Consider the following 136,195-nt stretch of genomic DNA (forward strand, 5'->3'; position numbering starts at 1 on the left):
GAAATCAACTTCTCTATTCTAAAAAAACCCTGAACCAGTTAACCCAAGGTCTTCATTCTGACACCTAGACTTACACAGGGCTCCCCGTTTTCACGTTTCACGTTCACCAAAAGCTATGGGGAGAGAGAAGGAGCGGGCCTCTCGCTGCCCCTCCGAGCCAAAGGCACTTGATGTTGATAAAGCACAATACGGTCCCCGCGCGGACCCAGCGCGAGCCAAGCCTCGCCGGGCCCCACGGGGTCGTCGTAACAATACAAAGACACTGGTTTCCTTGGAAAAACAAAGTGCAATATGAAGGAAAAGGACCCCTACCCTTTTCTGAAAATAATATAGAAGCCAACTCTTATTTACATGATTGGTATCAGCCATGGTCCACTCATGGGGGGAAAAAACAGCCAAAAAATAATCTGTCATAAATTCTCACTATGCAATAAGGGTACAATCTAGTATCAGTCAGAGGATCTGGGTTGGGGACAAGCTTGAGACCACGAGTCCAGCCCCTGAGGGAAACCGAGGCCCAGGCAGGCGAAGCGTTGGCCCCGGGGTCTGAACTTGGGTAGGACACGGGCCTCGGGAAGCCTCGTTCAAGGTTCCCTCTCTCCCCTTCCTCTGGAAAAGCCCTCGAAGAGAAGTCGTGATATCATGAATAGCGTCAACCCGGGGTCGAGCACCGACCCGGCTCACGATTTGGTCTCGCAAGACCATTCCTCGCACGGGCAGATCCGTGAGCCAGCTCAGGGTGGGAATTCTTTGCACAAGACCGTTCAGTCCCGGAGGCGAGTGCGGGCTGGAAACGGCGGCTCCGTGGGCTCGGGAAGGCCCTTCCCGGCTGTCAGTCCGCGGTGGGCAGGCGGTCGGCTGCACATCGGAATCCCAGGTTGGAGGCTGAGCTGTCGGGCGTGTTCTGGCTTCGCGCGGCACAACGGTACCTGTAGCAGTAGGCCTGCGAAGAGAAGAAGCGAGGTCAGGGTTTCTGGATCTCCGCGCAGGGCCCCGCTCCAAACCGTCAGGTGCGTTCTGCACAAAGGCAGCAGCCATGGAGAAGGTACGTCTACCTGCAGATGGAGCGTCTTCCAGGCTTCCTGGGAAGATACTTAATGTATATGCTTTGCAAAGGGAAGCACGTTTAAGGGTTAACCACAGCCATCCTTATAAACATCAGATATATTAAGTACCAAAAAGTTGTGGCTCAAGGCGGGCATGGTGGCGCACGCTGGTCATCCCCGCGCTTGGGAGGCGGAGACAGGAGGATCGCACGGGTTCGAAGCCAGCCTCAGCTACTGAGTGAGGCGTTCAGCAACTTAGTGAGGCCCTGTTTCCAAATAAAGCATAAAATGGGTCTGGGAGTATAGCCCAGAGGTAGAAAAGCCCCCGGGTTCAATCCCCAGTACCACACACACACACACACACACACACACACACACACACAAAAGTGTGGCCCCCAGTACTTGTTAATGGCAAACACTAAAACTGTAACAAGCAGGTATGGTGGTGCATGCCCTATAATCCCAGTACTTAGGAGACTGAGAAAAAAGGATCGCAGGTTCACAGCCAGCCTCAGAAGTTGAGCCAGGCCCTCTGAAGCTTCGTGAAACCCTATTTCAAAATTTAAATAAATATCCGGGCGTGGTAGCGCACCCTTATAATCCCAGCATTCAGGAGGCTGAGACCAGAGGATCGCGGTTCGCGGACAGCCTCAGCTACTTAGGGAGGCCCTCTGCAACTCAGTGAGTCCAGTTTCAAAATAAAGAATAAAAAATAGGGCAGGGGGTATAGCTCAGAGGTCAAATGCCCCTGGGTTCCATTCCCATACCTGCAAAATAAATAAATAAATAAACAAACAAACAAACAAACCTGGAATGATGGTGCACACCTGTAATCCCAGTACTTGGGAGGCTGAGACAAGAGGATCTCAGGTTGACAGGCAGCCTTGGCAATTTAGCCAGGCTCTCTGCAACTTAGTGAGACCCTGCTTCAAAATAAAATATTAGCCGGGCATGGTGGCGCACGTTTGCAATCCCAGCATTCTGGAGGCTGAGAACGGAGGATCGCGGTTCGTGTACAGGCTGAGCTACTTAGCGAGGCCCTCTGCAACTTAGTGAGACCTTGTTTCAAAATAAAGAAAAATATATAGGGCAGGGAGTGTAGCCCGGAGGTCGAATGCCCCGGGGTTCCATCCCCAGACCTGCAAAAAGTAAAGAAATAAATAAAATAAAATATTAGAAAAATGGGGCTGAGAGCATCATTCAAAGGTAGAATGTCCCTGGGTTCCATCCCCAGTCCCACAAAACAAGCAAAAAAATACTAAAAGATTCAGGCAGAGTAATAAGGAGAATGGGGTTTCAAATTTCTTACAATAAGCAGATATTATTTTTTTTTCCTTATAACAATAAAATAAATGGCCATCAAATAATTAATTAAGAATGAGATTAAGCGGACCCAGTGGCACATGCCTGTAATCCCGGTATGTGGGAGGCTGAGACAGGAGGATCGCAGGCTCGAGGACCGCCTCGGCAACAGAGTAAGACTCAGCAACCTGGCGAGAGTCTGCTTCCAAACACAGAAAGTAAGCGGGCTGGGGAGTAGCTAGGAAGTAGAATGCTTCTTGGGTTTGGCCCCTGGGCCACACACACACAAAAGGAGTAACATTCATATGTCACTCACTATTCAGGATATTGACAAAATCTAAAGAGAAAGCCTAGGAAAAAACATCAAACGTAAGAAAAAATTACCTTTTGGAATTTCTTTTTTTTTTTTTTTTTTGGTACTGGGGATGGAACCCAGGGGCTTTTCTACCTCCGGGCTATACTCCCAGACCTATTTTATATTTTATTTGGAAACAGGGTCTCACTATGTTGCTGAGAGCCTCACTCAGCAGCTGAGGCTGGCTCCGAACCTGTGCAATCCTCCTGTCTCAGCCTCCCAAGCGCGGGGATTACCAGCGTGCGCCACCACCTTTTGGAATTAAAACTGGAGTAACTCATAAAGCTATACACGTAGGTGTCTGTTTTGTTTTGTTTGTGTGTAAATTTCTAAGAGCCACCGGCGCATGGTGGCGCACGCCTGTAATCGCGGACTGGGAGGCTGAGACGGGGGGATTGCGGGCTTGAGGCCAGCCTCAGCTACTTACTGAGACTCTGTTTCAAAATAAAAAAGGCTGGGGGCGTAGGTTGGAGTAGACAGCCCCTGGATGATTCAGTCTCCCAAGTAACACACACACACACACACACACACACACACACGATGGCCACCGAGCAGGTACCCAGTGAAGACATCAGATCACATGGTACAAACACTTCAAAAGCTCCCAGAGGCCAAAAAGAAGCACACACTGGGAGTCCTGCTCGGACTTTTCTCTGATCCGAATTAAGAGAGTGAAAATAAATGAGTCGTCCCGAGTGCCAGCAGCATCAACTCTGCGTCGGCCCAGGGCGCCGCGAGTCCCCGCCAGCGGCTTCAACCAACTGCGTAAAGACTCGAGTGGAATGGAGCCGGGAGCCGCACAGGAGGGATAATGTGTCGGGAGGGAAACAGGCCCGCCTGCACGCTGTCTTTAATCCTTGTTATCCTCTTTTCTGTACAAAAGTCAAAGGCTTCTAGTTATCATCAAAATCATCTCTGAAGTTGGCATGGATGGAAATTCTCCGGGGCATGTCTGCCATAAAAAAAAAAGGCACCATGGTTTTTGTTTTTTTTCTTTTACAGATAGTAAAACAATAGCAACCAATTTGCTCTTCTTTTTTTTTTTTTTTTTTTTTTGTAGCCAGTGAGGAATAGAACATATTACCAATTCTCAGGTAGACCGAGAGATGGTGAATAAAAAAGGGCTTTTTTTTTTTTTTTTTTTTTTTTGGCAGTACTGAGGATGGAACCCAGGGGCATTCTACCTCTGAGCTCTTCCCCAGCCCTATTTTTTTATTCTTTATTTCGAAACGGGCTCTCACTGAGTTGCAGAGGGCCTCACGAGGTAGCTGAGACGGTCAGCGACCGCGATCCTCCTGTCTCGGCCTCCTGAATGCTGGGATGACAAGCGAGCGCCGCCACGCCCGGCAGAAACAGGCTTTAAATTAGAAAGAAAGAGCCGGGCGTGGTGGCGCTCGCTTGTAATCCCCGAGCTTGGGAGGCGGAGACAGGAGGATCGCGCAGGTTCGAGGCCAGCCGCCCTGGCTTAAGAGACCCTGTTTCAAAAATATAAAATAGGTCTGGGAGTGTAGCCCGGAGGTAGAAGGGCTTCCAGGAACCCCAGTACCACCAAAAAAAAAAAAACAAAAAAATCAGAAAGAAAGAAAAACCTAGTGGCATCTGCTGCTATGTTAATCCTCATACAACGGAAGCCGTCAAGTTTCCAGGAGTGAGCATGCAAGCGGCGTAACAGGAGCACGACACACTCCCACGGGGAGGGAGCCACACACCCCGTCCTCTTTCCCAGGACCACCAGCCGCTCGCTGGGCTGCTGCCAACGACAGCACCCTGGAGTGTGTGTGTATAGTATGGATATATGTGTGTGTACACGTATGTGTGCATGTGTGTGTAGGCGGTATGTATTATTTACATGGTGGTGCTGGAGATTAAAACAAGCTATACCCCCAGACCCCAGCCCTTTTGATTTTTACTTTTCTTTTCCTCTTTTCTTTTTCCTTTTTTTTTTTTTTTTCTTCAGTACTAGGAATGGAAGCCAGGGGCATTTGACCTCCGAGCTACACCCCCAACCCTATTTTTTATGCTTTTTCTTTTTGGTGGTACTGGGGTTCCTGGAAACCCTTCTACCTCCGGGCTACACTCCCAGACCTATTTTATATATATATTTTTTGGAAACAGGGTCTCTTAAGCCAGCACGGCTGGCTTCGAACCTGCACGATCCTCCTGTCTCCGCCTCCCAAGCGCGGGGATGACAAGCGTGCGCCACCGCGCCCGGCTTATTCTATGTTTTGAAACCAGGTCTCACTGAGTTGCAGAGGGCCTCACTAAGTAGCTGAGACTGTCTGTGAACCGTGATCCTCCTGACTCAGCCTCCCGAATGCTGGCATTACAAGCGTGTGCCACTGCGCCTGGCTTGTTTTTACTTTTTTTTTTTTTTTTTTCTGGTCTGGGGATGGGACCCAGGGGCATTCGACCTCTGAGCTACACCCCCTGCCCAATTTTTTATTCTTTATTTTGAAACCGGGTCTCACTGAGTTGCAGAGGGCCTCACTAAGTAGCTGAGGCTGTCCAGGAACTTCGATCCTCTGGTCTCAGCCTCCCAAATGCTGGGATCACAAGCGTGCGCCACCACGCCCGGCTTTGTTTTTACTTTTTTGAGACAGGGTCTCACTAGGGTGCGAAGGACCTCGCCAAGTAGCTGAGGCTGGCCTCCAACCCGCAATCCTCCTGCCTCAGCCTCCCAAGCACGGGGATTACAGGTGTGCCCGTGACGCCTGGCTAAGAAGCCACATTCCTAACAAGCTGCTACGGATGCTACAGCTGGGGCACGCTTCTAGAGTACTGATGTGTAGGATTGGGGAAGGAGGAGAGAATACAGTGTAAGCGGAAAAGACAGTGACTTCAAAAGCATGAAAATGAAAACTTCAGGGAAGTGAAGAGGGAAGCGAAGCCGGGCGTGGGGGCCCACGCTTGGAACCCAGTCCTTGGGAGGCCACGATGGGAGGGCCTCAGGTTCGAGGCCAGCCTCGGCTACTTTATGAGGCCTTCTGCAATTTAGTGAGACCCTGTTTCCAAATACAGAATAAAATAGGGATGGGGGTGTAGCTCAGAGGTAGAATGCCCCTGACTTCCATCCCTAGTACTGCAAAAAGGAGGAGGAGGAGGAGGAGGAGGAGGAGGAGGAGGAGGAGGAGGAGGAGGAGGAGGAGGAGGAGGAGAATGGAGGAAAAATAGAGTGAGACCATAGCCTGGCCCCATCACTGAAGGCTTTATTTATTCAGAAGAGGCTTTTACCGTGCCAGATGCTATTCTAAGCAGGAGAATATAATCAGAGTAAGACAAGCAAGGTACCTGTTATCAGGCAGCTGCCGTTCAACCGGGAAGAAGGAGGCCCCAGAGAGACTGATAAAGGCTAGACTGTTTCTGGCAGTTGCCTGGGAAGAAAGGGAGCCGGGGACAGAGGACTGAGGGCGCGGGGCCGCCTGCCCGGGAGGCTGGGAAGGGCCCTCTGGAGACGCCACAGGCTGAGCTGCCCAGAAAGCGGGAGGATGGGAATCGCAGGCCGAGCCAGGACCGCCACACAGACGCTCAACGCAGCCGGGCGGGCGGCACACCCGGCGGACGGGAGGCTGAGACGGGAGGATGGCAGGCGTGAGGCCGGCTCCGGCAACTTAGTGAGGCTCGCTAAGACCTCATAACAACATAAAAAAGCAGGCTGGGGGTGGAGCTCAGAGGGAGGCCTCGAACCACAATCCTCCTGTCTCAGCCTCCCAAAGGCTGGGATGGCAAGCGTGTGCTGCCACGCCCGGCTTAGAAGAACTAAATCCTAAAAAGCGAGTCTCGCTCTAGCAGTCGCTGTCGAGAGGGTTGGTCCATCCCTTCTAAAACGAATTCACACCGCCATCCCATTTCCAATGTCCTCACTCACAAAGAAAATATTTGTTGATGGGTCGCCGGTCTTGAATTTCAGTCTCTAGTAACTCACACAGAGGCACACGTCCTGATTATGAGCGCCCTCGCTGCTCAGGATTTTTTTTTCTAACGCTACTTTTAGCAGCAAAAGTGGTTCTGAGGGATGCGAGGTCTTCGGTGGCTAAAAACTGGGTCATTCTATTAATTAAGAACAGACGTCGTAGGAAGGCCCCGGTACGGCCTTGGTTCATCAAAATGGCTAATTGCTGTGTGAAACGGATCTCGGCGTCTGTGCTAAGAATGTGACCTGGACTCCAGCAAGCCGCTCAAGATAATGATTTATCAGCCTTGGGGCTCTGAAATCAAGAGGGATGATAATATTGTTTTTAGGGGGGAAGAAGTCTGGGATCAAGGTTATTTTGTGTGTGTGTGTGTGTGTGTGTGTGTGTGTGTGTGTGTGGTAGTGGGATGGACCCCAGGGCCATTCTACCTCCGAGCTCCACCCCCAGCCCTATTTTTTATTCTTTATTTGGAAACAGGGTCTCACTGAGTTGCAAAGGGCCTCACTAAGTAGCTGAGGCCGGCCTTGAACCGCGATCCTCCTGTCTCAGCCTCCCGAAAGCTGGGATGACAAGCGTGCGCCCCCACGGCCAGCTTCAAGGTTACTTTTAAGGCAACTGTGGCTCGTGTTGAATTAAACCCTTATAGGGAAATCACACCCCATATCCAGGCCTCTTTGAGCTCCACCCCTAGCCCTATTTTAGTCTTTATTTTGAAACAGGGCCTCACTACTAAGTAGCTGAGGCTGGCCGTGAACTTGAAGTCCTTATGTCTCAGCCTCCCAAGTTACTGGGATTACAAGTGTGAGCTACCACACACACCTGGCTAGTATCGTGTGTGTGTGTGTGTGTGTGTGTGTGTGTGTGTGTGTGTGTGTGTTTTACTGGGAATTGAACCCAGAGGTGTTCTACCTTTAAGCTGCGCCTCTAGCCCTATTTTATTTTATGTATGTATGTATATATGTACGTATGTATGTATGTATTTTTTGGGGGGTGGTACTGGGGTTCCTGGAAACCCTTCTACATCCGGGCTATACTCCTAGACCTATTTTATATTTTGTTTGGAAACAGGGTCTCTTAAGCCGGCGCGGCTGGCTCCGAACCTGCGCGATCCTCCTGTCTCCGCCTCCCAAGCGCGGGGATGACGAGCGTGCGCCACCACGCCCGGCCAGTGTTCATCTTTCTAAAAGGGATATCAAAACTGCACTCACTCTAAGGTTTATATGAGGAATAAATGGGAGAACATATGTAAGCACTTGGGAAAAGGTTAGCAAAACTTAGCCCTGCTGGGTGTGGTAGCACACAGCCGTAATCCCAGATACTCAGGCGGCAAAGGCAAAGGGTTCTCAAGTTTAAGACCAGACTGGGCCATTCACTGAGACCCTGTTTCAAAATCAAAAATAAAGAGGGCTGGATCCCAGGACTTGGGAGGCTAAGACAGGAGGATCACAGGTTTGAGAACAGCCTTAGCAGTGTCGCAGGACTCTCAGCAACCTAGCAAAGACCCTTTCTCAAAGACAAAAATAAAAATAAAAATAAAAAAGAGGCTGCAGATATAGTTTGAGGGTAGACTGTCCCTGAGTTCAATTCCCAGTACCACAAAAAAGTAGAATGAAATAAATAGGCCTGGGAACGTAACTCAGGAGCACCTGCTGAACACGCCCAAGGCTTGGGGACAATCCCCAGTGCTCCCCCCAAAAATTACTCTTACTATCTTTATCTTCAGTCAGCACCTTTATTAGGATTAAATTGCCTTTCTCCTTCTGTTTTGAAGAAGGAACCAAAAAATGAAGCCCCAGATAGGCAGAATTCAAGATATACTGCTCATGGCATAGGTGAAAATCGATAAAAGAAGGAAAATTAATCGGGCGTGGTGGCACAGGCCTGGAATCCTAGTTCTCGGGAGTTCAATCTCCAGTACCAAACACACACACACACACACACACACACACACACACACACACACACACACACACACACACTCACACATTTTAAAAAGGTTAGATACGCCGGGCGTGGTGGCACACGCTTGTCATCCCAGCATTCGGGAGCTGAGACAGGAGGATCACGGTTCGCAGACAGCCTCAGCTACTTAGGCCCTTCGCAACTCAGTGAGACCCTGTTTCAAAATAAAGAACAAAAAATATTCTGGAATATTCTCACCACTCTAAGCCTGACTATATTAAGACTTATCCTTCAGGTAAACTAAGGAAAGTCAAAGATGTATAATATAAATGCTATTCTTTGCTTTTTGTTTTGGGTACTGGGGATAGATCTAGGGGCATGATACCACAAGTCCTTTATAAATTTAAAACAGGGCCTCACTAAGTTGCTGAGTCTGGACTCAAACCTGGGATCCTTCTGTTACAGCCTCCCAAGTCCTGGGATTACGAGGATGAGCCACCACACTGGATTAAATTCTAATGATTTGACTGACTGATTGATTGATTGATTGATTGTGGTGCTGGGGGTTGAACCCAGAGGCATTCTACCTACAAACTACATCCCCAGCCCTAATTTTTAATTTTTTAAATTTGAAAATAGGGTCTCGCTAAGTGGCTGAGGTTGGTTTAGAACCTGCCCTTCTTCTCTCTCAGCCTCCCCAGTGCTGGATTCCAGCCATGCCCCCATGACCGACTGTGTAATATAAATTCCAAACCCACCCCGACTTTGTGTGTTGTGTGCCCAGCCCTATTTTATTTTTTATTTACCTACTGGCAGTACTATGGATGGAACCCAGGGGCACTCTCCCTCCACACTACACCCCCAGCCTATTTTTTATTCTTGATTTTGAAACAGGGTCTCACTGAGTTGCAGAGGGCCTCACTAAGTAGCTGAGGCTGGCCGAGAGCCGCGATCCTCCTGTCTCAGCCTCCCGAATGCTGGGATGACTAGCGTGCGCCACCACGCCCGGCTTTACTTTTTTTTATTTTGTAACTGGGTTTCAGTAAGTTGCGGAGGGTCTCGCTAAGTGGCCGAGGCTGGCCTCGAACCTACAATCCTCCTATCTTAGCCTCCCAAATCCTGAGATAACAGATGTGCACCGCTGTCTAATAAGGCAAAGGAGAGAAGATGGAATGATAAAAAAAATTACTTCGTCCAACACAGACAAAAAGGAACAATAAAGTACAGATGAGACAACTCTTAAGATCTTCCACCAAAAGCACTCGATTAGAAATTCTTAGCTAAAAAATGCAATGCAGAGGCACACACAGCTACCAACCCACGCACATCATCAGGGGAATTTTATTAAGGCTAATGCTTCCCAATCTTTGCTGCGTATTTTCTTTCTTTCTTTCTTTCTTTCTTTCTTTCTTTCTTTCTTTCTTTCTTTCTTTTTTTGTGTGTGTGGCACTGGGGATTGAACTGAGGGGTATTCTACCTCTGAGCTACACCATCAGCCCTATTTTATTCTTTTATTTTGAAACAGGGTCTCACTAAGTTGCTGAGGCTGTCCTCGAACCTGCTATCCTCCTGTCTCAACCTCCCAAATACTGGGATTACAAGTGCGTGTCACCATGTCTGACTAGGTGGGTATTTTCAATACCTTTAAACACTCTGATGCCCAGGTCCAACCCAGAAAAAAAATCAAATCAGGTGGGGGTGGGTGGGGACCAGGCATCAGTACTTTTTACAGATCTCTTGATTCTCATGTGAAATAAAGTTCGAGGGCTCCTACTTTTGGGCAAAGTTTGTCAATGCTTCCATTAAAAAATTAGTAACTTGATTTCCAACCATTCTAGGTGGTGCTAAGTCTCTAACAGCCTGGACTGAGTGAATTACCAGGCAAGGCGTACTGGCCGTAAGAGTCTGCAAAATGCCATCTCCGTTCAGGGACGGAAAGACCAAAGTCAAAATGCTGGAGACACTAAAAATAAATGGTGCGTGTCAAAAAGGGCAGGGATAGGGTTTGATTTCCAATGCTTCATAAAGGTTGCCCAGGAAACACGGAGCCATTGTGACCAAGAGCTGCCATTCTGGACACTGAAATCATGGAAGGGACCAGAAGCGCTCTTGGGGAAAACGAGGCCTGTTTCCTAAGGCGTGGCTCTTGGAACACTCTGATGTTTCCATCAGGGTACAGCGCACAGCGCACTTCACTTAGAATCCGTATTTCAAGAGCCCGGCACGGTCGTGCATGCTTGTAAGCCCAGTACTTGAGAGACTGATACAGGAGGCTCGCAGGTTTGAGGCCAGACTCAGCAAACAGCGAGGCTCCCCTCAACCTAGTGAGGTGGTTTCAAAGTACTAATAAAATAGGCCTGGGGGTGTAGCTTGGAGGTAGAAATGCCCCTGGGTTCCATCTCTAATGCCACACACACACACACACACACACACACACACACACACTCTCCCTCTCTCTCTCTCTCTCTCTCTCTCTCTCTGGTGAACCTCAAGAGAGAACCCCCAAATTTATGGAAGTCTCAAATAAGTGAAAGGTGTAGGTCAAGACTTCCATGTGGGACAAAAAGTTTCTCCAAGAGCCAACAGTCAAGGGTGGGAGCTGGCCGACGATGGGTCCTTCATAACCTCAGCGTCTCCTGCTACTTTTCCCATGCCTGGGACCAAACTTGAGACCAACATCCCTCTATTTTCCTCCTTCCTTCCTTCTTTCCTTCCTTTCTTTCTTTCTCTTTTCTTTCATTCTTTCCTTCTTTCTTTCCTTTTTTTTCTCTCCATTGCTTTCTTTCTCTCTTCTTTTCCTTTCCTTTTCTTTCTTTCTCTCTTGTAGTGGGGATTGAACCCAGGCCGTTCCACCTCTGAGTTATACCCCCAGCCCTATTTTACTTTTACTTTGAAACAAGGTCTCGCTAGGTTGACGAGAGCCTCACTACTTGCTGAGGCTGTCCTTGAACCTCCGGTCCGCCTGTCTCAGCCTCCCAAGTACTGGGATTACAGGCATGGGCCACCATGCCTGGCTTATTTTTTCTGGTTTCAATGGGATTCTGTATCAGCAGCAACAAATCAGACCTTTGGGTCCATAAGCCATTAGGACAATGGAAGGGGGTCCAGGTATGTGTCTTACCTTATGGCACATGTACGATCCCCCTTTCTTCACCCGGTCTTTCCCAGAAGGGGGGCCTTTCTGTGGATGGAGAGAAGGGAGCTGGTTAGTCTAGTCCCCCCGTGCCTCGCTGCCCCACCTCAAGCCCCATCCCCCCCGGTCTGCCGATACAGGCGCGATCCACCTGCGCTTCCCACAGCTCTCGCCTGCTCAACTAACAGCACGTACGTGGAAGCTTCTCTGGCCACAGCATGCTGCTATGCAAATTTATACTGGATTTTATCATCGCTCTGCTCACACGGATGGCACGCTTCTTGGAATTATCATTCCACTGTACAACACCTAATGAACCCAACTGCCGAATGAATACCTTTCCTCTTTTTTTCATTTTTTGGCTGAGGTTGATAATACATATGAAAAAAATGAAAAGGCTTTCAGCAACTTAATGACACCCTGCTTCCAAATAGAAAATAGAATAATAGGGCCGGGGGGCGGGTATAGCTCTAAGGTAGAATGCTCCTGGGTTCGATCCCCAGTACCACAAATTAATTAAATAATTAATTAAAAATAGGGCTGAAGCCAGGCATGGTGGCGCACACTTGTGATCCCAGCATTTGAGAGGCAGAGACAGGAGGATCATGGTTTGCAGACAACCTCAGCTATTAGTGAGAAGCTCTGCAACTCAGTGAGGCTCTGTTTCAAAATAAAGAATAAAAATAGGGCTGGAAGTGTAGCTCAGACAGAATGCCCCTGGGTTCCATCCCTAGCACCGCAAAAATAAAAATAAAAATAAAAATAGGGCTGGAGTATGGCTTTTAAGTAGAGTGCCCCTGAGTTTAATCCTCGGTGCCACAAATAAATAAGAAAATCAAATAAATCAAATATAAGGCTGGGAGTGTGGCTTGGAAGTAGAATGTTCCTGAGTTCAATCCTCAGTAATATTAATAAATAAGTTAATTAATTTTTAAAACAGCTGGGTGCAGCTCAGAGGTAGAAGGCCTCTGGGTTCAATCCCCGATATAGATGAGACGAAGGAAGGAGAGAGGGGAAAGGAAGGGAGAAAAACACTTTTTAACGCACAGTTCTGATGAGTGTTGACAATAATATACAATCATGTAACCCTCATAATTAAGATATAGAACATAGTTAATTTATCTTCTTTTAAAAAAAATATTTACATTGTGCCTACTATGAGCCAGGCACAGTTCCGAGAGCATTTTGCAAGAATTAAATCATGCATTCTCCAGAACAACTGTGGAGGGAGATTATGTAAGTGGGCAGCCCTGCTCCAGGATCCGTGACGTATGAGAGAGAGACAATGTGTGTGTGTGTGCATGCGTGTGTGCGCGTGTGTGTGTGTTACTGGGGATGGAACCCAGGGGCACCCTACCTCTGAGCTACACCTTCAGCCCTATTTTTTTTTTATTTTGAAAGAGGGTCTCACTAAGTTTCATATCGCCTCACTAAGTGGCTGAGGCTGACCGCGAACCTGTGATTACACCCCTGTAATCCTCGTACTTGGGACGCTGAGACAGGAGGATGGCAGGTTCGCCACCAACCTCAGCAACTTAGTGAGGCCCTGTTTCAAAATAACAAATAAAACAGCTGGGGGTGCAGCTCAGAGGTAGAATGTCCCTGAGTTCAATACAAAGTACCACACACACATACACACACACACACACACACACACACACACACACACTCACTGTTGTATTAATAAGCTTTTGCTGTTTTAACAGGCAAGTTGAAAATACAAAAAGCTACGTGTTAAAATAATGATGAACGCCGGGCGTGGTGGCGCACGCTTGTAATCCCCGCGCTTGGAAGGCGGAGACAGGAGGATCTCGAAGGTTTGAAGCCAGCAGCGCCGGCTTAAGAGACACTGTTTCCAAATAAAAATATAAACTAGGTCTGGGAGTGTAGCCTGGAGGCAGAAGGGTTCCATACCAGTACCACCAATAAAAAATAAAACAAAACAAAACAAAAAAATAACAAAACAATAAAAATAAAAGATCATGAGCTGGGCATGGTGGCACACGCTTGTAATCCCTGCGCTTGGGAGGAAGAGACAGGAGGATCACACAGGTTCGAAGCCAGCCTCAGCCGGCTTAAGAGACCCTGCTTCCAAATAAAAATATAAAAAATAGGTGTCTGGGAGTATAGCCCGGAGGTAGAAGGGTTTCCATGAACCCCAGTACTCCTCCAAAATAAATAATAATGACTAACACCCCAGCTTTCTTCCCAGGAATATCTAGAATCTGACAGACATACCAACAGATTCTTCTAGGTTAAGTTTATTATTGTATAAAAGTAAAGTAAGGCATTCAGCCGGTGTGGTGGTGCATACCTGCAATTCCAGTACTTGGGAGGCCGAGATAGGAGGATCACAGGTTCCAAGCCAGCCTTGGGAATTTAGTGAGGCCGTCCGTCCACAACTTAGTGAGACCCTGTTTCAAAATAAAATCGGGCTGAGAGTGTAGCAAAGGTAAAATGTCCCTGCATTCAATCCCCAGGTATCACACACACACACACACACACACACACACACACACACACAAGATTAAGGCATTCACCAAGAACTCACTGCAGCATGAACACACAAGATTGGTATCAGTGTCTGTACCATACAGCCTCTCACACTTGGTTTCCTGCTCGGGAATTCTTGCATTACAAGTGGTCCCGGTGGTTACTGGCATGCTGCCCTACCGTGGACCATGGACAGAAGGCAGGCCGGGAGTTGCTCGGGTCTGGGAGGCCAAGCTTGGCGGGGCAGTGGGAATCACAAGGAGGCAGAGGGGGCCTGGAGGTGACTGGGATGTCTGTGGTCCTGACTGGTATTTTCATGGGTGTGTCTCTCCATCCACCCTGATTATCAAATGACGCACCTTAAAGACATGCAACGTATGTTGACCTAAGACTAAGCTGTATTTGCAAGAAAAATAAGAAGACCATGGCCTTGTAAATAAAATATAAAGCCTGGGAATTCCTTTAGTAACCCAAGCAAAGAGGTCATCGGGGACAAGGAAGTAGAAAAAATAGATGAAACAAAATTAACTATGAATTGATAACCTCCAGCCTTTTGTTTTTTATTTTGAAATACAGTCTCGCTAAGTTGCTGAGAACCTCACTAAGCTAATGAAGCTGGCTTCAAATATGCCATCCTCCTGTCCCAGTCTCCCAAGAACTGGGATTACAAGCGTGTGCCGCCATGCCTGGCCTGATCATTATTAAAAGTTGGGTATTAAGGACATGGGGGTTTGGTAGATTATTTTCTCTACTTTTGTATATTTGGAATTTTCTATAATAAAAATGTTTTTAAAGTTAAAGGCTGCCGGGTGTAGCGGTGCACACTTGTAATCCCAGCATTCGGGAGGCCGAGACCGGAGGAGCGTGGTTCGCAGACAGCCTCAGCTACTTAGTGAGGCCCTCCGCAACTTAGTGAGACCCTGTCTCAAAATAAAGAATAAAAAATAGGGCAGGGGGTGTAGCTTAATAAAAAAGTAAAGTTAAAGGCTGAAAAATCATAAACCAGGGCAAATGTAAAGAGGAAAACAACTATGCCTTCGAAGGCAAAGGCTTCCTTAGAAGTTTAAATACAAAAGAATTCAGAGTTTAGTACCACTCTGAATTATATTACGATGTAAGACTACAATGCACCAGTAAAAGTTTATTTAAAAAAAAAAAAAAAGAAAGGACAGGTGTTATTCTCCATTCTTGACAGGTATGGTTGTTCCTTGGAGAGCCCTGCTGTCCTTGCCCTGGTCGGATAGAAGCTGGGCTCATGGCACGCTGGATTTTCCAGGTAAGTCTTCAAACTGGCTCCCATAGGCCTCGTTCTAGGAGCCTGACGTCTTGGATAACAGATAAATCACTTGATGTCTGTTTGACGGACTCCACATGTGTTGAAGCAGCAACAGTAGGTCCCAAGGTACCAAGTCAATAGCTAGCCCCAAAACACATGAAAAGGGGCAGCGTCTGTATCATCAGACCGATTCAGCATCTGTATCTTCAGATCTGCTTCCGCTCACCTGTCTACAGGACGATATGCTCTGCTTTCAAGCATCCCAGAATTTCCAGTGACTGAAAACTCTGTCAATTACAGTACCTGACATTTACTGACAGTGCAAACCCTTAGTATCTCATTTGATCCTTACGATAATGCTGAAGAACAGAAAGTATATCATGCCCATTTTGAGGAAAAGGAATATTTAATTCTATGCCAGGCGTGGTGGCACACAATTTTAACACCAGTACTTGGGAGGCTGAGACAGGAGGATGGCGCAGGTTCAAAGCCAGCCTCAGCTACTTAGTGAAGCTCTCAGCAACTTAGTGAGACCCTGTTTCCAAATAAAGTATAAAATAGGTCTGGGAGTATAGCCTGGAGGTAGAAGGCCCCTGGTTTCCATCCCCAGTATCACACACAAAAAAATAGGAATACTGAATTCTAGGATGTGTCAGGGCACACAGTCAGCAAGTAGCAGAGCCAGAATTGGCTTCAGGCTTTCATAACCAGATCAACTATCCCTCAGGCTTAGTAGTACCAGGATTGGCTTCAGGCTTTCATAACCAGATCAACTATCCTTCAGGCTTAGCAGTACCAGGATTGGCTTCAGGCTTTCGTAACCAGATCAACTAGCCTCTACACTTAGCAGTACCGGGATTGGCTTCAGGCTTTTATAACCAGATCAACTATCCCTCAGGCTTAGCAGTACCAGGACTGGCTTCTGGCTTTTATAACCAGATCAACTACCCCTCAGGCTTAGCAGTACCAGAATTGGCTTCAGCCTTTCATAACCAGATCAACTACCCCTTAGGCTTAGTAGTACCAGGATTGGCTTCTGGCTTTTATAACCAGATCAACTATCCTTCAGGCTTAGGAGTACCAGGACTGGCTTCAGGATTTTATAACCAGATCAACTACCCCTCAGGCTTAGCAGTACCAGGACTGGCTTCAGGCTTTCATAACCAGATCAACTACCCCTCAGGCTTAGTAGTACCGGGATTGGCTTCAAGCTTTTATAACCAGATCAACTATCTTCTAGCTTTAGCAGTGCCTCTATCCGAGGTACACATGAAAAGCAAAGTACAATATTCCCATGATTCTTTTTTTTAACCCAATGCCAAACAAGACAAAGGATTTTAAGAGTGGGCAGATAAAAGCATGGCTTCCAATAAAGCTTCTTAAATTATGTGGTTTTATTTATACCCTAGGACCATGACCAATGAAAGAGAGACTGTGATTAGCTTTAGTTACTGCATGAAAAGAGGAAGAGGGAAGATGAGGTGGACAAAAAGGTCAAAGATAGAAAAGGAGAGCTCAAATTGGAAAGAACAGCACATTTTGCTCACAAACCAAATTAACCACCGCCACATTTTCTCTGTAAAACCAGCAGGCCCTGTTGTGATTATCCTGTTAGTGAAATGGATGAAAACAGTCATTTCCTCCTCGCCCTATTTTTCACCCACACTAGGTCAGAAATAAAGAGCATTTTCAAAACATATAAGCTTGCCCAAACATGGTAGCTCTCTGTTTTCCAATAAGCTACATCCGTTAAACAGACCTGAGGTCCATGGTAGCAATTTTTGCTTCTGGTGGAGGGCATAAAATTTGGTACTTAAAATACTGACTCTAAGCCAGGCATGGTGGCACACGCTTGTAATCCCAGCATTTGGGAGGCTGAGACAGGAGGATCACAAGTGGCCAGTCTTGGCTACTTAGTGAGGCCCTTTGCAACTCAGTGAGACCCTGTTTCAAAGTAAAGGCTAAAGAATAGAGCTGGGGATGTAGCTTGGAGGCAGAATGCCCCTGGGTTCCATCCTCCGTACTGCAAAAAAGTAAAGGAAGGAAAGAAGGAAGAAAGGAAGGAAGGAAGGAAGGAAGGAAGGAAGGGCTGAGGGTGTAGCTCGGAGCTAGAATGCTCCTGAGTTCCATCCCCAGTACCACAAAAAAAGAAAAGAAAGTAAGAAGGAAGGAAAGAAAAATAGGGCATGGGGGTGTAGCTCAGAGGTAGAATACCCCTGGGTACCACTCCCAGTACCACTAAAATAAAATAAAATAAAATAAAATAAAATAAAATAAAATACTGATTCTAAGCCAGGCATGCACGCCTGTATTTGGGAGACTGAGCTAGGAGGACTATAGGTTTTGAGCCAGCCTCAACAATGTAACCAGACCCTGTTTCCAAATAAAAAATAATATAGGACTGGGGGCATGGCTCAGAGATAAAATGCCCCTGGGTTCAATTTCCAGTACCATGAAAACAAAACAAAACAAAACAAAAGACCAAATAAAATACTTATCCTAAATATAGAAGAGAACACATAAATAAATAATAGTGGTTGGTATTTACTGAGTACATAATATACCTGAATATTGGGTTTTTTTTATGTTTTCAACTTGCAAAACAACCTTTTGATGGGGGTTCTGCTGGTGGTAAGTCAACTGTGTAATTTACTGTTCAAATGCAGCTACTTTTAGGAGTGAAAGAAAAGCCGTTAACAATTGTGCCCCGCACAGTCATAAACCAAGAAGCCTGGGCTGCCGGTCATTTACCTCATTTTATAAATAGAGAATTAAGAAAGAAAAAAGCTAGCAGCTGCCAAGGTCACTTAGCTGGTAAGCAGAGGACCCAAAGCTCACGCCAGGCTGTGAGGCCCCAGACTCCGTCTCAGCCACTCAGCCCCGGGCAGCGCCTCATGAACCACCTCAGAGAGCGCCTCTGTTGTGTGTGGAGCTGAGGTGGAACCCAGGGGCCTTCTACCTCTGAGCTGCACCCCTGGCCCAATTTTATTTTTTTTTAATTTGAAAACAGGGCCTCGCTAAGTTGCTGAGGCTGGCCTCCAACCTGCAATCCTCCTGTCTCAGTCTCTCAAGTACTGGGATTACAGGCATGGACCACCACATCTGGCTAGCATCATATTTAAAAAAACATTTTTTCCCAGTACTGGGGATAGAACCCAGGGGCATTCTACCTCCGAGCTATACCCTAGGCCCTATTTTTTATTCTTTATTTTGAAACAGAGTCTCACTGAGTTGCAAAGGGCCTAAGTAACTGAGACTGGCCATGAACCCTATTCCTCCTGTCTTAGCCTCCCAAAAGCTGGGATTATAGGCATGCACCACCACGCCTGGCTAGCATCCTAGTTTTTTTTTAATAAATCAGTCAACTGTTCTATATTGAAGTGCATTACATTTCTGGATTTCACAAACTCCTGTTAAAAATAGTTAAACCCAGCCGGATGTAGTGGCGCACACTTGTAATCCCAGCATCTGGGAGGCTGAGACTGGAGGATGGATCATGGTTCCAGGACAGCCTCAGCAACTTAGTGAGGCCCTCTGCAACTCAGTGAGACCCTGTTTCAAAATAATGAAAAATAGAACTGGGTATGTAGCTCGGAGGTAGAATGCCCCTGGGTTCCATCGCCAGTACTGCAAAAAAAGAAAAATGAAAAAAGAAAAAAGAGAAAAAGCTAAAACCCAAGGATGAATTAAGAGTTCATATGTGCGTGTGCTCGTGAGTGTGTGTGTGTGTGAACGTGTGTGTTGTACTGGAGATTGATTTCAGAAGCATTGTACCTCCAAGCTACTACCTCACCCATTTATTTATTTATTTATTTATTTATTTATTTATTTATTCCAGTACTGGGGATGGGACCCAAGGACATTCTACCTCCGAGCTACACCCCCTGCCCTATTTTTTATTCTTTATTTGGAAACAGGGTCCCACTGAATTACGGAGCGCCTCACTAGGTAGCTGAGGTTGTCTGCACACCGCAGTCCTCCCGTCTCAGCCTCACAAGTGCTGGGACGACAGGCGTGCGCCACCGCGCCCGGTTCTCATATTTATTTTCAAAGGACACGCGTTAGCTTTTACACAGAGTCCAAATGCATCCTCTGCTAGGTGTGTTTCTCTCCCGGTCTCCTTCCAACTCTCGGCATCTGCTTATTTTATTTAGGAATAAATGCATTTAAAGTAGCAACACCTGCCACTTGAGCGGCTCCACACTTAGACCAAGAGCACAGATGCCTGTGGCGGGCTCCCTGGCCCGGGCCCCACTGGGTTTCTGTGTCTCTCACACCACGGGAGCAAGCGCTCAGCTTCACAGATCTGCTGGCTAGTTTCATCGTACCTTAAGCATTACAGGAATGAGTTCCAAACACCTCCACGGAGGGTCGCAGGTTCACGGCCAGCCTCAGCCGCTTAGTGAAGCTGTCGGCAATTCAGGGAGCCCTTGTTTCAAGTATAAAAAGTTAAATAGGGCTGCGGGTATAGCTCTGAGGTAGAATGACCCTGAGTTCAATCCTCCTTAAAACACACACACACACACACACACACACACACACACACACACACACAATTTCCATGGAGCCAGCAGTTGGTGCTCACCTACATCTATAATTCCAAGAGTTGGGAGGCTCAAATAGGAGGATTAGGAAATTCAAGGCCAACGTCAACAACTTAGTAAGACCCTGTTTCAAAGGGCTAATTGAGTGATGTGTACGTTTTTCTCCATCATCTTGTATCCCACTAAGATGCATGTCTACAATGCACCAATAAAAACTTTTTAAAAATAAAATAAAAAATAAAATAGCCAGGCATAGTGGCACACAGCATTCGGGAGGCTGAGACAGGAGGACTGAGGTTTGTGGACAGCCTCAGCTACTTGGTTGGGGCCCTTTGCAACTCAGTGAGACCCTGTTTCAGAATAAAAATATAATAGAGGTGGGGATGTATCTCAAAGTTAGAATGCCCCTGGGTTCCATCCCCAGTACCACCAAAAACAAAAAGAAGAAGCTGGGCGTGGTGTCACACACATGTAATCCCAGCATTTGGGAGGCTGAGACAGGAGGATGGCCGCTCATGGCCAGCCTCAGCCACTCAGTGAGGTCCTTTGCAATTCAGTGAGACCCTGTTTCAAAATAAAGAATAAAAAAATAGGGCTGGGGGTGTAGCTCGGAGGTAGAATGCTCCTGGGTTCCATCCCCAGTAACCCCCCCAAACACACACACACGGACAAAGCTTCGTTTGTACTTCATTACTGTGCAATCACAGCATAAAAAGTCTGTGTCTTAAGAGATAGCCAGTAAAAAGTAACCACAGCAGAACCACCGAGAGCTCACAGGACGGGCCCAGGCAGGAGGCAGCGGGGGTGGGGGGCGCACAGGGCGACGGATGTGGAGGACACTCTTGGCCTGTGTCCCCAGCTCTGAGAATCAAGGGTCACAGGAGACCTTACGGGGCCCTTCCTTCACAGCCGGTCCATGGAGCAGGTGGGACGACCCTAGATACCTGCATCCTGGCACTTTTCCTTTTTATTTATGCCTTATTTATTTTATTTTATTTTTGTGGTACTAAGATGGAACTCAGGGGCATTCTACCTCCGAGCTCCACCCCCAGCTCTATTTTTTTATTCTTTATTTTGAAACAGGGTCTCACTGAGTTGCGGAGGGCCTCACTAAGTAGCTGAGGCTGTCCGCGAACCGCGATCCTCTGGTCTCGGCCTCCCGAATGCTGGGATGACAAGCGTGTTCCCTTCCCCACTCAATTCTAGCACCCTGCTACCCTTCCTCCCAGGCAACTTTCTTGAAGATTCCACATTCAAGGGCTGCAACTTCTTTTTCCTGGGGGTGGGGGGCGGGGACTGGGGATAGGACTCAGGGGGACCTTATCATTGAGCAAAACCTCTAGCTTTTTATCTGATTTTATTATTATTAGGATGATGATTTTTTTTTTTTTTTTTTTGGTAGTTGAGATTGAACTCAGGGGCATTCGACCCCCGAGCTCTACCCTCCCATCCCTATTTTATTTTTTATTTGGAAACAGGGTCTTGCTAAGGTGTGAAGGCTGTGCTAAGTTGCTGAGGCTGGCTATGAACCTGAGTTCCTCCTGTCTCAGCCTCCCAAGTCCTGGGGTTGTGTGTGCATGGGCCACCACACCCAGTTTTTGTTTTGTTTTTTGTTTTATATTTAACTTCAAAACAGGGTCTTGCTACGTTGCTGAGGCTGCTTCAAACTTACAATTTTCCTGTCTCAAACCTCCCAGGTACTAGGATTATAGGTGTGTACCACCACCCCTGATTAAAGGGCCTCAACTTTCTTTCTTTCTTTCTTCCTTTCTTTCTTGTGCTAGGGATTGAACCTAGGGACATTCTCCCTCCAAGCTACACCCTCGGGTTTTTTCTTTTTGTTATTTCGAAACAGGGTCCTTCTAAGTTTCCCCAGGGTCTGGCTAAGTTGCTGAGGCTGCCCTCGAACCTGTGACCTCAGATCTTAGCTTCCCCCTGACCCCCCAAGTACTGAGCTGTATAGGTGTGCGCAACTGCGCCTGGCTAAAGGGCCTCCCTTTTTACAGCTGTTCTCTCCAAAGACCAAGAAAAAAGGAGAGAGAAGAAAGCACAGCAAGGTACTAGGAAAATGGTTAAGTGCTCTGACCTATAAACAGCAGGTGCGTGTGCACCACATATAACCCAGCAGGCACGGACTCTAACAACTGTGGAAAATAAATTCTAGTTTTCCCATACAAGGCTATGGAGTTCATAGGTGCTAAAATCCAGTCAAACTAAACATAGAAAAAGCAACTGTTAATAGCAAGGAAGTGGCACATGAATATTTACCAAAAAAAGAAAGGAAGAAAGAAAGAAAGAAAGAAAGAAAGAAAGAAAGAAAGAAAGAAGGAAAGAAAGAAAGGAAGGAAGGAAGAAACTCTCAGCCAGGTGTGGTGGCGCACGCCTGTAATCCCAGGACTTGGGAGGCTGAGACAGAAGGATCACAGGTTCAAAGACAGCCTCAGCAACCCAGCAAAGACTCAGCAATCTGGTGAGACCCTATTTCAAAATAAAAAATAAAAAAGGGCTGAGGGTATAGCTCAGAAGTGGAATTCCCCTGGGTTCAATCCCTGGTACTACTACTACTACTACTACTACTACTACTACTACTAATAATAATAATAATAATAATAATAAGGAAGGAAGGTCTTATCTAACAGTGGTATACTGTTAGGTATTCTGCCAGGTAGAGTATGTCTCCTCATAACGCAAGTGGTTCTTTAATTTCAGAACGCTTAAAATGCTAATATAGAACACAAAAGAACATTCAGCCCATGTAATCCCAGAGAGATTCCTTCTGAGGTACAGAACAATCGTTTGCTTGATGACAACATCGTTTCGGAACAAAGACAACTTCTCGTTCAGCTCCAACCAGACCGCCAACATCACAGGGTCCAGGCTCCTCTTGCTGAAAGACGTGCTCAGACCCGATCGCTCCTATTTCTAGAACAATCTCTGAAGCTCGTCAGTCCTGCGAGGAAGGCCGGAGGTGGCTCTAAGCATCACTCCAAGTGAGAAAATGAACATGGTTCCATAGGCGAAGAGCTTTGCACACTCTCGCGTACCCTCAATCTTCTCTGTTCCCCTGTGACAACTCATTAGCAAGTTATGAGAGAATAAGGCAATGAGCTTATGCCCAATGTTCTTTTTAGTGAAACGTTGCTTTCAAAGAACTGCGTGAAGGCTTCCATGATCTTACGTGGACGTCTTGTAAGTGGAGAGGGCGTAAGGCACAATTCTGTGCATCTGGGCGCTAGATTGGAGGCGGGATTCGCTTCCTCTACCGAGCAGAAAGCGGAGACCGGCCATGGGAGAAGTGCTAGCACGACGACGGCCCACCAGAGGCCCCAGGGCCTTTTCACAGCCCCACAGCGGCCCAGAAGAAGCGGCTTCCGTGGGTTCGAGCTCGGAGCTGGCTGGCTCATTTCACTGATGTGTTCAGCAAACCTAAAACGCAGCACTTGGTCCTGGCACGGATCAGAGCTCGCTCCCGCCAGCCCGACGTTTCCTTGGCTATCTCACTGCGAGCGCTTGCTAAACCCACGAGGAGTCTAACCATTTCCTGGCTCGCAGCTGAGGACGCTGACTGCGTAAGGGTCATGCAGCTCGCGGGGAGCTGAGGTAGGACGGAATCCTAGGTCCAGCTCCGGACCTGATGTTTGCAACAATCATGGTATACTTCTCTGACATTTATTTACCTCTTCTTTTTGTGGTGCTGGGGATTGATCCAGAGGCATTCGACCTCTGAGCTACACCCCCTGTCCTGTTTTATTTATTCTTTTTTTTTTTTTAGTTTGAAACAGGGTCTCACCAAGTTGCAGAGGGCCTCACTAAGTTGCCCAGTCTAGCCTCCAATCTGTAATCCTCCTGTCTCAGCCTCGCGAGTACTGGGATTACAGGTGTGCACCACTACACCTGGCTCTGATTTTTTTTTTTTTTTATGGTACTGAGGGGAACCCAGGGGCTTTCTACCTCCGGGCTATACCCCCAGACCTATTTTATACTGTATTTGGAAACAGGGTCTCACCAAGTTGCTGAGAGCCTCACTAAGGAGCTGAGGCTGGCTTCGAACCTGCGCCATCCTCCTGTCTCAGCCTCCCCAGCGCTGGGATTGCAAGCGTGCGCCACCACGCCCGGCCTCATCCTTCACTTCTTCATTTGTTTATTCTGTGATGGTGGGGACTGAATCCAGGGTGTTCTGCCTCTGTCTACACCCCCAGCCCTACTTTATTCTTTCTTTGGAAACAGGGTCTCGATAAGATGAGGAGGCTGGCCTCAACCCTGTGTTCCTCCCGTCTCAGCCACACACACACACACAAAAAAAAAAAATCCAATTTTTTTGTACAACAAATTCAAATTACTTGACAGAAATCATGAGAATCTCTGGCAAAAATGTGATAAGCAGCAGGGATTCATTCCGAGGCAGAATTCCTTGGCGATGCCATGTTCCCACTGGACACTGATGAGCCAGATGTTCGCTGCGAGGATGCCTATGTGAACCACCAGCCAGGTGCGAGGAGGACCGTCATGAAACCATCAGTCGTAAAGATCGTTTTCTCTTCCCCTTCCCTGGGTCAACCTTCCCCAGTAACTGCTGAGGCCAGCAACGCACCAATCAGAGAACCAAACATAGCCAAAAAGTAGCAAAACAGCAACACAGCGGGGTGTGTGTTTGTATGTGTGTGTGTCTGTGTGTGTGTGTGTGTGTGTGCGTGAGAGAGAGACAGACAGAGACAGAGAGAGACAGAGACAGAGAGACAGAGACAGAGACAGACAGAGAGAAAAAGGACTGAACCCAGGAAAATTCTAACTCTGAGCTACACCCTCAGCCCGATTTTTTTTTTCTTGTGGTGCTGGGGTTGCAAGCTATACCCCAGACCAATTTTTTATTCTTTATTTTGAAACAGGGTCTCGCTAAGTTGCGAAGTCCTCACTAAGTAGCTGAGGCTGGCCGCGAACCCGGATTCTCCTGTCTCAGCCTCCTGAATGCTGGGTTCCGAGCGTGCGCCACCTCACAGGGCCCCGTTTGATTTTTATTTGAAACAAGGTCTCACTATGTTGCTAAGAGTCGCACTACTTGCTGAGGCTGGCCTTGAACCTACAACCTCCCGTCTCAGCCTCCTAAGAACTCCGCTTATAGGAGTGCGTTACCACATCTGGCCACTCCAGTCCTTTCTCTGTTGTTATTGGTTTTTGTTTGTTTTGTTTGCTTATTTGTTTGTTTTGGTAGTACTGGGATTGGAACCCAGGGGCATTCTACCTCTGATCTCTGCCCCAGCCCTATTTCTTATTCTTTATTTTGGGACAGGGTCTCACTGAGTTGCAAAGGGCCTAAGTAGCTGAGGCTGGCCGCAAACCCGAATCCTCCTGTCTCAGCCTCCAGGTACTGGGATTACAAGCGTGCGCCACCACGCCCAGCTATTGTTGCGTTTTTAATTTTGAAACAGGGTCTTGCTCGATTGCTGAGGGTCTCAGCAAATTGTCGAGGCTGGCCTGCAACCTGTGATCCTCCCGTCTCGGCCTCCCAAGTGCTAGGATGCGTCTGCGCCTACCTAACAATCCTTCTGAAGTATCTTCACGTACATTGACAGATTTAATTTCATAATGTCATAAGATGGGTCTAATTATTCCCAGTCTGTAGATGAAGAAGCTTAAGATAGAGTCCAAATTCAGGAGCGCTCCCTTAATGGTAAGGGATGGAGCCGTAGTCTAGGTTACTTTGACAAATTCCAAGACTAGAGTTCTTTCCCTGAGGAAGAAAAAAAGCCCGCTAAGCGCAGCTGTGTTCCTCTAAGCGTGGGGAAAGCATTTCTACAGAATGGGAAGACTCCCAGCACATCTTCAGCTGAGCAAGCCGGGCTGGTACCTGGGTACTGAGAGCGAGTGGGCAGGTGTGGACAATTACATAAGCCATATTATATGTGTGTGTGTGTGTGTGTGTGTGTGTGGCACTATATACTGCCACAGATTTCACACTTAGGCAATTGAAAAGGAAAAAAAAAAAGTACGGCTACATTTTGGAAAAAATATATTTGGTTAAGATGTATCACAGCAGCCGGGCATGGTGGTATATGCTGCAATCCCAGTACTTGGGAGACTGAGGCTGGAGGATCACAGGTTCAAGGCCAGCCTCGGCCACTTAGTGAAACCCTCAGCACACTTGCAAGACCCTGTTTCAAAATAAAACGCAAAAAACGCCGGGCGTGGCTGCTACAGCATCTCGTGCAGGCCTTGAGCAAAAGCTCGGCCAGGGGACTTGCAAAAGCCCAAGTCCCCCATGAGTATGATCAGCATCTCCTTCTTCATAAAAGTTATTTTGAGATGATGTAGATTAATATATATAATTAGAATTTTATGTATAAGCATTATAACTAAAATAGATGGGCAGTGAGATGTGAGACTCAGTCAGCAAAGATCTTTTGTTTTTTTCTCCCAAGGACAAAGTCCGGGCCAAAGATGAAGCCCGAGCTGGCCTTGCGGTGAGGCAAAGCATCCTCTGATGACTGATTAACTGCCTGGCGCCCGCCCTGAGGTCTGTTAAAGACTTTTTCTGTCCTTGAAGTTTTCTGCTTGCATGACTGTGGTTTTGCCTACCCTGCCAAGGAAGAACGTATAAAGACTGTAGCAAGTCCTGAAGAAAGTCGGAGAAGCTGCCATCTGGTCTCGGGTGTCAGGGTCTCCTCTCTCGCGACCCCGACTCTTGTCTCACCAACACACGACCCCCGGCTCCGGCGAGGGCTGGACCCCGGCACGTGGGGGCGCATGCTTGTAATCTCAGCCTGTGGGAGGCGGAGAAGGGAGGATCGCGCAGGTTCAGAGCCAGCCTCGGCTACTGAGTGAGGCTCTCGGCAACTTAGTGAGACCCTGTTTCCAAATAAAATGTAAAATAGGTCTGGGAGTGTAGCCCGGAGGTAGAAAACCCCCCAGTACCCCTAAAAAATAAATTAATTAATTAAATAAACCAAGAAGGCTGGGGATTTAGCTTGGAGATAGAATACCCCTGGGTTTAATCCCCAGTACCGCCCTACACACATACACAAACACGCAAAATAGATATACACAAATATGTATATTTGTATATCAAATATACATAAAATATAAATACATAGATATTTACATATGTAAAGATTTATGTATATGTGTGTGTTTCTCTCTTACACACACACACACACACACAGCAATGTCCACACGGTGCTGTGTCTGTGTTGAAGAGACAGCTCTGTCTTGATATGGACACCCAAACACCAAGCCAGCCCCCGGTTCGTGTGGTCAAGTACCTTGTCTTCTCTTTGTGTACAAAGCCACAGGCCGTCTCCACAGCCTGTCTTCACCATAAGTGACGGCCCAGGAAAATAAAAACTAACGATTAACTTTTGCTCCCTGGGAGTCACTGAAGAGGAAAAAAGGGTATTTCCTGAAGAGCCTTCGCGGGAGGGAACCGAGCACCCCCCCCCCCGCCGCCCTCCAAAGGCGCTTCGAAACAGTTGGCCTCGTGAGTTAGTGCCAGAGCTAACACAAACGCACGGCGACACTGCAGAGGTCAGACCCCAAGTTAAATGCTGAGTAACCACACGGCCGCGGGGGTCAACACCGGCCCTGACAATGACCGCATCCGGCAAGCCTCTGCGTTTTAAACACCTGGCGTCAAACCAGGCGTGGTGGCGCACGCTTGTCAACCCAGCATCTGGGAGGCCGAGACAGGGGGACTGAGGATCGAGGCCAGCCTCGGCTACTTAGCGAGGCCCTTCGCGACTCAGTGCGACCCTGTTTCAAAATGAAGAATAAAAGATAGGGCTGGGGTGTAGCTTGGAGGTAGAGTGCCCCTGGGCTCCATCCCCAGTACCACAAAAAAAAAAAAAAAAAAGAAAGAAAAAGAAAAAGAAAAAGAAAGAAAGAAAAAGAAAAAAGAAACACCTGGAGAGGTCTGGACCATGATCGAACTCCCCGATTCTCCACATCTGGAACTGGAAAAATTGTAGGGTCAAGGACAATAGGGCCAGGTGCTTAGCAGGCTGAATCCCCAGTGTACACACACACACACACACACACACACACACACGGCAAGACTAAAACACCACACTGAAATAGCAGTCTACACACGCATCATCAGGAACCGAAATTTTAAAAATGACAACACCAAGTCCTGACAAGAACAGGTTACGTTCTTTCTTCTGTCGTTAAAATAAGAGGCAAATACAGTGAGCTGTCAACACCTTTCGCATCTAAGCAGCAAGTACGCAGGTGTCTATTGTCCTATTTTCTGTACTCCTCTGGGGATTTTGTAACGTCACATAATTAAATGTTTCAAAAAGAAGAGAAAGGTGTGACCAGAGAGCTCGGCAAGGGCTCAGTGATATTCAAGAGTTTATGCAGGATTGATTCTGCAGACAATAAGAAAGAAGAATTTTTTTTTTTTTTTTTTGGTACTAGAGATTGAATCTGGGGATCTGGGGCATTCTCCCTCCCAGCTACACCACCCCAGCCCGATTTTATTTTTGTATTTTGAAACAGGGTCTCCCTAAGTTGCCAAGCCTGGCCTCAAATCTGTGATCCTCCTATCTCAGCCTCCCAAGTACTGGGATTATAGGTGTGTGCCACCATTCCGGGCTCCAAAGTACTATATGTTCACCCAGTCCAATCAGGAAGTAAAGGAAACCACGGAGACAAACATAAATTAAAAAGAGAACTGTTTCATTAGCAGAGGCAATTTCCGGGACAGGGCCTGGGACGAGCGAAATGAAGATTTTAAAATGTTCTGTGAATCCCTGGGAGGAGCCAAAGCAGTTATAAACGGGAAAGCTCAGAAGCGCCCAGCTCCACACCAGATGGTCAGCTACATACATTCACCACTTGCCAAGCTCCGGCAGCCCCGCACGCCCCCTTCCCAACATGCACATGCTCCCATCTGACAGCGAAGAAATTCTATTTCTGATGCCGGCGGCAAATGCCAAGTCATTTTGCCAGGAGACTGGTGTGCATCTTGTGACCACCAACTCGCTGAGAATTTTGGAGAGATGCCTTTTTTCTTTTCTTTTTATCTTTTTTTTCCCCCCCTTTGGTGCTGGGGACCCCCCCCCTTTGGTGCTGGGGATTGAAATCAGAGGCATTCTACCTTTCAGGTACCGAAACACTGCCAGTCCTATTTTTTTATTTTATTTTTTTTGCTAAGTTGCTAAGGCTGGCCTTGAACCTGTGATCCTCTGGTCTCGGCCTCCCCAGAGGAGGGTCGGCAAGCATGCGCCACCACGGCCTAGCTCCGGTAGAAAGAAAAGGGAGGTGGCGCGGTGACAGTTTCTAAAGAACTCAGCTTTTTTCATTTGTACACAAAAGAGTAGACCTGAGCAGCCCGTGTCTTTTTCTGGGAAGACAAATTAACCATACCGAGCAGCAACTTAGCTGCACCTTCTAACAAATGGCCCCAGGCATGGCGTCTGACAGGCTCTTCCATTACTCTGTTCTGTTCAACCCTCGGATGGAAAGAGACCAGGAATTAATCTTCGGTGTCGCGATCTTCTGTGTCTTTGTACAAGGTGAAGGTTTTACGTTAAGCACGTCAAGTTCCCAGCTTAGCTGGTTTTAGTTTTATTCTTGGGTCTCGTTTAGGAATGTCTAGTTTGGTAGACATAGGATTTTTATATGATATCTTCCCCTCAATCAGGTCACACACACACACACACACACACAAAAAAAAAAGATACGCAGAGATATTCTTTTTGAAGGAAGCACTTTCCAAACACATGTCCACTCAAAATCTCAATTTTTGTAGGGCCTATGGGTAGAATTTGTTTTTGGAGACAGGGCAATATACTGGATTACACTGAACATTGTTACCACACTAGAATAAGGAAAATGTAGACACACAAGGTTGTCTTCTACTCCCGAGGTACATGATACATTAGGGTGTCATATAAAATCGTTGACTCAGCTTCCTGGCTGAATATTTACCCAGGAAAGGGCTCACCTTCATTTTGTCCAAATAACGCCGCTGACTCAAACTCTGAACTCCTCAAAGTTCAGGCAAGTTCATCAAACAAAAAACCCTCGCCAGCACATCTTCATAGATAATACTATCCGGGTGTGTTGGCGCACACCTGTAATCCCAGCACTTGGGAGGCCGAGACGGGAGGACTGCGGGTTCAAGGCCAGCCCCAGCAACTTAGCGAGCCTCTCGGCAACCTCGTGAGGCCCCGTCTCAAAGCCGAAACTAAAAACAGTGCTGAAGGCTTGGCTCAGAGAATGCTCCTGGGTTCAACAATAACAACGAAAAATGACTACCAAAATGTTCGTGAGTGCTGCTTGGTTCTACAGATCTCACGCTTTGATTAAATTTATGAGGCCAGGTATAACTTTGAGAGCTATAAGCAGATTCTCCTATATCTACCGCAATCCAGAAAAATAAAAGGTTCATAGGAGGCAGACATGCAGGTCAGTGATAAAGCACGCACCTCGCACACACGAGGCCCTGGGCTCAGCCCCCAACACCAGAATGTAAAAGAGTGCGCACAAAGTTTCTTTATCTGCGGGTGATAACAAGGAACTGAGCCCAGGGGCATTGACAACCGGACATTGACAACCTGGTCTTGAGCCCAGGGGCGTTCTACCTCTGAGCAACACCCCTAGCCCTAGTTTAGTTTTTCTTTTGCAAAGATACTGAGAGTCTCACTAAGTTACCAAAGCTGGCCTCAAACCTGCGATCCTCCATCTCAGCCTCCAAGTCCTGGAATTAAAGGCACGCACCACCATGCCCAGCTCGCTCTTACTCATGGACATTTTCATTATTTATTTGTGTATTTATTTATTTACTTTTTTTTTTGAGGGTCTGGGGATGGAACCCCGGAGCATTCGACCTCTGAGCTACACCCACTGCCCTATTTTTTATTCTTTTTTTTTTTTTTTTTTTGAGGGTCTGGGGATGGAACCCCGGAGCATTCGACCTCTGAGCTACACCCACTGCCCTATTTTTTATTCTTTTTTTTTTTTTTTTTTTTGAGGGTCTGGGGATGGAACCCCAGAGCATTCGACCTCTGAGCTACACCCACTGCCCTATTTTTTATTCTTTTTTTTTTTTTTTTTTTTTGAGGGTCTGGGGATGGAACCCCGGAGCATTCGACCTCTGAGCTATGCCTCCTGCCCTATTTTTTTTTTTTTTTTTTTTTTTTTTTTGGTGGTACTGGGGTTCCTGGAAGCCCTTCTATCTCTGGGCTACACTCCCACACCTATTTTTACATTTTTTTTTATTTGGAAACAGGGTCTTCTAAGCCAGCGCACGCGGCTGGCTTCGAACCTGTGCGATCCTGCTGTCTCTGCCTCCCAAGCGCGGGGATTACAAGCGTGCGCCACCGCGCCCGGCCTACCTATTTTTTATTCTTTATTTTGAAACAGGGTCTCAGTAAGTTGCGGAGGGCCTCACTAAGTAGCTGAGGCTGTCCGCGAACTGCGATCCTCCAGTCTCAGCCTCCCGAATGCTGGGATTACAAGCGTGCGCCACCACGCCCGGCTCCACAGGCATTTTTATACAAGATGGAAATGAGAGACGTTTACTCAACGGCCCTTTCTTTTCAGGGAATTCTAGACGAATGGCAAGAGAATCACATGAAATCCTCCTTGCAGTCTGCCCAGGGGACAGATGGGAGGGGCCCTCGGAGGCCAAGGCTGGGAGCAGTACTTACGGGGTTGAGAACTTCTTCAACGGAGTGGTGCACGGTCCACCAGTCTGAGGTCCACTCCCACGCGTTTCCCACAATGTTGTACAGGCCGTAACCATTGGGAGGAAAGGCATCAACCTAGAAATGAGGGAAGAGAGCTGTCAAACTACTCACCCCGTGAAAGCTCCCTCTGGTATGAAGTGTACCAAGAACTAGAGTTTCAGAGTATGGATATGAATGTTTACTCCAACAGCCCAAATACAATTTTGCTGTGGAGGGGAGGATTACTGAGGATTAAACACAGAGGCATTCTACCTCAGAGCTACACCCCCAGGCCTAAATTATTTTTTTGCTTGGAAACAAGGTTTCATTAAGTTGCTGAAGGTCTCACTACGTTTCTGAGGCTGGCCACCAACCTGCAATCCTCCTGTCTGGGCTTCCCAAGACTGGGATTACAGGCGCCACCATGCTCAGCTCCAAATACAATTTCACCAACGTCGAAACAAAGAAAAAGGCTTTGAGCTCTCCAAAGAAGGTTAGAAACCTGTACGTGGCAGTGAAATTGTTCTTCTAGGGTGACTACCAGTGATCATACGTCAAATTTCTATCTGTGTGTGTGTGTGTGTGTGTGTGTGTGTGTGTGTGTGACAGATGATATTTAGACCTCAAAATCATGAACAAAACCAGGTCTGGTGTCCCACAGCTGTCATCCAGTACATGGGAGGCTGAGACAGGAGGATCACAGGTTGGAGATCAGCCTTGGCCACTTCGTGAGACTCTTAGCAACTTTGTAGGACCCTGTTTCAAAATAAAATTGAAGCCTGGCCTGATCACCCACACTTGTAATCCCAGTGGTTGGAAGGCTGAGACAGGAGGATCATATGTTCAAGGCCAGCCTCAGCACCTTAGCGAGACCCTGTTTCAAAATAAAAAGTAAAGCCGGGCGTGGTGGCGCACGCTTGTAATCCCTGCGCTTGGGAGGCTGAGACAGGAGGATCGCGCAGGTTCGAAGCCAGCCTCAGGTACTGAATGGGGCTCTCAGCAATTTAGTGAGACCCAGTTTCCAAATAAAATATAAAATAGGTCTGCAAGTATAGCCTGGAGGTAGAAAGTCCCTGGGTTCTACCCCTAGTACCACCCAAAAATAAATTAACTAATTAAAATAAAGAAATAAGAAATAAGATTAGCTGGGGGCGTAGCTTGGAGGTAGAATGCCCCTGGGTTCCATCCCCGGTATGTGTGTGCATACTGAGGGCCCTTATTTTCATAAGGAATATGTTAACTCATTGTCAAGTCTATCTGTCATGGAAAGTTGGTGTCTTTGGAGCCTCGAAGTCTAAAGGAAATGACAGGTTCAGGTAAGAGTTCCAGCCCCTGAGGACGGAGCCCCTGAGGACGCCGCGGAGCTCCCGCGAGGGCCAGGGCAGGAGAACGCCTTCACCGCGCAACAGAAGTGTGGATTTGCTGCCTTCTTGCCTTAGAGTGTCTCCCAAATTTTCTTCAATGGAAATCTTCAACTATAAAGAAAAACTTCACTTTTGTAGGGGGTACTGAGGATGGAGCCCGGGGCATCCCGCCTCTGAGCTACACCCCCAAGCCCTATTTTCTTTTTTCCTTGGAAACAGAGTCACGCTAAGTTGCCGAGAGTCTTGGTAGGTTGCTGAGGCTGGCCTCGAACCTGAGGTCTCACAAGTCCTGGGATTACATACCCGGGGAAAAGTTTCACTTTTTTCATGAGAAAAAAAAAAGAAAGATCTTTGGAGGTTTTTTTTTTTTTTTTAGAAAAACAAATCTTTTGGTAAATTCATGCTTTTTCCATACTAACGAGCAGGACTGAAAAAAAAAAAAGAATAAACTAACATTCGTTGCATTTGGCTTCAGACGGCTCTGCATGTACACGCGAGCACAGAGGCAGCTGCTGCTCGGGTGCTTCTAAGCCTCTCAGTGGAAATCAGGACGCAGCTCTGAAAAGAACTGACTCTCTCGAGCTGCAGACTGGAAAGCGTTTGCCATTCTGCTTCCAGCATCGGCTCCGTGATGGAAACCGCGGTACTCCTGTGTGCAGCTTCATTCAGGAATTCTGTGCGCAGCGAGGCAAACGCAGGGAGGGAGCCAGTGAAGAGAGAGACCTCAAGAAAGAACCAAGAACTAAAAAGCCAGCCCTGACAGCCGGCACAGAGCTGGTGTGGCGGCGCACGCCCGTCATCTCAGGGCCGGGGAGGCCAAGACAGGAGGATCGCAGGTTCAAGGCCAGCCTCAGCAATCCAGGGAGGCCTCCGCAACTCAGTGAGAACCCCCCCCCCCCCGCTTTCAAATGGAAAATAAAAATAGGAACATTAGTGGTGGAGCTCAGAGGTCGAATGCGCCTGGGGTCAAGCCACATTACCACAAATGGACAAACAAATAAATTTAAAATAAATTTAAAAAAGCAGAATTGGATAAGTAGGATAATTCTGGAGGAAAAAACAAATACGCCACAGGAATGACAAGAGAGAAAATTCTCAATAAAAGTATCCTCCGAGGTGGGCGCGGCGGCGCTTGCCTGTAATCCCAGCATTTGGGAGGCTGGGACGGGAGGATCGCGGTTCACAGACAGCCTCGGCTACTTCGGCCCTCCGCAGGCTCAGTGAGACCCTATTTCAAAATAAAGAATAAAAATTGTGCAGGGGTGTAGCTTGGAGGTCGATTGTCCCTTGGTTCCATCCCCAAGCCCCCGAAAAAATAAATAGATAAATAAAATATATAAAGGGCTGGGGGTGTCACTCAGAGGTGAGATACCACTGCATTCAAACCCTAGGCGCAGAGAGAGAGAGAGGGAGGGAGACAGACAGACAGACAGACAGACAGACAGACAGACAGACAGACAAAAGAGAGGTTATAAGATAAGCTGTTTCTTTTCTTAAGAATCCAGGGATAATCAGAGTAAGGTAAAGTAATAGCTGGAAGAAAGAGGATGGGAAATAAGAAATTAATTTCTTCAGACAGAGAAGAAAGAAGCCAGGGGAACAGGAGTAATTAAATATGGAGCCAATGTTCTGGGCGAAATGGTTTTCCAGGCTTCCAGAAAGCACAGGCAGAGGTGCTCCCGAGAGGGCCTGGGCCAGCGATGGATCAAGTCTTAGCCGCCAGGGTTAGGCAGCCAAGCCAACCATCCAGATGCGATTAATCCATAAAAGGGCAAAGTAACTGGAACTCAAAGGTGTGGGTTTGGTTTTCTCCCTTTTAAATAATCAGATTGTATAAATGAGATAAAGTCTGGCGTCTGCCACGCCCTCGATTGCTGGGCACCGAGGATCAGTGCCCCAGCAAGGAGAGGAAAGCTGCAGCTGCCTGCAACTCATTAGCCTCCATAGCAGAGCTGCTTCCCAGGAGCGGCAAAGGAAAGCTCACAACAAAGCCTTCTGACATGCTTATTTTCTTGTTTGTTTGGTTTGGTTTGTTGTTCTTGGGTTTTTTTTTTGTGGTATTGGATATTGAATTCAGGGGCATTCTACCTCCAAGATACAACCTCAGCTTTTTTTATTTTTTTATTTTTTTTTATTTTGAAACAGGGTCTCCAAAATACATCACCAGCCTTTTTTTTTTTTAAAAAAACAGGGTCTCGCTAAATTACTGAGAGTCTTGCTAAATTGCTGAGGCTGTCCTCGAACCTGTGATCCTCATGTCTAGGCCTCCCAAGTACTGGGATTACAGGCAGGTGACATCACACCAAGCTGACATGCTTATTTTCAAGTGAACAAGTTGATATGCCTTGAAACCAGAAAACAACAATAATGGTAGAATGATGGTCTAGCAAAATATAAATTCAAATCTTTGTGTGTGTGTGTGTGTGGTACTGGGGATGAAACGCAGGGGCATTCTCTCTCCTAGCTACACACCCCCACCCCAGCCCTATTTTTTATTCTTTTTTTTTTTTTTTTTGGTGGGACTGGGACTGGGGATGGAACCCAGGGGCCTTCTACCTCTGGGCTATACTCCCAGACCTATTTTATATTTTATTTGGAAACAAGGTCTCTTAAACAAACTGAGGCTGGCTTCGAACCTGCGCGATCCTCCTGTCTCAGCCTCCCAAGCACAAGGATTACAAGCGTGCGCCACCACGCCCGGCTAAATTCAATTCTTTAGGTTAACAGTGCTCATATTTTGCGTGGTTTCATGTCACACATGAAATAATTAAATGTCTAAAATTTCAGGCACAGAGCTGGGCGAGGTGGCACATGCGTGTCATCCCAGTATTGAGGAAGCTGAGGCGTAGGCTCTCAGCAACCTAGTGAGACCCTGTTTCCAAATAAAGTATAAAATAGGTCTGGGAGTATAGTCCAGAGGTAGAAAAGCCCCTGGGTTCCACCGTTAGTACCACAAACAAACAAACAAAAAAACATTATGAGAATCTAGGTTCACGGCCAGCCTCAGCTACTTAGTGAGGCCCTTTGGAACTTAGTGAGAGCCTGTTTAAAAATAAAGAATAAAATATCAGGCTGGGAGTGTAGCTCGGAGGTAGAATGCCCCTGAGTTCCATCCACAGTACCGCAAAAATTAAAGAAATAAAGAAAGAATAAAGAATAGGGCTGGGGGTATAGCTCAAAGGTAAAATGTCCCTGGGTTCTACCCACCACCACAAAAGAAAGAAAAAGAAAAGAGAAGAAAAGAAAAGAGAAAGAGAGGGAGAGAGAAAGAAAGAAAAGAAAAGAAAAGAAAAGTAAATTTTAAAACAAGAGGGCTAGGGATGTAACTCAGTGGTAGAATGCCCCTCGGTTCAATCCCCAGTACCAGAGGATTAAGAAAAAGAGACAGCCGGGCGTGGTGGCGCACGCTTGTAATCCCAGCACTTGGGAGGCTGAGACAGGAGGATCACACAGGTTCGAAGCCAGCCTCAGCTACTTAGTGAGACCCTGTTTCCAAATAAAGTACAAAATAGGTCTGGGAGTGTAGGCCAAAGGTAGAAAGCCTCAGGGTTCCATCTCCAGGACCACACAAAAAAAAAAAGAAAAGAAAAGAAAAAGGGGAGAAAGAGAGAGAGGGAGAGGAGAGGAGAGGAGAGGAGAGGAGAGGAGAGGAGAGGAGAGGAGAGGAGAGGGAGAGAATGAATGAATCTGATTCATGGCTGGTATTTGGCCTAATCAGAACGCGGGCTGTGGCCGTTCCACTGGCTCTGGGCGCCCCTGCGCTCCTTCGGGGTCACCCTACTCACAGGTGCGGTTCCTCGGAAGCCGTCCTCTGCGGTGTCGGTCACGGGGAACTCTCCCTGCCAAATGTTGGCGTAATGCTGGCCTTTTGGTTGTAGCTTGTTGCCCCAGGGAAAAAGTCTGTCGGAAGAGACACAGGAGTCAGCCCGTCAACGAGCCACAGCTTCTGGGATCAAGAAGAGAAGGAGCTTGAGGAAACAGAAAGCTCTTGTTCTGAATAAGCATTTTCTTTCAAATATATACATATATTTTACACACACACACATACACACACACACACACACGGAGAAAGCTCCTCGTACTTTTTTTTAATTTCCTTATAATAGCTCATGTCAAGTTAACAAGCACTCTGAAAGCTTGGTATAAATCCCATAACTGCAAAAAAGGGCTTCGAGAAGGCTGGGAAAGCAGGCATCATTCTGGACTTATTTGGTAGTGTGACCAGGCACCATCGTGCCCCGCTTTTTTAAAAAGCCTTGGCTATTTTAAGGAATTTTCCTAGAAGATGTGACCCAAACATGAGTTTTTCTGTCACATGGCTTGAGGAGCGGAGAAAAAGCACTGCTTCGGAAGATGCCTAAAATAAGAAAATGCTCGAGGCGAGGCAGCCCGCCAAGGAGCTTTAACTCAGAGGGGTGGGGATGCTGAAACTCCCTCGGGGCTGCAGGGAGCCCCCTGGGCTGGTATGTGGCTTTGGGGACTGTTACAGGTTGGCGAGTACTTCAGCAAGGGCCAAGTAAGTAACCTCGGGAGGAAGAGGAAAACCCAGGAGGAAGAGGAAACCCCAGTAAGAATACAAGCTGTTGTTTTTACTCGGCTTTCTAAGCAAAGCAAGTTCCTGAATTTAAAAAAAAAAAAAGAAAAAGAAAAGAAAAAAGCCAACAGCTGGTTAGGCAAGACGACCCAAGTACCTATTCTGCAGCCCTCCTCGACAGCCGTACTCCCACTCGGCTTCCGTGGGCAGCCGCTTCCCTGCCCAGGTGCAGTAGGCCACAGCATCGTTCCAGGAGACGTGGAGCACTGGATGATCCGGCCTGGGAGGAGCAAGACAGAGTGAAGAGACAGGCAGGGAGAGGAGGCAAGGACCAGGATGGAGAGAGCACTACCAGCCAACCGCGGGAGGAAATGGGCACTGGAGGGAAGAGGAAACAGAAAACGGAAGAGGTGACCAGAAAGAGGAAAGGGAAGCTGGGAGACATGACCTGGGTGAAGACATGGGACCCGGAAGAAGAGACAGGGCCAGGGGAAGAGGAAACCAGGACCACAGAAAAAGAACCAGGAGGAAAAATGGAACCTGTATGAAAAATCAGGGATGTGGGACAAGGATATTCATACAGGAAGAGGAAGTGGGAACCATGGTGGAAACAGGGCTGGGGGTAGGAATCCAGAACACGAAGATGTCAACCAGAAGCAGAAATGGGAATCAAGAGACCGAAAGAGACAGGACTCAGAAGAGGAAATGGGGAGACTTCTGGGAAGATGGCGACGGAGAAAAGCGGGGCTTACGAGCCCCGCTAACAACCAATCTCTATTTCCACAAAATCAGCGCCTTTCATAGCCAGAAAACACCATCAGCAGAGAAACACAAAATGTAATTACAAGGGACAGAGAAAAAGAGAGCTGGAAAAACGAGACACCAAAAAGAAACCAGACCGCAGTGCTGTAGCCGGAGCCGTGGCGCGAAGCGGCGGGTGCCATTTTCCCTTGCAGCACCAGGCTCCAGAGAGGAGGGGGACTCATAACGGAGCTCAGAACCAGAGAGGAGATAAGCCAGCCTCAGCGCCCGAGGACGCGGCAGCAGCGCCTTACTGCCAGCGGCAGCGGCGAACTCACTGGACAACACCAGACCAACGCATTCAACAGCCCAGCAGGCTCCAGAGAGGAGCGGCGGACAGCGAGCCGAGGTAAGCCGCTGCGGAACAGCCGGGAGGAACTCGGCAGATTTCTCGGCGCAGGGCGCACCTTAAGCTCCCAGAGGCTGGGCTCAGCACACCCCGTAGGAACTCAGAGCAGAGCTCAAAACCAGAGAAGAAATTCGCCAGCCTCACGGCCGAGGGCGTGGCAGCGGCGCCATATTGCCACCGACGGCAGCAGCAGCAAATTCACCGAGTCCACTACAGCTCCATCTGCGCACTCAACAACAGTGAGTCAAATTGTGGCCCCTAGAGGAGAAATTCCAGTACTGTACTCCCAGGGACTTGACCCAGTGGGGGAGTGGCAGTGGCAGAGATATCACACCATAGGAGAACACCCAATCTGGCACCGCCCCCCATGGTCTAAAGCAGCCTCTATCGACTCCCTGGGTCTGAGACTCTGCGATACAACCCAGTAAAGGAGTAGTGGGTACCGAGATACCACAGACTCGAGATCCAGAGCACCTTAAGTGAAGTCGTAGTTACCCAAGGGAAGAACCCAGAGAAGACACAAACTCCCGAAATCATGGGAAAGAGGAATAACAATGGAGCAGTGAATGCCCACAACCCCACAACATCAGAACCTGATAAAACAGAAATTCAGATTTCTAGAAGACCAAATCAGGAAAATGACTGTAGAAAAAATAGAGGTGTTTCGAAAAGAACTCAGAAAGAGCCAAAATGAGATAAAGGATGCAATTAATGAAGTAAAGGCCTCAATTCAAAGTACAAACAACCGATTAGACCACATGGAGAATACAATCTCGCTCTTAGAAGATGATCACTCCAAAAATGAACACATAGTTAATTTAGAAAAAAATATCTGACAGCAGGAATCTGACATTGAAGAAATATGGGGCCCATTTTAAGAGAGCTAACCTAAGAATAATTGGAATAGAGGAGGGAAAAGAAGGTGAAACCAAAGGGATCAACAATCTCTTCAAGGAAGTATTAGCAGAAAATTTTCCAAACACAGAGCAAGAGGTCGATACACAGATCCAGGAAACTTATAGAACTCCCTTTAGACAGGATCGGAGAAGAGGATCCCCACGCCACATAATTGTGAAAATGACCAATGTGGAAGCCAAGCAGAGAATCTTAAAGGCAACAAAAACAAAGGGCCAAGTGACATTCAGAGGCAAACCGATTAGAATCACTCCAGACTTCCCAAACCAAGTCATGAGAGCCAGAAGGGCTTGGAGTAACATATTCCAAACTCCTAAAGAAAACAACTTCCAGCCAAAAATTTCCTACCCAGCAAAACTTTCTATCAAATTAGATGGGGAAATAAGAAGCTTCCACGACAAACAGAAACTGAAGGGATTTATGTCTTCAAAACCAGCACTAGAGAAAATACTCAAAGAGATTAACTACAAAGAAGAAATAGGTAACACACACCAGAACCAGAGAAACAAGATTTTCCATCCAACAGACAACTAAGACTGGTTATCTGTGGAGATTCATTATTTATGCTGATCTTTTACCTATCTCTAAATTGTATTGTTTGCTTTTATTGTCGCTAATTTTTAGGATGTCTAGTTGGAATATTAATATACCTTCAGATATAGCATTTGGAAATATTTTATCCCATTCTATCAGTAACTTTTAACTCTGTTTACATTGTCTTTGGGTATACAATTTTTTTTTTTTTAGGGAGTTTGTTTACCCTTTTGTTGCCTGTGCCATTGAAATCATATCCAAGAAATCACTGCCAATTTCAATGTTGTGAGGTTTTATGACCCAGATTTTCTTCTAAAAGTTTATAGTATTAAGATTTATATTTAGGTCTTTTATCTATTTTGAATTAATATTTGTATATGGTGTTAGGTAAGGGTCCAATTTTATTCTTTTTCATTTATTATTATTTTTCAACAATATTTAGTTAAAAGACTAGTATTTCCTCCACCAAAAGTTCAAGGAAACCTTGTCAAAAATAACTTGACAATGTATGGAAGAATTTATCTCTAGGCTTTTTCTTAATTCCAATGGTTTATATATCTGCCTTTAGAACAGTACTACACTGTTTCAATTATTGTAGCTTTATATGGTTTGAAATCAGAAAATATACATCTTCTAGCTTTGTCCTTCTTCAAGATTGTTTTGGGTATCTAGAGTCCATATTCCATATCAGGATAGATTTTTTTCTGAAAAATAAATAAATAAATGTATGATAGTTTCACCTAAAAAAAGAAAAAAAGAAAAAATATTCTCTGGTAAGAAAGAAAGCAAAAAGAAATTTTGAAATGTTATCTTTAAGTCATCAAAAGCTTGGTATCAGACAAAGGAAACTGTTATGTGAGATTATCATCGTTAATATTGGATAAATTGCTATAAAACTAGATGTCAACCACTAAGCCAAGCATGGGAAGGAGGAATGGGGAGGGAACAGGGTGGGGATCGGGTAGGGGCTAACTGGGCGATGTGTGCATGTATGTCTACAAAAGTATTTTCTTTATACCATTATGATGTATGAATACAGTGCACCAATAAAAATAAAAAATAAAAAAATAAAAATAAATTTAAAAAAAGAAGAGGAAATGGGGACCTAACGCTAAGAACCAGAAGCAGACATGAAACTGAATGGCATGAAACTAAAACCAGAAAGTGTAAACCCAGAAGAGGAAACAGGAATGGGGAAAAACAGAAGAGGATACTGTAGCTGGAGAGGAAACCAGAACAGGAATAGAAAAGGCATACCAGAGAACAGGGACAAGAAGAGGAAATGAGAGCCACAGTACATGAACCGGAACAAGGAGTGAAGCTGGAAGGGAACCTGCCTTGGGGAGAAGCAGGAGAAACTGGAAGATGTGAGCTGGAAGAGGAAGTGGCTATGAAAACCGAGAGGCAGAAGAGGAAGTGGATGTGAAAGATGAGAACCGGAAGAGGAAGTGGATGTGAAAGACGAGAACCCGAAATTGTGAACTAGAAGAGGAAACAAGAGTCCGCAGGACTCAGGAAGAGGAACTGGCAAACAGAAAAGGAAATAACCAAAACAAAACAGGAACCAGAGGCGGGGACAGAGGGGAAGAAAGCGGAGCTGGCAGGCACAAACAGGAGAGAAAACGGGAGGACTCGACCCATTACAGGAAATGGTAACCTCAAGAGGAAACCACAACAGGGAGGAACTGGAAGTAGAAGTGAAAAACAGAAATGGAAACAAACAGGCAAGGAAACCAGATGACCTGGAAGCAGGAATGAGGAAACGGGAGGTGAGAAGAGAGAAAGCAGGCTGGGCAGAGGAAACCAGACGTGACCAAAAGTGGAAGTGGGGAGAGGAAAGATTGAATGAGAAGCAGACCTGGCCTAGGAGACCCAAGGTGGCCCAGAAGTGGACATGGGATTTAAAACCAGTATGAACTGGAAGTGGAGTGTCCAGGAAGTGGAAACGGTAATAAAATGTATGAACCAGAAGCGGGCCCGGCCAGGCTTTTACAGAAGTAAAAACGGAGAGCCAAAGATGTCCATTCTGTTTCCAGAAAAAATGGACTCTGGAGAACCAGAAGCAGAAATGAAAATAAAAAATGTGAGGCAGGAGCAGAAAGAGGAAACAGAGTCTGTGGGGGCAGAAAACTGAACTGTGTGAGCCAGGAGAGGAAACAGGGACGGGCGAGAACCGGAAGAGGAAACTGTAACTGGCGAAGGAAGCCAGAATACGAACAGGAAATAAGAACCAGAGACCTGAGCCCGAAGAGGAAGTGAGAGCCGGGTATGTGAACTGGAGAGGAAGGAACTTGAGGGAGAAGACTGGAAGCAGAAGGTAAAATGATAAGAGGATGAACTGGGAATAGGAGAAAGAACTTTGGTACGGAGGATACAGACACAATAAGACACAAACCAGAAGAGGAAGTGGATTTTTTTTTTTTTTTTTGTGGTACTGGGGTTCCTGGAAACCCTTCTACCTCCAGGCTACACTCCCAGACCTATTTTTATATTTTTATTTGAAAACAGGGTCACTTAAGCCAGCGAGGCTGGCTTCGAACCTGCGCGATCCTCCTGTCTCCGCCTCCCAAGCGCGGGGATTACAAGCCTGTGCTACCACGCCCAGCAGGAAGTGGATTTCAAAGATGGGAACTAGAAAAGGAAATGGCAACTCAGGAGAAATAGGGACGGGGGTGGGGGGAGGCTAGAACTGGAATATGTGAAGAGAAGGTGGGCACGGTGCACACAATTGTTATTTGTGTGTGTGTGTGTGTTACTTGGGGTAGAACCCAGGGGCCTTCGAACACCAAGCTACACCCCCCAGCCCTAATTTTATTCTTTGTTTTGAAACAGGGTCTCACTAAATTGCAAGAGCCTTGCTAAGTAGCAGAGTGTGGCCCAGAACCTGCAATCCCCCTGTCTCAAGCCTCCCAAGTACTGGGATTACAAACACAAGCCACCACGCCCGGCTTTGGCACGCACTTGTAATCTCAGTGCTCGGGAGGCTGAGACAGGGGGATTCCAGGCTGAAGGATAGCTTCGGCAACTTCGTAAGACCTTGTTTCAAAATAAAAAAATAATAAAATTGACAGCCGGGCGTGGTGGCGCACGCTTGTAATCCCCGCACTTGGGAGGTGGAGACAGGAGGATCGCGCAGGTTCGAAGCTGGCTTAAGAGACCCTGTTTCCAAATAAAAAACTATAAATAAAATAGGTCTGGGAGTGTAGCCCGGAGGTAGAAGGGCTTCCAGGAACCCCAGTACCACCAAAAATAAAAAATAAATGAAAATAAAATAAAATTGACTGGGGGTGTGGCTTAGAAGTAGAATGTCCCTGGGTTCAATACCCAGTATTACATAAAAGAAAAAAAGAAGGAAAATAGAAAAGAGGAGAAAGGCCAGTTGTGGTGGCGCATACTTGCCTGTAAGAGTATCGCAGTTCACGGCCAGTCTCAGATACTTAGTGAGGCCCTCCACACATAGTGAGACCTTGTTTTAAAATAAACAGTAGCCAGGCGTGATGGCGCACGCTTATAATCCCCGTGCTTGGGAGATGGAGACGGGAGGATCGCAGTGGTTCGAAGCCAGCCTCGCTGGCTTGAGACACCCTGTTTCCAAATAAAAATATAAAATGGGTCTGGGAGTGTAGCCCGGAGGTAGAAGGGTTTCCAGGACCCCAGTACCACCAAAATAAATAAATAAAAAGAACAAAACACAGGGCTGGAGGTGTAGCTTGGAAGTAGAATGCCCCAGGGTTCTATCCCCAGTACCGCAAAAATAATTAATTAATTAAAATAAAATAAAACTGCATTCCCCTTTGGGTTCTTCTGCCTCCCTTAGCCCTTAGCTTTTCCTCTACAAATACATTCAGGAAAAAAGATACCAAGATACCGACATGGAGCTCAAAGGCACAGTTCTCCTGAGATGCCCGAGACTCCATTGCTTTCCACCTTGCTGTCTATTTTAGGCACAGAGGTGACCAACTTCGCCCCGGAAAGGTCTGGCGTTTGTCGAGGGGCTACATCCCTACGGCTGCACTTCACGTACTCCCAGCTCTCACAACGAGGGCAGTAACCAGGAATGTGGTTGGTGCGGAGGCTTAAAAGGGCCACCCGGCACCAGGTGTGGTGGCGCACGCTTGTCATCCCCGCGCTTGGGAGGCTGAGACAGGAGGATCGCATTGATTCGAAGCCAGCCTCAGCTGCTTAGTGAGGCTCTCAGCAACTTAGTGAGACCCTGTTTCCAAATAAAATATAAAAGAAAAAGGTCTGGGTGTATAGCCCAGAGGTAGAAAGCCTCTGGGTTCCACCCCAGTACCACCAAAAAAAAAAAAAAGGGCGACCCGGAAAACGAGGTTAGGAGAACAGCGTGCTTGGGCTGTTGAGAGGATGAATCCTAATCGAGACCTTTCTCATCCTCGGGGCTTAAAGTGCGACTAAATTTTAGCTTGGGATAATTACTTCCTGGCCACCCTGGAGACTGGCTGACCGACTTGCTGTTCTGTGGGTTTTTTTTTTTTCCACTCAGATGATGGCTTCAAACTGTGTCAGCCCAGGACTAAAGCTCACAAGGATCCCGTATCCAGGGCCGGGCTGCTCTGGGGGCCACCAGGAAGGGCGCGACGAGTTATCTAGAAACAGGTAGTCTCCCTCCTCATAATGATCCACATATGAGACGAAATAGTGAACAGGCGGTACAGATTAAACATCTCAGATTTGTAAGAGGCCTGTCAAAAGGCGGGAATTTGCAAGAAGAAACTCTTGACAGGCCAAAAGGAAGAAAAGAGGCCACTGTATAAGAGCCTTCTGTGTGGAGATGGATGACTACCAGGCATAACAAAATAATTAAATTATTAAATTTTAAATTTTAAATAAATAAAAGAAATGTAAGCTGGACGTGGTGGTGCCCACTTGTAACCCCAGCATTCAGGAGGCTGAGACCAGGGGATCGCGGTTCGTGGACAGCCTCAGCTACCTAGTGAGGCTCTTCGCAACTCAGTGAGACCCTGTTTCAAAAATAAAAAGACTAGCCCGGCGTGGTGGCGCACGCTTGTAACCCCAGCATTCAGGAGGCTGAGACCAGAGGATCGCGGTTCGTGGACAGTCTCAGCTTAGTGAGACCCTGTTTCAAAATAAAGAATAAAAAATAGGGCTGGGGGTGTAGCTCAGAGGTCGAATGTCCCTGGGTTCCATCCACAGACCTACTAAATTAATTAATTAGTTAATTAAAAAGACTAAAAAAATTGGGCTGGGGGTATAGCTCAGAGGTACAGTGCCCCTGTGGTTCTATCCCAGGTACTGGAAAAAAAAAATTTTTAATAAAAACTTTAAAAATATCATTTTATTTAAAAAAGAGCCTTCTGTGGCCTAGGTGCCGAGTTTGGGTCGTGTGTGTGTGTGTGTGTGTGTGTGTGTGTGTGTGTGTTTATGTTACTGGGGTTTGAACCCAGGGTCGTTTTAACTTTAAGCTACACCCCTAGCCCTGTTTTGTTATGTAGTTTTGAAACAGGGTTTCACCAGTTGCTAAGGCTGGCCTCGAACCTGCGATCCTCCTCTCTCAACCTCCCAAGCACAGGAATTACAGGTGTGCGCACCGTGCCCGGCTGTGTTTGGGTCTTTACATGCCTTATTTCCTTCGATTTCTTTTTCCTTCCAACCACTTACAGTTTGTCGCCCACCATTTATTTTACAAATGAAGACGGCCATTGAGTTCTTTTGCAAGATCCCGGGAACCGGTCTCAGGTATGTGTCAGCTGCGTACAAGCAGACTCACCTGTGCAGGACGCTGGAGTCAGGGCCCTCTGGGTGTCTCCAGTCAGCCCCTTTGACAGGTAACCACCAAGGAGCAGCTGCAACCTGGACAGAACCCAGAACAAACTCGAGTTAGCTGCAGCGGAGCCCAAAAACACAGGACCCATGTGCTGCAGAGAAATATCAGTCATGGTCTTCACAGGTACACCCTTACCAGAATACCAAAACCAAAGGCCTTATATAAATATTTAACAATAATAAAGCATTGCAAGCTGGGCGTGGTGGTGGTGCACACTTGTAATCCCAACATTTGGAAGGCTGAGAAGGGAGGATTGCAGTTCGAGGACAGCCAGCTACTTAATGAGGCCCTTTGCAACTCCATGAGACCCAGTTTAAAAATAAAGAATAAAAACTAGGGCTGGGGGGTAGCTCAGAGGTAGAATGCAGGTAGAATGCCCCTGGGTTCCATCCCCAGTACCATAAAAAGAAAAGAAAAGGGAAGAAAAGGAAGGAAGGGAGGGAGGGAGGGAGGGAGAATCACAGTGATCACATAAATATGTATTTAGGTGGTGTAAAACTTTTTCTTTACGATTTTTTTTTTTTGGTAGTACTAGGAATGAAACCCAGGGACATCCCATCTCTGAGCTACATCCCCAGCCTTATTTTATTCTTTTATTTTAAAACAGGGTCTCACTAAGTTGCAGAAGGCCTAAGGAGCTGAGCCTGGCCATGAACCTGCGATCCTCCTGTCTCAGCTAGGATTACTAGCATGTGCCACCACACTCAGCTCTAAGAACTTTTAAACGATGCACCGAGCTCGCCATGGTGGTGCACACCTATAATCCCAGCACTTGGGAGGCTGAGACACAGATTCATGACCAACCTCGGCACTTTATCAAGACCGTTAGTAACTTCACGGCACACACCTGTAAGCCCCGAACTTGGGAGGCCGAGCCAGGAAGATGACAAGCTCACAGCCAACCTCGCCAACACATGGTGAACCGAAAAAACAGCCGGGTGTGGTGACGCACGCTTGTAATCCCAGTACTTGAGAGGCTGACGCCGGAGGATCTGGGCTCACGGCCAGCCTCGGCTAATTAGTGAGGCCCTCTGCAATTGACTGAGACCTTGTTTCAAAATAAAGAATAAAAAAATCGAGCTGGAGGTGCAGCTCAGAGGTAGAACGTCCCTGGGTTCAATCCTCAGCATTATAATCAACCAGTCAATCAATCAATCAATCAACCAATCAATCAATCAATAAACAGGGCCAGGGATACAGCTCAGGGGTAGAACACCCTGGGTTCAATCCCCAGCATCACAAATAAAATGAAATAAAATAAAAAGGTACACTGCTAGATGATGCTCTATAATTTTTGAAAATTAAGAGACACAAGTAATACATCCTGGGCTCGGGGGCCCCGGCACCGGCCTCTCCACTCAGCAGGCTCCACAGATTGGGGCCATTTTTAATAGGGCGGTATATCTATGAATAGTGTGTGTGTGTGTGTGCGCGCGCGCGCGCGCACACGCGTGCGTGTGTGTTGCTCAGTACTGATTAAACCCAGGAGCATTGTACCTATGAGCTACATTCCCATCCCTATTTTTTTTTTATTTTGAAACAGGGCCTCTCTTTAAGTTTCTGAGAGCCTCAGTAACTTGCTGAGGCTGGCCTTGAACCTGCAATCCTCCTGTCTTAGCCTCCCAAGTACTGAGATTACAGGTGCACACCATCATGCCCAGTTATAATTAATTCTTTGATTTCAAAAGATAGAGTAAAAAGTATGACCCTAGGCAGCTCATTTTCCTTCAAAAACATCTCCAATAAAGCCAGGCATGGTGGCACACTCTTGTAATCCCAGTACATGGGTTGCTTAGACAGGAGGATCCGGGTCCTCAGCCAGCCTCAGCTCCTTAGTGAGACCTTCCACAACTTAGTGAGACCGTTTCAAAATAAATAATAAAAAATAGGGCTGAGGTTGTAGTTCAGAGATAGAACACCCCTGGCTTCAATCCTCACTGCCACAAAAATAAATAAATAAATAAAACTTTTAAACTGTCTCCAATAGCTCTGATTAGGAGGTCCACGTGCCACTGTACACACATCAGTGTTACTGTTTCTGACTTATTTCCTACACACACACACACACACACACACACACACACACACACGCTTTCACTTATTCTAGACCTCTGCTTCCCACTCTGCCAGTATCTCTTTTCTGACGTTTCCCACACTACCCATCCCGATTAGCTTACAAGTCTTAAAGTTCCAGAGTTACGAGGCAATCACTGGTCTCAGCCACACACACAGAGAAACAGAGCGCACCGTGGCGAGGGTCTGGGAGAAGACACGGGCTCGGCCAAGGACCACCGCCCAGTAGTTTTAGTTTTAATTGTTTCCAATGCAGTACTGGGGGTTGAAATCAGGGGCATTCTACCTCCGAGCTACACCCCCAGCGCTATTTTTTATTCCTTCTTTTGAAACAGGGTCTCACTGAGTTGCAGAGGGCCTCGCTAAGTAGCTGAGGCTGTCCGCGAACCATGATCCTCCTGTCTCAGCCTCCCTAATGCTGGGGATGACAAGCGTGCGCCACCACGCCTGGCTACAACCTAGTGTTTTGATGCAAATCATTCATGCTAGCCACGGCGCTCTGGAAAAGCCAAGAGACATTTTGGCCAAATTTATGGCAAATCTCATTCAGAGTCACCAGATAGTTTCCTTTAACCAGGAGCATGGCTTTTTTTTTTTTTTTTTTTTTTTTTTTTGTGGTACTGGGGTTCCTGGAAACCCTTCTACCTCGGCTACACTCCCAAGCCTATTTTATATTTTTATTTGGAAACAGGTCTCTTTGAAGCCAAAGAAGCTGGCTTCGAACCTGCGCGATCCTCCTGTCTCTGCCTCCCAAGCGTGGGGATGACAAGCATGTGCCACCGCGCCCAGCTTTAGGAGCATGGTTTCTTAATTCAACTTTTTTTTTTTTTTTTTTTTTTTTTGCAGTACTGGGGATGAAACCCAGGGCATTGTACCTACTAGCTAAAACCTCAGCTGTATTTCTGAGTCTTTTTATTTTTGTAACAGGGTCTCACTGAGTTGTGAAGGGCCTTGCCAAGTAGCTGAGGCCGTCCGCAACCACGATCCTCCGGTCTCTGCCTCCCAAATGCTGGGATTACAAGCATGTGCGTGCACGGCCAATTCAACATTTTATAAACTTGGCTTTTTTTAAAACTTTTTTAGTGTGTGTGTGTGTGTGTGTGTGTGTGTGTGTGTGTGTGTGTGTTACTGGAGATCGGACCCAGGGACATTCTACGTCCAAACCACACCCACAGCCCGATTTTATGATTATTTGGAAACAGGGTCTCACGAGGCTGATGTCTCACTACTTGCTGAGGCTGTCCTCGAACCTTCAATCCTCCTGTCTCAGCCTTCACAGTGCTGGGATTAGAGGCATGGGTAATCCCTGGCTTTTTATGCTTGTACTGGTGCTTTGTAATTCTACGTCCTAGAGCGACTCGAAGTGCCGCATTCACACCTGCATACGGCTTGGTGTTTCCCTCCGTACCCACCCAGCTCCCCACTCTGCCTCTCTGTACACGTTTGGGGTGGGTCAGTAGGATGGTGTGAGAGATTTCAGGAAAGAAGGAAATACCAGCGAGTAGCCCATCCCTCTCCCACAATGCTCCTGGTCTCTTTCCTCATTGAACCGACGTCACTTCCGTTGCCTGGGTTCTCTCTGGCTTCCACGTGTGAGAGGAAATCCAGGACCCTGGACTTTCTGAGACTGGCTCATCTCACACGGTGAAGTAGCCTCCAGCCCCATCCATCTCCCTGCAAACGCCACAACTCTGTTCTTATGGCTGGGTCGAATTCCAAACGCTTGTTCGTGAACCAAGAGCCTATGAAATAAACAACTTGTGAGACATATATTGGTTATATAATAGTTTATCTAGGTTATAATGCAAATGGTAGCATTCCTAACATTCCTAACTCCGTGTGTGTGTGTGTGTGTGTGTGTGTGTGTGTGTGTGTGTGAGAGAGAGAGAGAGAGAGAGAGAGAGACAGACAGACAGACAGACAGAGATGGGCGACTGAACCCAGAGGCATTCTACTTCTGAGCTGCATTCAGAAAAGAACAAAATACTGGCAAAATGAGAAGCAGGGGTCTAGAATGAAAGAAAGAGTGTGTACGTGTGTGTAGGAAATGAGGCAGAAATTGTAACACTGACTGTGTACAGTGACATGCGGGCCCCCTAACTTAAGCTGTTGGAGACAATTTTTTATTTTTATTTTTATTTTTTAGGGTACTGAGGATTGAACCCAGCGGTGTTCTATCCCTGAGCTATATCCCCATCAGCCCTATTTTTTATTCTTTATTTTGAAACAGGGCTTCACTGAGTTGCAAAGGGCTTCCCTAAGTAGCTGAGGCTGTCTGCGAACGAGGATCCTCCTGTCTCAGCCTCCCAAGTACGGGATGAGAAGCGTGCGCCGCCACACCCGGCTGTTTTATTTTGAAACAGGGGGCCACTGAGTTGCTGAAGGTCTTGTTAAGTTGCTAAGGCTGGTCTGCAGCCTGCGATCCTCCTATCTCAGCCTCCCCAGCAGGAGGATGACAGGCGTGAGCCACCGATGCGCAGCTCCGAGTCTCTTGCTTTAATGGGAAGAATCATCGTGTGTGTTGTTTTATAGACCAGAAGCGGCCACACAAAAGCCTGCCATATACGATGACTCCTTCCAAGAGAGACTCGTTGCGTGGATGTGGCCGTCCACCTCCGTACTTCTCTGCCCAAACAAGACAACTTCCAGAGTGACAGCACGCCCTTAGACCCGGGGGAAGAGGGACTTTAACGTGACCTATTTCCAGTCAACTATTTCCATGGCAACTGCCCTGGGTTTAAGTTGAAACAGCTGGAGCCGCCACGCAGTGACCCATTACCACGTAACTGTGGTCCCTGCGAGCGCCGCGAGCCCCTTGGGAAACGGGCTTCAGAGAGCGGGGACAGTGGTTCCCACCGCTCTCAGGGGACAGAAGCAGAACGGTAGAAACAGCTCAAAGAGAGAAAAGGGGGAGACGGCAAAGGTGCCTTTATCCCGCCAGAGCTGGAAAATTAAACCTCTTTTTTTGTTGTTGTTGTTGTTGTTTGTTTTTCTGGCAGTGGAAGTGAAACCCAGGGGCGTTCTAGCTCTGAGCTCCCAGCCCTATTTTATTCTTTATCGTGAAACAGGGTCTAAGTTGTAGAGGATCCCACTAAGTTGCCGGGGCTGGCCTCAAACCTGCGGTCTTCCTGTCTCCGCCTCCCCAGTACTGGGATGATGAGCGAGACGCGTGCACCACCATGCCTGGCTCTGAATTCTGCTTCTTATATACACAGCTCCGAATAAAAATGACAGAGGAAAAAGACAGAGCGCGGCGTAATTATGCATATTCCAGTGTAAATATGTCAGGCTCGCCACTTTACAACCGTTCTCTTAGAAATTCAATGCACTATAAGACAAGCAAATTAACAAGATAGACGTTTCTCAAAATGTGGTGTAAATATGGCAGTTACCCCTATAAAAACAGCCTGAGAGAAATTTTCAGCTGGCAAGAGTGAACAATGAGGAACCGCGGGTCTATTCAAATGCATAGAGTATAAATAAAACACTGAAGGAGAGTCTAACTAGTGAAAGAATCAAATGAAACAGAGAAAGCACGTTGAGTAAAAGATCCTGCCTTTAGCAACCAGCACAAATGTGAAAACTTAAGAGTGGGGTTTAAATAAAGAACAACACAGTTGGGCGTGGTGGCACGCGCTTGTCCTCCCAGGACTCGGGAGACAGGAGGTTCGCAGGCTAGAGGCCAGCCTCCGCAACATAGCAGGACCGTTGCAAAATAAAAAATAAAATAGGGCTGGGCTGTCACTCTGGGGCAGAATGTCCCCGGGTTCAATTCCCAGTATCACAAAGGGGGAGGGAGGCAAAAACAGTTGTCATTGAGATGGGCCGTCAAACCTGACAGCTTATTGCAAATTAAATCCTAAATCTGGTACCTTGATGATTTAGGATAGTGCGTGAAAGGGAAAATGTGTGCTTTTTCAGAGGTGGTACAAACATTGACAAAATATAAGGCAGCCTTGAAATTTGACAATAACTTTTGCTTCCGTTCTTAGGGAAGTCCCTCACACCGTAATACTTACTGCACTCCCAAGGCGCGTGTGTAGTACTTGGAAAGAGTTTAGGTCCTTAATGGAGGAGTGGGGCCCCATGACAACTGCTCGCCGTGGACAATGTGTAAAACAGGTATAAGAAGTCTCTGGGTTCAAAGAACCCTTAAAAGTGATCCAGTGTATTTACTTTCACTTTAGACCTGCATAAATTGGGAAGGGGTGGCCACTTAATAGAAATAAGAGAAAATTTTGCCTTGTTTAAAAATAATTTTTTAGCCGGGCGTGGTGGCGCACGCTCGTCATCCCCGCGCTCGGGAGGCGGAGACAGGAGGATGGCGCGGGTTCGGAGCCAGCCGCGCGCGCTGGCTTAGGAGGCCCTGTTTCCAAATAAAAATGTAAAAATAGGTCTGGGAGTGTAGCCCGGAGGTAGAAGGGCTTCCAGGAACCCCAGTACCACAAAAAAATAAAAAAATAAATAAATAAAAATAATTTTTTACAGCCAGCCGTGTGTTTTTATTTGGAAACAGGGTCTTGCTAAATTAAGGCACACTAGCCTTGAACCTGCAATCCCCCTGTCGCGGGCCTCCCAAGGACTGGAATTACAGGCCTTAAGTATTACCATGTCCACTGGTATAAACACCAAGAAGTACGTGATAACAGACATGTGCAGAATCAGCAAGGGGATTGGTAGAATGACTCACTGTATGATATAACCAGGCTGTTAAAAATTACATGCAAACTCGGCCAAGGCCCACAAGGCTCTATGAAATCCACTGCCTGGCTCCTTCCCCAACCTCACTCTAAACCCCAGCTCACCCCTCCCTCCTTACCAGGCACACTCACCATGCCCACTGTCCGGGTTTCAGTTCGGCTGTCACCATGTGACAGAAGCCATCACACACCCCACAAGGAAGAGAGCCCAAAGAACCCGGCCACGCTCTATGCCAACCATAGTCTATTACTCCCCACACCCCAGGTATAAGAAATCCTACAAGGAAGAGAGCCCAAAGAACCCAGCCACGCTTCATGCCAACCACAGACTATTACTCTGTTTCGTTTGTCGTGCTGGGTTTGAATCTGTGGACATTCTTTCTACCTCCAAGCTACACTACCAGTCCTATTTTAATTTTTTTTTTTCCTGGTACTTGGGATGAAACCAAGGGCATTTTACCTCTGAGCTATACCCCCAGCCCTATATTTTATTCTTTATTTTTGAAGCAGGGTCTCTCTAAGTTGCAAAGGACCTCACTAAGTAACCGGGATTGACCTCAAATCAGAGATCCTCCTGTCTCAGCCTCCAAAGTACTGGGATTACAAGAGTGTGCCACCATGCAGGCCTATTTTATTTTTTATTTGGAAATGGAGTCTTCACTAAGCTGCTGAGACTGGTCTTGAACCTGTAATACTCCTGTCTCAGCCTCCCAAGTACTGGGAATACAGGCATGCGCCACCAGGCTCAGCATATTCTATTTTAATCATAGGCTACCATGATAGTCAACTATATACCTACTTGTTTGACTCTACTCCTTATCAGATTTCTAACAACTTGCAGCAGTGACAGCTGAGCTCACCACACCACACTCTCCAGAGATCCAGACTGGCGCTCAAAAACACTGTAAGTGAAGCTGCCATCCCCACAGAAGAACGCCCAGTGCACCTAGCACTCTGTGATAAACTCCCTGGGTCTGAGACTTTGCGGTTCAACCCTGTGAAGGTGGGGGTGGAGTCTACAACTTGAAACAGTGGTAGCCAAGTTCACCATGCCCTCCAGAGATCCAGAGTGGCGATCAACAACACCTTAAGTGAAGCCGCAGTCCCTGTGAAGGAGAGCTCAGCGTGGCTCCCGCAGGGACTCACACAGCTGCGATGAAATCTCTGGGTCTGAGACTTTGTGGTTCAACTCAGGTAGGTGGGGGTGGAGTCTGTTGTTGGACATAGCAGAGGCTCAGACAGACTCAGGTTCTGCATCAGTGAAATATGTTGGGGGAGACCTCTGCTTAACACTAGATCAAACGAGTAGACTCTCCGAGATCACCACAGACCACCCAATCATGGTGAATGGGGAAAAGTTAGACCAGCCTAGCCCTCACTGTGGAGAACAGACTCTTACATTGAGTTTGGTCTCAGAGGTATCTGCCACCTACAGAGGCAGACCGAGACTCCACAACTGTGGAAAGTGTGGAGGGTGACCTGTGCTTAACACTAGATCCAGCCCCATTGATACCAGCCATCTTCATAGACTAAGACTCAGAGAACCAGGCTCGCAGGAAAGGTGCCAGTGGCACTGGGTATCTGCAAAGAGAGGAACTGCGGAGGCCCAGTCTGCTGAATATTCATATATTTGTAGAATTGCATTAGTTTGTTGTCGGTGTTGTTTTGGGTTTTTTTGGGGTATGTGTGTGTCTGTGTGTCTGTGTGTGTGTGTATGCCTGTTTGTGTACTCTCTTCCCATACCTCTCCCAAGCTTCTTCCCTTGTACATACCTACTCTCTTCTCTCTTCTTTTTTCTTTTTTTCTCTCTTCTCTTCCTTGTCTTATATTAAATCCATGTCGTATCACTATACCAGAAACTCTACATTTGTTACTAGAATACTACTAAATTTTCACTATCTCTAATCTCTAGTATATACTACCTTACCAAACTCATACTCTCATTATATTCAATCCTATCTGAGGCTTTACCCTATTCTTGCATTTACAATTTCACGTCCTTCCTCACTCAACCTTCACTGTTGAATATAATACAACTTGCCATTGGATATACCAGCTGACACCTAGAGACTGCAAGAAATCTATCAAAAGCAACAGATACAAACTTCTGAAATCATGCGAAAAAGGAATAACAAGAAAACAATGAGCTCCCACAATACCACAATAATGGAACCTGACAACACAGATTTGCAGAGATCTCCAGAAGGTCAAATCAGGAATGTAACTATAGAAATAATATAGAACTTCCAAAAACAATTTAGAGAGAGTTTGAAAGAAATAAAAGATGCAATCATTGAAGTGAAGGTATTGTTTCAAACTATAAACAATCAATTAGACCACATGCAGAACAGAATCTCACTTCTAGAAAATGATCACTCCAAAAATGAACACATAGTATATAACTTAGAAAAAACAATTTGACGGCATGAATTGGACATTGAAGAAATATGGGCCCATTTTAAAAGAGCTAACCTAAAAATAATTGGCATAGAAGAGGGAAAAGGTGAAACCAAAGAAATCAACAATCTTTTCAAAGAAGTTATATCAGAAAATTTTATAAACATAGAGCAAGACATCAATACACAGGTACAGAAAACTTAAAGAACCCCCTTTAGACAAGGTAAGGTCAGAGAAAAGGCTCATCGCGCCACATAATAGTCAAACTGACCAATGTAGAAGCCAAGGAGAGAATCTTAAAGGCAACAAAAACAAAAGACCAAGTGACATTCAGAGGCAAACCAATTAGAATAACTCCAGACTTCCCAAACCAAGTCATGAAAGCCAGAAGGGCCTGGAGTAGCATATTCCAAACTCTGAAAGAAAACAACTTGCGGCCAAAAATTTCCTGCCCAGAAAAACTATCTCTCAAATTAGATGGGGAGATAAAAATCTTCTATGACAAACAGCTGGCAGAATTTATGTCTTCCAAACCAGCACTAGAGAAAATATTCAAAGAGATTAACTGCAAAGAAGAAATTAGTAATACACACCAGAACCAGAGAAACAAGAACTTCCATCCAGAAGACAACTAAGCAAAGAAGAACAAACACTACGCTAAACAGAAGCTAAATCTCAATATGTTAGGAATTAAAAATCATCTCTTAACAATCACACTGAACATAAATGGCCTCAACTCCCCAATAAAAAGACATAAAGTGGCAAAATGGATTAAAAACCAGAATCCATCTACCTGCTGCCTGCAAGAAACACGCCTTACAAGTAAAGATAGTAACAAACTTAAGGTGATGGGCCGTAGCAAGGTAATTCATGCTGATGGAACTCGAAGGCAAGCTGAAGTAGCAACAATGATAGCAGACAAGGTAAACTTCAAGTCCGAGCTTATTAGAAGAGACAAAGAAGGTCATTTTTTACTAACAAAAGGAACAATCCAGCAAGAGGAAATAATGATAGTCACTATTTATGCCCCAAACATAGTTGTAGCTACTTTCATAAAACAAACTCTTATGTGACATTAAGTCACACATAAATTCCAATACAATAATATTGGAAGACTTCAACACACCTCTCAAAACACTAGACCGATCTTCCAGACAAAAAGTCAGTAAAGATGCCTCAGACCTAAAGAACAGCACCAACCAAATGGACCTATTAGACACACACAGAATATTCCACCCAACTACAGCAGTTCACATTTTTCTCAGCTGTTCACCGAACCTTCTCCAAAACAGATCACATCCTGGGCCACAAAGTGAGCACTAGCAAATTCAAAAAATGTGACATACATTCCTGTGTCTTTTCAGACCATAATGTAATAAAACTAGAAATTAACTATGAGAAGACCCAGAGAAACCACATAAACATGTGGAGACTGACACCACACTGCTTAATGAAGAATGGGTCATAGAAGAAGTAAGGAATGAAATGAAGAAGTAAGGAGTGAAATCAAAAAACTTCTAGAAACAAACGAAAATAGAGATACAACATATCAAAACCTCTGGGACAGCTCGGCATGGTGGCACACGCTTGTAATCCCAGCACTTCAGAGGCAGAGACAGGAGGATTGTACAAGTTCAAAGCCAGCCTCAGCTAGTGAGGCTCTCAGAAACTTAGTGAGACCCTGTTTCCACATAAAGTATAAAAGAGATCTGGGAGTATAGCCCGGAGGTAGAATAGCCCCTGAGTTCCACCCCCAGTATCACATACACAAACACACACATACACACACACACACACACACACACACACACACACATAGTAATAATAAAAACTCTGGGATACTGGGACACTTTGAAGGCAGTATTAAGAAGAAAATTTATAGCACTGAGTGCTCACATAAGAAGAACAGAAAATCACCAAATAAATAACTTAATGAACACCTCAAAGCCCTTGAAAAACAGGAACAATCTAACCCAAAGCCAGTAGAAGAGAGGAAATTATTAAAATCCGAGCAGAAACCAACAAAGTAGAGAATAAAAGAAAATTAAAAAATCAACAAAACCAAAAGCTGGTTTCTTGAAAAAGTTAACAAGATACGTAAACCACTACCCAACTTAACAACAACAATAAAAAAGAGAATCAAGCCAAATTAAGAAGACATTAAAAAGGAGATATTACCACTGATAGCACTGACAGTGCAGAAATCCAAAAGATTATTGGAAACTACTTTCAAAAACTAGAGCTGGGCGTGGTGGCGCACGCTTGTAATCCCAGCATTCGGGAGAATGAAACTGGAGGATCACGGTTCGCGGACAGCCTCAGCTACTTAGTGAAGCCCTCTGCAACTTTGTGAGACCCTGTTTCAAAATAAAGACTAAAAATAGGGCAGGGGGTGTGGCTCAGAGATCATATGTCCCTGGGTTCCATCCCCAGACCAAGAAAAACAACAACAAAACAAAAACAAAAACAAAAACAAAAACAAAAACAAAAAAACTAGACTCCTACAAAATGGAAAATCTGGAAGAAATTGACAACTTCCTAGATAAATACAATCTTCCTAAACTGAGTCAAGAAGATATAGAAAATTTAAACCAACCAATACCAATCAAAGAGATTGAAACAGCAATAAAGAGCCTTAACAAAAAACAATTCTATACCCTCCAAGAAAATAAGGCTGTGTAGCTGGTTCTCCTGTTGTATCCACATTTGAGAACATCCCAGCCCACACCACACAAGGAACAGATATTGGTTGGTTGAGAAAATTCACCTGTGGCTTAGATTTGCATGATTTCCAAGCCCCAGGTGGCACTCTTCCAGATGAACACACACACACACACACACACACACACACACACACACACATTTTTGCCGTACTGAGGATGAAACCCAGGGGCATTCTGCCCCGAGCTAAACCCCCCTCCCTATTTTTTGTTCTTTACTTGTAAACTGGGTCTCACTGAATTGCAGAGGGCCTCACTAAGTAGCTGAGGCTGGCCATGAACCACGGTCCTCCTTTCTCAGCCTCCCGAATGCTCGGATTACAAGTGTGCGCACCACCACGCCAGGCTTAGATGAACACCAATTTTAAACATTGGCCTTTCAGTGAGATACCCTTTGGGAGCAAAAGAAAGATAATCAATCCTAGCTCAGGGGTTTAAGCAGAGGTCTGTAGTGGGAAAGACAAGAATCAGATGCCACCCTGGGATGGACCCAGATCTCAGGTGCGCAATCTCCATCTCCTGGGTCAGAGCTCACTTATTAGTTAGAAAAGGAAGGATTTTTTTGCCAAGTCATTTTGTACTACATTTTTTTTCTATTTCTCTTGGTGGTAATGGGGATCAGATACAGGGGCATCCTACCTCTGAGCAATACTCTATCCCTATATTTTATTTATTTATTTATTTATTTATTTATTTATTTATTTATTTATTTATTGGTGGTACTGGGGTTCCTGGAAGCCCTTCTTCCTCCAGGCTACACTCCCAGACCTATTTTTACATTTTTTAAATTTGGAAACAGGGTCTCCTAAGCCAGCGCGCGCGGCTGGCTTCGAACCTGCGCGATCCTCCTGTCTCTACCTCCCAAGCGCGGGGATGACAAGCGTGCGCCACCACGCCCGGCTTATGATCCTCCTGTTTTAGCCCCCTTTAAGTACTGAGATTACAGGACAGCACCACCGCACTCAGCTCATATGGATATTTTCTTTTTTCTTTTTTTTTTTTTTTTTGGTGGTACTGGGGTTCCTGGAAGCCCTTCTACCTCCGGGCTACACTCCCAGACCTATTTTTACATTTTTTAAATTTGGAAACAGGGTCTCCTAAGCCAGCGCGCGCGGCTGGCTTCGAGCCTGCGCGATCCTCCTGTCTCTGCCTCCCAAGCACGGGGATGACAAGTGTGTGCCACCACGCCTGGCTTTCTACTTAACTATCCCTCAGCACTCTGGACAGACAAGATTTGAGATCCTTTTTACTTCTTAATCCCACTGGGTCCTCAAGAAGCCAGGACATGAAAAGAAATTTCAGGACACCTTAAACAGGCATTTCTAAACTAAGCCTCTGGGACTACAGCACACTCACTCACCGTCTTATCAGGGGCCTGAGAGAAGGTTATAAAAAAACCGTGGCCCCTATTATCCTGTTCCATGGGGTTCTCATCTTGCAGGTTTATCGTGGTTTGCTTCCTGAGTTCCTGCCACACGGGCTAAGTCAGGCAAACAACTACTCTTTTCAAAAGAAGACACAAAAGACCGCGTAACGTTTTTATCTTATCTGGCCGGCCGGCCTCAGTTCAATGACCGTGAACCCCGCTAACCCGAAGCCCAGGCCCAGGCGCGTCCAGTGTCGCTGGCTGAGGGGAAGCTGACTTTGCAACCTGAGACGGGTCAGACCGGGTCTGCGCCCTGCGGCTTCCAAATCGAAATGCTCCTCCCGAAAGGCACTCACTGCTACGGTTCTGTTTCTTTGACGAATATATATTAAGTGTTTATTAAATATTGACAGTTACCAGGCTATTGAATAATATCAGTGAATTCCCACCCAACTTCATAGAAAGGATCTAAGAAGGAGAAGAGCATTAAGAAATATCCATGCTGGGCGTGGTGGTGTGCGCCTGTGATCCCAGGACTCCGGAGGATCCCGGGTTCAAGGCCAGCCTCCGCAATGGAGTGAGACCGTCAGCTACCTAGCAAGACCCTATTTCAAAATAAAAGAGGGACTGGTGGCGGGAGGTCAAGCTCAGAGATAAGACTGCCTCTGGGTTCATCCCCAGTACCATGAGAGAGAGAAAGAGAGAAAAAGAGAAAGGGAGAAAGGGAGAGAGGAAGAAAGGAAGAAAGGAAGAAAGGAAGAAAGGAAGAAAGGAAGAAAGAAAGAAAGAAAGAAAGGATGGATGGATGGATGGATGGATGGGTCAAGTCCCCCCTCCCCTCCCCCACGTGATCCCTCACCAGGGATAGGAGTCAAACCCTGGAAGCTAGAAGCAGAGATAACACAAAACATACTCCAGAGGTCGACAGAATACAGATGGCGCGTGAGAATCTGTGTTCCGCCCCCCAAACACCGGCTCACAAGCAGAACCACTTCCGCCCCGCCACGTGGGTCGCTCAGCCGGCCAATTGGAACTCGCACAACTCTCCAAATGCGTGCCTCAATGGTCCCTTTCCCCACGGCCTGTTGACTCCTCAAGGCTGTCGGGTCTGAATCAAGCAGCAGCTTTTGATAACCTGGCTGGTATTTTACCTCCTTCGTGAATCCCTACCTTCATTTTCAACGTTCCAAGAAATATCCACACAAATCCCAGTACTTAAGAGACTGAGGCAGGAAGATTGCAAATTTGAGGCCAGTACCTCAAATATAATTCTTTTTTTCATGTGTGGTAGTAGAGATTGAACCCAGAGGTATTCTACCTCTAAGATACATCCCCCAGCCCAATTTTTTATTCTTTATTTTGAAACAGGGTCTCACTGAGTTGTGGAGGTCCTAAGTAGCTGAGGCTGGCTGCAAACCCAAATCCTCTTGTCTCAGCCTCCCAAGTACTAGGATTACGAGCGTGCACCACCACACCAGGCAATATAATTCTAAATACTGGCCACAAGGACCAATAGCAAGATAGAGTCTAGTGAAATCAATATACTAAAGGAAAAGTAAAAATAAAATAAAATCCTGGGGTATCCAGGCAAAAGTAACAAGTGTGGAAAAAAAAAACAGATTATCATCAGACTTTATAAGAGCAATGCTTTATTCTGAAAGTAAACAAAAAGTATGAGATACTTAAGGAAAATAAATGTACACCCAAGATTTCATACCCAGCACAACTAACTTTGAAATATAAAGAGCACTAACAGTTATCAACATCAAAAATCCGGGAAATACTGTTCCACGGCCAGTTCCTGCAGTATCTAGCAGAAAATAAGCTTCCCCAGTTCACATGACTAAGGAGACACTGAATACACAAAGCATCCGATATGTAGTTGTTTGTAGAATTTAAACAAGAAGCTGTGCATGGTGGCGCACCCCATAACCCCAGGATTTGGGGGACTGAGAAGGAGGACTGCCAGCCTCAGCAACCTGGGGAGGCTCTGTATTCGAAACAAGAAATAAAATAGTGCTGAGGGTATAGCTCATAGATACAACGCCCCTGGCTTCAACCCCCAGTACCACACACACACACACACACACACACACACACACACACACACACAGATTAAACATGAGTTAAAAAGCAGAGTACCCTATGCAATGAACATACGCTTCAATAATAGAGAACTAGTTCAACTATTTTAAAACTGGGAAGAAACAGGAAAAGCATAGATAAAACACTGGGCCTTTCTTAAACCTATTCTCAGTAATTACGTTGGTGATGATAGCACTGGTATTGTTATTTTGAACCTCTTATGTATGGAACCCAGGATGAATCAAATGAATAATTATGAACTCTTCTAATTTTATCCCCTGTGTCCCTGGGAACCAAGATTCCTGGTATGGAGAAGAAAAGAGAAATTTGTAATACGGAATAAACAATGTTAAAACAAAACAATGTTAAAACAAAACAATGTTAAAATAAAAGTAAAAAATGGAAGTAGCATTCTGAACCCACGGCACATTTTATCTTAGTTCTGTTCACCAAGGACACCCATAAGTTACCAACAAATCTAAAAGCAACCGGTGCACCTAGAACCTAGAGTGGGTCCAGGAAATACTGTCTCCTACTAAAAACAGAGTCTTCTTAGACTAATTGTTAATTCCAGGCTGATAGTAGAGATATATCCTGTTATTAGAAAAAGCAAAGGGGCCATTCAGAACAATGAGAGTCAGCTTAAAAGGACTCAGTGCCAGCTGGGCATGGTACTACGCTCAGTATTTGGGAGGCTGAGACAGGAGGATCACAGTGTTGAGGACAGCCTCAGCTACTTAGCAGGACCCCTTTCTGATGTAGATTTAAAAAGAGCTGAGGGAGGCAAGCGTGGTGGCGCACGCTTGTAATCCTAGTACTTGGGAGGCTGAGACAGGAGGATCGCAGGTTCGAGGCCAGCCTCAACTACTTAGGCCCTCTGCAACTCAGTGAGACACTGTTTCAAAATAAAGAAAAAATAAGGATGGAGATGTAGCTTGGAGGTAGAATCCCCCTGGGTTCAATCCCCAGTACCACACAAAAAAAGGGGGGCTGAGGGTATATATAGCTCAAAGGTAGGAAGCTCCTGGATTCGATCCCCAGTACCAAAAAAAAAGAGCGAGAAAATTTGACCTTGATTTCAAATGAATCAACCCCATAACATATGCATATATCCTGAGCTCCTAGAGATGTTTTCTTTTAAAAAATAAAATCTGGTAATTACATAAATTCACATTTGTAAGAAAACTGCAGAGAACTAAATATATGCACAAACTGGTGAAATCAGACTCAGATAAGTGGGTCAGATCAATTTTTATTTCTCTGGTTGTGAAACTGTACTATAATTATACACGCCGGTCCCACTAGAGGAAACGCGAAAAAGGGCACACGGGTTGGCTCTACATGATCTCTTCCAGTGCATGAGCATCTGCAGATATCTAAAAGTGAAAATGTTCAATTTGAAAAAAGACCCAAGTGGAGCCGGGCGCGGTGGGCACGCTTGTCATCCCCGCGCTCGGGAGGCGGAGACAGGAGGATGGCGCAGGTTCCAAGCCAGCCGCGCTGGCGTAAGAGACCCTGTTTCCAAATAAAAATATAAAAAGAGGTCTGGGGGTGTAGCCCGGAGGTAGAAGGGTTTCCAGGAACCCCAGAAACATCACCAAAAAAAAAAAAAAAAAACCAAGTGAATACTTTTGAAAAGTAATGAACCAATTTTTTTTTTTTTTTTTTTTTTTTGCAGTACTGGGAATGGAACCCAGGGGCATTTTACCTTGTGCTACACCCCCAGCCCTGTTTGTTATTCTTTATTTTGAAACAGGGTCTCACTAAGTTGCAGAAGGCCTTACTAAGTAGCTGAGGCTGGCTTTGAACCCAGATCCTCCTGTCTCAGCCTCCCCAATGCTGGGATGACAAGCGTGCGCCACCACGCCAGCTTATATTTGGTTTTGAAATAGGGTCTCATCTGGTTGATGAGAGTCTCCCTGCTACTTCCTGACACGGTCCTTGAACCTGCAATCTCCCTGTCTCAGCCTCTCAAGTACTGAGACGTAAGCGTATGCCACAATGCCTGACTTACCCCCAACCCTATTTTATTTTTTATTTTGAAACAGGGTCTTGCTGGGTTGATAGTCTCACTACTTGCTGAAGCTGTCCTCAAACCTATAATCCTCCTGTCTCAGCCTCCCACATACTGGGATTACAAGTGTGTACCACCACACCCATCTTAAAAAGGTTTTTTTTTTTTTTTTTAAGTAAAAATTTGTGTCAAAAATTTGGGAGGCCAAGACAAGAGGATCGTGCGTGGTTCTCGGCCAGCCTCAGCTACTTAGTGAGGCCCTCTGCAACTCAGTGAGACCCTGTTTCAAAATAAAGACTAAAAAATAGGGCTGGGGGTGTAGCTCTGAGGTAAAGAACCCCTGTGTTCCATCCCCAGTACCTCAAAAGAGAGAGAGAGAGAGAGAGAGAGAGAGAGAGAGAGAGAGAGAGAGAAAGAGAGCGCACACTCAGGTGTGGTGGCGCGCACTCATAGTCCAGTACTTTGGGAAGCTGAGATGGGAGGATTGCAGGTTCAAAGCCAGCCTTGGCAACTTATCAAGGGTCTCACGAGACCCTGTTTCCAAATACTATTTGATAAAATTGGGCTGCTGTCATGTTGGAGATAGAATGCCTCAGAGACAGAGTAACAAGCAGTCAAGTGCTAAGGACTCAGCCCTCCAAGGAGACTTTCTTTTTGACTTAATTGAGTTTTGACACATGACGGAGAAGGGTGAGATCTTTTCTCAGTACGCAGCTCAGGGGGGTTTGACGCTTGCTGTCTCCCACCTACCATCCTCTTACATCCATCTCCTGGACGATCCCCTGTCCGACACTTCTGGACAGGCCACACTAAACAGACAAGTGGTGCCTGACGGGAAGTCAGACCTGAGAGGGGATGGGAAAAAATAAATAAATAAAACGCTTAGCTCTCCTAGGTTGGCAACAGATTGACTCCGCTCGTCCAACCCTTTCTAAACAAGCTTAAAAGGTTTGCTTTTCCATTAAGAGCAATTAAGCAAGCGCCCGGTGAGAGCTGCTTGACCTAGACCTAGGTACGAGCGCCGCACTTCACTGGGTACTCAAGAGGCCGCCGCCGGAGCCCGGCGACCATCGCGGCTGCCTTCGGGCCTCCTGTGTTCGCAGGTTCTCAAACGCGAGGTGCACTCTAGCTCAAAGTGCAAATTACACAAATAAGCACAAATGAATTCGGGTACCTGAAAACGAGGCACCACAGCCTGAGTGGTGGGTTCGCTGACATGAACCTGCACTGACCACACATCCTTTTTTTTTATGTATTTATTTATTTTGGTACTGGGCAATCTGCCTCTAAGCTACACCCCCAGTACTATTTTTTTTTTGGGGGGGTGGGTCTGGGGATGGAACCCAGAGGCATCTGTCCTCCGAGCTACACCCCCTGCCCTATTTTTTATTATTTATTTTATTACTATTATTTATTTTGTGTGTGTGTGTGTGTGTTACTGGGGTTCCTGAAAACCCTTCTACCTCCGGGCTACACTCCCAGACCCATTTTATTTATTTATTTATTTTTTTAATTTGGAAACAGGGTCTCTTAAGCCAGCGCAGCTGGCTTCGAACCTGTGCGATCCTCCTGTCTCCACCTCCAAAGCGTGGGGATGACAAGCGTGCCCACCACAACCAGCTTTATTCTTTATTTTTGAAACAGGGTCTCACTAAGTTGTGGAGGGCCTCACTAAGTAACTGAGGCTGGCCGAGAACCAAGTGTGCGCCACCACCCCCGGCTTAATTATTTTATTTATTTATTTATTTATTTAGAGATACTGGAGATGGAACCCATGGGCATTCTACCTCCAAGCTACACCTCCAGCCCTATTTTTTAGTCTTTATTTTGAAACAGGGTCTCACTGAGTTGCAGAGGGCCTCACTAAGTAGCTGATGCTGTCTTCGAACCGCGTTCCTCCTGTCTCAGCCTCCGGAATGCTGGGATGACAAGCGTGCGCCACCACGCCCACCTTAATTATTTTATTTTTTTAAATAGGACATGTGAGCCTGGAATGGTGGCACACACTTCCCCAGTACCACAAAGTAAGTAAGTAAGTAAGTAAGTAAATAAATAAATAAATAAATAAGCAAATAAAAAGGGAGGGAGCTCAGACTACAGAACAGGCTTTTAATATAAACTTGTAATGAGAAAAGAAAATTGTGAAATTCAAATGCAACGGAATCATACTTTTGAAACATTTTTACCTAAAGTACACACAGCCGGGCAGGCTGGCTCATGTTTGTCATCCCAGCGCTTGGGAGGCCGAGACAGGAAGATCACAGGTTTGCAGCCAGCCTCAGCTACTTAGTGAGGCTCTGGGTAACTTTCCAAAACAGTGAGGCCCTGTTTCAAAATAAATAATAAAGAAAAAATAGGACTGGGGGTATAGCTCAGAGGCAGAATGTGCCTGGGTTCCATCCCCAGTACCGCAAAGAAAAAATAAAATAAAATACACTCGTATAAAAAGTGACTGCAAAAAATAAAATAAATAGCAGCCTTCATTTCTCTTTCTTTTTATTCACATCTATATAGTTGTATATTTATGGAAATCTATAACATATAAATATGATGTGTTATATTTAACAATATATGTTAAAATATATATGTAATATATATGTATGTATGTATGTATGTGTGTGTGTGTGTGAATATATATCTGCATGTGTGGTAGATGGGATGGAACCCAGGGACATTCTACCTCCGAGCTACACACACCCTCAGCCCTATTTCTTATTATTTTGAAACAGGGTCTCACTGAGTTAAAAAGGACCTAGTAGCTGAGGCTGTCTGTGAAGCTGCGATCCTCCTGTCTCAGCCTCCCAAGTGCTGGGATGACAAGCGTGCGCCACCACGCCCATCTCTAGGCCTCTACTTAGCAATATAATGCTAAGTATACCCAAGACCAGCTCAAGGCAGGTGGGATGCGTCCTCAGATACCAGCCTTGGTCTGCGCCTTTTGCATCAGATCGAGTGCCCTGGATGTGTGCGGCTGTTACTCTGGAGAATCTGCAGCCAGAGAATGGTTAGATGTTAAGAGAGAGGGGACGGAGGTCGTGGTGGTGGCGCCCATAGCTTGGATTTTTCATTCAAGCCTTTCCCAGGAAGCCACAGAGTAATCTGAGGACCTGTGGAAACATTACTTACTGCCTGCTGGATATCAGTCTTCACGCGTTCACTTAGCATGCCTTCGAAGACAAAGGAGTCGCCAAACTTCTCAGCCTGCGAGGGAGGGAGGAAATTAAACTCCAGATAAGGTCACTGTAACGGGTCCTGCGTGAGCCCTTTTCTTTTTTTCTTTTGCGGGTCTGGGGATGGAACCCAGAAGCATTCGACCTCTGAGCTCCACCCCCTGCCCTATTTTTTATTCTATATTTTGAAACCGGGTCTCACTGAGTTGCCGAGGGCCTCACTAAGTAGCCGAGGCTGGCCGCGAACCGCGATCCTCCGGTCTCAGCCTCCCGAATGCTGGGATGACAAGCGTGCGCCACCACGCCCGGCTGTGAGCCATTTTCTTTACATGCTACGTAAGTGATCTTCTCCCCAGATGAACTTGAGTTTTTCCTATGACTTCCCAGAAGACTCAGAAATGACTTGACATTGGGCTTCTTCTAAAAATAGGCTCTTAGCTGGGCGTGGTGGCGCACGCTTGTAATCCCAGCACTTGGGAGGCTGAGACAGGAGGCTCGCACAGGTTCGAAGCCAGCCTCAGCTACTGAGTGAGGCTCTCAGCAACTTAGTGAGACCCTGTTTCCAAATAAAATATAAAATAGATCTGAGATTATAGCCCGGAGGTAGAAAAGGCCCTGGGTTCTACTCCCAGTACCGTTTAAAAAAAAAAAAGTTATAGGAAAGAGATTCCTCTTCCTGTCTCTTCCTGGCCTCCTCACCTCTGTCAAATAACCAGTTGAGTTGACGAACTTCTCAAATTCCGCGTTGCTGACCTCGTAGGCGTCCATATAGAAGGCGTCTACAGCCACTCTCCGAGCAGGAGCTTCCCCATCCTGCTGGATCTGCGGGTCGTCGGTGCCCATGGTGAACACTCCAGCAGGAATGAGGACCATCTGCAGTGTAAGAGGAGCGCAGAAAGTCACTTGGCACCAACAGCTAGGAAACTGCCCCATCCTAAAGTCAACAGGACCACTCTCGAACACCGTGAAGGAGAATCAGAAGCCAAAAACGGCGTGAAGATCCTTCAGGAAGCCGGGCATGGTGGCGCACCCTTGTCATCCCCGCGCTTGGGAGGCGGAGACAGGAGGATCGCGCAGGTTCGAAGCCAGCCGCACTGGCTTAATAGACCCTGTTTCCAAATAAAAATATAAAATAGGTCTGGGAGTGTATCCCGGAGGTAGAAGGGCTTCCAGGAACCCCAGTACCTCCAAAAATAAAAATAGGCCACCACGCCCTATTTTCTTTTTAATTATCATAATTATTTTGTGTATGTGGTACTGGGAATTCAACCTAAGGACATTCTACTCTCTGAGCTATATCCCTAGACCTATTTTATTTTTTTTAATCTGAAACAGTCTTGCTAAATTGCAGAGGGCCTCTCTAACTGGCCAAGGCTGGCTGTGAACCTGTGATCCTCCTGTCTCAGCCTCCTATGCACTATGATTACAGGCATGTGCCATCATGCTTGGCTTTTCTGAATTATTTTTTAAAAACATATATAAATGTCGGGCGTGGTGGCTCAATCTTGTAATCCCAGCACTTGGGAGGCAGACAGGAAGATCGCACAGGTGCGAAGCCAGCCTCAGCTACTGAGTGAGGCTCTTGGCAACTTAGTGAGACACTGTTTCCAGGTAAAATAAAAAATAGGGTAGGGAGTGTAGCTCTGAGGTAGAATGCCCCTGGGTTCCAGCCCCAGACCCGCAAAAAAAAAAAAAAATTATAACTGCATAATTCAGAATTGGCAAGAAGAGAAATGACTAGAATATCCATCAATGGGTGAATATAACAAAATGTAGCCTACCCATAAAATGGATACTCAGCCACAAAAAGAATGAAGTACTAGCTCACGCTACAACAAACATGAGTCTGCAAAGTGTTCCTGCCAGCAGAATCTGTTCCCAAAAAGATTAAAACAAAACCTACACCCCCAACCGGTACTGGGAATGGAAGGCACACAGGGGCATTCTGCCTCCGAGATACACCCCCAGCCCTATTTCTTATTCTTTTTGGGGTTTTTTTTGCAGGTCTGGGGATGGAACCCAGGGCCATTCCACCTCTGAGCTACACCCCCTGCCCTATTTTTAATTCTTTATTTTGAAACCGGGTCTCACTGAGTTGCAGAGGGCCTAGTAAGTAGCTGAGGCTGTCCGCGAACCCCGATCCTCTGGTCTCAGCCTCCCGAATGCTGGGATTACAAGCCTGCGCCACCACACCGGGCTCTTTTTTTTATTTTTGAAACAGGGTCTCACTGAGTTGCAAAAGACCTAAGTAGCTGAAGCTGTCCCCGAACCTGCGTTCCTCTTGTCTCAGTCCCCACATACTGGGATGACAAGTATGCGCCATCACACCCGCTCCGTAGCAGCTCTTCCAGAAGGCTTTGTGTTGACCCGCCCTTGGAAGGGTATGGGTGTTATATTTAGCCCCCTCTGATGCGAACTTCTATCTATCCCAACAGTTCATTCCCTCCCGTGTGTCTGTCTGTCTGTCTGTCTCCCCCCCACACACACAGCATTTTACTTACACGTTTTCATATTCACTAGATTTTTGGCTAGGGAAGATTTTTATTTATTTATTTATTTATTTATTTATTTATTTATTTAGTAGTACAAAGGAATGAACCCAGAGACATTCTACTTCTGAGCTATACTCCTGCCCCTATTTTCTTTTTTTTTTTTCTTTCTTTCTTTCTTTTTTTTTTTTTTTTTTTTTTTTTTTGGTGGTACTGTGGTTACTGGAAACCCTTCTACCTCCTGGGTACACTCCCCGTACCTATTTTTATACTTTTTTATTTGGAAACAGGGTCTTTTAAGCCAGCAAGGCTGGCTTCGAACCCGCGCCATCCTCCTGTCTCCGCCTCCCAAGCGGGGGAATTACAAGCGTGCGCCACCACACCCGGCCTTTATTTTTTTACTCTGAAACAGGGTCTCACTAAGTTGCAGAGGGTCTCGCTAAGAAGCTGAGGCTGGCTGCAAATTTGCAATCCTCCTGAGGATTATCCTGAGCCTCCACAGCCGGCTCAGCAATCAATTTGTAATTCCTACAGCCCCGGCATCTAGCACACTGTGTAGTCCACTGTAGACACCAAGACATCTTCACTGAATGACTGGGCTCATGAATATTAATGAACATGAATATAAATGAGAACCTGATTCTTTGAATTATTCATAACCACAATTATAATAATCCTGTCCCATTTGTAACAGGTAGGCAGCAGGTCAGTATCACAGGGACACTCGCGTGACAGCCGCGCCTCAGGACTAAACTAAACAGGACTAAACAGGTAAACAGGTTTACCTGTTCTTCCGTTTGCTGAGTGTATGGGACACAAGATTCTACAGTTCTCAGAGCTGAGAACTGTACGCAGTTCTACAAAGCAGAAAAACTCAAGTCTTGGCCTGGTGTGGTGGCGTACACTTTTAATCACAGGACTTAACAGGCTGAGACAGGAGAATCACGGGTTCGAGGACAGCCTCAGCAAATAGTAAGACTCTCATTAACTTAACGAGACCCTGCTTCAAAGATTTAAAAAAAAAAAAAAAACAAGAGCGGGTCGTGGTGGCGCACGTTTGTAATCCCCGCGCTTGGGAGGCAGAGACAGGAGGATCACACGGGTTCGAAGCCAGCCTCAGCTACTTAGTGAGGGTCTCAGCAATTTAGTGAGACCCTGTTTCCAAATAAAGTATAAAATAGGTCTGGGAGTATAGCCCGGAGGTAGAAAAGCCCCTGGGTTCCACTCCCAGTACCACAAAAAAAGGAAAGAAAAAAAGAAAAGAAAAGAAAAGAAAATAGGGCTGAGGGTGTAGCTAGGAGGTAGAATGCCCCTGGTTTCCATCTCCAGTACAGCAATAAATAAATAAGTAAATAAGTAAGTAAATAAATAAATAAAATAGGGCTGAGGTCTGGCTTAGAGGTAGAATGCTCCAGGGTCCAGTCCTTGGTCACACACACACACACACACACACACACACACACACACACACACACACACACAAATCGAAGCTGGGCGTGGTGGCGCATGCTTGTAATCCCAGCACTTGGGAGGCTGAGACTGGAGGATCATGGTTCGCGGCCAGCCTCAGCTATTTAATGAGGCCCTCCGGTGTCAAAATAAAGAACAAAATACAGGGCAGGGGGTGTAGTCCGGAGGTCGAATGTCCGCAAAAAAAAAAAAAAAAAAAAAAGTATTATGCCCCTGGGGTTCAATCTTCAGTACCGCAAAATAAATAAATAAATAAATAAATAATAAATGTAAAATAGAGCTAGGGGTATAGCTTGGAGGCAGAATGCCTCTGAGTTCAACCTTTAGGACAGAGAGAAGAAGACACACAAATCGTCAGAGCAAACTCTATGCGGAGCCACAAGGGCCGGCCGTCCTCAGCCGGGCTGGGGAGAAGGAAGTCCAGGTCTCGGGGGTCCGCAGGGGTCCGCGGTGGGGCGTGGCTGCCGCCTTTACCACCTCCTCCCCAAGCCCCTGGCCTCGCCCTTCCCGCCCTCCTGCGAGGACCCGCGGGCGCACCTTGGAGGGCGCGAGGGCCGGATCCCCAGGGCGCGCGCGCGGGCCGTTGGCCTCCCGCGAGTACCGCCGCGCTGCCGCCGAGGCGCCATGGGCCCCGGGCCGCTGTGGCGAGCCGCAGCCGCACGACCCCGCGCCGGCCTCGGCGCCCACCCCGGGCCCGGCCTCGCCGCGCCCCGCCGCGCCGCACGCCAGCAAGAGCAGCGGCAGCAGGACGCGCTGGAGCCCGGAGCAGCAGCCGCAAGCCGGGCCCGGCGCGGGCGCAGCCATGTTGATCCGCGAGTCATGTGACCCGGCCGGTCACGTGGCCCGCCCTCCTTAAAGGGGCCGCGTCCCTCGATTTGTGCGACCTTTTCCCAAGCGCCTCCTGCTAATGTCAGAACACAGGCGTGGTGGCGCACGTTTGTCATCCCCGCACTTGGGAGGCAGAGACAGGAGGATTGCACGGGTTCGAAGCCAGCCTCAGCTACTGAGTGAGGCTATCAGCAACTTAGTGAGGCCCTGTTTCCAAATAAAATATATTTTAAAAAATAGGTCTGGGAGAATAGATCAGAGGTAGAAAAGCCCCTGGGTTTCATCCCCAGTACCACCAAAAAAAAAAAAAAAAAAAAAAAAAAAAAAAAACCAAAAAAAAACCTCTTGATGACTTCTTAGTTGAAAACGGTAAATATATTTATTGAGCATCTGGAAGAGTTGTTAAAAATAAATAAGCAACTCGTTTGTTTGGTTTTTTTTTTTTTTTTCAAAATTTCCTTTAATCCTCGCAATAATCTGGTCATATTGAAGTCCCGGAGCAATTAAGTGACTTTGGCCAAAGTCACAAGGCAAATTATGTCAAAAGCAAGGTTTAAAGACGGGGTTTAAAGGCGGGCATGGTGGCCCTCACTTGGAACCTCGCTTGGTACTTGGGAGGCTGAGACAGGAGGATCACAAGTTCGAAGATAGCCCCAGCAGGTAGTGAGACTCCCGCTGATCTGATGAGAGCCTGTTTCAAAATAAAAATAAAAAATAGCCGGCGTGGTGGCGCATGCTCGGAATCCCCGAGCTTGGGAGGCGGAGACAAGAGGATCGCGCATCGAAGTCAGCATCACTGGCTTAAGAGACCCTGTTTCCGAATAAAAATATGAAAATGGGTCTGGGACTGTAGCCCGGAGGTAGAAGGGTTTTCAGGAACCCCATACACAAAAAAAAACAACAACCAAAAAAAAGAGATTCAATTTTTACTTTCTCCTCCTTATCCTCTCTTTAAGAGGTAGCATAATTATCGATGTAAAAGGGGAAAAAAAGGTTCTTTGTAAAGCAGGACGTGGGGGCACACACTTGGAATCCCAGCGCTTGGGAGGCTGAGACAGGAGGATCGCGGTTCGCGGACAGCCTCAGCTACTTAGCGAGGCCCTCCGCAACTCAGTGAGACCCGGTTTCAAAATAAAGAATAAAAAATAGGGTAAGGGGTGTAGCTCAGAGATCAAACGTCCCTGGGTTCCATCTCCAGACTCGCAAAAATAAATAAATAAAATAAAATAAAATAAAAAATAAGAGCTGGGCATGGTGGGACATGCTTGTAATCCCAGTACATGGAAGGCTGAGACAGGAGGATCACATGTTTGCTGACAGGCTCAGCTAATTAGTGAGGTCCTCTGCAACTGAATGGCACCTTGTTTTTGTTTTTGTTTTAGTGGTACTGGGGGTGGAACCCAGAGGCTTTCTACCTCCGGGCTATACTCCCAGACCTTTTTTTTTTTAATATATTTTATTTGGAAACAGGGTCTCACTAAGTTGCTGAAAGCCTCACTAGGCACCTTGTTTTTAAATAAAGATTTAAAAATAGGGCTAGGGATGTAGCTCAGAGGTAGAATGCCCCTGGGTTCCATCCACAGTAGCAAAGAAAGAAAGAAGGAAAGAAAGAAAGAAAGGAAGAAAGAAAGAAAGAAAGAAAGAAAGAAAGAAAGAAAGAGAAAGGGAGGAAGGAAGGAAGGAAGGAAGGAAGGAAGGAAGGAAGGAAGGGTAAAAAATAAGCCGGATGTGGTGGCGCACGCTTGTAATCCCCACATTCGGGAGGCTGAGACTGGAGGATCACGGTTTGCGGCCAGCCTCAGCTACTTAGTGAGGCCCTTTGCAACTCAGTGAGACCCTCTTTCAAAATAAAGAATAAAAAATAGGGCCGGGGATGTAGCTTGAAGGTAGATGCCACTGGGTTCCATCCCTATTACAGCAAAAATAAATAATTAATTAATTAAAAATAAAAATTAAATAGGGGTTGAGGGTGCAGCTTGGAAGTAAGATGCCCCTGGGCTTCATCCCCAGTACCATACACACACACGCGCGTGCACACACACACACACACACACACACACACACACACACGGCGTAACCCAGAGCCAGGTATGGTGGTGCACACCTGTGATCCCAGGAGTTCGGCGGCTGAGACAGAGGATCACAGATTAGAGCCCACCATCATCAGTTTAGCTCCAATCAGGTCACAGGAAGTTGTACCTGACATCAGAATCCCAAGTAACTCTCAGAGTAATAATTACAGGGTCCACCCCGGATTCTGTAAGCCTGAGGTGGGGCCGGGAATTTTTCATATCTAACAACTCCCCGGATGACACAGAGCCTGCTGATCGGGATATTTTGCAATCTGCTGTTGTCATAAAGTAAACCACCAGAAGCTCCTGATACTTGCGAGGCTAAGACAGGAGGCTCATAGGTTTACAGTCAGCCTCAGCCACTGATTTATGCCCTCAGGTAATTAGTGAGGCTCTGTTTCAAAAAAAAAAAAAAAAAAAGCCGGGCGTGGTGGCGCACGCTTGTAATCCCAGCATTTAGGAGGCTCAGATGGAAGGATAGCGGCTGTGGGACAGCCTCACCTACTTAGTGAGGCCCTCCGCAACTTAGTGAGACCCTTTTTCAAAATAAAGAATAAGTCAGGCGTGGTGGTGCACGCTTGCAATCCCAACATTCGGGAGGCTGAGACAGGAGGATCGCGGTTCGCGGACAGCCTCGGCTACTTAGTGAGGCCCTCTGCAACTCACTGAGACCCTGTTTCAAAATAAGAATAAAAATATAGGACTGGGGGGTATACCTCAGAGGTAGAATGCCCCTGAGTTGAGTTCCCAGTATGGTAAAAGAAAATGAAATATCAGGATGCTTCCAGGAAAGGCAGCCCATCAACACAGAAAACTACAGAATAAATCAGATTGCCACAGTGTATCTTCAAAAGTAACAAATGTAGGGCACATTTTCTTGGTTGCCACAGTGTGTCTTCAAAAGTAACAAATGTACCACACCTTTTCTTGGTCGCCACAATGTGTCTGCAAAAGTTACAAATGTAAGCCAGGGGCGTGGTGGCGCTCGTTTGTCATCCCTGCGCTTGGGAGGCGGAGACAGGAGCATCGCGCAGATTCGAAGCCAGCCTCCCTGGCTTAGGAGACCCTGTTTCAAAAAAAAAAAAAAAAATATATATATATATATATAATAGGTCCGGGAGTGTAGCCTGGAAGAAGAAGGGTTTCCAGGAACCCCAGTACCACAAAATAATAATAATAATAATAATAATAATAATAATAACAATAACAATAATAATAACAATAATAATAATAAATGAAAGTTACAAATGTATCGTAAATGTATACATACTGGCCTTGAACCTGGGATTCTCCTATCTGGGTCTCCCAAGTACTGGGATTGCAAGCACCATGCCTGGTTTGACAATAGACCTTTTTGAATTATTTCTATCACCATATACTTTGTATATCATTTTTATTAGTGGCAGCAAGTTACTGAATGTCTCCATTATTAGGTACCAAAGGCACACCCATGGCAGACAATAAACGTGCCCTCCCATCCTGCCCCCAACACAGAGTCAGAACTTTCCTCAAATGCCCCACCTAAGGATTCTCTTTATCTTTACTCAGTAGAACTCCCTCCAAACAGACTCTAAATAAAACGCTTCCTCTACAGACACCGAGGGAAGAGGGTGCGGAAAGTTTTCAAGTATTTTGTGAAAACTTGTCTAATAGAGGAAATTCATTTAGGAGTGATGCTATGGGTATAATGGAAGTAATGAATAGAAGTGAACTGGGCCAGGAGCAAATTAATTTGGATATAATAACAGAGGCAGAAAAAAAATAAAACTGTGCCATGTCCTCTCCTCTGGGAAATCTAACAAGAAAGTAAGAGTGTTTTTTTTTTTTCTATTTTTCTCTCTCTCTCTCTCTTCTCTTCCTGTTCTAGGATAATTGAAATTACCATCATGTGAGCAAGAAGTATCACCTCTTAAAGGACTCCATTTTTTTCCCCTACTGTGAGGAACTTATTCTCTGGGTTATAGCCACAGAACAAGTCAGGTCATGGGGAAACTAGGGTATTTTTGTGATTTTTCCCATGGAAAATTTTCCCAGTAAAAACTGGCTCTATTGATGGAGGAGCCAAAAACTCAGTGGAATAGAACTCCAACTGATAGTGGATTTATAGCCAGGTTTGGTGCACACTTTTTTTTAAATTTATTTTTATTGGTGCATTGTAATCATACATCACATTGGAATACAAGGCTTGAGAGGATATACAAGCACACGTCATCCAATTAGCCCTCATCCAGTCCCCATCCCTTTCCCTCCCCCTCCCTGGATCCCATGCTTGTTTGGTGATTAACTTTGATACATATGTTTATGTATCTCCTGCTTTTTAAAGAGACTCCACCCTCCCCTATTCCATACCCTCTGATTGGTCACCTTAATTGATTCACTATAGGGCCCTTTCTATAGCTCGACCACTTCCTGTTGCCCCTTTCCTCCTAGTTATTGCCGATTAGGGGAAGCATCTGGTTTTAATTTTCTGCGATATTTCTCTGTGCATGCCGCGTTGCAAATACCGATCCCACTCTTGACGGCCCCAGTTGTGGCCTGGCTACCCGGTGGACTGATCCAGACCTCGCTGGCTCAAGCAGCGGCCTTGCCTCATGGGAGGCCCCGGTTCTGGCCTCGCTGGCCCCAACACTGGCCTAACCCCTCAACTGGCTCCGATCCCGGCCTCGGAAGCCCCAGCACCGGCCTTCCTCAAGGCAGGCTCCGAAGTTAGCCGATGGCCCCGGCATCGGCCTAACCCCTCGGCAGGCTCCGATCCAGGCCTCAGAGGCCTCACGGAAGGCTCCGATACTGGCCAGTGGCCCCGGCACCGGCCTAACCCCTCAGCAGGCTCTGATCCCGGCCTTGGAGGCCCTAGCATCGGCCTTGCCTCGCGGCAGGCTCTGATCCCAGCCTCACTGGCCCCAGCACCGGCCTAACCCCTCGGCAGGCTCTGATCCTGGCCACGCTGGCCCTGGCACCGGCCTGACCCCTCAACAGGCTCCGATCCCGACCTCGGAGGCCCCAGCTTGGTGCACACTTGTAATCCTACTACTTGGGAGGCTGACATGGGAGGACTGCGGGTTCGAGGCCAGACACGGCATCTTGGTGAGACCCCCCCCAGCAACTTAGCAAGACTGTTTCGAAATTTAAAAAAGTAAAAGAAAAATAGAGATGAGGGTGTAGCTCAGAGGTAGAATGCCCATGGGCACAATCCCTAGCCCCACACATACACACAGAAATAGTGGATGTATTGTATAACTTGCGTGTGCGTGCGCGTGCATGCGTGCACACACACGGGCGTGCCCATGTGGTGCTGGGGATGGAACCCAGGGCCTCATCTTTGCCAAGCAAGTAATTTACCACTGAGCTACACCGCTATCACCAACTTATTTATTGTATTTATTTATTGATCTGTCTGTGATGCTGGGAATTAAACTCAGGGCATCCTATCTCCAAGCTATACCCTCAGCCTTATTTTATTTTTTATTTGGAAACAGAGTCTCAATAAATTGCAGAAGGTCTCGCTGAATTGCTGAGGCCAGCCTCAAACCTGCCATCCTCCCATCTCAGCCTCCCAAGCACTGAGATTACAAGTGTGTGCTACCATGCCCAGCTCCCTAATTTCATATAATTTATAAAACAGGTAAGATTAGAACTCTGATTATGCCTTCTGTTTCAAAAAAGAAATAGCAGAGCGGGTTAAGAGAATAGCCAGAAGAGTTTATAAAACAGGTAAGATTAGAACTCTGATTATGCCTTCTGTTTCAAAAAAGAAATAGCAGAGCGGGTTAAGAGAATAGCCAGAAGAGTTTGCTAAATTCTCTCAGTAGATTGAATCCCAGAGATCTGAGTCACTGGGTTCAGGAAGCCTGTCCATCACGGTCTCTATTTGCTGTGCGATGGGGAAAGGTCACGGAATCCTTAGATGTACATTTTTAAAAAAATACTTCATCAGCAAAAGCAGAGATTGAATCGTTCGCTAAGATTTCTAACATTTGCACTGTGAAGTTTTCTTTTTCTGAGCACAGTGGTTCACACCTGTAATCCCAATACTCAGGAGGCTGAGACAGGAGGATGGCGTTTCGAGGCCAGCCTCAGCTCAGCTACTTAGTGAGGCCCTCTGCAACTCAGTGAGACCCGGTTTCATAAATAAAGAATAAAAAATAGGGCTGGGGGTGGAGCTCAGAGGTTGAATGCCCCTGGGTTCCATTACCACACTCTCCCCCCCAAAAAAAATAAAAGACAGTCCCTCAACAAACTCAAAAGCACTCTACCACTGAGCAACATCCCCAGCCCTAAAAATTATTTTCAATAATTTCACTGATCATTGGGAAAATGCAAATCAAACCTACAGTGAAATCTACAATGAAAATGTCATCTTGCCCTAATTCGAATGACTGATAAAAAAATATGATCATAGTTTAATGGTTGCAATTATTTACTTGCTGATTGAGTTAGTCCATCAAATACATGAAAAGCAAGTGTTTTTAAATTTCCTTTTACCTGGCAATATGGATTCATACAGCACCTGTGCTATCACAGCTTCAAAACAATATTCCAAAATAGGTTAGCATTAAAATGTCTTTTTTTTTTCTCATTTTCTTTTTTAACATCGGTGTCTCTTCCCTTGTGATATGCTCTCAAAAGAAGTTAAGTGGAGGAGAAATCAAAGCCAATTTAATCTGGGAACCTAGTTTCTAATACTGATTTGGGGTCAGAATGTACAGGTTCTTTTTTGAGAAAAAAAAAAAAGGACAACGAATGTAATACGAAGATTTTCTTTTTCTTTTCTTTTTTTTTTTTTTGAAGATTTAAAGAAGTTTATTAGAAAGATAGAAATACAGAAAATAGAAATACAGCTCCATACCAGACTGGCGTGGAGGGGTGACTCGAAATGAATTCACCCATACAAAGATTTTCTAACGTTCTCCTCTCCCTTCTGTTTAATCAAAAGCAGATGATCGTATTTCTTCCCCTTTTTCTCAAGGCCAAATAACTGTTCAATGATGCACGAGTTAAAAATAATGGACAAATTCTTACTAGAATCCTTTTTTTGGAATGACCAATTATATGTACTTGCTACTGCATGGAAACCTTTTCTTTTTGGTGCTAGGGACTGAACCCAGGGCCATTCTACCTCTGAGCTCCACCCTCGGCCCTTTTTATTTTCTAGTTTGAAACAAGTTCTCACTAAATTGCTGACAATCTCCTTAACTTGCAGAGGCCGGCCTCAAACCTGCAACCCTCCAGTCTCAACCTCCCAAATGCTGGTATTACAGGTGTGTGCCACCATGCCTGGCTAAAACGCCTTTACTTTTGATAATAAGAATACGATATAATTTAAAATTATTTTTTCTAATGAACACTGATCTTTAAAGAATGGCTCATTTGCTTCAAGGATACCCCCTTTTTAAAAGAAAAAAAGTTCTTAATGTATTTCAGATGTTGTGCTTAATCTAGACTACCTTTATTATTTATTTATTTATTTATTTATTTATTTATTTATTTATTATTTGCAGGTCTGGGGATAGAATCCAAGGACATTCCACCTCCGAGCTACACCCCCTGCCCAATTTTTTATTCTTTATTTTGAAACAGGGTCTCAGTGAGGTACAAAGGGCCTCACTAAGTACCTGAGGCTGGCCCCGAACCTCGATCCCCCTGTCTCAGCCTCCCAAATGCTGGATTACAAGCGTGTGCCACCGCGCCCGGTAAGTAATCTAGACTACCTTTAAAAGATTCAATTTCTAGCTGGGCGTGGTGGCGCACGCTTGTCATCCCCGCGCTTGGGAGGCTGAGACAGGAGGATCGCACAGGTTCGAAGCCAGCCTCAGCTACTGAGTGAGGCTCTCAGCAACTTAGTGAGACCCTGTTTCCAAATAAAGTATAACATAGGGCCAACCATGGTGGTACACGCTTGTAATCCCAGCATTCGGGAGGCTGAGACCAGAGGATCGCGGTTCCTGGACGGCCTCAGTTACTTAGTGAGGCCCTCCGCAACTCAGTGAGACCCCATTTCAAAATAAAGAATAAAAAAAAAAAAATAGGGCAGGAGGTGTAGCTCAGAGGTGGAAGGTCCCTGGGTTCCACCTCCAGACCAGCAAAATATAAAAATAAAATAAAAATAAATAAAATAGGACTGGGAGTATAGCCTGGAGGTAGAAACCCTCTGGGTTCTACCCCCAGTACCACAAAAAGAAAGAAAGAAAGAAAGAAAGAAAGAAAGAAAGAAAGAAAGAAAGAAAGAAAGAAAGAAAGAAAGAAAGAATAAAAAATAGGGCCGGGCATGTAGCTCAGAGGTAAAATGCCCCGGGTTCCATCCCCAGTACCGCAAAAAATAAATGAATAAATAAATAAATGAATAAATGAATAAATAAATAAATGGCTCTTTGAGGAAAGAATTGAATACAGAAACTGCTCAGAGAAAGCTATCTTCCTCACGTGGTATCTTACACTCAATATAAATGATCACTGCAGCTGGGCAGGGTGGCTCGTGCCTGCAATACCAGTTCTTAGGAGGCTGAGACAGGAGGATCGCAGGTTTGAGATGAGGCCAGTCTTAGCAACTTATCAAGACTCTTTAAAAAGAAAAAAAGCACTCTTTCTATTTGTCAGACTCTGAGCATTATGTTTAAAATTCCTCTGGAAGAAAAGTTATTATTATTATTGTTATTATTAATTATTATTATATGTGTGTGTTAGTTACAGAGGATGGAACTGGGCTATACTCTCAGCCCTGTTTTTTCATTTTTATTTTATTTATTTTATTTTTATTTTTTTGTGGTACCGGGGGTGGAACCCAGGGGCTCTTCTACCTCTGGGCTATACTCCCAGACCTATTTTATACTTTATTTGGAAACCGGGTCTCACTAAGTTGCTGATGCTGGCTTCGAACCTGCGCGATTCTCCCAAGTTGGTGCACGCTGGAATTCCAAGCGTACACCAACACGCCCGGCTTTCTTTTTAATTCTGAAACAGGTTTCTTCTAGGTTGATGAGTGTCTCAGCACTTGGTGAGGCTCTTTAGTGAGACTTCCCCTTGCAGCAATTTAGCAAGATAACAAAACAAATTTAGGAAAATAATGGAATAAAAATAAAATGGGCTGGGAATTTAGCTAGGAGGTAGATGACCCTGGGTTCAATCCATAGCCAATCCATAGCACTGAATGAATGAATGAATGAATGAATGAATGAATGAATATCTGGGAAGCTGGGCACAGTAGTACATGCTTATAATCTCAGTACTTGGGAGGCTAGAACAGGAGGATCGAAGGTTTGAGGCCAGCCTCAGCAACTTAGTGAGACCCTGTTGACTCTGGACACATTTATGGAAAATGGAAATTGGTAATAGCTCGGGGTTCTCCTTAATTGGTAACAGAAGCCAGGGGAATTCAGTGTCTGGGTTAGTGATCGGTCTATTGATCATTAAAAGGCCTGCAAAAAATTCTCAAGTTTTGCCGGGCGTGGTGATGCACGCTTGTAATCCCCGCGCTTGGGAGGCTGAGACAGGAGGATTGCGCTGGTTTGGAGCCAGCCTCACTGGCTTAAGAGACTCTGTTTCCAAATAAAAGAAATATAAAATAGGTCTGGGAGTGTAGCCGGGAGGTAGAAGGGCTTCCAGGAACCCCAGTACCACCCCCCCCCAAAAAAAAATTCTCAAGTTTTCCTCTACCTGTTTCTCCAAAAAAAAAATAATAATAATTTCTTTTGCTTTTCTGGTTGAAAAGACCCTTAGACTATATTGCAATGAATAGAATTACTCATAACTTGGAGACTATGGGCCCAGAAATTGTTTTGGTTGTAGTAACTAGCTTGTTTTGGCTTTTACCCAAAAAGCCAAGTAATTACTTCTCCAGCAAAACCACGAACCTATCACAGAAGGGCATAGAAATGTCTGTCAATGTGGAAAGAGTTTAGATATTTTATTTTCTATTTGCAGAACTGGAGACTGAACCCGGGGCCTTGCGCATGCTGGATGGGGGCGCTCTACCTCAGGCTACATCCCCAGCCCTTTTAATTTTATTTTGAGACAGTTTCTTTTCTTTTTCTTTTCTTCTTCTTCTTGTTTTTTTTTTTTTTTTTTTTTTTTTTTCCTGTACTGGAGGTGGAACCCAGGGGCATTTGTACCTCTGAGCTATGCCCCCAGCCCTATTTTTTTTTAGTCTTTTTATATTTATTTATTTATTTATTTATTTATTTATTTATTTATGTGGGTCTGGGGATAGACCCAGGGGCATTTGACCTCCGAGCTACACCCCCTGCCCTATTTTTTATTCTTTATTTTGAAACAGGGTCTCACTGAGTTGCAGAGGGCCTCGCTAAGTAGCTGAGGCTGTCCGCGAACCGTGATCCTCCTGTCTCAGCCTCCCAAGTACTGGGATTACAAGTGTGCACCACCATGCTTGGCCAAAAGTGTAATTTCTAATTTCCTAGTAGATACATTAAAAAAGTAAAAAGTAGGCACAATTAATTTTTCATCTATACAATTTAATATATCCCAATTTCAACATGTAATCAATATACGGATTACGAATGAGATATTTTGCCTTTTTTTGCACTAAGTGTTTGAAAGTCAATGTGATTTTTACAGCTATTTTCCATTTCAGGATTAGCCAGATTTTCTGCGCTTCTGTTTTTTCACAGAAAAAAAAAAAAAAAACCTTCATTGCTGGGTACGGTGGCCCACTCTTATAATCCTAGTACTTGGGAGGCTGACAGCAGGATTTCACGTTCAAGACCAGCTTCAGCTACTTAGACCTGTTTCAAAATAATAATAATAAAACGCCGGGTGCGGTGGGGCACGCTTGTAATCCCGGCGCTTGGGAGGAGGAGACAGGAGGATCGCGCTGGTTCGGAGCCAGCCGCGCTGGCTTAGGAGACCCTGTTTCCAAATAAAAAATATAAAAATAGGTCTGGGAGTGTAGCCCGGAGGTAGAAGGGCTTCCAGGAACCCCAGTACCACACACATAATTAATAATAATAATAATAATAATAATAATAATAATAATAATAAGCAGCCAGGCCTGGTGGCGCATATCTGTAATCCCAGGACTTGGGAGGCTGAGACAGGAAGATCTTGAAGTCAAGGGACAGTCTCAGGAACATAGTGAGACTTTCAGCGACCTAGCAAAATCCTGTTTCCAAACACAATCTAAAAAGGGCCGAGAGTGGAGCTGAGAGACAGACTGCCCCTGAGTTTAATTCTATGTCTCGCAAAAGAAAAAAGAAAAAGAAAAAAACTGGGCTGGGGGTGTAGCGAGATTCCTCCTGGGTTCCATACACGGTACTACCAAAAAATAAAATAAAAAAGGTTTGTTAATAGGCTCTGATTGCATGAGATCCATAAATATCTTAGAACAATGTCACACAGGCATGTACCCAATATTTCAATAATTATGATCACTTGGGCACTATTATTTATTTATTTATTATTTATTTATTGGTGGTACTGGGGTTCCTGGAAGCCCTTCTAGCTCCGGGCTGCACTCCCAGACCTATTTTTATGAAATTGGGCACTAATTTTACGTCTTTAAATTGCTTCTGAATTTGTTCTTTACGGAGACCCTTGAAGCAAGAGTGTTATCAGGCAATCTAGACAGAAAGTAGGCAGATTCCAGTGAACATCTCCCTCTCTGAGTTGGCAAAACAGGGGCTGAGACGGGAATGACTTGCCGGAGAGCTCCGATGAGGCCCCTAAAGTGGGCCGGGGGTGTCGAATGCACCCCCAAAGGTGGGCTTAGTATGCTTAATAGGCTGGAACTCAAATCCAGGCTGCAACCGCTTAACTCTGTATCGCGTTGAAAAAGTTACCTGAATTTTACTCAGCCATCAAAAAAACTCAATTACGTCATTTCCAGGGAAATGGATGGAACTGGAGGACATTATGCTAAGTGAGATTAGTCAGTCACAAAAAATAAGAAATCAGATGCTTTCCCTAATATGTGAGAGTTAGGGAGAAAAGAGGAGCAAACAAGATCACCTAAAGGAAGAGAAAGGAGGGGGAAGAGAAAAATCTCTAAAGCACACAATGTACTTAAACATATCGAAGTCAATCACTAAGCCAAGCAAGGAAGGGAGGGACGGGGAGGGAATGGGGTGGGATTTGGGTAGGGGTTAAATCAGCGATGAGTACATGTTTATACACACAAGTTTTTTACCCCAATAAGTTGTATGAATATAATGCACCAAAAAAAAGATAACTAAGAAAATGAATATAAAGAAGAAATTCTTCCCCCCCCCCCAAAAAAAAAGTTACCTGATTTCTCTGAGTCTGCAACCGTGCACCTGCCAAAGACAGATAATAAATAATTGTTGCTGGCAGGATCCCTGGGAGGTGCGTGCGGTTTAGGCTCAATAAAAGCCCACCGGTTATTTCTATTATTGCTATTCTAGAGCTAACGCACGGTAGGCTGTGCCTGTCCGGGACACCGCGACACGTTTGCTGAGCAGACACTCAGGAAACCTTTATGGGAAAAATAAACATCGCCGAGGTAGACAGGGGCAGCGGCTAACATTGCTTGCGACCCCAAGTCCTTCTCTTCCTCCCCAAAGCCAAAGGCATCTTGGGGCGCTACGACTTGGTGGTGGATTAAAACCCACTTTGTCCCCAAAGCCACAGCTGGAGCTGCTGGTGCGCGCCTCTCCGGGACGCCCCTCTCCTGCAAACCCTCTTTTCTCTGCTTTGCAGTTTATTTAAATACGGAAACATTTTTGTGCAGCTCGCAGGAGCGGAGAGGGGCTGCTGGAAGCAGAGTCAGGACCAGGATTGCGGTTTCTATTTATTTTCCGCCTCCCGGTCTCAAGCCAGCTAGCTCTTTTTATTTGCTCAGGGGAGGTGAGGTGCGTGTGTCTTTACCTCTTACCGGGCAACGGGACAGGTGGATGCCCAAGTGGCCCCACGCTCCTTTCCACTGCCCCCTGCTTTACAGGGACCATTGCTCCCAGACTTTTTTCCGTGCCACCCTAGCGGGGCGGAGCACATTCAGTAGAGCCTTTAATCCTTGACCGCAGACACTGGCTTTTTTTTTTTTTTTTTTTTTTTTTTTTTTTGGTGCCCTGGATTTCTGAAATTCTTGGCACAGGGACCCGAGGCGGGGAGCTATGGGAGCGAGGATCACAGCTTATAAAACCTTCCCAAAGCAGAAATGCGAGTTCCTCCCAGGTCCCCAGTGAAGCCTGGATTCTGGGGAAGAGGTAGCTTCAGGGGAAGGGTCCCCAGAGGCCAGGCGCCGCTTTCCCCCAAGGCTGGCCCGCCTGCCGGGGCGCGGGCGCTTCTGGGACTTGTAGTTCCGGCGCGGCCACGCGCGCCACGCAAGCCGGGGCCTGGACTACATTACCCAGGGAGCTCCACGGCCTATAAAAGGCGCGGGGCGCCGCTTCAAAGTGCAGTAACCATGTGGAGGTTCAGCTGAAGCGTTTTCCTCCGGCTGGCTGGGGAGGGAGGAGAGGAGGAGGAGGAGGAGGAGGAGGAGGAGAAGGAAGCAGAGGGTGGAGAGAGAGAAAGAGAGACTGAGAAAGCGCCCGGCGAGAGGAGGTGTGGGTGTCCAGCCTCCATCCTAGCGGAACGAGCTCCAGGCATCGCAGACATGGGATTGCCCGGCGGCTGCTAAGCAGCGCCTGCCCTCCTCCTGCTCCTCCACACCGGCGTGGCTCCCCGGGCACCAAGGTAGATACTGGGTGAGCACCGGCTCCCCCGGACGCAGAAGTTTGGGGAGTTCTCGGTTGCTTGGCATTGCGTTCGGCCAGCACTTTTTTTTTTTTTTGGTGGGGGGTGGTTTTCTTTTGACTTGCAAGCACGTTTGGGGGAGATCTCATTTCAACACTTAAAAAGGAAAAGACACCCCAAACCTCAACTTGGTGCCCCCTCGGAGACTCCACTTTCCGGCTCTGAGCACCCCCCGCCCCCCCTCACCTTCCATTCCGAACTGAAATGGCCTTTCCCCCGAGTTGAAAACTGTTTGGAACAGCTGCAGGAAATAGTTTTTTTTTTTTTTTTTTTGGAGAGGGGGGGTCATTTGCGATTCTGCCCCAGAAAGCAGCCTTTTTTGTTTTTTCTCTATAAATATAGCCCTCCCCGGAGCCTCATGGTTGGGAGAATAATGTATGCGTGTGTGTGTGCGTGTGTGTGTGTTGGGGGGGGGCGGACGTGGGGAGGTTTTTAAAAAAAAAAAAAAAAAAACGGAAGAAAACCGGGGAAGCGGCGAAACCCAGTGCAGAGGCAGCAGAAGATACTCGGCGCCCGCGCGGGGAAGCCAGTGCTTTGGGATCCGCTAAACCACCCCCGGTAGTGCCAACCTTGGGGCCGGTATGTTCCAAGCGTGGACGAGCTGGGTCCCCCCCGGCCAGTTACCAGTGGAAACCAGCGAGCTGCGTCCTTAACCTGTAATTTTCGCCCAGGTGATGCAAGTTGGGGGAGAGTCCAGGAGGCGCTGGGAATCTGGAGTATTTCTGTTGAGACCCTCGCTGGGCTCATACACGGTGGTCTTTTCTCTCTCCCAATCTGCAGGAGCTGGCTTGACCCAGGGGCAGGATTCGCATCCCTGGCTGGACCCGCTTCGGCTTCGGAGTACCTGACCCCGGGTCAGGTGAGTGTACAAGTTTGGATGTTGGAGTCAATAATTAGTTTTTGTTCTGAGTCTATTTTAAGTCCGTGCTAAGCAGCCGGGGAGGAGGGTGGTAAAGAACAGGACAGTGTACAGCCTGCGGCCAAGGATTTTAGGGGCTGAGACCTTTGCACTTTTGATGGCGGCCCCGAATCCAGGCAGCCTGAGGGTTTAAGAGAGGGAGGGGGAAAGGCCAGTAAATAAAGCTTTAAAGGGGCGGCCCGTGGCTGGTCTTAGAGTCGCTGTTGACTTAAATTCCTAGGGATGTACTTTTATCTTGCCAAGATATGCACGCAAAAATTATATGCGCGCTCTCCCCCTCTCTCCCTCCCCCCTCGTCTCTCTCTCTCTCAAAAATAGTCACTTTTTTTTTTCTTACTGTGACCGAATGCTTGATCGGAGTAGGTCGGCTCTTAAGAAGTGAAAGTGGTTCCTTGCAGACCGGGAGAAGTGAGTTCTTGAAGCCAGCTGACCGTCCAAAGAATCCCCCGTGTCCCTACTTTCTTGTGGCCCGGGTTGGGGTAGGCACCGATGTGGAAGGACCATGGGCCCCGTTATCTGTAAACACAACAGCTCTTAGTTTTTGCCCCAAAATGGTCAGACTCTCCCTTCGGGAGAGGGAGGCCCAGGCGGGTGCCGCACAACCCCTATTCTGCACATTTGACTGACAAAAGTTTCTTTTCTTTTTTCTTTTCCGAAATGGCCGGGCACAGAGTAAACAAGAGAGTGACAGGGGTGGGCAGCTGGGTCTCAGTGAGTTCTTCAACATGCTAAATATTTAGCTGTTCCCTCGGCTACAATCTTAGGGCTTTTCTAATTAGAAAATAAAAGCCAGACGCTTCATTATGGCAGTATAGGGCTTTGGTTTCCTGTTGATAAGATCCTCGGGAGTACTGGTGCGGTGGGAAGGTCTGGACGTGTGAAGTCTGGCTCTTTTCTCTGCAGTTCTTTTATAGCCTCGAATGCGAGCCCTCGTAAGGCCAGAGATTGGGTCCGGTTCTTCCCTTCAGAATAAACTTCAGATTACAGACCAGGAGCTGCCCCACGCACTCTGTGCTACCTGGTTGCTAAACAGTGAAGCCGGGCGCGGTGGCGCACACTTGTAATCCCAGCATTCGGGAGGCTGAGACAGGAAGGTCACGGTTTGCAGACAGCCTCAGGTACTTAGTGAGGCCCTCTGCAACTCAGTGAGACCCTGTTTCAAAATGAAGAATAAAACTAGGGCTGGGGGGTGTAGCTCAGAGGTAGATTGCCCTTGGGTTCCATCCCCAGTAATGCAAAAAACAAACAAACAAACAAAAACATAGTAAGCCTGGCTACGAACTATGGCCCACGCCTGTGTGTGATCTCAGATTTACAGAGGCTGAGACAGGAGGATCGCAGGTTTGAGGCCAGCCTCAGCAACTTAACAATGAAAAAAAAAAAAAAAAAGGATTGGGTAGCTCAGAGGTAAAAGGCCCTTGGGTTCAATTCCCAGTATCTGCCTGTCTGTCTCACACACACACACACACACACACACACACACACACACACACAGGTCTAAGTCTTCCTAAGACAGATGCAGAATCATATGTGACAAAACCCCTTTGAGCCAGGTACAGTTGAAGAATCCGAGGTGCAGAAAGTGGAATAGCTTGGAGGAAGGGGCGGCCCAGGCAGAGCAGGGTGGGAGGGGAGCCAGGCCGAGGCGCCTTTGCTGCTGCCAGGGAAGCGCTGATTTCTGCCTCCTCGAGGAGCTACCTGCTCGTGCTGTGATGGAAGCCGGCAAGGATGTGTCTGCCGTCGGGGCTGGGGCAGTGCAGCCCTGGAGGACTTCCTCCTGACCGACTGAGTTCATTTGGGAAAGCTGTCTGTAGTGCGTGTGTTTGCAAAAGCAAACCTCCCCGCGTCTATTTCTTCTCTACTTTTACTGGTGTGTTACAGCCTCGCTTCCTGGTGCAGTTCACGGTGGTAGTGCTGTACTCGCACACGGCACTTGGGGGGCTCCCCCCCACCCCCATCCCCGCCACCCCCCGCGCCGCCCAGGGATTGAGAATGGCTCCGGTATATTTTCACATATGTAGCGCATGTCAAAGGAAGTCATTCATCCGTTCGCTCTCCTCTGGGTGTGTACTTTTAAAACCTGCTTATTCCTTTTTTGTGTTCGGTAGTTGTGTGTCTTAGTGGTAGAACTCAGCGGGGTTCTACGACTGAGCTGTAGCCCCGGCCCTTGGGGTTATATTTTTAAGAGAGGGTGCCACTGAGTTACCCGGGTCACAGTCATCCTTGTGATCCTCCTGCCTCCGCCTCCTCAGGAGCTGGGATACAGGCGTGTACCGCTGCGCACAGTTGAAGTCCGCGTGTGCCACTGCACACGACTGAAGTGTGTCTGGACTGTGTACATCAAGGCATCTGAGCACTTGGGAAAGGTCAGGTGTTTCTCCATTCTAACACCTGGACAGTTTGTTTCCTTATTTATTTATTTATGGTGGTACCGGGGATTTAACCCAGGGACATTTTACCTCCCAGCTACAACCCTAGCCTTATTTTATTTCTATTTATTTATTTATTTTTGCGGTACTGGGGGTGGAACCCAGGGGCTTGATACTTCCAAGCCACACCCCCAGCCTTATTTTTTATTCTTTATTTGGAAACCGGGTCTCACTGAGTTGCAGAGGGCCTCACTAAGTAGCTGAGGCTGTCCGCGAACCGTGATCCTCCTGTCTCAGCCTCCCAAGCGCTGGGATTACAAACATGCGCCACCACGCCCAGCTTTATTTTTATCTTTTTTTTTTTTTTTGGTGGTACTAGGGGTGGAACCCAGAGGCTTTCTACCTCCAGGCTATACTCCCAGACCTATTTTTAATATTTTATTTGGAAACAGGGTCTCACTAAGTTGCTGAAAGCCTAAGTAGCCGAGGCTGGCTTCGAACCTGTGCGGTCCTCCTGTCTCAGCCTCCTCAACACCAGGATTACAGGTGTGCCACCACCATGCCCGGTTTATAACTCGAGCATTTAAACTGTAGTTAGTGTGATCGGTACCTTGTTGGTAGCTTCTTGTATCCCCTTCGGTTTGCCTGTGGTCAGGAAGGCAGGGTATTATTTTTCTTTTTGTCTTTCTTTCAAGTGCCTTGACGTATTCACTCATGAGCGTGCGGGTTGAAGGTACATTCCGCTCTTTGACTCATGAAAACCAGAACATAAGATTCTGTCACAATTTCCTTTTTGTCAAGCTGGGAAAAAGTTCATGTTCTAAGCGAGTTACTTTGGCCTCTACTTTGAGACCCATGAAAGTCATTTGGGCTTGACCATGATTTATTTATTTATTTATTTATTTATTTATTTATTTATTTATTTGTGCTAGGGATGGAATTCAGGTGCATTTTCCATTTGAGTGGGACCCCTAGCCCTATTTTATTTTTTATTTGTCAACAGGGTCTCACTAAGTTGCTGAGGGCCTCACTGAATTGCTGAGGCTGGCGGTGAACCTGCGATCCTCCGGTCTCAGCCTCCCAAGTACTGAGATTACAAGTGTGGGACACTCTGCCTGGTGATATTATTCATTTAAACAAAGTGGTTATCTTTTGGAGAGAACTGGCTTTTTTTTTTTCTTTTCCTGGTGGTACTAGAAATTGAACCCAGGGGCATTCTACCTCCGAGCCACACCCCCAGCCCTATTTTATGTTTATCTTGAAACAGGGTCTCACTACTTGCTGAGGCTGGTCTCAAACCTGTGATCCTCCTGTCTCAGCCTCCCAAGTACTGGGATGGCAGGCAAGCACCACCGCGCCTGGGGACATCTTTTCTTGAAGAATAAGACAAGAAATGCTTGCTTGAAGAAGAAACCAGTGAGCTTCCCGAGAAAGCTCTCTTGTCTTTTTTGCCAAGGTATTTTCAGCTAAGAAAGACCTGAGAGAGAGAAAGGGACTTGACTCTAATGCACTGACAGTCCACAAACTAGCTTCCAGAAAAAAATCCACATGGCTTTTTAACTCATTTATAATGAGCTCTTTGAAATTCCGTCTGATTTTTTAATTCACAAGCAGCTCTTAAAAAAAAAAATCCAATGAAACAACAAACGCCAAATATGAGCAAAAGCAAAAAAAAAAAAAAAAAAAAAACCCCAAAATAAAAAGTAGGCCTGGAGTTAGGTTTCTCGGTCAAGCTGCCCTTGGGTCCGTCTAATTAAGGAGTCTACACAAGGCCAAAGTCCCATCTTGTTGGCTGTTGGTTTGATCTGAAATAAAACACATCACCTTTGTGGGCTTGCTTTCTTTTTCTTTTTTTTTTTTTTTTGTGGTACTTGGGGGACCCAGGGGCACTGTACCTCTGAGCTACACCCTAAGTCCTACTTTTTATTAATTATTTGAATTAATTAACTAATCAATTGATTGTGGTACTGGTTATTGAACTCAGAGGCATTCTACCTCTGAGCTGTACCCTCAGCCCTATTTTATTTTTCATTTGATTTAATTAACTAATGTATTGTAGTCCTGATTGTTGAACTAGAGGCATTCCACCTTTAAGCTTCACCCCTAGACTTATTTTATTTTTGTGGTGCTGGGGGTGGAACGCAGGGGCTTTCTACCTTTGGGCTACACTCCCAGACCCATTTTCCATTTTATTTGAAAACAGGGTCTCACTAAGTTGCTGAGAGCCTCACTAAGTAGCTGAGGCTGGCTTTGAACCTGTGTGAGCCTCCTGTCTCAGCCTCCCAAGCGCTGGGATTACAAGTGTGTGCCACCACGCCCGGCTTTATTTTATTATTATTTTTTAAATTTTGAAACAGGGTCTCACTAAGTTGCAAAGGGCCTCACTCAGTTGCTGAGGTTGGCCTCGAACCTGCACGATCCTCCTGTCTCAGCCTCCCAAGAACAGGGATTAGGAGCGTGCTGGTCCACGGCGCCTGGCTTAAACCATCACCTTTTACACATTGAGATTTTTCTAAACTGGATCTAGTTTAAGGCACTTGGTGTGATAAATCTGTTTAGCAGACTATAGTGCCCATTAAAGTTGCTGTGACTCAGGTGTTTTATTTTTATTGAACACAGTTCTTGGGCACCTGCTACTTGCAACGTGTGTTCTTGGTACCTGTGGTCCAGCAAGGAGCAAGCAGGCCTGTTGCTAAGAGGGTCAAGTTCCAGCTGGGAGAGGCAGCCCAGATAAATGAACACAGGCTGATGTGCTGGGGAGACCTGGAGCAGATCCCATGGGCTGGCCAGATTAGAGAGGTCCGAGCCATTGTGCCCTGCTGCCGGGGACTGCGCAGGGATTTAGCTGCTTCGGAGAACAGAACGGATGGTCCTCAAAGAAAATTATGCATAGAGCTGGATGCGGTAGTCCAGGCCAGTAATCCCGGCACTTGGGAGGCTGACACAGGGGGGTCACAGGCTTGAGGCCGGCCTCGGCAGCCTGGTGACACCTGTTTCAAAAGAAAAGCATAGATAGCTGGACGTGGCGGCGCATGCGTGGAATCTCGGCAATCAGGAGGCCGAGACAGGAGGATCGAGGCCAGCCTCGGCTACTTAGTGAGGCCCTTTGCAGTTCAGTGAGACGCTGTTTCCAAATAAAGAAGAAAAGATCGGGCTGGGGGTGGAGCTCGGAGGTAGAATGCCCCTGGGTTCCGTCCCCAGTACTGCAAAAATAAAGAAATAAATGAATAAATAAATAAATAGGGGCCAGGGATGTAGCCCAGAGGTAGAGTGCCCTTGGGTTCCATCCCCCACACCAATCAATCAATATATATTAAACATAGGATGATCACAGGATCCTCTTGCACAGTCTAAAGAAATAGAACACAAGGACTTGAAGTTATTTGTACCGCCATGTTAATAGCAGAGTTGTTGACAGAAAGATGGAAACAGCCCAGGTATCTGTCAATGGCTGAATGCTTAAACAAAACATGACCTAGATATGACTACTATTCAGCTTTTCTTTTTCTTTTTCTTTTCTTTTTCTTTTCTTTTTTTTTTTTGGTGGTACTGGGGTTCCTGGAAGCCCTTCTACCTCCGGGCTACACTCCCAGACCTATTTTTACATTTTTATTTGGAAACAGGGTCTCACTAAGTTGCTAAGAGCCTCACTCAGTAGCTGAGGCTGGCTTCGAACCTGCGCGATCCTCCTGTCTCCGCCTTCCAAGCGCAGGGATGACAAGCGTGCGCCACTACGCCCGGCCAGCTTTTCTTTTTCTATTTTGAGTGCTACTAGGGATTGAACCCAAAGTCATACCTCCGAGCTGCACCCCCAGCCTTATTTTATTTGGAAACAAGGTCTCATTAAGTCGCAAAGGGCCTCACTATATTGCCGAGGCTGGCCTCGAACTTGTGCTCCTCCTGTCTCAGCCTCCCAGGTACTGGGATTAGAGGTGTACACCACCATGCCCGGTTATTATTCAGGTTTTAAGAGGAATGAAATTCTGACAGATAAACCTTGAAAACCTTATGCTAGATTTTTTTTAAAAAAAAAAAAGGACACATATTGTCAGATTCATAGAACCAGAATATAAAATGGTGATTGCTGGGAGAAAAGGGATAGAGGGTGTGTTTAATGTGTACAGAGCTTCAGTTTATAAAAATGGAAAAGTGCCAGTGGCCACGGTTGTACGGTAACACAAATGTGGTACAGAATTGTAATACTTTTACAGTCCTGTCCTAGCCTCCCAAGCGCTGGGATTACAAGTGTGGGCCACCACACCCAACTTATTAGTTTTTTTTTTGTTTGTTTGTTTGTTTTAATTTGAAACAGGATCTTGCTAAATTGGGATTGTGAGCGTGTGGTCTTGGGGATAGACCCCTGGAGTATTCGACCTCCAAAGTGGCTTAGCCCCAGCCCTATTTCAGTTTTTCTTTTGAAGCCAAGTCTTGCTAAAGGCTTTGCTAAGGGGCTGAGGCTGGCCTCAAATCTGAGATCCTCCTGTCTCAGCCTCCTAAATGCTGAGATTCTAAGCGTGCACCCCCATGCCTGGCTGTGTAGTCTTATTTTAAGGAAATTATAAGGACTGCTGTCCGTGTTGCAGTCCTTGAATAGTAAGGAGAGTGTGGTGTGGTGTGTGTGTTGTGGTGTGGTGTGGTAAGCAGGTTCAAGGCCAGCCTCAGCAGTTTAGCCAGACTTAACAAAACCCTGTTGCAAAAATAAAAGCAAAAAAAAAAAAAAAACAACAACCAAAAAACCAAAAACCAGCCGAGGGTGGAACTCAGAGGTACGATGCCCCAGGGCTTAATTACCAGCACCACAAAAACAAAACCAAACAATAGCTGAAGCGGACCTGTAAAACTCTCGGATTTTGTTATTATATAAGATGTGCATATTCATTGTAGCCAAACATGAGGAAGATAAGTATCATAACAAAAACAGTGCCAGCCCTCCAAGATTAGTTTCAGGCTTTCCTCTGTGTATGTAAAAAAATAACGTGTGAGCCGGCGAGGCGACGCAAGCTTGTCATCTCAGTACTTGGGAGGCGGAGACAGGAAGATCACAGGTTCGCGACCGGCCTTAGCTACTTAGCAAAACTCTGTTTCAAAATAAAGAATAAAAAATCTGGCTGGGAGTGCAGTTCGGAGGTAGAATGCCCCTGGGTTCTATCCTCGGCATGGCAAATAATAACAATAATAATAATAATAATAATAATAATAATAATAATAATGCCCCTGGGTTCAATGAATGATGTGTGTATTCAAATTGCCTAACCAGGGACTCAAGCAGTACTATCCGTTTGGCAACTTTTACAATCAGAACATCTTGACTATCCTTTGTTTTTAAATACTTTTATTTGTGCATTATAATCACACATCATTATGTAATTCATTGTGCTAGGAATGTGGTACTGGGATGGAACCCAGGGGCATTCTACTTTTGAGCTACATTCCCAGCCCTATTATTATTATTATTATTATTATTATTTATGATTACAGTACTAGGGATGGACCCCAGGGGCATTCTACCTCTGAGCTACATCCCCAGCCCTATTTTATTTTCTATTTGGAAACAAGAGTCTCTCTAAATTGCTGAAACTGGTTTCCAACCCAAGATCCTCCTCTTAGCATCTCAAGTACTGGAATTAATGAGTGTGTGCTACCACACCTGGCTGAATTCTCTTCTTTATTTATTTATTTTATTTTTTGTTGTACTGGGGTTCCTGGAAGCCCTTCTACCTCCGGGCTACACTCCCAGACCTATTTTATATTGTATTTGGAAACAGGGTCTCTTATGCCAGCGCGGCTGGCTTCGAACCTGCGCCATCCTCCTGTCTCTGCCTCCCAAGCGCAGGGATTACAAGCGTGCCCACCGCGCCCGGCTTATTCATCTTAGTAAATAGATATTTGTGTCTCTGTTTCCCCAGAGATACTTGCCCCTGTGATGGGATTTCACTTGTGGTGACAAGCATGGAATCAGTAGGGTTAAAAAAAAAAATTCAAGTCCATCATCAGATGTGAGCCCAGCATAGCATCTCCATTGTGTCATTCGATTTTTTTTCCCTGGAAGATAAGGCTGTCTTCACATGTTATTCCAGAGATAAAGGCTGGTAGTCATGTCTCATGTAAGTATATCATTTTTTGTCTACCTCACCTTATCCTGTGAGTTAGGCGGAGCCTGGTACTTTTTCTCATTTGCTCACTCTTAGAAAACTCTGCTTAGAAAACTCTAGACACGTTTAACAATAGCTCCTGGGTCGGCCGTGGTGGCGCACGCTCGTCATCCCAGCATTGGGGAGGCTGAGACAGGAGGATCGCGGTTCGCGGTTCGCGGACAGCCTCCGCTACTTACTAGGCCCTCTGCAACTCAGTGAGACCCTGTTTCAAAATAAAGAATAGAAACTAGGGCAGGGGTGTAGTTTGGAGGTCGAATGTCCCTGGGCTCAATCCCCAGACCCTCAAAAAAAAAAAAAAAAAATAGGGCTGGGGGTAGAGCTCCGAGGTAGAATGTCCCCGGGTTCCATCCCCAGCAGCGCGCGCACACACACACACACACACACACACACACGAATTCTGAACATAATCCTTAACGTGTGTGTGTGCACGCGCGCGCGCGTGCGCCACTGGGGATTGAATTCCAGGGACATTCTCCCGCAAGCTACACCCTCATCCCTACTTCATTTTCTTATTTTGAATCAGAGTCTCACTAAGTTGCTGAGGCTGGCCTTGAACCTGCAAACCTCCTATCTCAGCTTCTCAAGTACTGGAATTACAGATGTACTTCACCATGCCCAGCTGCAACTTAACTAGCAAAAAAGTTAGAATTTTAGGCTCACAGTACTAGGGCCAAGGCACAGTTTACTCCCCTGGTAAGCAGGAATATTACTCTTGTTCTCTGTTTATGTTTTTCTAACTGTGTGGCAACTTTCTAAAGGTAGTGAAATCAGTTTTATGGGCCTCAGTCAGCGTTTTTTGTGGTGCTGAGAATAGAACCCAGGGGCATTCTACCTCTTGGCTACACCCCCAGCCCTATTTTATTTGTTAATTTTGAAACAGGATCTCACTGAGTTGCTGAGGCTGTCCTCAAACCTGTGATCCTCCTGTCTCAGCCTCCCAGTATAGGTGCGTACTATCTATCATATGTCCAGTGTAGTTTCAGTATTTTTCTGTCAAAAGTTAGAGAAGCACTCTTCTACCTTTTTGTTCCCTGAAGTCTGAGCTCCAGGCCACCAGTATTTGCTTTACCTTGGGATTGTTTGGGTATTTGTAGGCCCTTAGGCCCCTCTTAGACCCATGGATATTGATATTACTGTTGGGGTGTGTGTGGGGGGCGGATACTGGGGATGGAACCCAGGGGCATTCTACCTCTTGGCTACACCCCCAGTCCTATTTTTTATTCTTTATTTTGAGATAGGGTCTCACTGAATTGCAAAGGGCCTAAGTAGTAGCTGAGGCTGTCCATGACCCTCCATCCTCCTATCTCAGCCTCCCAAGTCCCGGGATTCCAAGTGTGCACCACCACGCACGGCTTACACTTGATATTATTTTATTTCTTTATATTTGTGGTGATAGGGATTGAATCCAGGGCCATTCGACCTCGGAGCTACTCCCCCAGCCTTTTTTTTGTTTTGTTTTTATTTGAAACAGGGTCTCAGGAAGTTACAGAGGGCCTCACTAAGTTGCTAAGACTACCTGCAAACCTGTGATCCTTCTGTCTCAGCCTCCCAAGTCGTGGGGTTACAAGTGTACGCCACCATGCCCGGTTTATTTTGGAAACAGGTCTCATTAAGTTGCTGAGAGCCTCACTAAGTAAACGAGGCTGGCTTTGGGCCTGCGATCCTCCTGTCTCAGCCTCCCCCATACTGGAATTCCAAGTGCGTGCACCACCATGCCTGGTTCTACGGCCACGTTTTAACCTGCCGCTGTTATCGGGCACTTTGAGGAATGGATGTTTTATGATGTCTTAGGACCTGTCTCCTCAGCAGAATTTCCAGACGGCTTGCCATAATGTTACTCATCAAAAAATCTGAACACACAAAAAAATAGCTCTGGCTTCTCTGCTTCGGTGTTCGTCTGCATTTCTGGGAGAGCTTTATCTGGGAAGCGATTGCAGCTTGCAGAAACAGCTTCAAGGCATCCAGGCACATGTTTCTGAACAGAAAAAGCGGATACAACATACAGCAATGCTCACTTATTTGCCGTGTGTGTGTGTGTGTGTGTGTGTGTGTGGTCAGTCACCTCCCTCCCTCTCTCTATATCTCCCGTGCCAACTCCTTCTATTCATTAAGATCTAGTCTAAATATTTTCTCTCCTGAGAAACTTTCCCTGATACCTGAAAAATCTTTGTCTTTTTTCTTTTTTTTTTAATTGTGCTGGGAGTTGAACCCAGAGAAATTTATTTGACCTCCAAGCTACAACCCCAGCCCACCTTTATTTTTATCTTGAAACAGAGTCTCCTTAGGTTGATGAGAGTCTCACTACTTGCTGAGGCTGTCCTTGAACCTGCGACCCTCAGATCTCAGCCTCCCAAGTACTGGTGTGCGCCATCATGCCCGGCTCTTTCTGTCATTTGAAATGCCACAGCAACGCTGGATCCGTTTCCTTCATGGATGTGTGTGCGCGTGTACGTGTGTGTGTGTGTGTGTGTGTGTGTGTGTGGTGTGTTTCTTTATCCACAGAGGAAGTGCTCACACAATATTTGTTGAATTAAGTAACCCATACACACGCTTTAGTTCCCTTTGAAGGTTGCGGGCTATTTCTCAGAGCGATCTGATTTTTTGGACCTCTCAGCTGGTTAAATAACTTTTTGAAATAGGCACATTGCTTTGAACAGCTCCTTTGCTGTGGATGGCGCGGTGGGGACCACTTCGAAATGGATTAAGCCGTGCTTTTGGACGGCTCTTAAAGATGTTTCTTGGTCCAGCTCTCTCTTCGTGATAATAAAAGGAAGCTAGCCATGAATGGTGGTGCACGCCTGGAATCCCAGGACTTGGGATGCTGAGACAGGAGGTTTACGGCTGGTAGCAGCAATTTAGTGAGTCCCTCCGCCACCTAGCAAGACTCGTTTTCAAGGGAAACAGCTGCTCTCTGGTGGCCCTGGGATTTCTCTGCTGAGCTGCAGGCCTGGGCTCCTGGACACCCATGATGCCTGCCTTGTGGGTAGGGCCCAAACTCCAGCCAGGTTTGCATCTGCTTCCGCTTCAGCGACTCAAGTCTATAAAAGTCCCTGCTTGGGGTCATTGCTGCCACATCTGTATAGTGATAAACGCTTGCAAAAGACCTTCAAGGTTAAAAAGAAATTCATGTGTGGCGGTGCGTGCCTGTGAGCCTAGTACTTGCGAAAGGAGCCTGAGACAAGAGGATCACAGGCTAGCTGCGGCATCTTAGGCTCTGTTTGAAAATAAGAAATAAAAGCCGGGCGTTGGTGGCGCAGGCTTGTCATCCCAGCATTCGGGAGGCTGAGACTGGAGGATCGCGGTTCGCGGACAGCCTCAGCTACTTAGTGAGGCCCTTTGCAACTCAGTGAGACCCTGTTTCAAATTAAAGAATAAAAATAGGGCTCGGGGTGTAGCTCGGAGGTTGAATGCCCCTGGTTTCCATCCCGAGACTTGCAAAAATAAATAAATAAATGAAAATAAATAAAAAATCAGGCTGGGGTGTAGTTTGGGAGTAGAACGCTCCTGGGTTCCATCCCCAGGACCACCCAAAGCATACAATAATTAATGTCTCTGAGCGATTTTCTCCACCAAGCGTGTGATCCTGTCTTCCAATGGCCGGGGACATTTCTGGTTGTCCAAATCTGCAGATGGCCTGGGTAGGTGTGGGCTCCGGCCCAGGATTCCGCTCAACACGCTACGGTATGCACGACAAGGGCCCCCAGACAGAGTACTGTGTGCTCCAAGTGCCAGGAGTGCTGGGGCCGAGAAACTGTCCTCTGGTCAGTTCCTCAGACATAGTGACACTTAGGTTATTGAACTAATTTTTTTTTTTTTTTTTTTGCGGTACTAGGGATAGAACCCAGGGGCATTTGACCTCCGAGCTACAGCCCCTGCACTATTTTTTATTCTTTCTTTTGAAACAGGGTCTCACTGAGTTGCAGAGGGCCTCACTAAGTAGCTGAGGCTGTCCGTGAACTGCGATCCTCCGGTCTCAGCCTCCTAAATGCTGGGATTGCAAGCGTGTGCCAGCACGCCTGGTTTCCAGCCTTATTTTATTTTGTTTTGTTTTATTTTATTTTTTGTGGAACTGGGGATGGAACCAGGAGCTTTCTACTTGCCGGCTACACTCTCAGTCCTATTTTATAATTTATTTGGAAACAGGGTCTCACTTGAGTTGCTGAGAGCCTTACCAAGTAGCTTAGGCTGGCTTCGAACCTGCGCGATCCTCCTGTCTCAGCCTTCCAAGTACTGGGATTACAAGTGTGTGCCACCACGCCCGGCATCCTTATTTTATTTTCAGTTCTGAGACAGAATTTTGCTAAGTTGCCCCAGCTGGTCTCGAACTTGTAATCCTTCTGCCTCAACCCACTCCCTCCCAGATCACTGGAATTATAAGTATGCTCCAGTATGCATGGCCTGGACTTTAATTTCTCTACAAAAAAAAACAGCCTCCCTTTCTCAACGCGCTGGCCTGGGCTTCTGGAGCCCCCTGGTCTGTCTTGGTCCAGCTTTCTTCACGCGGTGGCTGTATAACCTCCAAGGAATCACCTCGGATGGCTGGGCTGGTTGGCTGGGTCGTTGGTTTCTCCACCTCTAAAGCGAGGCCTTTGGGCCACGCGCGCTCTCCCCACCACATCTCATATTCTCAGGCCAATTTGGCGTTTTCAGCTGCTTTCTTACTTGGGTCCCGAGGAGACTTCTGAGCAGATGTCAGGGTTGGCATCGTCCTGGAGGGATAACTCTCGGAGGAAGAGTGCCTATTTTGAGAATAGACTCTTTAGCTGACTTGTGTGGCAAAGGGCAAGTTGATTGTGTGTATTTGTGTGTGTGTGTGAGAGAGAGAGAGACAGACAGAGAATAAATGAATGAACAACTTTTTTTGTATGGTGCTAGGGATTGAACCTAGGGGCATTCTACCTCCGAGCTGCAGCTCCAGCCCTGTTTTATTTCTTATTTGGAAACAGGGTCTCACTAACTCGCTGACAGCCTCCCTAAGTGGTGGAGGCTGACTTTGAACCCACGATCCTCCCGCCTCAGCCTCCCAAGGACTGGGTTGACAGGCGTGCGGCACGCCGGCTTCATGAGCAGTGTTTCGCCCAGAGACTAGTTCGCCGCTTCAGGCTTGCAGTTGCTATTTTTGCGATTGTCAGAAAGGGCCCTGCTTAAACTTAAACCAGCTGACGTGGGGACTTCCTTTCGGACGGCCCAGCAACAGAAGCAGAATATGGTTTTCTGTGCTCAGAGAGAAGCGCTTTCCACGGCAGAGGAAAGTTTATGGGGATGGGGCCGCATGCTGTGTTTCTGAGGACTGGGTCAAGGGGACACGGGGTTTGGGGGCTGCGTGTGTGTGTGTGTGTGTGTGTGTGTGTGTGTGTGTGTGTGTGGTGGGTTGGGGGGCCATGGTGTCCAGCTCAAAACAGTGCTGCGTTCACCCTGGTTGCACAATACAGATAGTATCGTCTGGCGTCTTTATGCAAAGGAAGTCCTGACATTAACCCTGAGAGTGCCAGTCACAGAAGCCCGCACTGCTGTAAAGGGGACCCTTTGCTCTCCCACTTGGAAGAGTCACACAGAAATGGGCTGTTTTCCCTACCCCGTAATGACAGCCATATTACCATATATGTACCCGGCCGAGGGTGTCCTAAAGGACTCGTGTTCCCCTGGGGGGAATTAATTTGGTCTCTTCCCAGGAGATTGATGGGATGCCAGCAGCTCTTCTGCGTGTACGTTTGCTTTTCTTCTCAAAGACCTCATGGTGGGCCTGGTCCTGCCCTTTGTAAGCCCGCCCCAGTCGGGGACTGCTTGCCCTAAAGGTGAAGTGGTCCTTGTGTGTACGGGGCCTTTACTACAGATGTGTGTGTGTGTGTGTGTGTGTGTGTGTGTGGTGCTGGGGATGGAACCCAGGGCCTTCTACCTCTGGGCTGCACCCCCAACCCTATTTTATAATTTATTTGGAAACAGGCTCTCACTTAACTGCTGAGAGCCTCACTGAGTAGCTGAGGCTGGCTTCGAACCTGCTATCCTCCTTGTCTCAGCCTGCCACGTACTGAGACTACAGGTGTGTGCTATTCTGCCTGCCTAAGTGGTACCTTCTTTTTTTTTTTCAATACTGGGATTGAACCTAGGGACATCTACCTCCAAACTACACCCCCAGCCTTACTCTCTATTTTTTATTTTGAAACAGGGTCTCACTAAGTAGGGGAGGGCCTCACTAAAGTGGTACCTTTAGTTTGTTTGTTTGTTTCTTTCTTTCTTTCTTTTTTTTTGCAGGACTGGGGATGAAACCCAGGGGCATTTGACCTTCAAGCCATACCTCCTGCCCTATTTTAAAACTGGGTCTCACTAAGTTGCAGAGGGCCTCACTAAGTAGCTGAGGCTTTCCGTGAACTGAGATCCTCCTGTCTCAGGCTCCCGAATCCTGGGATTACAAGTGTGTACCACCACGTTGGCTCTGATTTTATTACTTTTTTTGTGTGTGTGGTACTGGGAATGGAACCCAGAGGCTTTTCTACCTGCGGGCTATATTCCCAGACATATTTTATACTTTATTCGGAAACAGGGTTTCACTAAGTTGCTGAGAGCCTCACTAAGTAGCTGAGGCTTTCTGCGGACCTGTGCGATCCTCCTGTCTCTGCCTTCCAAGTGCTGGGATTACTGTTACTTTTAAAGCAAACAATAACATAGCGAGATGACACACACCTGTAATCCCAGTACTTGAGAGACCGAGACAGGAGGTTTAAGGCCAGCCCCAGCAACTTAGTGAGGCCTTGTCTCAAAATAAAAAATAAAATCAGACTGGGGGGTGTCTCTCAGAGGTAGAATGCCCCTGTATTCCACCTTTAGTAACACACACACACACACACACACACACACACACACACACACACACACACACACGGTAAAGTAACAGCAACATATCCTGGGCTCCAGTATGCATGATATTTTCTTTTTCATTTAATCCTAAATGTAACTATAAGGTAAGCCCCTCATTTCTCCACTAGATAGAAGAGGAGGTTGAATAAGAGAACTCAGTCAAGGCTGTGGACTGACCATGACATTTAAAATCAATGGCAAAGCCGGGCGTGGTGGCGCACGCTTGGAATCCCAGCATCCGGGAGGCAAAGACTGGAGGACCGCGGTTCGCGGCCAGCCTCAGCTACTTAGTGAGTCCCTCCGCAACTTAGTGAGACCCTGTTTCCAAATAAAGAATAAAAAATAGTGCAGAGGGTGTATGTAACTCAGAGGTTGAATGCCCCTGGGTTCCATCCCCAGACCCGCCTCCTCCCCAAAAAATCACCAGCAAATGTGGGCTGAGGGGTGTAGGCCCTGGGTTCGATTCCCCAGGCCACCGCACAACAAAACCAAAACCAAACCCAAAAGGCAAATGTTTTACCTCCGCTTCTGAGGCTGGATGGCCCGGACTCCCTCTCTTCTGACCTGGCTTCGTACTTTTCTCCCTCCCGTTGAGCACAGCACACGGCCTGGCTGGCCGCTGTCTCCTGGGCCTGCCAAGCCCTCGCTCTCCGGGCCTTTGGACTGCCTGTCCTCTGTCCCCACTGCTCTTTCGCCCGCTTTTGACTTTTGACTCTGACTCGACTTTTAGGTCTTAGAGCCCAAGTGGCATATCTCATTCTTTTTTTCTTTTTGAGTAGTCCAAAATTTAAGTTGTCAACTAACTGTATCAGTCAGTTTAATTCGTGTGTGTGTGTGTGTGTGTGTGTGTGTGTGTGTGTGTGTTTCTGTGAGGTATTGGAGATTGAACCCAGAGGAGGGTTTCTACCATTGAATTACACCCCAGCCCTTTTAGTTAGTTAATTAATTAATTAATTAATTTTTTTTTTGCGGGTCAGGGGATGGAACCCAGGGCCATTCGAGCTACACCCCTGCCCTATTTTTTATTCTTTTATTTTGAAACCGGGTCTCACTGAGTTGCAAAGGGCCTCACTAGATAGCTGAGGCTGGCCTCGAACCGCGATCCTCAGGTCTCAGCCTCCCGAATGCTGGGATTACAAGCGTGCGCCACCATGCCCTGCTTAATTTATTCATTTTATTTATTTATTTTATTTATTTTATTTATTTTTGTGGTACTAGGGATTAAATCCAGGGACATGGTACCTCCAAGCTACCCCAAGTCCTGTGTGTGTGTGTGTGTGTGTGTGTGTGTGTGTGTTACTGGGGATGGAACCCAGGGGCATTCTACCTCTGAGCTACAGCCCCCAGCCCTAATTTTTATTCCTTATTTGAAAACAGGGTCTCCCTGAGTTGCAGAGGGCCTCACTAAGTAGCTGAGGCTGTCCTCAACCCACGATCCTCCTGTCTCAGCCTCCCAAATTCTGGGATTACAACCATGCGCCACCACCTTAATTTTTATTAGGCTTCCTAATTTTTATTCTTTATATTTTATTTTATTTTATTTTTTTGCAGTACCGGGGATGAAACCCAGGGGCATTCTATCTCAAAGCTATAACCTAGGTCCTATTTTTTATTCTTTATTTGAAAATAGGGTCTCAATGAATTGCAAAGGGGCTCGCTAGTAGCTAAGGCTATCCAAAAACCGTGATCCTCCTGTCTCAGCCTCCAAAATGCTGGAATTACAAGCGTGCACAACCACGCCTGGTGTCCCAGCCCTAATTTTTATTCTTTATTTTGAAACAGGGTGTCATTGAGTTGTGGAGGCCTCATTAAGTAGCTGAAGCTGGCCATTAACCTGCAGCCCTTCTGTGTCAGCCTCCAAAATATGGGGATTACAAGCCTGCGCCACCACACCTGGCCTATTTTTTATTCTTTATTTGAAACAGGGTCTCACTAGGTTGCGGAGGGCCTAAGTAACCGAGGCTGGCCAGGAACTGGTGATCCACCTTTCTTAGCCACCAAAGTACTGAGATTACAAGCGTGTGCCTTGTACCTGGGCTTTATTTATTTTTGTGGTACTAGGGATTGAACCCAGGGGCTTTCTCTTTCCAAGCTACACCCAGCACTTTTATTTTTTGTATTGAAACAGGGTTTTCTCTAGGTTGCGGAGAGTCTCGGTAACTTGCAGAAGCTGGCCTTGCATTTGTGATCCTCCTCTCTTAGCCTCCCATGTACTGGGGTCACACATGTGTGCGCCACCAAGCCCGGCTCACACCTTTCATTCTAATACTTGGGAGGCTGAGACAGGAGGATCACAGCTTCGCAGCCAGCCTCAGCCACTCAGTGAGGCTCTTGGCAACTTAGTGAGACCCTGTTACCAAATAAAATATAAAAAAAAAAAATAGGGCTGGGGGTGTACCTTGGATATAGAACCCCCCTGCGTTCAATCCCCAGAAACACACACACACACGCACACACACGGGGGCAATGATTACTGGCAAAAGCTTTATGTGTGTCTTGGCTGCGGTGTGTAATAACATGCTAACTGTGCAGGCAGCTGGGCCGTATGATATTCAGGAAAAGCTTGGTCATAAGGAAATAAATGGTGTGCGGGGTTCAGGTGTGGCTGGGGGTCCTCAGTCCCTGACTCTCATCCTTGAAAGGACTTCATTTAAGGTCAACTGTCAGTGGGACCCACTCCCCATCTCTGAAAGTCCTCCTCCTCATCCTCCTTCTCTTCCTCCTCCTCTTTTCCTCCCCCTCCTCCCTTTCCTCTTCCCTCCTCCTCCTTCTTTTCCTCCTTCTCCTCTCCTTTTCATCACCCTCCTCCATCCTCCTCCTCCTCCTTCTTCTTGTACTGGGGATTGAACCAGGAGCATTCTACCTCCTAGCTCCACCCCCAGCCTTATTTTATTTGTAATTTACTATTTGCAAATAGGGTCTCACTAAGTTTCTGAGGGTCTCAGTAAGTTGCTAAGGCCGGCCTCAAACCTGCGATCCTCCTGTCTTAGCTTCCCAACTCCTGGGATAACGGGCACGTGCCATCCCCCTTCCCCCTTTATCTTCATTAAACAAAGATTTGCCATATTTGGGGAAAACCTGCAGAGGTCCAGCGGCCTCTGAGCCCCTCCCCCTCATTGTCTGTCAACTCTTGAAGATTAAGTGACACGTGACACCTTAGGTAACTTCTTGGTTAATGAAAGTGTTCTAATTTAGTCCCCATTTTGGGACTTTTAAATTCTGGATGGCATGTAGGCGAAAGTTAAGTTTTTTTTTTTTTTTTTTTTAGGAAAATGAATTTAATAGTTATTTAACTGTGTGCAGGAGAAACAATAGATGTGAAAAATTAAAATAAGTGAGTTTTCTGCCGCAGTCAAAGCTTTTAGGGAGAGGAAAAAAAAATCTCAAACCTCTCTTTGAGATGCTTAAAACAAAATGAACACGTTTCTTTCTTTTCTTTTTCTTTCTTTTTTTTTTTTTTTTTTTTTTTTTTGGTGGTACTGGGGTCCTGGAAACCCTTCTACCTCCGGGCTACACTCCCAGATCTATTTTATATTTTTATTTGGAAACAGGGTCTCTTAAACCAGCAAGGCTGGCTTCGAACCTGCGCCATCCTCCTGTCTCCGCCTCCCAAGCGCGGGGATGACAAGCGTGCGCCACCACGCCCGGCAACACATTTCTTTTTAAGGGAGGCTGTGCCTCTGGCCTGTTTTAATGCTGAAGTGGAGAAGTTCTAAATAATTGAATTATCATGCTTTGAACAGTTCCCACTGAAAGGCCGAACATAGACTTACCGAGTTTAGGAGGAGGTAGAAGCATGAACCGGGTTATCCGAGGCTGCTGGTTTATTCCCGCCGGCTGTGGGGAAAGGGCCCGGTCCTGATTGGCCGGCTGAGTCACGTGGTGGATCGCAGGCACCAATGACAGGCCACGCGCCTGGAGAGTTGCTTAGTCCTGATTGGCCGGCTGAGTCACGTGGTGGTTCGGAGGCGCCAGTGTTTTATGCGCATGCCTATTCTGTAGTCTCGTGACCTCTGGAGTCGGCTTCGCGACCTTTGAAGTCTCGAGGCCCCTGGAGTCTCGCGATATCTCCTCTTCTGGCTTCCGCCGCCTCCTGTTTCCGCTTGGAGATCAGCTGAGGGAGGAGAGAGACCTGATTTATCTAAACCCGCCGCCTCCAGAGCCAGCAGGAGGCCCGGTTTGATGTTCCAAGAGGAGTTGAACTTCTGCGGGGTCCCCTCAGGGCCTGTGGACTCGGGTACCCAGAAGCAGGGACATCTGGGATGTTCTGTCCCGCCCAGCCGCGCTGGGATGAGCCACCGCGTGGCTTTTGAGATTTTTAGACATTCGTGCAAGTGTACTTCCGGCGGTGGTGACCAAGTAAGATGCGCACCTCAAGTAGTGGCTTGACTAAGTGCACACAGAAGTGCGGAAAACCTCGAAAGAACAAAAGTAAATTTTGTGGGTTTTTTTCTTTATTTCTTTCTTTCTTTTTTTTTTTTTTTTTTTGTGGTACTGGGAATGGAACCCAGGAGCATTTTACCACGATTTACACCCCCAGCCCTGTTTTTTCATTCTTTGCTTTGAAACAGGGTCTCACAAATTTGCAAAGGGCCTCACTAAGCAGCAGCTGAGTGAGGCTGGCCGGTCTCAGCCTCCCAAATGCTAGGATTACAAGCCTGCGCCACCACGCTCAGCTAAATGTTTTAAGTTTCCCTCAGTTTCTAAAGGAACAATGAGCCGGGCGTGGTGGCCATCATCCCAGTACTTGGGAGGCTGAGACAGGAGGATCGCAGTTCTCAGGCAGCCTCGGCTACTTAGTGAGGCCCTCTGCAACTCGGTGAGACCCTGTTTCCAAGTAAAGAATAAAAAATTGGGCTGGGGGTGTAGCTCGGAGGTAGAATGAGTTCAGTCCCCAGTATCAAAAAAGAAACAAAAAGACAATGATGAACTGGGTGTGGTGTCACACACCTGCAATCCCAGTACATGGGAGGTTGTGGCAGTGGGGTTACAAATGCCTGAGGGGGGTATTCAGCAAGTCGGGAGACCTGGGAAAGGGTCATGTAGCTGGAGTCCAGAGGGCAGGAAAGGACCGCGATGGGCAGGGCTAGATGAGGAAGCAACAGGAGGTGATTTTGCAAGTATTTCAGCAGGAGAATGATGTAGTCTAATTGATGTTTTCAAAGACCTCGCTGGCAGTTATAGGCAGAGTAGCTTTTTTTGGGGGGGGGGGGTGCCGGGAATTGAATCCAGGGGCATTCTATCTCTGAGCTACATCCTCCAGCTCGATTTTATTTTTATTTTTAAACAGGTTGATAAGAGTCTCACTGCTTGCTGAGGCTGTCTTTGGACCTGTGGTCCTCCTGTCTCAGCCTCCCAAGTACGAGGTCACACATGTGTGCCCCCACACCTGGCTGCATTGAATTCTTTGCAGGGCTCTTTCCAATATTCTTTGAGTCTGTGTATTTTGAAAGGCTGGCGTGCTCCCTGATTGGGAGTTGAGTATAATTCTGTACCATTCATCTTTTCTTTTCCCCCAACAGGGGAATTGGGGGGGATAATTATCATCCCTAAAGTAAAATACATTGCCCTGTGTCAGACAGGAGATGATCAGTTATACCCAGCTGACTTGTCATCCAGGGAATCCTTTCCTTTATGAAGTTTGGATCTTTGACATCTAGGGTCTTTCAGAATTCCACTTTATCTCTTATTGAAATATAATAAAAAGCTGTTGCTGTTGCTCTGAGCGGCATAGCTCTATCAGGCACTTGTCTTTTTCTCCTCCTTTCTTCTGTCCCCTCCCCCATCCTCCTTGTATGGGGGATGGAGCCCAGAGTCATTCTGCTTCCAAGCTACACTCCGGCCCTCTTTAATTTTTATTTCAAAACAGGGTCTTGCTAGGATGTTGAAAATCACTAAGTTACTGAGGCCGTCCTCGAACCTGCAATCCTCCTGTCTCAGCCTCCCAAGGACTGGGATTCGAGGCCTGTGTCCCCATGCCTGACTCTCCCAGGCACTTTTGAAGCACTATATCACTTCTTCCCCACAGTACCCCTGGAAGTAAGTGTTATTCCTTGTGAAGATGAGAACAACAGGTTTACACGCTGGTAGGAACCACTCAGGACCAGAGGCAGGGTGGAGCTGAGACTGACACCTCTCTTTTCCTGTGAAAAGAGCCTGCTAACAGCTAGATCCCTGGTGTCCTTTGTACTAGAAGTCCCCAGTTCAGCTCCATGTCAGCTCTGTGGGACTCTCTTCCTCCTGCGAGTGGACCCAGCCGTTGTGTGTGAGACTAGATCCCTGAGCTCAGCCTAGGAGCCGGCAGACACAAATGTTCAGCGATCAGATAAAGGGGCCGGGGCTCCCCCCCACCCCCCCTGCTTCCAACAACAGGAAGTGCTTCCAAAGATGGCTCCCGGGCTCCCACTCCCAGGCCAGCTTCCACCTCCCCCCAGAGGCTCTGGATCCCTGGCCTTTCTTCCTTCCCTGACAGCTGATGATTACACCAGAGCCTCCACCCCCCACTTCCTCCTCTTCTTTAAAGGTAGGCCAGGGAACTATCAGGAGGTTTCTAGCCAGACCCCACAGACTTCTGCCCAGTCCTCTCTCTCTGCAAGGGGGCCTTCTGTCTCATTCCTACGGGATTCATTTGTCTTCCTACCCTTTTTGGTTATTTGCAAATTGGAACCCCTGGCAGGTCGCCTAGTTGAACATCATTAACTGGGTGTGTTGGGGGTACTGGCCTGTGTTTCCACTCGAAATGGAAAATGTGGCTTAAAGGTTACTTGTTCAATTATCTTGTCTACTTAATAAGCATCTTACTTAGACAAAGAAGATGCCATTTTTCCCCCCTCCCTGACCTATGAAACTGCTACATGGCCACAAGTAAAAAATTAGGAAAAGCCACACTGGAAAACTCAGGAATAGGCCTGGAATCCCAGGACTTGGGAGGCTGAGACAGGAGGATCGCAGGTTCGAGGACAGCCTCAGGAGGTAGTGAGATTCTCGGCAATCTCATGAGATCCTGTTTCAAAATAAAAAAAATAAAATAGGTCTGGGGGTGAAGCTTAGAGATAGAATGCTCCCAAATTCAATCTCCAGTGCCACACACACACACACACACACACACACACACACAAATAATTGTATGTAAAAAAGTTCTCCATAATCTTACTCCACAGATAATAAGAACATTTAACATTTTAGCCTGTGTTGCTAGGTTTATGGTTGATTAAAAAAAACTCCATTCCCCAGGACTGGAAGAAACAGTCTTTTTTGTCTGTCGCTTCATGATATATACGATAGTCTGATTTTAAAGAATTTAATTTTTAGCCAAGTGTGGTGGCGCACGCTTGTCATCCCGGCATTTGGAAGGCTGGGACAAGAGGATCACAGGTTCGTGGCCAGCCTCAGCCACTTAGTAAGGCCCTCTGCATCTTAGTGAGACCCTGTTTCAAAATAAAAAATAAAAAAAAAAATAGGGCTGGGGTATATCTCAGAGGTAGAATGCTCCTGGCTTTCATCCCTAGTACCGGAAATTTAAAAAAAGGACCCACTGTAGTACTTAGCAAACTGTCCCTCTGCAAGCTGTTTGTGTGACTTGTGACTTTCCTCCAGGTTTAGAGATATTAATTACCTTTTTGTGTGTGTGTGGTACTGTGGATTGTACTTCCGAGCTATACCCAGATTTTTTATTTATTTATTTATTTATTTATTTTTTAAACAGGGTCTTGCTAGATTACTGAGCGTCCGGCTATCTCGCTGAGGCTGGCCTTAAACCTGTGATCCTCCTGTGAGCCCGATCAGCCTCCAACTTGCACCCCAGCCCTAGTTTTTATTCCTTATTTTGAAACAGGCTGTCACTAAGTTACAGAGGGCCTCACCAAGTAGCTGGGGCTGGCCGCGAACCGCGATCCTCCTGTCCCAGCCTCCAAGCACTGGGATTGCAGATGTGTGCCACCGCGCCTGGACTGATGTCGACTGTTTTGTTGGAGAATTCAGTTTGGGTTCTCAGTTGCTAGACGCCCCTAGAAATAAGTTGGTGCTCATTAAAACATTTCTCTGTCTTGCACTGCCTAGGAGTGTGTTGGTGGGCGATTAGATTTTCCCTGCAGCTTCTTACAGGCAGGTGATTGAGCATCTTTAGTGACTAGCATTCCTGCTAAGGGGGGGACTGCTTCCAGAAGGTTCACGTTGATCGCTGCTCCCCAGTTCCCCCCAAAAGAAAAGCTGGCACCCAGAAATGAATGGAAAGGGAGGGAATGGCACCAGGGCCGCCCTTGTGACCCTGTGGGACAAAGGACGTCTGCGAGGACCTTGCAGGCGAGGAAGGGTGTTTACAGGGCCTCGGTTTGGGGGAGGCGTTGAGGGAGACCCGCGTTCTCGCGTATCAAGCCACCAGACGCTAAGGGAACATTTGGGGACATAGTCCACGCCAGCGCCCGGCCTTCCCACACGAGGGAGTTTGTTTTGTAAATAGCAGTTTTGCTTTTAAAAATTGGCTCCCACTCCTCAATATTTATGGCCCTGCCGAAAGCTGTTTACATGAATCACTTCAATATTTTAGTTGATATTTTTCGTGCGTGTGTGTGTGTGTGTGTGTGTTTAATGATTTCTGGGCTTTGTAGCGATGTCCTGGAGCCCTGGAGAATTTTCTGGGCTTCCTTCTAACTAGTTATGTACCAGGGAACCTTATTATTCTTACCCAAAGACCACAGGGTTGGGGGCAGGTGCTGCCCAAGGGGCTTTAAAATTTTGTTTTTATTTTTTGCCCTCTGGAAGTGTTTCTTGGTCAAGGATAATAAGGAAAGTCATTGGAGGAGCTTTTGGAGTAAGACCTGTAGAGTTGTTGACTTTTATTATTTACTTTTTGCGGTACTGGGGATGGAACCCAGCGGCAGTCTACCTCCGAGTGACACCCCCAGCCCTATTTTTTATTCTTTATTTGGAAACAGGGCCTCACTGAGTTGCAGAGGGCCTCACCAAGTAGCTGAGGCTGTCCTATTTTTTATTCTTTATTTTGAAACCTGGTCTCACTGAGTTGCAGAGGGCCTCACTAAGTAGCTGAGGCTGTCCGCGAACCTGCGATCCTCCGGTCTCAGCCTCCCGAATGCTGGGATGACAAGCGTGCGCCCCCACGCCCGGCTCGAGTTGTTGACTTTTTCAAAGGCGGCCAAAGCCTGGTGGGATTTGTTACCAAGCTTCCTTTTCGTAATGGCGTTTTATTCTCCGGTACCTTGGCTCGCTGGCCTTACCAGACCCAAGTCCTCTAGCAGGTGTTTCCTCTGACTTCCCATTCCCCAAGGCAAACTGAGTATGTTCAGACTTTCCAACTCCTCCTTCACCGCGGAGATGCTGGCCGGGTTCCCTGGAGCTCAGCTCCACCCCGGGCCTGCCGAGGGGTCTTGGTGCCCGGCGTTCCATGGAGGCTGGCATTGTCACCGCGCTTGGAATGTCCTGGAATTAAATCATCTGCGGGAACAACTGTTGTTACATATGGCCTTGCCTGGCTCAGGAATCACCATCCTGTCACAGACCTATTTAAATGTGGCTTTTGAAGGCAGCCGGTTTCAGAAAACCAATCAGGCTAAGCCAGCTCTTGGTGACTTCTTCTCCTAACAATGTCTCCTATTTCACTTTGTCTAGGTTTTTCAAGAAAGAACATGTCTGACAAAATGTCTAGTTTTCTCCATATCGGAGACATTTGTTCTCTGTATGCGGAGGGATCGACAAATGGATTTATCAGCACCTTGGGGTAAGAGCTTGTGATTACGCGTACAGCCAGCTTTGTTTAAGACCTTATAACATCTGCTTAAAAACTGTGATTTTGTTCTAAGATAAGAAGGTCGTTTCTGTTTTACTCAGATTTTCCAAGGGCGGTTGAAATCACAAAGGCCAAATCCCATGTTAACCACATTTAACCTTTTACAAGGACCCTGTTTTTGATCAGTTTTGAAAGAACAAACCCTCCATTAATTAGGGCTCTGTTCATTCAGAACTGGTTATAATTCTCCTTCCCTTCATAGGTAAGAGGGACAGTACAGGGATATGGAATAAAATTTGAAGATTAATATATATATAGACCCAAAGAAATGCTTTTTAGCTTTGTAAAAGCTCTTTTTTTTTCCTTTGTAGTGCTAGGGATGGAACTCAGGGGCATTTGCCTCTGAGCCCCCCTCCCCCGGCCCATTTATTTATTTGCTTAGTTTTGAAACCAGGTCTCACTAGGTTGCTGAGTCTTGCTACAGGGTTTCTGAGTCTGTCCTCAAACCTGCGACTCTCCAGTCTCAGCCTCCCAAATCTGAGGATTAGAGGCATATACCACCACTCCTGGCTGAAGTTTTTTTTCTTTTTCTTTTTCTTCTTTTTTTGGGGGGTGGGGGGTCTGGGGATAGAACCCAGGGGCATTCGACCTCCAAGCCAAACCCCTTGCCCTATTTTTAAAAAAATATCCTTTATTTTGAAACAGGGTCTCACTAAGTTGCGGAGGGCCTCACTAAGTAGCTGAGGCTGGCCGCGAACCGCGATCCTCCTGTCGCAGCCTCGTGTCGCAGCCTCGTGTGCGCCGCCACGCCCGGCTCTGAAGTTCTTTTCTTTTTCTTTTTCTTTCTCTCTTTCTTTCTTTTTGTGGTACTGGGGATTTAACCTAGAGGTATTCTATCTGTGAGCTACACCCCTGCTCCTAACAGGGTCTCTCTAGGGTGCCGAGAGTCTCACTAATTGCTGAGGCTGGCCTCAAACCTGCAATTCTCCCGCCTCAGCCTCCCAAGTACTGAGATTAGAAGACCATTTCCAAGCTCTTCTTTTCAAAGAGTAGTTCTGTGAAGTGCTAGGCAGACACCAGAGCGTCTTGGATGCGTACCTCGCCTACTTCAAACTGCCGAATGCATTTGAAAGTTATAAACTGCGCAAAGTCGCATAAATCAGATTTCTGCGTTCTCTGATCTCTCTGCCACGTTTTGAGGATATAAATGTATTCCATTATAAACTCTATTTTTTTTCTTTTTGCTGGTGGAACCCTTCTACCTCCGCGTCACACTCCCGGACCTATTTTATACTTTTATTTGGAAACAGGGTCTCCTAAGCCAGTGCGGCTTTGAACCTGTGACCCGCCTGTCTCCGCCTCCCAAGTACTGGATGACAAGCGTGCGCCACCACGCCCGGCCGAAGTTAAACTTTGAACGCATAGGGAAACCTTTTTCAAACAGCTCCTTGGCTGCTGGAAGTCCATGCAGTCTAAGCTTTGCTCAGGAAAAGCCCTGCGATATTTACTTGCTTATTTCTGTGGTGCTGGGGATAGAACCAGTACCACAGTAGCCTTCTAGCTCTGAGCTGCACCCCTAGCCTCTTTTCACGTGTTTCATTGGAAACAGGGTCTCCCTAGCTTGACGAACATCTCACTACTTGCCGAGGCTGTCCTCGAACCTGCGATCCTCTTGTCTCAGCCTCCCAAGTATTGGGATTACCGGCTTGCACAAACATATCTAGCTAGATATTTATTTATTTATTTTGCAGGTTTGAGGATGGAACCCAGGGGCATTCTACTTCCGAGCAACACCCCCAGTTCTATTTTTTATTCCTTATTTTGAAACAGGGTCTCACTGAGTTGCAGGGGGCCTCACTAAGTAGTTGAGGCTGGCCATGAACTGCGATCCTCGTGTCTTAGCCTCCCGAATGCTGGGATGACAAGCGTGCCCTATCACGCCCGGCAATATTTAATTTAATATTGTGTGTGTGTTTGTGTTGGTACTGGGGTTCCTGGAAGCCCTTCTACCTCTGTGCTACACTCCCAGAGCTATTTTATTTTTGGAAACAGGGTCTCTTAAGCCAGCGCGGCTGGCTTCGAACCTGCGTGATCCTCCTGTCTCCGCCTCCCAAGCACGGGGATTACAAGCGTGCGCCACCACGCCTGGCTGTATTTAATTTTTTAACATTGCTTAGAACTTTATTTTCCTCGACTTGGTTTGATAGAGCGTTTTCTATGTCTTTTTTTTACAGCCTGGTTGATGATCGGTGCGTTGTACAGCCAGAAGCCGGAGCCCTTAACAATCCACCTAAGAAATTCAGAGGTACGGTAGTCTCGCCTTCTTGGAGTGGTACCTTGACTTGCTTGAAAATTCACGAAGGGTTTTGCTTAGTGTTGGTGTCTCTGTGAGTGTGCACCCAATGGCTTATTTACTTGTGTAATTCTTCCAGAGTATGATTTCACTAATGCAGAAATAAATTCAGCATCAAGATGGGGCACCTGGTATTCTTAGGTACCGCAATTTGGATAAGAAGTTCTTAATTACTGTACTTGATTCTAAAGTTAAAAGACAAAGGGCAGCTTTCTTACCAGTTTTTTTTTTTTTTTTTCGTGGTACTGGGGATGGAACCCAGGGCCATTCCTTCTACCTCCGAGCGACACCCGAGCCCTATATTTTATTCTTTATTTTGAAACAGGGTCTCACTAAGTTACAGAGGCTGGCCACAAACCACGATTCTCCTGTCAGTCTCCCGAATGCTGGGATGACAAGTGTGATTACTACGCCTGGCTCTAAACCTATGTTTTGGTGTCTTCCTTGAAAAGTGGCTTAACTTATTGCAGAAGATCTTTAAAATATAGTTGTTTCCAGACATGGTGGTGCATGTGTAGTCAAAAGTTTGAGGACAGGCTGGGAATGGTGGCGCACCTTATAATACCAGCATTCGGGAGGCAGAGACTGGAGGATCGCAGTTCTCAGACAGCCCCTGCTACTTAGCGAGGCAATTCATGACTCAGTGAGACCCTGTTTCAAAAATAAAAACACTAAAAAATAGAGCAGGGGATATAGCTCAGATGTACAGTGACCCAGGGTTCCATCCACAGTTGCGAAAAAAAAAATTAATTTAGCCGGGTGTGGTGGCGCATGCTTGTAACCCCAGTACTTGGGAGGCTGAGACGGGACGATCGCACAGGCTCGAAGCCAGCCTCAGCAGCTTAGTGATGCTCTCAGCAACTTAGTGAGACCCTGTTTTCAAATAAAATATAAAATAGGTCTGGAGGTGTAGCCTGGAGGTAGAAAGCCCCTGGGTTCAATCCCCAGTACCACCAAAAAAAAAAGTTAGAGGGCAGCCTCAGCAACTTAGGCCCTCAGCAACCTAGTGAGACCTTGTATCCAAATAGAAAATAAAAGGGATGGGTAGGGATTGTAGCTTAGAGATAGACTGTCTCTAGGTTCTATTCCCAGTACCACCCCTCCCCCCAAAATATATATAGTTATCTTGGCTGATAAGCACATTATTACTGTTTTTAGTTGTGATGTTGGTGGTTAGTGGTTCTTGGTGATTAGTGGTTCTCAGTTCTAGCCACAACTAGAATTGTATGGGGAAGTTTTGAAAGTACGTAAATGCCTAGTGCCCCACCCGAGGACATTCAAGTTCATCTCTAGAAGTTGGGGCTGGTGTGTTGGCTTTTTTTTTTTTGGGGGGGGGGGTGCTGGGGATTGAACCCAGGCACACTCTACCACTGAGCCACATTCCTGGATTTTTTTTCTTTTTTTCGGTACTGGGGGTTGAACCCAGGGCCACTCTACCTCTGAGATACACCCCCAACCTTTATTTTTTATTGTATTTATCTTTTTTTGTTTTGAAACAGGGTCTCGCTAGGTTGCGGAGAGTCTTGCTAAGTTTCTAAGGCTGATCTCAAACATGCAATGCTTTTATATTTTATTTGAGTCAGGGTATTGCTAAGTTGCTGACGCTAACCTTGATCTGTGGTCCTCCTGTATCAGTCTCCCTTGTACTGGTATTATAGGCATGGGTCTATGGTGCCCAACCGGGATCCATTCATCCATCCATCCATCCATCCATTTATCCATCCTTCCTTCCTTCCTTCCCCCCTCCCCTCCCCCCTTCTTTCCTTTCTTTCTTTCATATTGAGGATGGAACCCAGAGGCTTTCTACCTCTGGGCTATACTCCCAGACCTATTTTATACTTTGTTTTGAAACAGGGTCACTAAGTTGCCGAGAGCCTCGCTAAGTAGCCGAGGCTGGCTTCGAACCTGTGTGATCCTCCTGTCTCTGCCTCCCAAGTGCCGGGATTACAAGCGTGAGCCACCACGCCCGGCTCTGGTGGCGATTTGAAGGGGCTGTTTTGAGATAGAAGCAACAGCCTGACAGAGGTCATTTGGAAGGAACCACACTTTTAATGGCCTGGCCCCGTTCTATGGGTGGTCACGTGTCAGCGACTTGATTTGTTGATGCCTTTGTCCATAAATTAAAAATAAAGGTTTCTGGGTTGTGAGCCGCTTTGTACTTGCGGGAGAATGGAGTTCAAAGCGAGGTCTGCTGCAGGTTGTGAATGTGGGTCAGTACTTGCTGATTTCCACATGCGGAACCAGAGGGCCCTGTGCACACAGGTCGAGGGCGCAGGCTGAGACAGCTTTGCAGCTGCTCCAGCGCCAGAGAGCTCCCCTTCACTGTGAAACTTGGACATTGACTCTTTAAGATGCTTTCAAAGCATCCCTTCAGCTGTGGTGCAGCATACTTTGAAAAAAAATTTTTAAAGAGGAAAGAGGATGTCTCTTTTGGAGGAGATAGCTGCATTTCCCAATATTAGTCTATTTTGAACTTGAAGTCATTTTGATGTTTAGAAATTGTGCTCGGGAAAGCTGGGCAATTCGAAGGTATCTCGGGACCATTTCTTTGCAGTGTCACAAACACATGCGGAGAAGGGAGATGCTGGCGACTAGCCCGAAGATGATAGCGTTCTGATCTCAGCGGTCAGTAGAGCTGCGCTAAATCAGCTGGGCTTGCTCTCGCTTTGATCGTTTCCTTGTGAAATGGTCGCCTGTATCAAGAAGCACCAGAATCTGTTCTCCTTTAGCAGTATACTTTTCTTGTTGCATCGTATGAGACATCATAGTGAGATTCAGAGTGACAGGAGCATACATGCACACGGCGCTTTGGTTTGGTGTGCTTCCCTCCGGATCCCATTCCTCTTTCTCTTTTTCCACACATATCATTGGTAACTTTGTATACGTACCTAGCGTTATTAGAAGTGTTTCTTCCCTCTTTTTTTGGTGTGTGGGCCATTCTACCTCTGAGCTGTACCCCTAGCCCTATTTTTATTTTTTTAATTTGGAAATAGGGTCTTGCTGAGTTAATGTGAGCCTCGCTGCGTTGCCGAGGCTGGCTTCAAACCTGTGATCCTCTTGTCTCAGCCTCCCAAGTCCTGGGGTTGCAGGTGGGCATCGTCACGCTGCCTGACCCCCACCTTCCTCTAAACTCCCTTCATCCTTCCACTGCAGCTTCTCCTTTGTCTTCGTTCCTTTTATTTTCGAATTTATCTCTGGCTTTCACAGATGAGAAAATAAGCATATGACCTTTCACTTTCTAAGACTGGCTAATCTCAGTTCGCATACTATCCTCCAGTTCCATCCATTTTCCTACACGTTACGTAATTTTGTTGTTCTTTATTTTATTTTTTATATTTTTATTGGTGCACTGTGTTCATACATCATAATGGGATAAAACACTTGTGTAGGCATACATGCACACATCGCTCAGTTAGCCCCTACCCAATCCGCACTCCATTCCCTCCCCCATCCCTCCTTCCCATGCTTGGCTTAGTGGCTGACATCTAATAATTTTGTTATTCTTCATGGCTGAGGAAAATTGCCTTGCATGTATATACCACAGCTTCAGGATCTCTTCTTCTGTCGATGGACACCTAGGCTGCTTCCACGATTTGGTTGTTGTGAATTGCGCTGCTGGGAACACGAATATGCGTGTATCACCCTAATATGCTGACTTCAGTAACTTCTAAGAGATACCCAGGAGTGATACAGCGGGGTCATGTGGGGCTAATCTGTTCTTAAGTAAGTAGAAATTAGAGTCCTGTGTATGTGGTGGTCCCTGTGACTTCTGATGTGGGGGTTCTAATTTTCTGAGCCCCTTTTGAGACCTCCAACTCTAGTGGTTAATAACACAGGTCCTTGGTCCAGGCTTCCTGGATTCAGAGCCACGTTTCACTAATTCTTGCCTGTACACCCATGGATGAATGGCTTACCCCTGGATAAATTGCTTGATCTCTGGTAACCTTGGCTTTTTTTTTTTTCCCATCTGTAAAACAGAAGATCCTTGTGAAGTCATAAAGTCATCGTGAAGGTTAAATGTGTGTTAAGAATTTGAACTTGTTGGAATCCTATCGTCTGTAACAAGGTGGATGGACCTGGAGGACATTAGGCTAAGTGAAATTAACCAGACACAGACAGACAGATGTTGTCTGATTCCTTCCACTCGTATGCAGAGTCCTGGAAAGCTGAGCTCATAGAAATTGAAAGTAGAATACTGGTTACCAGAGTGCAGGGGAAAAGTAGGAGGAGAGGAGATGGTGCAGGGAGACTGGTCAACGGGCACCAACTTAGAGTTAGGAGTTCTCTTGCATGGTAGGGAAGCTAATAACAATAATGCATTGTGTGTGTGTATGTATATGCATATATACACATATACATACACACACATATGTGCACACACACATATACACACATATTCTACCGCTGAGCTGCACCTCCACCCTATTTTATTTTGTTTTATTTATTTATTTATTTTGCGGGTCTGGGGATGGAACCCAGGGGCATTTGACCTCCGAGCTACCCCCCCTGCCCTATTTTTTATTCTTTATTTTGAAACCGGGTCTGAGTTGCAGAGGACCTCACTAAGTAGCTGAGGCTATCCACAAACCGTGATCCTCCAGGTCTCAGCCTCCCAAATGCTAGGATGACAAGCGTGCGCCACCATGCCTGGCATCCACCCTGTTTTATTTTTAATTTGATTTTGAGGCATTCTACCTCCGAACTACACCCCCAGCTTGATTTCTTATTCTTTATTTTGAAACAGGGTCTCACTAAGTTGTGGAGGGCTTCACTGAGTAGCTGAGGCTGGCCCTGAACTTGCGATCCTCCTGTCTCAGCCTCCCAAGTACTAGGATTACAAGTGTGTGCCACCACACCTGGCTATCTTTATTTTTTTGGTTTGAAACAGGGTCTCACTAAGTTGCGGAGGCTGTCCTCTAACCTGTGATCCTTCTGTCTTAGCCTTGCAAGTCCTGGGATTATAGGTGTGCACCACCATGCCTGGCTGTATATTTCAAAAGAGCTAGGAGAGAGGATTTTGAACATTATGGCCATGAGGAAATAATAAAATGGAAGGGATGTTGCTCAGTGATAGCGTGCTTTCTAGCATGGATGAGTTGCTGGGTTTGATCCCAAGCACCACCCACGCCAAAAGAAACCATATATATTTAAGATGATGAATATACTAATTACCCTGATTAGGTCATTCATTACACAAGAGGTACATGAGTTAGAACATCACATTATATCCCCAAAATATGTACAGTTATTTTGTGTCATTCAAAACAAACAAACAAAAAAGCTAGGTGTGGTAGTGCACGCTTGAAATCCCAGTACTTGGGAGGCTGAGATAGGAGGATCACAGGTTTGCGGCCAGCTTCAGCTACTTAGTGAGGCCTTCAGCAATTTGGTGAGAGACCCTGTTTTGAAATAAAGAATAAAAAAATAGGGCTGGGGTGTAGCTTGGAGGTACAGTGCCTCTGGGTTCAGTCTCCAGTACTGAAAAAAAAAAAAAAATTAAAGTTAAAAAGAAAAAAAGTGCCGAGCCAGGCATGGTGGCGCAGCCTTGTAATCTCAGGACTTGGGAGGCTGAGACAGGAGGATCTGGGTTTGCAGCCAGTCTTAGCTACTTGGTGAGGCCCTCTGCAACTTAGTGAGACCCTGTTTCAACATACGAATAATAAAATAAAAAAAAAAAAAAGGACTGGGGATGTAGCTCGGAGGTAGAAAGCCTCTGGGTTCAATCTCCAGTAACACACACACACAAAAAAAAAAAAAAAAAAAAGAAAGAAAGAAAGAAAGAAAATTAAAGGAAAAAAAAATGTGCTTGAGGGATCCTGGCCCTCAGCAAAGGGCTCAGTGAGCATTAATGATCGGTACCTTTTCTCTCTCAGTACTTGCAGCAGAACCTGGCACTCACACATGGTAGCCGGAAGGAAGTAACCACTCGTGAACTCTTTGTTGATACGAGGGCAGTTGTGTAGCATGGCTCCGCTCTTGTGTTAGGTGCTCAGTGGGTGAGGGTGTGCACGCTGACGGCCTTGACCGGACCTCCAGTGCTGTCCACCCCGCCGCAGTGACTTAGAGAGAGGGTGTGATTTTTTTTTTTTTTATAGGAGAAATTGCTTCCTTCAAAAATAATGGGATTAAAGATAATATGGATAAAGAGTCTGGTGGACTACTTGGGGCATGGTAATTACTCAGTGACCAGTAGCTGCTATCTGTTCACAACCAACAAAAAAGAGGTCAGAGGTCAACATTGAACACACTGGTTTTTCTCCGGTGGTTTAAAGTGTATTTTCAGAACTAATTGCTGTGTGTGCGTGCGTGCGTGAGTGTGTGTTTTCTTTGAATATATCTCCCATCCCAAACTTTGTAGGAAGAATAGTTTTAACTGCACATAAACCTATCTGATGAGATTTGGACAGTATCACTGACCTTCAAGGACCCAAATTAAGATGTGGACTAATTTAGTTATCTTGGCACTTTTGGGAAGGTGGTACTATATATGTATATGTAGTTATATGTGTGTATATATACTATATTTTAATTTTTTTTTTGCAGTCTGGGGACTGAACCCAGGGATAGTGTGTCCCTGAACTATACCCCAGCCCTATTTTTTTCTTTTTTTTCTTTTTTTCTTTTCTTTTTTTTCTTTTTGGTGGTGCTGGGGGTGGAACCCAGGGGCTTTCTACCTCTGGGCTATACTCCCAGACATATTTTATACTTTATTTGGAAACAGGGTCTCACTAAGTTGCTGAGAGCTCACTAAGTAGCTAAGGCTGGCTTCAAACCTGTGTGATCCTCCTGTCTCTGCCTCCCAAGCTCTGGGATTATAAGCGTGCACCACCACGCCTGGCTTTTTATTTTTGTTTTTGAGACAGGGCCTTGCTAGGTTGCTGATAGTCTTACCACTTGCAGAGGCTGGCCTTGAACCTGTGATCCTCCTGTCTCAGCCTCCCAAGTACTAGATCGCAGGTGTGCTCCGTCATGCCCAGCTAAGGCGGCACTATTTTAGAGCACCAGTGTCTGTGCCAGGTGAGGCCAGGTGAGGCAGAATGTCTGTTCTCAATTTGTGTCGGCCCTGCCCATAATCTTGCAAGAATCAGGAAGGTAAACATCAGATTGGAACCCGGAATAGAAACTTTGTGGTTAGCGAATTCCTTTCCCTATATCATCTTCTCCTCTTCCCACTCCTGCCCGTCCCTTCCCCCACCAAGATGCTAAATATAAAAGACATCTTCTGCAAAGAAAAGATGGAACCTGACAGCCAGTTTCCATTTCGATCACAGAGTCTCCGCTGCTCCAAGCATAACCTTCAGGGTTGTTGGAATCGGATCAGGGACTTGAACTTTGGGGGAATAAGATAGGTGTTTGAGTGGCTCAGTGTCAGTTACCGTATGATCTCTTTTTTCAGACCGGGACCATGGTCGGTTTCTTTCCCTTAAAGGTTGGTCGTGTGTGTGTGTGTGTGTGTGTGTGTGTGTGTGTGTGTGTGTGTGTGTTGTCTGTGTGTGGTGTGTGTGTGTGTGTGTGTGTGTGTGTGTGTGTGTGTGTGTGTGTTTCAGAGGCCAACCTTGGTCCCAAATTGATGACCTTGGACAGATGTTACGGTGTCAGGGGTGTAGCTCAGAGGGCGAATGCCCCTGGGTTCCGCGCCCAGACCCGCAAAAAATAAAAAATAAAAAATAAATAAATATTATGGGATCGTTAAATGGTTCCATGAACGGGGAGGGCTCTCACAACAGGCTGCCAGTGTACCAATAACCCCGATTTGGGCTCCCATGGCACAGCATTGAAACATCCCATGGCGCCCGCTTGTCATCCCAGCAGTTGGGAGGCTGAGACAGGAGGATCTTGGTTCACAGCCAGCCTTAGCTACTTAGTGAGGCCCTTTGCAACTCAGTGAGACCCTGTTTCAAAATAAAGAATAAAAAATTGGGCTAGGGTAGAGTTCAGAGGTAGAATGCCCTGGGGTTCCATCCCCAGTACGGCAAAATAATACCTGGTTACCTTTAGGAACCAGCCAGTCGTCACGTGACCCAGACCCATGCGTGTCAGACTCAGGCCAGTGTGCAGTATTTTCTCCTGCCCCGCCCTGTGGCCGATTTTTCTCTCCTGGCCCACATTTTCTCTTAATTTTTGGCCCTTGTTTCCTCCATGGTCTATAAATAAGAATGGTTGTCAGGCATGGTGGTGCCTGCTTATAATCCCAGTTCTTGGGAGACTGAAGCAGGAGGATCGCAGGTTCAAAGCTAGCGCACCGTAGCCGGGCGCGGTGGCGCACGCTTATAACCCCAGTGCTTGGGAGGCCGAGACAGGAGGATCATGCAGGTCTGAAGCCAGCCTCAGCTACTTAGTGAGGCTCTCAGCAACTTAGTGAGATCCTGTTTCCAAATAAATAATATAAAATGGATCTGGGAGTATAGCCCAGAGGTAGAAGGCCTCTGGGTTCTGTCCCCAGTACCGCCAAAATAAATAAATAAATAAATAATAAAAAATAAAGAATGCCAAGACTACTTACTGTCTTGCACTCTACCTTCTGTGATGAGGTAGAATGCCAAGTAGACAGATAGGGAATGTCAGACCCTTTTCACTTAACGCATCTCACGCCAGCCCAGGGGACGTTGAGGGGGATGCGGTGCCCACTTGTGCCGTGGCCGGGGCAGCCGTGGAGCCAGCACAGGTCTCTCTGGGGCCGAGCAGCCCAGTCTCTGGATTTTCATGTTGTGTAAACGCAAGTAGTATCAGTACTATAGGAGCCAGGTTCCTCAGCGTGTGCCCTGCAGGAAACACTGACAGCCTGAGCGCTGGGTTCTCAGGAGACCAGGTGAAGAAAACGTTGGCTGGATGAATGTGTTGGAGCAAAAGCGTGGCTGTCAGTTTGGGGTTCAGAGCTGTGGCCCTTTTGACTTTTGCTGGACCCTCTTTCCTCCAGTCCCAGGGAGCATGCGCAGTGTGAGGGGGCTTGTGGATTTAGTAGAATGGCTTGATGGGCAGAGAGAGGGAGAGGGAGAGGAGGAGGAGGAGGAGGAGGAGGAGGAGGAGGAGGAAAGAGAAGAGGGAAAGAGAGAGAGGAAGGGGGAGAGCAAGGGAGAGAGATATTTCACATCTCATGTAAATACTTTGTAATTGGCCATGAAACCTCCAGGCATCTTAAAAAGAAACCTCAACTAAGAGTAAAAATTTGCATGGTTGCTTAATAAGAAGTATCTCTCTATCGGTAGCCTACTTTTCTGACCATATTTTTGCTTGCAGTTGAGTTTAATGTAGGGAATTGAGCGGGTGTGGTGGTGACACCTGTAATCATGGTACTTGGGAGGCTGAGACAGGAGGGGTGTAGGTTTGCGGCCAGCCTCAGCTGCTTAGTGACACCCTCAGCAACCTTGCAAGGGCCTGTTTCAAAATAAAAACAACAACAAAAAAAAAATAAACCAGGCATGGTGGCGGTGGCGCACACTTGTAATCCCAGTACTTGGGAGGCTGAGACAGGAGGATCGCAGGTCCTCTGCCAATTGCAGCTACTTAGTGGGGCCCTCTGCAACTCAGTGAGACCCTGTTTCAAGATAAAGAATAAAAAAGATAGGGCTGGGGGTGTTGCTCAGAGGTAGAATGCCACTGGGTCCAATCCCCAGTACCGCAAATAAATAATTAAATAGTACAAAACATAGGGCTGGGGTTGTAGCTTGGAGGCAGAATGCCACCATTTCAGTCCCTAGTACCTAAAAAGAAATTGTAGGTCTGGGGGTGTATCTCAGAGGTAGAATGCCCCTTGGTTCTATACCTCATACCAAAAACAACAACAACAACAACAACAACAACAACAGAAACAACAGAGGGGAACCCTAGCTTGGTGTCTGCCACGGCTGCCCCAATGCCGTGGGCAGTCATTGCATCTACGGGGGTCTCAGTTTTCTAGCTCAAAACTTTGTTTGCCTTAGTGGCAGGAGGAGGCAGGCTGACGTTCCACAAGAACAGGCTGGAATTCAGGAGCCCCATGCGACCCAGAAGTAGGTTCTCGTTTCTCCTGGATTACAGGTTGTCTCTGTCAAGATAAGCGCTGAAGGGAACAGGCCTTACCTGGAGGCCAGATGGGCGCGCAGCCAGCCTCGCGGGTCACAAAGGTCGTCCAAGGCGGCCATAACAAAACTTGCTGGTTTAGCTTTTTTTCAAACCCTTCTCCTTTGCTCTGCATTGTTTTAATTGTTGCTAAGCAACATTATTTCTTTTCTTTTTTTCCTTTTAGCAAGGCATTGAAAGAATGAACCCATATCTTATTTAGTTTTAAATACCCACATGCGAGGGGGGAGGCTAGCTTAAAGTTTATTTGCGCTTTTGATTCCAGTCCACGCTTGGCCATTCACAGTAGGGGTGCAGGACTCGGTTTCTGCCAGTCCTGCTGCGAAATAAGGCAGAGAAATCTGTCCATCTGAGGGCCCGTCAAGGGCCCGTTTGGAGGTTTATTAAAGGGTGTGTGCCTGCATGAAGCTGCCTCACAGGAGAGCTCCAAACTTGGTCTGTATTCTCTGATTCACTTCACATCTAATAAAAAGATTAGTAGGTTTTCTTCTCCTCTTCCGAGTTACCAGCGTCTCTTGATCCTGTAGCAACAGACTCCATTTAAAGGGAACAAAACTGTCATTTAAATCAATCCCCCCCCCCGGGCAGCACACAAGCTCTCAGCGTGTTACACAATCGCTGGGGAAGGTGCCTGCGGCTTGATTATGCAGGAGGCCCACACACTGCAGAATCCCTCCTGATTTCTGCCTACTCGCGGCAAGATCTCAGATGCTTGTCTGAGGGCTTTCAGCACCCTGAGCCTGGGTTTCTTTTTTTTTTTTTTTTAGTCCTGGGGATTTGATTTGTCAACATTGTTAGTTCTATAATCCAAAACAATGTAGAAAAAGGAAGATTTATTTGCTCCCTCTTTTTGGAGATTTCAGGTTTAGTCCCGGTGAGGCCAGGTCTGTGGAGCTCAGGGTACAGTGGTGAGAAACAGGAAGAGGAAGGGAACAAGGCTCTGCTCTCTTGGGGGGAGGAGAAGCATGAGGCTGGTGAATGGATGGAAATAGAGCTGGGGGTTTAGGAGGGAGGTAAAGACACCAACCGGGTTATCAGAGACCCGGCACCCTCCGGGGAGTCAGCCGGCCATGGGGGAAGGGACCGACAGGGGGCCACGCGTCTGGAGAGTTGCGTAGTCCCGATGGCGGGCTGAGTCACGTGGTGGTTCGGAGGCACCGATGTTTTATAGGCATACCGATTCTCTCGCGACTTCTGTAGTCTCGCGATACCTCTGCTTCCGGGGTTCCGCCTCCTGTCCCCGCTGCGAGATCACGTGGAGGAGGGGAGGGACCCGACTTATCAGCTGGAAACAGAGCTAGCAAGCCAGGAGATTCAAAGATGACACAGCACAGTCTCTAAGGCCACAGCCCAGGGACTCACTCAGCTGCCACCCAGTAAATCCATTACAGTGGATTTGACCATCGATGTGATTACAGACCTCATGGCTTGATTAATCAGCTCTGAATATTAATACATAAGCCCCTCAAGAGACATCCTCTGTCTAACCCTAAAAAGATTAAACCCAGGGCATTTATGAACACCGAGCCACACCTCCCGCCCTTTTTATGTTTGATTATGAAACAAGGTCTCACAGAGTTGCTGAGGGTCTTATTAAATTGCTGGAATTGGCAATCTCAGACCTGCAATCCTCCTGCCTCAGTCTCCTGAGTATCAGGATTACAGGCACGTGCCGCCGCGCCTGGCTGGCATGGGCTTACTTTGTTGCCTTGGGTCCGTTCCTGTTTGAATATCCAAGCCACCCTTGGAAAATAGACCTCAGACTCCTATTTTATATTTACTGACTCCTACGATTAATTCAGTGGCTACTGAAGGACAGTTTTCAGCGCAGTCAGCAAAATATGCTTCCAGTGCATCAGACAGGTTCACCTTGTCATGTCTTCCTTCTCCAGTGTTGCCACTGTGGCCCCTCTAAACCAGCGCAGATTGGGAAATCCCTGCAAACGTAACCGGGTCACGCCGTCTCAGTGGTGCATGGTTCTCTCGACAGCCGTATGCCGTGGTTGATTAAAAACTGTTCTTTTGGCGGGGAATTTTATAATACTGTCTTCAGAACGTTGATGAAGTTGTGTGGCGAACCACTTGAGCTTACGATAACTCTTTCCTTTCCTTATTTGACAAGTGAGGAAATCAGAGAGATTTAGGAAGTCGGCTAAGGTCAAAGAGCTACGATCTGTCAAAACTGGGGCTGGGAGAGTCCTGAGCTCCACCCACACTCTGCGTCACAGAGTAAAACAAATAGTTTTGGCCCCATCTATAAATGCAAGTAATACTGAATATCTTGTGTAGTCCTTATAGATCTTAGTTAAGTGTGTGTGTGTGTGTGTGTGTGTGTGTGTGTGTGTGTGTGTGTTACTGGGCATTGAATCCAGATGTATGCTCCCTCTGAGTTACTCCCACAGCCCATTTAATTTTTGTTCTGAAACAGTCTCACTAAGTTGCCCAGGACCGTGCTCAGTTGCTGAGACTGGCCTTGAGCCTGCGATCCTCCTCTCAGGTTCGGGCATTGCAGACATGTGCCTCGGTACCCAGCTGATGCTGATTAATTTAGTCTCGGCAACTGCTATACCACTGAACCATCCACAGTCCTTCTGTCTCGGCATCCCAAGTCCTTGGTTCTAGCCTTGTTTGTTTATTTATTTTTTCTGATGATATTTTAAGTCAACTGGCTGCTACTCTTTTTACTTTACTACTTCTAAGTTTGAAATCTTGGCCCAAACTACACGAGTCTAGCAGTTCTAAAAAGGCTTGTCTTCTCCCTGGAAAGCGGACTCCTGGCCTACGGATGTATTTCAAAGGTAGGGTGCTTGCCTCGCATGCGCAAAGGTCTAGGTTTGATCTTGGGTACTGCAAAAGCTCCCCCCCCAAACAAGCAAACAAATAAAAACCAATGAATAAAAAAATAGAAGAGGGAAAAAGAGAGACAGAGAACTCTTACTGACTTCATCTTCTGTTATAGTTTGGCTCTTGAACAGCCTCCAAAGACCCATGTGTTAAAGCCTTGGTTTACAGGGTGTGGCTATTGGGAGGCGGTGGGACTTTAAGAGGTGGGGCCTAATGAGAGGTCTTTAGGTCATTGGAGGCATGGCTTTGAGGGGATTGTCAGGCCCTGGCCCCTTCCTGGCCATGAGCCAGCCAGTCATGGTCTAGTCTAGAACATCACAAACTGTGAGCCAAAATAAACCTTTTCTCTTTGTAATTTCATTGTCCTGGGTATGTGTTGTCATGTTGGAAAATTGCCTATCACATCTTGTAAGAAGATTGTCTCCTTGACTCCCAATGTTTGACCTTTATTCCCCCTTCATGTCTGTAGTTCTGTACTTTTTTGATTGAAATTGATTCCCAACCATGAACACCAAGTCATTATCAAGTACCTCTCTCCTTCATGCCCGGCTTTCTGGTAGGGCCATGCCTGCCTTTGCTCTGGGTCATTGAAGCTCCTCTGCGATGTGGCTGTCTCATGGCCTACATTTTATAGCTGGCCCTGAACCCAGAGGGGTTGGGAACCAGGCCGGACCCAGGATTTGAACCCACATCTGAAGGACTGCACAGTGTCCACCAGTCAAGTGAGTTTTCAGAGTTGGGCTACTCAGACAACGTAAATAAATAAATAAACAAATAAGTAAATAAATATAAAAAATAAAACAGCCGAGTGTGGTGGCGCACGCTTGTAATCCCCGTGCTTTTGGGAGGCTGAGACAGGAGGATCGCACAGGTTCGAAGCCAGCCTCAGCTACTGAGTGAGGCTCTCAGCAACTTAGTGAGACCCTGTTTCCAAATAAAATAAAAAATAGGTCTGGGAGTGTAGCCCGGACGTAGAAAAGCCCCAGGTTCCATCCCTAGTACCACAATAAATAAATAAATAAATAAATAAATAAATAAATAAATAAGGCTGGGGATTTGGCTCCGGGGTAGAATGACCTTGGGTTCAATCCCCTCTTGGGTCTGAGCGTGGGTGCCCCAACAGCCTACCTTTCACGGAAGCTGTGGGAATCCATGCCAGTCTGAGCCTTGCTTCTGATTTCATCAGTCCTGTTATCTTGGATGCACTGTCGAACCTCCCCGGCTCCATTTCCTCATCTAGAAATGGAGGGCCTTATTGTGTTTACCTCACGGGGCTTTTGTGAGGACTAAATCCCTTAGTCCACGTAACACACTTAGTGGGGCCCTGGCCCATGTGCGGGCCAGCTGTCTTTCCTTATCTTACTTCTTTCAAACACAAGACAGATGTTCTAAGTGCAGACCAACAGTGAATGTGCAGACCGGGGGCTCTAAGAGAGCGGAGGTTGAGTGTCAGGTGTCAGGAACCTGAGTCTCACGGGAGCCGATTGGTTATCCAGGAAGAGCCCTGTAGCAAAGTGTTAGTTTTCCCTAGTGCAAATGGGGCTGGCCATCTGTGGGGATTTCAGATAGGGACACAGGTTAGGTAGACAGCCCTTTTGCCTGGAAGTGTGTGTTTTCCCACCAAAGGGCCCAGCTGTTGTTCTGTTGGGTTTCCGGTGGAATCCTATGGCCGCACCGTTGGGTCAGCACGCAGCTGGAAGAGGGCAGACCCAACGGCAGCAGAAAAGAGCAGCAGAAACCGAACACGCTCAGTCCAGTCGGCGGGGAACATTGTCTTTTAGTGGAAGGATGGAATTATTGAATATTTGAAGGAGTGAATTGATAGAAAAACTGAAAGCCTTTACATGTCACGTGATGTTCCTGCTGAATCTGTTTTTAATGAGTAATCTGTTCTGAATGCTTTGGGGACAGGAAAGCACACAGGTTAGGAGCATTTGCTTTGGAATCAAACAGATCCAGGTCTCTGACCTGTCTCTGACCTGCTATATGCCCCTGAACAAGCACTGGACCTTTCAGACTTTGTTTCCCTGCTAGGTGGTGGCAGTGATTTAATTAAGTAGTTATTCATTTCTTTCTATATTTCATGGTGCTGGATATTGACCCCAGGGGCATTTGACCTCTGAGCTACACCACTCCCCAGCCCTGTTTTCATTTTTATTTGGAAACAGGGTCTCACTAAGTTGCCGAGAGCCTTGCTAAGTTGCCGAGATTGCTCTTGAACCTCCTGTTTCAGCCTCCCAAGTACTGGGATTAGAGGCCCGTGCCACTACGCCCGGGGGACGATTATTTATAATAGCTTGGCCCTAACAGCAGGGGCTGGTTTTAGGATGAGGTAGTGAGGGTGTAACCCAGCCAGTGTACATCATACAGCTGAAACACTCACTATGTAGCGGCTCCCGTGGCCAGCTTTGTAATGAGCAGCTTTTAAGACGTCTCTCCAGAAGCTCCGACGACGTGGCTCTTCCCGGCTTGCCAAGCACTGGTAGGTCTGTCTTCCAAATTCAGTCGTTGGAATATATAAAGAAACCACAGGCAGGCAGAATCGAAGTGCTCGGAATTTCTTAGATTTTATCGAGTGCGCCCGATAACCAGGACCTTCTAGACCTTGTGGCTTTTGGAAAAGAAACCGTGGGGCCTTTGTCTCTCCTCCCACCAACCTTGATTGGCCTCAGTAACTTATGGGTCCTTTGCTTACGATGTTAATGCTGCTTTCTGTATAGAATTACAAGCCTCGCCGGGGCAGGAAATTGTGTTTATCTTACCCCAAACAGCAGGCATTCCAGAGACTCTTGACACACACCAGCAAGATACTGCCAGTCTGCTCTTCCTGAAAGCAGCCCCTCTACTCCCAGGTTGTGTGTTTTTGCGAGTATAGAGAGCTTCCCTCTCGCCAGTGGGCAAGGCGACACTCCTCAGCTGGCTCCGAGCAAGGCTTGGTGGAGACACCTCTCTCTAGGTGAGATGGCAGCCTGGCTCCTATATGCGGTAACATTGGTCCTCTAGATGTTGACCTTGGTTTAGGGGCCATCGGGGGATGGACACCTAGGGGCATTGGAGAGACGTCTCTTCAAAGGGCCAGCCCTTTTGCCTTCTCAAAAGCACGAGTTAGAGGCCAGCACAGAAAAGCTCCCCATTTGAAGAGTTGCGATAATTGTGAAAATCAGTTGGGCAATTATTCCTCTTTCTGAGATTTAAAAAGTTCTCTCTCTCTCTCTCTCTCTTTTTTTTTTTTTTTGGTCTGGTATTTTTCCGGGTACATTCGAGTTCCAATTTGGGTGCCTCAGAGAAGTGTGGATGTTTTGTGCTGCTAAAATTATATGTGTCTAAAAATGTTATCGGTGAAGACACTTCTATATAAGCGCGCTTAGACCGAGGCTAGCGAATTTCCGTGGCTGAGGTCTCCTCCTCCTCCTCCCATAACCGTCCCCCCAGTTGTGGCATTTGAGGTAAAGGTAGGAAACATAATCATTCAGCCCAGGTTTAGCCACCAAACAGGGAGAAATTTCTTCCGTCTTGTCGACAGAGAATACCGGGGGGTTGTGTTGCCATAGTTTCAGTGAAAAATTTGACCTTAGCTACAATAACATACAGTTAGAAAGAACCAGCTAATCGGTTTTCTAAAATTAGTGTTCTCTAGTACATAAACCAGTAGGGACAGCATATTTAATTAAATATTATACAAGGATATCAAAGCCCGAGGGAATGTAGCTCCCTGGTGGGGGAGGAGAGGGGAAGAGAAGGAACTCATAATCCATTCTTAACTGGTCTTTTGCAAGCTAGAGAAACTTGGCTTTTTCTATTTTCTTTAATGTGAGCATTGATTTTATTTCCAAATCTGTCGGCAGTGAATAAATAGAGCTTGCCAAGAGAACACAGCAGAGTAGTTTAGCATCATCAGGACTAGTTGGTCCCCGACAGGGTAGAAGCTAAGCAAGGCCATCGGTAGAGCCCTGGGTGTCAGCCAGGCTTCTCCCGGGACAGTCTCTGAGGACCCTGCAAATAGCCGGGGTGAAGGGAAGTTCTTTCCTCTCTGAAGTCTGAGCGTTTTTTGAGCAACTGGTTTCTAGGCTCCGGTGCCTCGGACTGTTGAAAGTGTCGTTCAGCGGAGCCGGCACCTGAGCGTTGAATCCAGCTGTGCTCTGCCTCCCGGCTCCTTGGTGCCTTAGTCACCGAGCGCCGACTTAGCCCGGACAACGATCTGTATGTGAATGATGGCCTTTCTGCCATCTCTTGTCAACCACCGATCGAGAACGCCGGCAACAGCTCACCTTCCTGGCAATGACTGGACGTGGGCTCAAGGCTGCGTAGCTCGGAAGCCGGGTACCGTTCTGGGATTAGAGTGGCTTTCAGGCTCCGTGGTTTCAGGACAGTGAGATTTCTGGTCCTTTGTTGACATTCTTGGCTAATGTCATTACCTGCTACGGACACTACCCAGGTGCCTGGTTGATCTACTGCCCCCCCCCCCCCCCGGCAGTACTGGGGATCGAACCCAGGCGGATTCTACTTCTAAGTTACATCCCCAGCACTTTTTAATTTTTTGATTTGGAAACAGAGTCTCCCAAAGTTGCCGAGGGCCTCGCTAAATTGCTAATGCTGGCCTTAAACCTGCAATCCTCCTGGTTCAGCCTCCCAAGTACTGGGATTACAGGCACATAACACCACGCCCAGTATTTCTCTTTTCTTTTCTTTTTTTGTGTGTGTGGTATTGGGGATTGAACCCAGCGAATTCAACCTCCGAGCTACACCCCCAGCCCTATTTTTATTTATTTATTTATTTATTTATTTATTTATTTATTCATTTATTTATTTGCGGTACTGGGGATGGAACCTACGGGCATTCTACCTTCGAGCTACACTTTCAGCCCTATTTTTTAATTCTTTTATTTTTGAAACAGGTCTCCCTGAGTTGCAAAGGGCCTCACTAAGTAGTAGCTGAAGCTGTCCTCGAACCCAGATCCTCCTATCTCAGCCCCCCAAATGCTGGGATTACAATGTGCGCCACCATGCCTGGCTCCTATTTTATTTTTTACTTTGAAACAGGGTCTCATTTTATTTGCGGAGGGCCTCACTCACATGCCGAGGCTGGTCTTGAACCTGTGATCCTCCCGTCTCAGCCTCCCAAGGACTGGAATTACAGGTGTGTGCCACCATGCCCAGCTGGCTGTCGCTTTTTTTTTTTTTTTTAATTTTTGTTGGTTGTTCCATCTGAAATGACATACTGATTAATTTACTTTCCAACTTCATTTTTCTGATATAGCTTCTAAAATTTTACTGGAAGGTGATTATCTAAGATAACTGGAAAGGGGAGGCGTATTTAAAGGAGGATTAACTTTTTCTCTTTGATTCTTTTTTCTTTTTTAACCATCTTACTGTTTCTGTAGGGGCATCTTAAAGACTGCCACGGGGCTATGATGTTGGCAGGACTCTCAGAATCTCAGCCCTGCAGGTCATTGGATCACACACGCTTATTTTTTTATTTTTACTTTTTATCTTTTCAGTACTGGGGATAGAACCCCAAGGCATTCTTCTTCCAAGCTATACCGTCAGCCCTATTTTTTATTCTTTATTTTGAAACAGGGTCTCACTAAGTTGGGGAGGGCCTCACTAAGTAGCTGAGGCTGGCCGTGAACCTGCGATCCTCCTGTCTCAGCCTCCCAGGTGCTGGGATTGCCAGCATGTGCCACCACGTCCGGCTCGCACACACTTCTTGACTCATTAAGGGCCACCTAGCTGAACGAGTAGGAGTGGTCCCTGCCGTGTGTGCTTACGGTCTTCCAAGGAGACGGGAGCAAGGACTCTGTGGGAAGCCCCAGACATGCTTTACCTCTCTTGATGTTTGGGTTTCCAACAATTCCATCAGGTCACTGCCGTGAGAGAGCTTGCTGAGAAAGTGACAGCCTGCATATATTTCCGAGTTCTTCTTGCTTCTCCTTACCCATCCATTCTCTGGCCAGTCCATTAGTAATGGATCGTGGAGTTGATCTTTAGCAGATGTGATTGAAGGCGGTTAGCTGGGTCAGGCTGGTTAGTTTGATGGTGACCCTGGCAGACTCTTGTGTTTGGGTGACAGCCAGCTTGATCTAAACGCAACAGAGATTTTAGTGGCTCAGACAATCCTAGCTGGTTTGCAGGAAGGACAAGGGTTCCTGGCTCAGGAAGAGCTGGATTGAGGCAGCCCTGTCTTGTCTCTTTCTCTCTCTTTATATCTTCCTTGTTTACTTCTCCTGTTCCTCTGGTTTGGAAATCAAGGCCAGGCTACAGTGTTGAAATGGGTTCCCTAGTTTTCTGTTCTTTGGGGGCAGTTTGTGGAATGCTGGAATTGTCATTCTTGGACTGTCTGTGTGTAGTACCTGCAAGTAGCTTCATCTACTCGCTCTGTTGATGTCAAGATTAACTTCTAGCCGGGCGTGGGGGCGCACGCTTGGAATCCCCGCGCTTGGGAGGCGGAGACAGGAGGATCGCACTGGTTCGAAGCCAGCCTCAGCTACTGAGTGAGGCTCTCAGCAACTTAGTGAGGTCCTGTTTCCAAATAAAATAATAATAAAAAAAAAGGTCTGGGAGTATAGCCCGGAGGTAGAAAGCCTCTGGGTTCCACCCCCAGTACCACCACCACCACAAAAAAAAAAAAAAAATTTAACTACTAATTCAGAGTCCTGATGTCGTTAAAGGGCTATTTATTTAATGGGGTCGGCATAGTAAGTTCGGTTTTTCCACAGATTTTCCCATGGCCACTTAAGTTTTCAGACCTCTGGCGTTCTGTTCTCTAACATGACTCATCTGGCCCCTGCAGTATGCTAAGGAATGGCTTTCTAGTGATGTCCCCTTCCTGGTCCCTAGGACCTGTGAACGTATTTATTACTTTACATGGGAAAAGCTCCTTCACTGGTGAGAACATTAAGAGGATAGATAGAGTTTAGCTGGGCAAGGTGTCACATGTCTGTAATCCCAGTACTTGGGAAGCTGGGACAGGGTGATCCCAGATTTAGGGGCAGGGCACGGTGATTTAGCAACGCTCTTTGAAAAGAAAGAAATTAAAAAAGGGCTCCAGGTGTATCTCAGGGGTTGAACCCAAGAATGCCCTTGGGTTCAATTTCGAGTACCACAAAAATAAATAAACTCTTAGCATATACTCTTAGTGTTCATACTGGTACTGCTTAAACTTTTCATTTAAACTTGTCATTTAAGTGTGATTTTATTTTATATCATGCTCTTTTAAGTTGACTACATATTACTCAGTGTTTGCAAGATCTTCTATCTTAGATAATTTTCCCTCTTCCTCCTCTCCTCCTCCTCCTCCTCCTTCCTCCCCCTCAGAATAGGGGACTATAAATTATAAATCAAACCCAGGGCTTTATGCTTGCTAGACATACACTCTACCACTGAGCTGTATCCCGTCTCCAATCTTGGATTACTTTCTTTCTGCCTCAGAAACACATTTTTAGAATTTGGAAACTCTGGTAGTGATAAATTCTCTGTATTTTGTTTGAAAATATTTTCATCCAGTTGTTTGAATATTTCACTTTTATTTGGAAGTGATAGTTTTGCAAAGTATAGAATTCTAGATGATGGGGGCTTTCTCTCAGCATTACTATATATTTGTTGTTGTTGTTGTTGTTGTTGTTGTTGTTGTTGTTGTTGTTGTTGTTGTTGGTTCTGGGGTTCTTGGAAGCCCTTCTACCTCCGGGCTACACTCCCAGACCTATTTTATTATACATAGATATTTTTTTTAATTTGGAAACAGGGTCTCTTAAGCCAGCGCGGCTGGCTTCAAACCTGCGGGATCCTCCTGTCTCTGCCTCCCAAGCGCGGGGATGACAAGCGTGCGCCACCACACTCGGCTACTATTTTTTTAAGCTTCCATTGTTCCTATTAGGAGTAGTAGCGTGTTCCCTTTATGTTTCTTTTTCTGGTTGATTTTCGGATTTTCCCTCTAACTTTGATTATGTGCACTTTTATTAGTATTACTAGTCTTAGTCAAGATGTTGGTTTTCTTTTCCTATTTCCTGCATATTATTTGTTAGATTCCCAACTTTGTGGTTGTTTTCTATTGTTGTTGTTAACAGTCATGGAGAATTCTGAACCATTGTCTACTCAGATGCGTCCTTTCCCTTGTCCATCGGTTGACTTCTGGAACTTTAGGCTGTCAGGAGTATCTAGAAAAGTAAGCGAATCTTTTTGTAGTTGAAGTTACCCGTGGACAGGCTCCTTAAATGGATACAAGCAACCGTGTGTGTCGCCAGTTGCTAGTATACACAGTTAGTAGTGTTGACTATTAGGAACAGCCGGGAATTTAATGAATGCTAGCCATTTCATTTGTTTTATTGATTTGAATCTAAGAAGTCTGCCCCAAGCTACTAATTTCTGCTTCTTGTGTGTGAGCCCTTAGTTTTGGGAGATACGTGGGGCTGGGTGAAGAAAAGGCTCCAGTCTGAGTGCCTGGGTTTCCACGGATCAGTGCGGGAGCCGCCTGTCACCTTGGTTTTAGAATATATTACCTGTTTGCAAAGGGAAATGGAGAGTCCTGTGTTTTATATATGTCATTCCTCTTATGTGATGGCGCTGTCAGAGGGTCATTCTGTTAACTTCTCTGTAGACTTACACTCTTGAAACAGCTTTTTTTTTTTTTTTCCAATACTGGGGTTGGAACCCAGGGGCATTCTACCTCTGTGCGACACCCCCAGCCCTATTTTCTATTCTTTACTTTGAGACAAGGTCTCACTAAGTTGCAGAGAGCCCCACTAAGTAGCTGAGGCTGGCCTCGAACCACGATCCTCCTGTCTCAGCCTCCCAAGTGCTGGGATTATAAACATGTACCACCATGCCTGGCTCTTATAACAGCTTTCGAAGAGCCAAAAGCTGGGGATAGAACCCAGGGCCTTGCATATGCTAAGCAAATGTTCTACCACTGACCCACAGCCTCTACCCAGCCCGCCTGCCTGCCTGCCTTCCTTCCTTCCTTCCTTCCTTTTTTCCTTTCTTTTCCTTCCTTCCTTCTTTCTTTCTTTCCTTCCTTTTTTCTCTTTCTTTCTGTACTGGTGATGTAACCCAGGGGCATTCTACCTCTGAGCTGCAACCCCAGCCCTATTTTTTTTTCTTTATTTTGAAACTGGGTCTCATTGAGTTGCAAAGGGCCTCACTAAGTAGCTGAGGCTGTCCTTGAACCACAATCCTCCGGTCTCAGCCTCATTAATGCTGGGATTACAAGCGTGTGCCTCCACGCTTGGCTTCTGCCCAGCTATTTCTTTGGAATAGGGCCTTCAACTGTCACATATTTTAAATTAATTCTATTAATTGCACATTTATTATTATTATTATTATTATTATTATTATTATTATTAGTGGTACTGGGGATGGAACCCAGGGGCTTTCTACCTCGGGCTACACTCCCAGACCTATTTTATATTTTATTTGGAAACAGGGTCTCACTAAGTAGCTGAGGCTGGCTTCGAACCTGCACGATCCTCCTGTCTCAAGCGCTGGGATTATAAGCGTGTGCCACTAACGCCAGTCGTCGTTGTCGTCTCCTCCTCCTCCTCCTCCTCCTCCTCCTCCTCCTCCTTCTCCTCTTCCTCCTCCTCCTCCTCCTCCTCCTCCTCCTCCTCCTCCTTCTCCTTCACCACCTCTTCCTCCTCTACCTCTTTCTTCTCCTCCTCTTCCTCCTCCTCCTCCTCCTCTTCCTCCTCCTCCTCTTCCTCCTCCTCTTCCTCCTCCTCCTCCTCCTCCTCCTCCTTCACCACCTCTTCCTCCTCTACCTCTTTCTTCTCCTCCTCTTCCTCCTCCTCCTCCTCCTCCTCCTCCTCCTCCTTCACCACCTCTTCCTCCTCTACCTCTTTCTTCTCCTCCTCTTCCTCCTCCTCCTCCTCTTCCTCCTCCTCTTCCTC

General features: G+C 46.5%; 2 protein-coding genes across 8 annotated transcripts in view; one reads left to right on the forward strand and one right to left on the reverse strand.

Annotated features, from left to right (window-relative positions):
* Positions 1-832: 832 nt before the first annotated feature.
* SUMF1 (sulfatase modifying factor 1) lies at positions 833-71,219 on the reverse strand (the record flags this gene model as incomplete). Of its 3 annotated transcripts, XM_080718078.1 has the most annotated exons (9): positions 833-943; positions 11,638-11,697; positions 31,611-31,724; positions 36,778-36,892; positions 37,684-37,806; positions 45,875-45,957; positions 66,413-66,487; positions 67,156-67,329; positions 70,953-71,219. In XM_080718078.1, the coding sequence occupies 9 exons, from the start codon at positions 71,217-71,219 to the stop codon at positions 833-835; spliced, it is 1,122 nt and encodes a 373-aa protein (XP_080574204.1). The 3 variants fall into 3 exon arrangements, with proteins under 3 accessions (XP_080574204.1, XP_080574206.1, XP_080574205.1); XM_080718080.1 differs by lacking the exon at positions 66,413-66,487; XM_080718079.1 differs by lacking the exon at positions 11,638-11,697.
* Positions 71,220-110,957: 39,738 nt separating this feature from the next.
* ITPR1 (inositol 1,4,5-trisphosphate receptor type 1) overlaps positions 110,958-136,195 on the forward strand; it is a gene marked incomplete at both ends in the record, with an annotated part of 305,516 nt that continues 280,278 nt past the window's right edge. For all 5 annotated transcript variants that reach the window (XM_080718249.1, XM_080718250.1, XM_080718252.1 and 2 more), the window contains 2 exons: positions 110,958-111,049; positions 113,293-113,363. In XM_080718249.1, the coding sequence (XP_080574375.1) occupies positions 110,958-111,049; positions 113,293-113,363 (163 nt within the window). The remainder of the gene's footprint in view (positions 111,050-113,292; positions 113,364-136,195) is intronic.

The sequence above is a fragment of the Muscardinus avellanarius genome, assembly GCF_963383645.1.
Source record: "Muscardinus avellanarius genome assembly, chromosome: 22".
NCBI classification, from domain to species: domain Eukaryota; kingdom Metazoa; phylum Chordata; class Mammalia; order Rodentia; family Gliridae; genus Muscardinus; species Muscardinus avellanarius.